General features: G+C 44.8%; 1 protein-coding gene and 2 long non-coding RNA genes across 6 annotated transcripts; 2 read left to right on the top strand and 1 right to left on the bottom strand.

Annotated features, from left to right (window-relative positions):
- The first annotated feature begins 19,400 nt into the window (after positions 1 to 19,400).
- Positions 19,401 to 30,821, top strand: LOC119180059 (uncharacterized). Its single transcript, XR_005110953.2, has 3 exons — positions 19,401 to 19,803; positions 26,918 to 27,299; positions 30,547 to 30,821. It is a non-coding gene; the product is annotated as an uncharacterized LOC119180059 (long non-coding RNA).
- Positions 30,822 to 31,793: 972 nt separating this feature from the next.
- On the top strand, positions 31,794 to 74,371 carry LOC119179453 (uncharacterized). Of its 4 annotated transcripts, none has more exons than XM_075869232.1 (14): positions 31,794 to 32,180; positions 40,594 to 40,820; positions 41,149 to 41,353; positions 42,762 to 43,019; positions 44,918 to 45,054; positions 47,415 to 47,625; positions 48,693 to 48,774; positions 49,870 to 50,037; positions 51,184 to 51,271; positions 53,618 to 53,794; positions 54,526 to 54,600; positions 56,234 to 56,342; positions 66,568 to 66,609; positions 67,918 to 74,371. In XM_075869232.1, exons 2-14 carry the CDS (start codon positions 40,596 to 40,598, stop codon positions 68,145 to 68,147), a joined length of 2,007 nt encoding a protein of 668 aa, XP_075725347.1. In that variant the 5' UTR covers positions 31,794 to 32,180; positions 40,594 to 40,595; the 3' UTR covers positions 68,148 to 74,371. The 4 variants fall into 4 exon arrangements, with proteins under 4 accessions (XP_075725347.1, XP_037286424.2, XP_075725349.1 ...); XM_037430527.2 differs by having other exon boundaries at positions 31,797 to 32,180; positions 49,873 to 50,037; XM_075869234.1 differs by lacking the exon at positions 31,794 to 32,180 and adding an exon at positions 38,110 to 38,562.
- A 13,106-nt stretch (positions 74,372 to 87,477) lies between these two features.
- On the bottom strand, positions 87,478 to 89,687 carry LOC142767492 (uncharacterized). The gene is made up of 2 exons (XR_012884918.1): positions 89,249 to 89,687; positions 87,478 to 89,176 (listed from the first exon to the last, which is right to left on the bottom strand). It is a non-coding gene; the product is annotated as an uncharacterized LOC142767492 (long non-coding RNA).
- Between the last annotated feature and the right edge of the window lie 54,492 nt (positions 89,688 to 144,179).

The raw sequence follows: 144,179 nt of genomic DNA on the forward strand, positions 1-144,179 counted from the left end.
GATGCCACCGTGGGATGGCGTCCGCCGCACAGGGCACATTCCGGATCGCAAGTGTGGTCCTCAGGTGGGTCTCTTAGGCGACAGTTACTGCACGCCTTTGTCATTGGTGTGGGACGAACATCCGTCCTATGTCCCTGGCTCTTGCATAGTTTACAGTACTGCCGCGGGGGTTGATAAGGCACGCACGGCATTTCGCCACCGTAATAATACACGAAGCGCGGCAGTATTGGTCAATCGAACATGATCACAGCAGTTTGTGACTGTCCGAGCATGCGGGCCTGAACAATTGTCACTCCTTGAGTACGCACTCGGAGATGGCTCAGGAGTTCAGCTTCTGGCGTTTCGCGTTCTAATCCGTGTACCACTCCTTTCAGGTATCCAGCAGGAGTGGATATGTAGGTGTTCATGGGATAGTTGGTGCCATTGAGCTTCAGTGTTTTTATCTTCAAGATCCTTTCTGCTACATCTTCGTACGGAGTGCTTGCAATAATTATGTTTGATTCGTTGCGAAGGCGCGCAGCAGAAATTTGTGGCTGTTACAGGCCTCCGGGTCACCACTCGCATGTTCTATCGCTCGCGCAACCTGGTATGCTTTCAGTTCTTTCGCAACTAACTCTGGTCTGGGCCGCATGTTAATCTTCATATCGTTTTCGGGCAGCGGCGCCGCGCGCGTTCGTCGTCGGCCTCTATCAGATACTCTCCCGCGTTGCTCTGCTGCAAGCGTTCTAGCGCCGGAGCTGTTGCTCTCAGTTTCGCCTAGAGCAACGCTGTCATCACTCGCTGTGCGTTCTTGTTTCCTGATGCGTTTTCGCTGTCGCAATGACATAGCTACCTGCCACTGACCATTCTTGGCTTCGTCGTCGCGTTCCTCTGCAGAGTATTTTTTCCTTGTTCTCGGCGTCGCTAGTAGATTCCCCTTGTAGCACCTCGTCAGGTGAAAGGAAATCTTCGTTGGCGTTCACCGCAGAGCTCACTTGGGTTTCGATGTCTTGGTCATCCATGTCCGTAAGTGCCTGGGCTAGTTCCGGGTCATTGTCCGTTGGGGTTCGAGCAGGTGCAGCGCAACGCGTCGGCCGAGAGCTGGCTGCCAGGACTCCGCGTTCCGCTTCGTCGCGAGGCTTAGCGTGGCGGGTTGGCATGCTCTGCCGAAGGTCTTCACTTCCCAGAGGAAACTGGGATCACTTGTCCAAAAAGGTGGTGTCAGCGTGTACCTGACGTCTTCCTGCACAATTCCCGTAGTTTCACTGGTAGTCACATGATTTTAACTGCTGCTAGGTACGATGATTGACGGAGCCGATGTGAACGCGTGTGCACTCTTCGGCGCCACCTGGCGGTCCCCCTGCCGTCAAGTACGTGAGGTTAAAGCTTCATGGTAGCAAGCAGTGAGCAAAAAGAAGGGAAGGCAGAAGAAAAAGAAAGAATAAGTGTTGTTCTTGTCTCTTCGAGATCTTCCTCTTTGTCCGTCTGTTTTTCCGCGCTTTTTGCTATGGATCCATACGAACTGGTTCAGCTTTCCACTTTTGCAGGTTAATGCTTTTGCCAACAGGTCTACTATGCCAGCGAGTTCATTTATCTCACGTTCACCCATAAAGAAATATTTTTAGCCTAAATCCTCCGATCCCATGTTCACGGACCACGCCAGTCATCGCCGTTTTCGCAACTCTCCACCACTCACCTTCTCGAGAGAAGATGCCGAACAACACGACGAACAGAAAGACGCTCACGATGAGAAGTGAGATGCTCAGGAACATCACCAACCAGCGCTCGCTAGATGGTGGTTCGTCCCTGCGCATTATGGTTTAATCAGAGTAACGAAAGCGTATCACTCCAGCTCATGTTTAGAAACAGCGACGTAATAGTTTTTGAAAATTATAAGCCGTCTTAAGTTTCACGTCCTCTTTACCACGAAGCTCTGCGACCAAAGACTACTAACATCCACACTGAGTCGAATCACTCTGATGGTGTAGAACGCCATTTAAAGGAGTTCATTACACTGGACAAAGTTCTGAGTCACTTGACTTATTTATTCATTTCTTTCAGTATTTTCAGGCCTCGAAGGCATTACAGGAGGGCGTTGGTAAGAGTATGCAATGCAATAAGAAAAACAAGAGTTAAAATTAAAAAAACATGCTAAGAGTACAGGCCTACATCACAATCAATAGCTCCCTTGAAAGCAGTGATCGATCTCGTAGCTGTGATCTATCGTTAAGTAGACCTTAAGGTCGCCAGTTTGCTCGCTGAGTGGGCAAAGGCCAACTCCTCTTTTCATCTCATTTATACTACATCGGTGAGTTTTGTGCAACACGGAAAGTAGGCTGACTGGCCTAAAATATGCATATATTTGACGTCTCCCATCCCGGTGACATATACAGTGACAGCATTCTTCCAACGTATACTGGTACCAAAAGCTTCCCTAAAAAAAAAAAGGTCCATATTTTTGTGAAGTCGGCTGCCATGCTCAACTTTCACTTGTCATCAGGACATGTCTTTTATAGGGTTAAGATGTGAATATGAAATTCCCAGTAAGACTTTTGATGTCACTCAAGAATGGAAAACAGATACGCGAGTTAATAAATGTTTTTCGCTATTTTTATACAATGCAATTGAATACGTTAATAAATATATTCAGATATCATTTGCAAGAAAATATTAGCGTCTCTTCCTCTTGTGTAGTGTTTTCAACGTCACAGTGGATAACCAACTCGCACCGACTAAATGCGGTCTTCTCCGCATTTGTTCTTGCATTGAAGCCGGTTTAACTTGGTATTTTACAGATCTGTTTTCAGTTACTTTAACATGCTCATCCAGTTTAGAGGTTGATGGTAATCTTCGTTCTAACTAACATATATATTCACTACTATTCACTTTACCTACTTATATGTCCTGCGAAAACAACTATTTGGTTTATGTTTAGGAGTTGCGGCTGTTTCATGCGCACGTACCATAGCTCTGCTTTCAGAAGATCTGCATCGTACAGGGTATACTTCTTCTCGATCATTCTGCTAACATCACATTGGCAGAGCCAGTGTCGAGGTTAGAGGGTTCCGATTTTCAGTTTACGCGCTAGTACGTACCTACATGCCTGCATATAACCATACACACAGAGACAACACATTCACGTACGAGGCATAACACGCAATAAAAGGAATCATGGTTGTGCACCTGCAACACCCGTCCAGCTACATTTTGTATAGTCGAATTCACACAAGCCCATTCTTTGTTGACCTTCCTGCTTTTACCTAAATACGCATTCAATTCATCCAGACTGTAGTGCTTCGCTTGAAAGTCATCGAGCGATGAATTTGTACTTACGGAGGCAGTGGCACGAAGGACAACCGACTGGAAGGGGAAAGATATGCAGTTACCATTCGTTACGAATAGACGCATCAGTTCAGCAGGTTGAGCATGCAGTGACCGCATGCAAGTATGCAAGACAAAAGTTTAAGATTTAGTCTATACTTTCGAAATATACGTAACCGCGAAGAAGCCCCGCCGTGGTGGTCTAGTGGCTAAGGTACTCGGCTGCTGACCCCCAGGTCGCGGGTTTGAATGCCGGTTTTGGCGGCTGCATTTCCAATGGAGGCGTAATGTTGCAGGCCCGTGTACTGAGATTTGTGTGCACGTTAAAGAGCCCCAGGTGGTCGAAACTTCCGGAGCCTTCCACTACGGCGCCTCTCATGATCATGTGGTGGTTTTGGGACGTTAAACCCCACATGTCAATCAAGTTAATCAACCATAAAGAAAAATTTTACAGCACATCTGCATATAACCAGATCATCCGTAACAGTAAAAACGTAAACAGAAAACGCCTAGCAAGTAAGTGCCTCGGAAATGGGCAAACCCCCGCTATTCATAAGGGTACTTGCCTAGGGTATTTAGTATCGATTCTCTGCTTTGTTTACCGGTAAATTCAGTTAAAAGATTGCGCTCGTGTTCGCGTGGTTCAGTCTTTGTCTTCCAAGCGGTGCACAATACTGTAACAACCCACCAACCATCATTAGTTCGCCATTAATAAGAACAAAAATGTAAATGAATGAAAGCAAATCATTAAATATGTGTAGAAATGAAAGGATGAATAGATGGATAAATTCATAAATGAATGAATGAATGAAGTAGTTGTATATAAACAAATAAAATTGTGTCAGTCTCTTATCTGCGTGCTGCAGTTCTGGCGAACGCAAATCGAGGTAAAAGCGCCTTGAAGGAGCTTTAAAGCATACACCTTTTTTTTTTTGCCTTTCAGCATTCTTTATCAATATTATGTATGATTTTCGCGCCTTGCGGTGCGCAGCTTCGCTTGTCATCCACTTTCCCAAAGTTGAACGACTAGTGAATTTTCCTTCGCATATTAACTCGTATGTAATACGCTTCTGTGTCATTCCTGTGCACTTTGTAATAGATATGTACTGCCTTGTGATCTGTTCGCGTGAGTTTATTTCCATTTTATTTGCCCAAGCTTCTCAACACCTACGCAGTGTGTGTAAGCCACGCTTACACCGTGGTGTAAGCTGAGAGAGATCTCAAACACTTCACGTTTTGCTACAAGCGCTCATCTTACACGAATTATTTTTTCATCGCATGAGTAGTCGATAATTATTCCACACAACACTAAACATTCCTGCTTTGTGCTAATAATCAGGTCTGATAATTAAGTGCGATCACTAAATTTTATAGGAACCTCATTCGTTGGGCTAGTGTTTCTCGCCTCCTCTTTCCAATTGAGATGCTCGTAAAGTTCATCATCATCATCATTATCATCATCATCAGCCTGACTACGCCCATTGCAGGGCAAAGGCTACTCCCCTGATCCACCAATATCAACCCGGTCTTGTGCTTTCTGCTGCCGTGTTATACTTGCGAACTTTTTAATGTAATCAGCCCATCTTACTTTCTGTCTCCCCTTCGTGCGTTTTTCCTTTTCTGGAAATTCAGTAAGTTGCCCTTAATGACCAACGGTTATCCTGCCTACGCGTTACGTGGCCGCCGAATATCCATATCTTCTTGATTTCAACTATCATATTCTTAACCCCGTTTTGTTACCTGACCCACTTTGTTCTCTTCTTGACTCTTAAGGCCACACCTTCCTTTCCATCGCTCGCAGCGTCGCCCCCATATTTAAGCTGAACCCTCTTTGTGAGCCTCCAGGTTTCGGCTCTGTAGGTAGTACTAGCAAGATGCAGCTGTTATCTACCTTCCTCTTCGGGGTTAGCGGCAGATTCCTATTCATGACTTGAGAATGTTCGCCGAATATCCTCCGTCCCATCCTTATTCTTCTGGTTATTTCTATCTCATGGTTCGGCTCCGCGGTTACTACCTGTCCCAAGTAGACATATTTCTTTACAACTTCCAGCGTCTCTCCACCTAATGCAAAGTGGTGTTTTTTGCCGAGACCGTTGCGCATTGCTTTAGCTTTGTGCATATTAATCGTCAGACGTACTGTTCTGCTTCCCGTGTCCAGTTCAATAATCCTGAGCTGTAATTCGTCCCCTGAGTGATGACATCAAGGCAACGTCATCAACGAATCACAGGTTACTAAGGTACGCTCCATTAACTCCAATTCCTAACTCTTCCCAATCAAAGGTCCTAAACTTTAAAGTGCATTCTCGTTGTGCAAATGAAGTATATCGGAATAACACGGAGTCTTTAGCAAGGCAGCACCATCTTTCGATGTTATTTTTACGTGTATAAACCACTGCTGTGTGTACGCTAAGCTTCAGTTTAAAGCATCCTGTCCGCCGTGGTGGATTAGTAGCTAAAGATGTCAGCTGCTGGCCCCAAAGGTTGCGGGTTCGATCCCGGCTATGGCAGTCTCATTTCGATGGAGGAGAAATGCTAGAGGACAGAGTACTGTGTGAAGTCTGTGCACGTTAGAGAACACCAGATGGCCCAAATTTCAGGAGCCCATCACTACGGCGCCCCGCCACGGTGGTCTAGTGGCTAAGGTACTCGGCTGCTGACCCGCAGGTCGCGGGTTCGAATCCCGGCTGTGGCGGCTGCATTTCCGATGGAGGCGGAAATGTTGTAGGCCCGTGTACTCAGATTTGGGTGCACGTTAAAGAACCCCAGGTGGTCAAAATTTCCGGAGCCCTCCACTACGGCGTCTCTCATAATCATATGGTGGTTTTGGGACGTTAAACCCCACAAATCAATCAATCAATCAATCAATCATCACTACGGCGTCCCTAACAAAGACATTGTGGTTTTCGGGGACGTAAAACCCCAAGTAATACTATTCTAAGCGTTCTTACCGCTCACGCCCTACCAGAGTCGACGTGTCCGTCCACAAGAGTTCTGCTGCGTCGCTGCCAACCCCAGATTTTGGTGGCGGGGCCTGCGAAGGTTTCTTTCTTTTTTTCTTCTTCCTCGTCAACATGGCACGCTCTCGTTCTTCTTCCCTCTGCATGTGCGCCTCCTGCAGCCTCTCCAGCACCATCTTAGCCTGAATCAGGGCTGGGTTCACCTGCATTATAAAATTGCCACATGAGACAACCAGGACCAAATTCACCATAAATTCTCATTGACGAGGGCGCCCTTCCATTGGTCAGCCGCGTTCGCCGATGATTTTCTTACGAAACATTTTAGTGCAAGACTTTTTTTGTAAATACTGGCTTTGAGCTTTGGTTGGCATTTACGCGCCGTTGTCGTAAAGTACATGATACCATTCACAGCACACTGTAATGCCGCATCTGTTAATAAAAGTGTGGCAACAGTAGTGGTTATATCTCGTGATGCTTTGTGGAGCCACGTATCCACCTAGAATAAATCATAGGCTTATAGTCAGTGTCCGGGATGGGGTGAGGGGGGGGGGGGGAGGCGTAGCTGGAGGGTCGTTCTCCGCCCCACCCAACTGACAATTTAGCATAGTTTGAGATGGTCAGTGCTACGTGCCAAAACGTTCCTTTTAATACATCAAGATTAAAGGCGATGCGCAATGAGCATGGTTACGCTATCACGTTCTACTTGTGAGCGCGAATCTCAAGAGGCATCCAAGTCTTTCACCAATCACAAAGCCCACTGCGACAACAATCTGGCTGTTCTTCGGTATTGTAGGCCTAGGAAAACCTAACAGGAGCTCCCGCTTCCCTCGACACCTTGGCTAGAGCCATCAGTATAGCACAATCAGTGTAACCAAACCCCATTTTCACCTATTTCTGTTCCGTGTAAAAATGATTTATTGATTGACTTGTGGGGTTTAACGTCCCAAAACCACCATATGAATATGATTTATGAGAGACGCCGTAGTGGAGGGCATTGGAAATTTTGATCACCTTGGGTTTTTAACATGCACCCAAATCTGAGCACATGGGCCTACAGCATTTTTGCCTAAATCAAAAATGCAGCCGCCGCAGCCGTGATTCGAGCCAGCGACCTGTGGGTCAGCAGCCGAGTACCTTAGCCCCTGGACCACCACGGCGGGGCGTATAAAATCCTGTAAAATACAGTATAAGGTTGCCTAATTTTGCGTGTTCTGTCGTGCAAGCACTTATTAATGATAATAGCAGCCTGACTGGCATCACATGAACACTGTAGCTTGGTAATACAGCTAGTGGCTTTTCTTCACAGAATACCGGGGAATTACCTCGTCCCGGATATCTGGCAGTATCGACAGGGAGGGGCTTCTTGGTGGTGTCATAACACCCTTTCTGCCAGGTGATGACGATGGAGAAGGCGATCCCGAAGGCGTGCCTGGCCAGGCTTTAACTTTGGGAGGTGATCTGTCACCATAGGATAGTGACTTGGCATCATCACGTGAAACCTTGACGTCAGCTCCCGTTGATCCCTCCTTGGAAGTAGGCGTGGCGCCTTGTATTGGCGGCGACAGCTGAAACGACGGTGTTGCGCCAGTCGTTGAGACGTTATGTGCGTCGTTCACACTTCTACAGATTCAGATAAGTCAGTTTGTCATTGAATTCATCACTCAGTCAAAACGACAACTACTTGGTGCGGGTTCCCGGCCTTATCGGCCATATTGTTCAAGCTCGTTCGATGAGCGAATTTATCAATAATGCTATTAGTGAACGGGCCAGGCAGTCACACCTCGTAGAGCATATAATTGTAGATATCTACTCGGACAATCAGATGGTAAAAATGAGCTCTCATGTCGATATCGAGGAAAACTAGTTGCCAAAACCATTGATTTTTGACCTTTTTGAAGAGGTAACGCCATATACGCGCTGGCCCTTAATCGCCTATTTTCAATGATTTTGTTAGTGTCGGCATTTTAAAAAACAAAATGACCCTCCCACCATGCCATGTGAACTCACGAAAATGAGAAAGAAAACAGCAAGGACAGAAACACGGTGGACGAATAAGTTTCAGGTTCCATTCTCTGGTACAGTGTCTGCAACAGCGTAGACACGATTAGGAACCGATGAAGTTTACAGTCATCAGTGTGAACATTAAAACATTTCCATTGCAATGACGTAATACGGAGTACATTATTCGGTTCTGGCATATCGGAAATTTTCTAACAAGGGCATCTGGGATCACTAAGGAAAAAAGCCACGGCATTTCTCGGGGTCAATCACAGCTGACAAAGTGAATGATTTCACACCACGGCGCAAATCTAGTTTTCAGAGTTGCCCAACTTATTCAGGTCATTCTCTCAAAAATTATTTCTTATCTTTGGACCTAATGTACACGCCGTTTTCGGATCGTCTTCTAGTGTTCTAATTAAAAGTGCCCTGAAACACCTTTTTGAGTAACCATGGAATTAATTCACTGGAAGAGCTCATTGTCTCACAAATTCAACGCCGCAAAAATGTAAAGAATCCGTCCAGTACGAGCAATGTTACAAGGATTTGTCACACGCTGCAATCGCATTCTCTCTTCTTTCGTCCCAACGAAAGAGCTGGAAGCCAAGCAGGGAAGAATGGGAGGGGCAAGCAAAGAGCGCCATGCACGCCTCGTGACCTTGAGCACTTTTATCTTTTTTTTTCTTCGAATACATGGTTTTGTTTTGTTTTTTTCAATGCGATCGCGCGCACCCACGTGGACAAGTGGCGGCCTCCCATGGCGATCTCTGTAATTATTGAGTGCGCCATGTTCAAATCAGCCAATGGCTGATAGATGGGCAATCTACGTGTGATTTTTGAGCGTCTTCCGTCATTTGTTGAGCGAAGAGAAAGCAATTTTTAGCTGACATTGATAATTTATTTTGAATTCCAGGCCATGCGCTGCGCTATAACATTTGGCTCGTGTGTTCTCGGGAGCCTCTATTACCAATTGACTGCAGCGTTTTCTGATCATGCTCAAAAAGTGTTGCAGGGTCCCTTTAGTAAGTCTCCGCTAAGCTAACTCTAGTAATGTCCGTATACGTCTATTACAAAATGAACCAGAGGCAACAACGGTTTCCAAATATAGAGGCCATTGGCTGAACTACGTAAGTTTTTCGATCGTCTCCAAGTTCTCTAGACGCGTTTATAGGTCTCTTCGATTACGTTATGTCGAGTGTCCCCATATCAGAATATTTGCTGTAGCACAAGTGATTCGGGTATTTTTATCATGAATACGGGAGCTACTCACACTTTTATAATGTTCTTAAAAGCTACCTAGGTACCATTATTGTACATTCAAAAACGATCATATGTGGCCCTGCTACACAATGTCCTCACACCGGCGTACTACACAATGACGAAAGCTTTCCTGTAACAATTCTCAACATTTCAGCGTATTGCATGGATCATGTAGAAGCATTATCAGTAGCTTCAATGGCATCCCTAATTCATACACATTTTACGGCATGAATGACAAAGTGAACATTACAATGGGATGTTTAAAACTCAAATGCTTTGAGATTTTCGAGGCCCCAGAAAGAGCACATATCTACAGGCGCCTCTTCTTCTTGCCGTAGCCATTAAGTTCAACTGGTAAATAATTCCTTGTTGCACGGTGTGTCTTACAGAATAATATATACGAGATATCTGATACGCGAACAAAGGATATCGAGAATTTTCACATTACACATATGCCTCATATTCAATAACCTCGTACGAACACATATGAACCATGTGTGTTCTCGCGTGATCATGCGAGATTTTTGGATATGTGTCATAGGTGCCATGTAACAATGTTTATACAAAATGTGGCCATTTCAACTATATACATGACGCTGGCACACTGTCCTAATACACTGCGCATGAGGACATGCAACGAAGCGTCTGGCATACGGCGCTGGGAAGGGATTAAAGCCAGGCGTTCGATTCAGCATGTTGTTAGATAAGCGTCGGTTGATCGGTATTCATAGCATGTAGGTAACTGGAAAAATTCTTCGCCCGTTCGAATGCGTACGTGGTTGTCAGAGGCGCGACTTGTCGATCTCTCTCTCTGGGAAGCGAGATGGTCACTCTGGGTGAGGCCAAGCGAGCCCCTCATGCTGTTGATGTCCTGGAAGAGAGACCGTGCCCGTGGTAATTTCCTCACTTTGCATCATAAAGATTAATTTTTATTTTGCAATGTTTATATTTCAGGCTGCCGGCAGATTATATCAGTCGACCAAATGCCGGCAGTTCTTTCCGATGTTCCAAGTAACGAGGTTAGGTTACGTTAGCTTCACGTCACAAACAAAACGTACTCGATGTTTTTCAAGCCACTGCCAGCGGCCACGTCAGCAAATGCTTAGAGCCCGGGTCGACTCCATCGACTTGCCTTGGCCAACAGATAATAAGCTCAAGTCTTTGACTGTCCCTAACGATGGTGATCAATGTTGCTAAATGTGGGAGAGCACAAATGGCTAAATGGTCGATTAAACGCTGAAAATACAGCAGGGCGCTAATAAGTCACTGATTTCTGGTGTATTATGCCAGCTGCCGGCATTACATGTGCAGCCCCTACTCTGCCGGCATATGTATTGCCGGCATGACAGGCTCACCAGAAATGGGTGGCCGATAAGTCACATAGTCATGGGCAGCCAATAAAGAAAAACTGCCGGCAACTTTTTTTTTCGGCAAAATATGCCGGTTGCTGGCATATATAGGCATGGTCTTTCCTTTTACGCATTTAGGAGAGTTTGTGGGACCTGCTGGCCCAATGATGTTGCGGTAACAGCTCCACTACTTGTGAACCTATGAGGTTCACAAGTAAATATTCTGTTACTTGTGAACCTATGAGGTTCACAAGTAACAGAATATTTAGCGTAACGTAAGTGCAGTCTTACCGACGACATATTGGTTCACCGCTGCGGGACCACTCGTTGACGCAGATCGTGAACGGCTTGTTCTTGTTCTTGTTCACCTTCCTTTGTGGCTCATACCCACAGTGAGGGATTAGCCAAGAATTGAGTGATCTTATAAAATCGCATGGAATTCTAGAGTAACGGAGCTTATAGAATGAAAACGTTTCAAATTTTATATGAAGTTGGGTGCTCACTCTGCAGGATGTAAAATATTGTGCGTTTTTATTAGTAATGGGTTATATATGTAACTTAAATCAACACCCTGTGTGTGTGGGTGGGGGGGGGGAGAGATAAACAACAAGAAGGAAGGCACGGAGGTTAACCAGGCACATGCCCGGTTTGCTACCCTACACTGGGGGAATGGGAAGGGGGCATAAATATGAGAGAGAGAGGAAAGAGAAGAGAAAGAGAGGGAGAAAAAACAAAAAAGGAGGATTGTCAGTCAGTCGGCTGGTGCGTATGCAGCGGTGGCACTACACAAAAGTTAAAGGTGGTCACGTAGGTCTGTAGTCCTCAAAAAGCAAAAGACAGCTTTGACTACTTTTTTAGCCGACGAAAGGCGATGACAGTGTTCCAGTACCATCTGCACAGAGAGTGGCCGATCGTCCAATTCTCGCAATGCGTCCGAAAGCTTCTGTCTTTCAGAGGCAAATCGAGGGCCTGTTCTCCCAATAAAGATAAATAAATATGAATTATGCATGTGTCGACAGAGAAGGATAATGATATATATTAGTTGGTTGATAGTTTAGATTGAATAAATAATTCTGTACAGCTGCGCAACCTCTCGTACTGAGGAACCCATTAATAAATGCTGACCTTAGCTGATCTTCTCTTTTTCTTTCTCGTCTCGAGCTTTTTCGAATATTTCCGGCACTTTCTTGCACTGCGAGAGAGAGAGAGAGAAAAAGCAACTTTATTTATCTCATCCTAAAAGGTGCTGCGACAAAGTGGTTCTTTTCTTTGGAGCGAATGAAAAGAGCTTTAGCCCCAGCCATGTTTGCGAAGCCGTATGCGATTGCCTAAGGGAAACAAAATAAATAGAATATGACATAAAGTATCTTCATTTGCAACCCTATTCGGTTGGTGGGGTTTCTTTTTTCTTTTCTTTGTTTATTCTATTTTTAATCCATGTTTTACCAATGCGGTCCTAAAAATCCATATCAAAACGTATTCGGCTGGTAAAAAAAGTTTATTTCTAAAATGAGATACCCTCCGTTCATGGCCGATCTCCTGGGGTCAGACTGATCCCCTGTGGTCAATCAGGTCAGGCGCGAGGCACTGTGGACGCCTACATAGCGTCTCGTTGGTTCTCTTCGTAAAATAATTAGTATAAGCAATCTCTGCGCCTTTACTCCCCCTCCAAAACGCGCATCGTCCCGTTGCGTGAATTTGGAAGGTTGTCGAGGAGGTAGATGCTTAATTCTTTTTCGTGGTATGACTTCATGCAGACAACATGGACGGCGTCCGCCTGGTTTTGCTGTTTCGAGCGCTCTTATCCGTCAGAGATACCTTCATAAGTTAAGACACTTAGTCGGCAAAAGACCTTATATGGACCAAAGTACTGTCGAAGGAGCTTTTCTGACAGGCCGCGGCGTCGTATTGGTGTCCAGATCCATACTTCATCACCTAGCTGGTACTTAGCTCCCCTGCGGTGCACGTTGTAGCAGTCCGCATCTTTGAACTGTTGTTGACGTATTCGGTGCCTTGCCAACTGGCGTGCTCCTTCAGCTTTCTGCAGAAATTCGTGAATGTCGGATGGCTCGTTGTGGTCATTGTCAACTGGGAGCATGGCGTCGAGAGTTGAATTGACTATGCGACCATATACACAAGCTGAAATGGGGTGACGTGGGTGGTCTCTTGGAGGGCCGTATCATGAGCGAATGTTGCAGAAGGCAGGATTTCGTCCTACGTCTTATGCACCAGGTCCACGTGCATTGGCAGAATGACAGCGATGGTTCGATTTATGAATTCCGTTAACCCATTCGTTTGGGGATGGTGCGCAGGGATTTTCCTGTGACTGGTGTTCGTCATTATCATCAAACACTGCATCAAATCCGATGCGAAGTCTGCTCCTCGGCCGCCTTTGAGGCACCATGTCGAAGAACCGCATAGAATGCCGCAGAGATTGCTTCAACATGCTTCTACTAATTATTTTACGAAGGGAACCAACGAGACGCTGTGTGGGCGTCTGCAGTGCCTCGCGCGTGCTCGCGCGTCTTGGTGCAGGGAAGCGCATGCCTCTCGTGCACGAGCCAAGAGACTGACCTCATTTTTATCTGAAAGGAACACGTACGCTTTTAGCCGACCCTTATTTTTGTCATGGCTACTTTTCTGAGCACAAGATCGCCCTTAATATATAATTATGTGCGTATTCCCCCTCTTGTATTATGTGACATTCTGGTGGAGGTGCGGGGTATGATTGGAAGTCCCCTTGGCGCGAGAGAGAGGAGCCCCAGCTGACCCTCAGCGATTGGAACCTGGCGAACTTACTCCTGTACACCAGTGTTCAAGCCGCCGCCTCTGAGGTTAGTCACCTGAATTCGGACCACTCCTCGCTGGTCCAGCAACACAGGCAGCAGCAACCACCAACTTCAGAGAAATTGCCAATGCATATTCAACATCTGAACTCATCGTGTCTCCCCCGTGCTTACCTGAACCCTTCCACGGTGACGCGCACAAAGATGTGGTAGATTGGCCGGGGCATTTCGAGTGAGTCGCAAGGACCAATGCCTGGGATGAGGCGACGAAACTAGGCCGCGTGCACTTTGCGTTGGAGGATGCAGCGAGAATATGGTTTGGGAACCACGAAAGCGCAATAACGACGTGGGAAGACTTTCGACAGCATTTGCTTGCTGTGTGTGTCAGCACCGATGGGCGGGAAAGGGCAGAAAACGCCTTTCAATCAAGGAACCAACGCCCAAACGAGAGTGTCAGCATGTATATCGAAAACATGTCCCGCCTCTTCAAACGCGCCGATCCAAACATGACAGAAAAAGAGAAAGTGCGTCATTTGATGCGTGGAGTCAATCAGGACTTATTTGCAGGTCTGGTTCACAATCCTCCACGTACCGTTGCTGAATTCTGCACAGAAGCCACGACCATAGAAATAGCACTGCACCATTGTGCCCGTCACTACAATAGGGAGGCCAGCAGTGAGCCTGCGTACATGCTTTTGGCAAAGCAAGACAGAAGTAGCGAAACCCTGAGGGAGCTGGTGTGGTCCATCCTAAAACAGGAGCTTCGAAACCTTCTGCAACCACAAGTCATGCCGACTGTTTCATCCCTCGCATCCGTCATCTGTGATGAAGTTCGGCACGCCATTCTTCAGCCGGAACCAGAGGTGCAACCTCTTCGACTTCAACAACCCCTGCAGGAACGCCGTGTAACAACGTACGCAGACGCTTTACGCCAACCTGCCGTGAACAATGGCTCGTTCGCGACTCCCAGCGCCCGCCAGTCAGCTTCGTCTATCTTACATTTTCTTGGAGAGCAGAGACCACGGAAAAGCGACGTGTGGCGCACAGCTGACAGAACACCACTCTGTTTACACTGCGGAGAAGCTCAACATCTTTACCGACACTGCCAATGCTGAAAGGTCGGTCTGCGTGGGTTTTCTATGTATGCACCATGGCCACGTAATGGTGAAAGGCCTATAGAAATAGAGGAATACAATTCAATGCAGCAATCTGTGCGGCAGTATAACATTTTTTACTACTGAGAAATGGAGGACCGCCTCAAGCGGGTCACCTCCATTGTCAGGAGCTATGCTTTCGGCACTCCTGCAAAATTAGAGCTTCTGCGCGTCGTAGCCCACCACAACGACAACACAAACTTGCGTATCTTTTTTTCATGAGAGTTACAGTCAGTGAAGTGAGGAGATCCGAATCCTGGGCCTGTCCATTCATAACAGTTTCAGACCGGAATCTACCATTACCAAACTGAAACACACATGCAAACAGGTCGGACGTATGATCCACCGCGGTTTCAACGTACGTGGCCGGTTGAGGGGCAGGGACGCGCTTCGACTTGTGCATGCCTTTTACTCATCTATACTCCATACCCTACCTTCGCACTACGCAGCAACACGACCAGCGCATCGACGCCATCATTAAGAAAGCTACAAAGCGAGCTTTAGACCTACCGGTAACTACCTCCAATGCCCATTTGTTGGCACTGGGGGTGCTCAACTCTTATCAGGAATTAAAGGAGGCCCACCTCGTCAATCAATATATACGTGACTTCCACAGATGGCATCCGGGTGTCGCCTGTTAGGCCACGTGCCCATAAAACACGACTGCATTCCCGAAGAGATGGACTTCTTGAGCTGCAGGTGCCACAAGCCCTGGGTTCCTCCACTTCCTCGAAACGCGCTCTCGCAGACACACGAAGGCAGACGAGGGGCGCGTTCTCTGGCCCTCGAACACCAATACGGACATAAGCCGGGTGTACTACGTTGATGTGGCAGGGCTGTTTCCCACTGGATTCTACACGGCTGCCGTAGTTCCTTTGGACAAACGCGTTAACGGGCTCTCCTATCGGGTTCCTAACTCCACGCGTGCAGAGGAGGCAGCAATAGCTGGCGCTTGGCGCCTCGCACACGGACTCTACAGTAGTCATGACAGATTCACATAGAGCTTGTGAAAATTATCTGATGGGTGAGGCCTAACCTTTAGCCTACGGTATTCTAACTAAAGCGTGCCGTCAGGAATTCAGACCTCTCATCCTAACGACGCATCGCTTGGACTCCGAGCTACCAGGGCTTTACAGATAACCGGGCCCCTCATTCAGGCTTTTGGGCCTCGGACTATCCAACAATCGTTTTTGCGATTCAGAGAAATTCTGTATGGCACTATAGGAAGGTTGCTCAAGGGCGTGGCCCACGAGATGGCGCCAGCGTCGAAGAGGCAGCGCATCCATAAATTTGTGGTCTATCTCCCTGCCGCCACGGGCAAGCAGTCGCAGAACGTACACTAGTATCTAGGTGTTCTGTGGTACACTCACGGGTGCGCGCCTGTGGTCATAATAATGAACTGTGCTGTATTTGGTTGGTATACAACCTCTTGAGTTAGATGGTTGGTCATGAAAATGTTTCTGATGTCGGCTTTTTTTTTTTTCCTTACCTAAAATGATTGAAAACCAATCGAAAAGGTTGGGATGGTTCAGCCACACACTATAACGCATGTGCGTTGGACATTCCACTTCCGGTAAGTGTTCAGGACCTATGCAACATCACAGAGGCGCGCTTTTGTGGTGAAAAACTTAGGCTTTCATGGCGTGCTATGAAGTTTTGTTTACGCAGCAGGAGACGCGCGCGCACTACGACTGTGATCGCTGCTTACCAGCGTATCATTCTGGTAATTGCGGCGTGGTACTGATTTCGGTGTGTTAGTAAACAGTGAGCGACGCAGTGCGTTGTCGTTTACCCATGCTTTGACGAGCTGAGCACATAAACGATGATATCAAATTAACGTCGATCAGTTACAATCGAGATCGTATGTTATCTCTGGGTGCGCAACTGCCCGACGCGCGTCGTTGGACCCTGCAGCAAAGAGCATTTTTGATCGCAAGCGGCTTGGGCCCAACCACGAACGAGCTATGCCAATTGTAGCACCTCACATGCTCTTGCAAATGGTGAAGCCCTTCCACACGAAGAATTCGTAAAGCGACACCACCGCGGTGAAAAACATTATTCGTCCGAGCACTGAGCAAGGGGAACCAGTCACGTTTCCGACGACGACGTGGCGGCCGTCTCCGATGTCTCTAGAGACTCGGTGCTATTGGACCCATCCACTAGTCACATAGTTGTGGGCGTCCATCGATTTATAGACTTTAAGCTCGTCCCTTGTTGCGAAGCTTGTGCCGCCAACAAGGTGGTCTTCAATGTCCGCGAGCTCGATGCGGGAATAACACTTCACATCAAACACACTGCAGCTTCATCGCTGCTCCAGTAGAACGCGTCGATATCCACCGCAATGATGAACCTTAATCATGTTCGTGGCGAAGTTTCGCCGGACTTCGGAAGTCACGCGCGTAAGCACTCAGTTGAATTTCACCACGTTGGTACCGTGCGTAGCGGCAAGCACGCAACCTCTTACTGCCGCTCGCCGCTTCAAAAAGGTCGCGCCCAGACCGCTGATATTTATTTATTTATTGCGAATACTGCAGGCCAGTTTGTGGCCCAAGCAGGAGGGGCAATTGGCAATACACATAACACTGTTACACATGCATACAAAGAATAAAAATAATAACAATAAAAAGAAGTACAAGACAGATTGGTCAAGGCATAGCACACCATACAATGCATATACTTAGCCACAGATGCTTTCCTGGAGCGCTTGGGAAAATTTTTTAGCTTGTATCACTGCTTCCGGGAGCGCATTCCATTCGGAAATTGTACGTGGGAAGAAGCTGCGCTTAAACTGATTAGTTTTGGCGAAGATAGGTTGAAAGGAATGAGCATGCATGTGACGGGTCCTTCTTGTACTTAGCGGTTTAATCATAGTTGACGGAGTTATTTTCACCTTAGAAGTAGCAATATTGTTGAGGAAGAGTAAACGGGCCAAGCGTCTACGAACTGCTAGGGTTTGAATGCCATTGTCAGTCATGAGCTTCGACGGAGAATCGTAACGCCCATATTTGTTAAAAATGAAACGCACCGCTTTTCTCTGAACGAGCTCAAGCATGTAGATATCTTTTTTCACGTGCGGATCCCATATCACGGAAGCATATTCGAGTTTAGCTCTACCAAAAGTTTCATAGGCTAAAAGCTTAACGTGACTTGGAGAATGCCTTAATTTTCGTCTCAAAAAACACAACTTAGTAAATGCAGCAGAACAAATACGTTTTACGTGGGATGACCAAGATAAATTAGAGTTCAAAGTGAGGCCCAAGTACTTGTACTCCCCAACATCTGCAATACAAGTGTTCTGCATGAAGTACTGGGAGTTGAAGAAATGTTTTTTGCGCGTTATTCGTAGAAATGCACATTTTCCAGCATTCAACATCGTTCCCCACTGCTCACACCAACTGTCTATTGCAACAAGGGATTCCTGCAAAACTTCACAGTCATCAGGTGAGCTAATTTCTCTAAAAACAACACAATCATCGGCAAACAGCCTGATGGAGACAGATATGGCGGTAGACACAGAACACCTACCAGTATAGTGTACCAGAATTCTAGTACACTATACTACCAGTGCGGTAGAGGGAAACGCCACTGGCGCCTCAAGCGGATGACGTCACGTGCAACCCTCCTATAGCGAACGACGTCTGCTTTTCGCGGTGTCTGCAAGGGGCCCGAGTAAGGCCGATGAACGGAGCCTATGGCGCCTGCAGACCAACACATTGTTCTGTCCTGCAATATTAAAGCATTTTTACCCGAAAGCCGATGGGTGGTGCCCTCACTGTGGGGAAGACTTCGATAACTTTCACATGGTGTGGGCGTTTCGGGTGAATCCTTCCCTTCCCCTTAACCCTTCCCTTACTAGAGAGGCGTGGGAGGCAGCCCTACTCAAAGAGCTCTAGTATAAGGGGTGCCAATAGCGGCCTTGTCCAGCGCGTTCCCGGAATAGTGACTCCCCCTGTAAAGGTCCTTATGGGCCTGCAAGCTTTCCATGAATAAATGTTTTTCACAAACACACGCAAACGCACACACACAACATAGCTAGAGAAGTGAAGAATAATTGTCCTCGCCGTGCGCCAGTCAGTCGGGGTATCGTGCGCACCCCGAAAATATTCTTGACCTCTGGGACGCCACAAAGGGAGCCCCTGTCAACGTGAATGGTGAAACCATGGGTGAAACCACTGAAATTGTGGATTGTACCTGAATACTCGGATGAGCACGCACCCCCTTACTTTAAAACCAAATTATATATTCTGGGCAACGCTCGCCACTAATAATCGGTCAGAAGTGGCCCCGCATGCAGAATTATCAAACAACATAAAAATCTTTTCCAAATTTGGTGTCAGTGGTACTTTGACATTCTTTCTTTTTGTTCAGAAAAAAAAAATTGAAATTAGCACAGTAGCGGATGAATATTTTTCCATCTTTACAATACAGAACTACGTTTTCACAGAGTGCTAATGTTGTGAACCACCAAACCTGAAAGTCCCTGCAACACAACGCAAACATTTCCTATTTCGCTTAAGTTCATAATGATGGCTGGAAATTATCCGAAACAGGAAAAATTTCATGCACAGAACATCACTGTTTTGGAGTCATTTCCCGCCTAAAGAAATTTAAAATTCGCGCGCAGTGGAGTTCAAACTTTCTGTTTTCTTACTTACAAAACAAATTTGAGAATAAAACATTTGTGGGTGAATATTTTTCTAACTTTGCAACACAAAGAAACTTTTCTACAAAGCATTAACGTGGGGAAATTGTAGCTCCGCAGCACTACGCCTTCCTCCATGACCTGACAGGTTCATACACGCCCGCGATATAATTGTGGCGGGAACAGGCTGCAGGAGCGACAGTAAACAACACATGTAAAGTTACTGCGGAAGCTTGCAGAGCTTGTGTAGGCATGAATTTTGCTGAACGTAGCACTTGCTGCGTCCCCAACCTATGGTCGGCTGCTGAACCAGGTTTCGCTTGGCTGCGTATCGCGTTACCTGCTGCTGCTGTTCAGGTAAGCTTGCACGATCGAGTGGCACGGCGATTGTCGTTTGCTTTTTTCGCCTCATTAGCGTCGAGTTTTCTTAGCGAAAGTATTCACATGTGAAGCACCTCATTTCTGAGGCCACTCAAGGCTTCTATGGGACTGTGTTTTAGATCACGAATTTCAAATGCCCTTTTTGTTCAAGTACCGTTGTCCCCAGTTCATCGCCGTGCTGCTGTGCGTACCCGAATCGCATCAAATGGTATATTTTGTCGAAATTTGGCAGTTCACCGTCCACGTATCGGCAAGGATCGTTTTTATTGGTTTTGAGTGCTAAATTTGAGCAGTGTAGAATTGTTTGACGGGCGGCCCATCTCACTTTGTTACTACGTGAGCGTACCTTGGTTGATTGCATTTGATGTCTGTGAGAGCGAATTTATAACTACGGAAAGAGTCGTTTTGCGAGGATCGCCCGCCGTGATCGACAGCAGTGTCTGCCATTTCACTACGTGTTATAAACACTTTCCTGGATTAAACAGCAGCGGCGAGCCGGCGTTTTGTGTTAACCCCTCCTTCGCAAGCTCCCTGTCGAATCGCGCTGTACGAGCCCTTAAAGAGACCTTGCAATACTTTTCAGCGTGGTCAGAAAACGCTGCGGATTGATTTTCGAGGTTCCCGGGAACATTCGACTTAAACTTTAATAGTGCGGCCCTGCAATTTACAATAAATTCTCAGAGTCGGCTTGAAATTGTTCTCTCTTACTCCACAAGTGGTGTCGTCTGCACAATTGAGCGCGCCATCTTCGTCTGCCAATTGAGCGCGTCTGCACAAAGGCCGCCGTCATTGATTTGCGCATGGGGAGCAATGTTATACCATTGGCGCCGCGGGATGTCTTTACGTGCCCGAGCTTGCGATCACACAGAAATTGAGCCGTGCGTTCAAAGTAAAAAAGAGAAAGCGCTCAAGGTCGTGACCATAGGTCGGCGAACTCGTTCATTAGTCAATTCACTTGGACTTACTCAGACTTGGATCCAGCCGGAGTCTGGCTGTGAAGCATTTTGGTGAGCTGGAGCCCAAGCGAATCTGGTTGAAGAAACTTTTTGCAAGTGTGAGTCTCAGCGAGTCCGGCCCAGGAAAATATCGGGTAAAGTTCGAATGAGCTCAAAGCGCAAGATAAGTGAGTTCCACAGTATATGCTGACCTATGGTCATGACACGAGCTTATGAAGGGATGTGTCTTTTTGCCCTCTTGTCGCCCTGCCGCGGTGGTCTAGTGGCTAAGGTACTCGGCTGCTGACCCGCAGGGCGCGGGTTCGAATCCGGGCTGCAGCGGCTGCATTTCCGATGGAGGCGGAAATGTTGTAGGCCCGTGTACTCAGATTTGGGTGCACGTTAAAGAACCCCAGATGGTCTAAATTTCCGGAGCCCTCCACTACGGCGTCTCTCATAATCATATAGTGGTTTTGGGACGTTAAACCCCACATATCAATCAATTGCCCTCTTGTCACCCCTTGCGGGTGTAGCTTTCAGTGCACTCCAGGGCACGAAAAGAGGGAGGAAGTGGTTGAAGCGGTTGACAAATCCGTGTAATTATGCTTATACCTCTCGGGTTTTCTAAATATTTGTGGAAGTTGTCTTGCAAGGTAATAAACTCATTTAATGAAGGAATTTCACGATTACTTGGAACTATATCGCATGTCCTTTTTAAGCTAAAACTTGGCAGTTTTTCAATCATTTCGAAGTTCATCCCTCCTGCACTGCTCAGTGCCTGCCAGAGAACAGGTGCGCACTGGCAGGAGCCCTAGCGGCTGGAGGGCACAGCAAACCCAGTGGCACCCTTTGCATCCTCTAACCTAACCTTGTCCATCGTATGGCCCCCTTCTACAACACTCTCTTCTCTCGCGAAGTGATGTGCTTGCCGAAGGTTAGCCGGTCTCTCTCTGGAGTCTCACCGGCGACGGGCTTCTGCACTATGAGACTCTCAGCCGGGTGCCACGGCTGGCCCATACAAGCGCTGCGTCTGTGCTTCCAGCCAGCGCTACCCTTGACTCTGTGCTATCACTTGCAGTGTCGCCTTCTGGGCCAACCAACATTCCTTTCAATGCAACGTTCAAATTTCCTATAGGGCAGCGAACTCGTTATTCGAAGGTCGCAGGTTCGGACCCTGCCAGTGGCAAGTTATCCTTCCGTCCACTTTTCTTTCTTCACATATACATAACAATTGCATTTAATAACATCCTTTATACTTATCTTGGCATCATTATTACTTCTAAAAGATATTGTCACTTATTCTGTGTGAAGCCTGAAAAACTGCTGTTGAGAAGGGTTTCTAGGCGGGCTAGTTCGTACAGATATATTGTGAAAAGGTCTGTCTGTGTTTCGCTTGTTTGCGTTGTCAAGTTTTCATAATGAAACCTTTGGAACCCAGCACTCGAAAGAGGAAATGCAGTTCAAAGAACACATGAAGTTGATGTAGGAAGGAAAGTGAAGATTGAGGTTTATTCATGAATTTTCGCATAGCAGTTCATCCTATGAATGCTATAAATGGTTCTTCTATTCATTGGCAGATTTATCAGTTACTTGTACGATCATGCAAATATTTGGGATACAAATGTAATGTTTTTCTTATTGGAAGTATATTCTGTTCAAAATTGCAATTCTGTATTCACCAGAGTATACGGCCATGGCCAAATTTGCAGTTCATGCAGTGAATATTATGGTATTTGAATAATCAAAGAAATAGCAGCCTACCAGTATAGAGCAATCTTAGTTGCAAAGTAATGCATTGCTAATAGACACATGTCAAGCTATGTCATACTTCATGTTTGCAGCATACTACTGCAGGGTGACTAGATATGCTTTATTTTTCGCAATCGCTAATATACTCTTTTTTATTTACTGAGGAGTATTCACTGTGTGCGCATTACCTTTGTTTTGCATCTCGGTGTGAGGCCCTGTATGTCCAGCACATGAGCTGTTTAGCGAAACAGGAATGAAACTAAGCTTCATTCCGCTGCTTTTTCCTGCCGTGCATGCTGCAATTTTGTTATCTGCAAACGAGCACTATAACATAACCACTAGGAATGTTACCTAAACTATGCTTGGAGTAAGAAACGGCTGTGTGCATCGCATTCCATAAGGGAGGGGGGTCTTTCTCACTCTGAGATAATGCTCTGAGGTAGTATGCGAGAGATTACTGGTCAGCTGCCAACTCGTAATAAGATTTGTCGTGCGTGGCGCCAACAAGTAAAAGGAAAATGTATTCCGCTCGCCGTAATGGCTACTGGCAGTGCTGCTGGCCGCTTCCACGTCTAAATGCACATATGTACCTGATAAAGCGGACGGAGGGATGACCGTCACCATTTTTCAGCGGTAGAGCATCGGATGCTTTATTCGGAAGTCGCAAGTTCATTCACTGTCGGTGGCAAGTTATCTTTGTGTCCACTTTTCCTTCTTCACATTTACCTAACACTTACTAGTAATAACGTCCCTTATATTTTCCTTGCCATTATTGTCTCTTTGTTCTCATTAATATTTGCATATAAGTCAAACTTATTGCACGCAAGTCACATACATCGACGAGAGTCTTCAAATCGCCAATGTGTGAAAGCCACGAGATTTAAGGCAACCCTGCATCTCACATTCTTCGGATTTTGGAATTGAGCATGGCACGACAGAAACTTCAATAAGGACACTACAGTGCATCAGGTTGTTTGGGAAAGTTGTGTGCACTGGGCTATGTGGTACAAAACAGTGGCTAAGTTCCAAGTAGCGCTGACAGAGTGAAAAACATAAAAAGGGGAAAAAACAACTAAAAACAGAAATTCCTATGGGCGTACACATTTGCGCACTTGCCTGTTGAGACGACGCAAGCACCGTCGTGCAACTTTGTTCTAGAACGCCCATAGCTCATAGCCTATCCTCGCTAGAAAGCTGGCAAATAGGTAAAATAATGTCACTACCTTTAATTTTATTCTGGTGATTAAGTGGCAGCATTATCAGCTTGAGAAATGCACATTGGGCAACCTTCGTTGCTTCGTACAGTGGTGGTGCGATTGTGGTATCATGCATGAGAAAGGAAAAGTTGCACGAGTATCGCTGCACACCTAGTCAAACATGACAATGTAGGCATTGCAGCTGCCGTCTTTGACTGGCTTGGTGTGCCACGTTTCTCGCGCAAACCTTCCTTCCTGAAGGAATGCACCAACTACGTTCCAACCATGCGCTACTAGGTATCTTGTATCTTAACATACACGATACACTCTGCTATGTATGGAAATGCAGGTACTGATACATGTCCTGAAACATGTATCGCGATGTAAAGTCAAGAGCCTGAAAGATTATCTACGATACATGTATCTTTGATACTGTTCAGCACTGTGTTCAATTATAATGACCCTGAGGAGCATGTGCTAGCTTGTAACGCAATTATTTCAGAATTTCGATGGCACTGGTGATGAGACACCACTTGTATTGGAGGGCTAGTTGGAAAAGCATTTGTCTTGTCGTCTTCTGTGCTAGGGTCTTGTCCACTATGTAGTTCTCAAAACCTTTTGTTGTGAGGTAAAAAAAAAATCTTCAGCCCGCACCATAAAAATATAGCAGTCAAGCCGATTGGAAAAGAGAAATGAACAGAGCAGAGCCAAGTGAAATTTAAAGGGGGAAGGATGTTCAGGAGAAGCAGACTGTACCTGCAGTCGAACCAGAAAGAATAAAAAGCTGTTGTTTTGGTTTGCAAAGTTCTTGCTGCTAACATGTTCGGCTGAGTTTAATCTTCATTGATGAATTCTTGCGATGCGCAGCTTAATGGGCCTCTCTTGGAGTTTTTGCTTTTCTTGTTTGTTGCAAGAGTAGAAGTTGACTGCTGAGTTAAACTTCCCTTCCGAAGTGAGTGCTCTGTAAAATTACGACTTTTAGTTGCTGCCCCCCCCCCCCCCCCCACTACCCCTTAGCGTGAAGTTCGGTTGCATACCAGTTTCATTACTTTTTCCTAGTAGCAGATGCGGAGTAGGTACGTAGAGTTGGAGTCATTCTTGGATTTTCGTTTCATTTTTTATTATTTAACGATATTTTGTGGATTCAAAGTGCGACAGAATGTCGAGTTGCTTGCAATATCAATGGTTGACTTGTAGGTATTCATTAATACTTTTCCTGAACTTCAGAGACGTAATTGCATTATTATCATTCTGAGGAAGAAAATGTTTTAATTGTGACACACAATGGTTGTTAGAATTCACTCGCGAAGGGTAAAATTCTATCTAGTTTTCACTTATACTCAATTTTCACAATTTGTGCTTCAACTTCTTTTTCTTTTTTTCTTTATTTCTTCTATTTTTTTTCTCTCTCGATTCTTTTTTTTTCCTTTTCCTTTTTTTCTGTTCTCGCTCTATTGTCTTTTTTTTTTTTCTTTCAAAAGCACAATTCCCTCATTTTTTACTGCTGTATCTATTCTTTCAAATTTTTTCTTTTATTTCTACTTTTTAATTTTTTTGCTCTTATATTTTTCTTCATGCATTGTTTTTCATACATTTATTTATTTATTTATTTTACGTTCATTTGAGCAGTTTCAGTTTGACAGTTCCTTAGCGCAGCCAATCATTTCATGATAATTTCTTTTTCCTTGTAGAATGTGTTAGGAGTCGTAAGGAGCATTCACTTTCGGACTTCTATTATTGATTAATCCAGTATATTTCTCATTCATCTTTCTCCTCCCCTCTTTTTCTTTTTATGAACCAAGATTTAATCACGAGAGGAGTTTGCGTTTGCAATCTCATATTTGTAATTTGCTTTTAATACCTTACAGTCCTCTAAAGGTATTAGAGATTGTATCTCTAGTTTGACCTCGTTACCCGTTGTGGTTTTCGAAATGGCTCTCATTTGCCCACCGTTGGGTCTCGAGGGGGGGGGGGTCTTGTAGAGCTTATTTGCCACCATTTTTTGTACGTGGTTTGCACGCCTCCTTATGCACTGATTGAACAGTGTCTGAAGGGGCTTCTGGTAGCCCACTTTGAATCTCCAGGAGGTCAATTTTCCTCCTTGGTTTTGGATATTTGCATGAATATGCAGTATCTCGAGGTCGCCCTGTGCGGTTGCACTGAATACAACAGTTGAGGGGGGGGGGTTCCTCATAGTTAAGGAGGATGTTGCGGCAGTTGTCTTTGCTAAAAGTTGTTCCACTCCAGTTGCACTAAAGTTGCGGTGTTTATTCGGAGAGGCTTAAAAAGACCCCCATGTTGGTCTAGAAATCTGGCTTTCTCTGGGAAATTGTAGGGCTGCTTTATTCAGTTTTTTAATTATAATAATATTTGCACACAATAATTTGCACAATCTTTATCTTGTTTTTGTTTTCCCCATTAGGATGAGCCGATGCGAATTGAGATTACTGTTTACTACTTGTTTTTCTCTACTCGCTCTGCCCGATTTTCCTTCTTTTTGATTTTTGTATATTATTATCATTATTATTATTATTTTATTCGATCCAAATGCTCCGATTCGCTTTTTTGACTATCTCCTCTATGGTTTTCTTTTGTTCTCAGCTTTTTCTGGTTTATGCTTGTCTGGGCTCTGTTTTTAATTTTCTCTTTTCATTTTAGTAATTGAATATGAGGTGAGATAGCGATGAAAACTCGAGACATTGTAATGAGTCTCTTTACTAATTCCGCAATACTGCCTGAGTACCTGCCAGGCATTTATTTTTCTCGGCCAGCACTGAAGATGTGGCCTCTTTTCTTTGCTGTGTTAAAGGCACTCGTTTTTCCTCTCCCCGCAGCCTGTGGACTCTCGCGCCTGTAGTGTTATTCAGCTGGCAGCCCACGCAGTCTCCTTGTCTTTACTTTTGCAGCGTCTGCTTGTAAATCGTTTAAGCCAAAGTTTCACGCTTGCTTTGACGGTTCTTTTCGCTCCACTACTTCTACAGTGGTATTGCAGTTCACTTGTCACAGGCCTCTTCCTGGTATAGCAAGAGTCCTTGCACAACTAAAGATTATACACTTAGTAGGGTGCAGACTAAGGTTTCCTTCTTATCGGAGAAAGATTTGTTGTGCTGCGCGAGGATGGTGTTCTTGTTTACGTGGCCACTGCTAAGACATTTCAATGTCGTGCGAGTAATTTTCGTGTCGTCTATGCTTCATTGTGCCCTTCTGCAGGAGGCCCACAGGTCACTTCCGCCGAGGAAGTCTGTATTGATGCGAGTTCTTCGGGCACCGCAAAGGCTGCCTAAGGTGACGTGGTGGTTCCGCCACAAGCAGCGTCACACGCAGCTACTGAGACTGGCGACACTCGGTTATGGCCGTGACCTGGAGTATTATTTTAAGCAAAAAAAATGTTTGCAACAGACTTGGGGAACCGACTGAAAATAACACTGGACCCTCTGGAGAACCTGGTTGCCTTGAAAAATGCCAAGTTTGGGAGCCATTTCTACACCAACCAGGCTGAGAACGAGTGGCATATGCTGAAGCTTGCATACTTGATGGTATGAAGTCGAAACAGCCGTTCAGGGAATCGCTTCGAGGACATAGACATTGAACGGTATGTTTCAACTTGTGGTGTAATTAACTCTTACTTAATGCTTTTGAAAATTGTTTGGTCAACTATGTAGTCATTGCCAATTAGGTTTCAGTGAATTGTAAATGTACAGTTCTTGTAGCTGTCAGCTTACATAGCTGCCCCTGTCAGCCATTTTAAAAATAGAGAAAGAAAGAGGGCCGTATGTGCAGGTGTGACCTGTTTTACGAAGTATGTGGGAATTTATTTATTTATTTATTTATTTACAGGATTTCTGCTGGCTTCAAAGTGAAGCCATAAGCAGGATTGGATAACATATAAATATAGCACACTGAACATTTTCACAATATATTACGCACAGAGAATGCCGTGGATACACAGGTTTTAACGCGCTAAAAATAAAAATATACAGTGCATGACATGCAATTGCACATAGCATAATACCTATATAAGTGTGTACTAACATCACTTGTGTACTAACAATGCAACGTCACAAAACAAAGAGTACAAATATGGCAGGAAGACATGCTATAAGTTTTTTAGCTCCGATATGAATGACGCCACTGTCGCCGCCTCCACAATCCCACCAGGGAGGCGATTCCATTCACGTACAGTTCGGGGGGAAAAAAGAGCCCATGTGCGAGTTCGTTCTGCAAGAAAATTCTTGTAATTTTTTTGAGTGATCCGCCCGCGTGGGTCGTCGCACGACTTTTTCTATATACGCACTTGAATCAATGCCAAGCTTATCGTGATAGAGCAGGTACATATATTTTAGTCTTTCGCGATATCGCCGCAAATGTAAAGCTTCCAAGTTCGCTGTCTGACGCAAAGCAGTGACTGACGTAAGGCGATTGTATGAGTGAAAGATAAATCGAGCAGATTTTCTTTGTAGGTTTTCTAGTTTATCAATAATTTTCTTTGTGTATGGGTCCCAGACCACGCAGGCATATTCCAAAAGGGGACGAATGTAGGTTTTATATGCTAATAGTTTTATTTCTTGCATTGACTGTCGTAACGATCTTCTAAGATATCCAAGCTTTTTCATGGCTTTCTTTTCTAGAAAAGTGATATGTTCATTCCACCGGAGGTCTGAAGTGATTAATAAACCTAAGTATTTATAACGATTTACAGCACTAAGACAGCGACCATTTATTGAATACTGGAAAGTAAGTGGTGCCTTCTTTCTTGAAATTGTCATTGACATGGTTTTTATACTATTGATGCTCATCTGCCATTTTTCACACCAAATATGTAGTTTGTCCAGGGCACCACTTAATAATGCCTGGTCGGCAGGTGTGTTTACTTCCTGATAAAGGATGCAATCGTCCGCGAACAGTTTGATTTTGACAGGCATATCGTTTACGATATCATTTATATAAACTAAAAAGAATAGTGGCCCGAGAACCGACCCTTGGGGAATGCCTGATCGCACAGGCGCCGGGCGTGAACACGAGCCGCCAACTGATACGCATTGACTCCCAGACGATAAGTATGGCTCTATTCATGAGAGAAGCGAGTTATTTTGTAATATGGGTTTTAATTTTAACAAAAGCTTATGGTGCGAGACGCGATCAAATGCCTTCTGGAAGTCCAAAAAATTTATATCGATTTGACTCTGTTTATCTAAGGCTGAGGCAAACTCGTGTATTGTCTCAAGGAGTTGGGTAACCGTCGACATTCCCGTATGAAAACCATGTTGTCGGCAATCAATCAACTTATTTTGTTGCGGAAAGTTTGACAAGTGCGTAAAAATAATATGCTCTAGCAATTTTGAGCAGGTACACAATAAAGATATTGGTCTGTATGACGTACATAGTGAACGATTTTCTGCCTTGAAGATCGCAACAACCTTCGCACGCTTCCAATCTCTCGGGAGTTCTGCAGTGGACAATGTTTTTTTGAATATAATAGATAAATACTTTGAGCACCATTATGCATACCTTACTAGAAATGCGTTTGGTATGCAATCAATTCCTGGTGATTTCTTCATATTGATTTTAAGCAGCAGTGATAAGACACCCTCTTCAGTTATCATTAAGTCAGAAATTTTAGGTACGTCCTGAGAAATCACAAAATTTGGTAGTTTTTCATCGTCATTTGTGTAGGCTGAACAGAAGAACTTGTTAAACGATGACGCAAGGAGTGATTCATCAGTTACGTATTCTCCATTAATGAGGATTTTATATGCCTGTTGCTTCCTAGGTGACAAGTGTCGCTAGAACTTCGCAGGAGCAGAAAGCAAGAAGTTTTTCAAAGATATGTTGAAAAAGTAGTCTTTTGCCTTTCTTATGGTTTTATTTAACTGTAAATGCATATTAGAAAATTTTGATGCATAAGGAGATGACAGGTTCTGGCGCAGTTTTTTGCACATCTTTTTTAGTTTGCGTCCCGCTCGCACTACTTCCCTCGTCGTCCAAGGGCAAGCAGATTGCGTTCTGATAATCTTTGAGGGGACATGACTTGAGACACAATGGAAATCTTAAGGATGTGTATTTTGAAAAAAAAAAAAAAAAGTTTTTTTTTTTTTCATTTACATTCTGACATGGTTTGCATTCTAATTACGATAAGTTTTGGCATTTCATTAGTGACTGGCCACTAGACCAGCTTGTAGTGTGACGCTTCCCTGCATACGCATAATATCGTGTAATGAATATACCCTACATGTCATTCTTACTTTTTCAGTATTTACGTCGTGTATGTAAGGTTGCCAACCTCTTTGACGAGTGTTCACGAACTAAGCTCACAAGGCCCGCTATGCAGGGTTCATTAAGGAGCCCATGCATACCTTCAGTGGATCAATGCAGGCCTCCAGGGAGGCTTGTCGGACTTGAACTGGTATAGCGCATTATGGGGAAGGAGAAACGGCTGAGCAGACCGACACAAGAGAACAGAGCTTGTCGGATATGCTCTCCTATGCATAAGCTCTTTAGTAATGGTCAAGCAACCCTTTCCTCTTTAATTACAGTTTACCCTCTCCTCACTATTTCTGGCAACCCACCATGTTTGTCTAATGGTTAACTGCTGAATTGAAGGTCTGTGGTGAAATACTGGCCACAACGGCTGCATTTCGATAGTATCGTAATGCTGGAGGGGTCATGTCGATGTAGTGCTTCAAATTAAGTGCGTGTTAAAAATGTGAGATCAAAATGCCTGGAGCCCTCCGTGGCATTGTTTTTCATAATCCTATTGTGGTCTTGGTATGTAAAACACCAACTATTAGTATTTTATTGTCATTCCTGTTTCTCACTATCATCCACTTTTCTTCTTTCAGCCTGAATGGTAGACATTTTTCTCCTTTCTCAATGCCCCGTGGACCCTCACATGCGAATCCTAGAGCACCTGGAGACTTAAGAAGTCTAGTAGACTCTGTTGAGGTCTACGGATCCGGTCGTGAAGACCCTGGCTGCTGACCGGGCTGCCAACATTACAGACCGACCTGAACAGAAATGCATAAGTGCAGTGGGGCTCAGGAGAGGCCCGAAATCCTGCTTGCTGCGATCATATCAGTCATGATAATAAATCTTTTCTCGTTGTCCTGCCATACTACATTCATGTTTCAATTGTTACGTGCCTGGGTCTGATAATGGTCTCGTCTAGAGCCTGTTGTCACAGTACTCGCTAATGCACGTAGTCTCCAAAACTGCTGTTACACACGCTAGTTCTGATTTGTGCACTTTACATGCTGGATGCTTTGGTAGACTTGGCGTTTGGCTAATTGGAAGTGCTTCAGTATGTACAATCTTAGATGCTATACATCAGTCCAGCTGACCCAGGTCAAAGCAGCTATAGTCCAAGCACTCTTGTACAACACCAGATAGAGTGTGTTCATTCAGAGAAATTGCATTAGGGGAAGTGAAATGTACAAAGGTAAGTGTTGAAACACTGCTCTTGCGTGTCCTTCCATGGAGGTTGTTGGAAAAAGATCGATGAATACGACGAACGGTTCGGCCTTCAATACACGTCCTGCAGCAGCAACCCGTAGAATCTAGCTGTGGTTTATTGTACATAGTACACCTTTTTTTTTTTTTTTTTAAACAACGAGAGGCTCGATTTTCGTCAGGGGAGATACGTTATTATAGGTGCTCAAGAAGTTGTACGTCTGCTCTTGCGACCCGCCTACCCTTAGGCGTGCACACTGAGGGGGGGGGGGGGGGGGGGGAAGGGAAGCCGCATAGCCGGCGCATTTACATAATAGGGAGGGCGTTGCGACAAAGCTTAGACTCCGCCTCTCCCGGAGGAGCACCCTTGTGCATGCCTAAAACCATCTGTCGCATGCAGACGATGACCTCGTCCAGGGATCCCAATAGCAGCAGCGGCTTGCCGGGCCATTATCAACAATGGCTAGAAACGTTAGATCGGCAAGTCCCGCTTACCCCGACCTTATATGTGTTTTACAGTGCGGTTAAAAACGTCGCTTCCACTTTGGTTTGCCTGTTGGAAGCGAAACCAAAAGTGAGTGTTTCCACCGGCATCCGAAACTAAGCGAATCCGAAGCCAATCCAATGTGTAAGCGCTGGTAGGTGTTCTGTGGCTGGGACCCGACGCAAGATCGTAGGTGTAGTGCAGACGGCACCGCGGCGAATACACGCAAGCTGGCGCAACGGAGGTGTTTGTAAACCGCGCCGGCTTTCAGTCGTATCGCCAGCTCAATTGGCCAGCTGCATGTTTCTGTAAGCGCAGGTGTGCGTCTATCGCCGCTCGAGCCGTTCATCACGGCAGTGAGCCGGCGACGCTGGCTTCGCCGTCGCTGGTTTCGTGTCGTACCACGAGTCTGCGACATCTGAACTCAAATGCATCATCGCGGAAACGTCGGTTTTCTGCGGGTTTGCCGTCATCCGTGCTTCTGGAATGACGTCCGGATACTGCTGACCTGTTTTTACACCGCCTGGTAATCGTTCTGAAATGGTGAGTCTTACACCTGTTTGCACCTGATTGAGTTGAAGTCGTCTTTCTTTCGTTCGTTATTTTGCGCCTGGTTGAAGGTATTGCACTGACCCGGTGTGTCGTTCACAATATCTTCTCAGAGGCACGCGAACCAGTATGAGTGGGACAACTAATTTGAACGCGACTGCTAAACGAACGTGTCGCCAATTTCACAAAGCGTTACAGGTGTTACCTGAGCATACCTTGGTGGACGGAGATGAAGGCAGCTTCCGACGGGACTCAGATTCTTTGAACGTCATTTACGCTTGACCCGACGTATTGTATGCAAGAAAGAGACGACGAAACTTTCACGGAAGCGTCTTTACTTGACGTTTTCAGCAGGTGAACCAGTCTTCGTCATTACTCTAACGAAGGCTGGTTCACCAGCTGAAAACGTTAAGTAATGACGCTTCTGTGAAAGTTTCGTCGTTTCTTTCTTGCATATATATATATATATATATATATATATATATATATAATACACACACACACACACACACCAAAACTGTCAGGAGAATATGAATATAAATTTGTTTTTGTTTTCAAAGTACAGCTACTCTCGAAGTTTACCATATATATTGTGTTTATAAGATTACTCTCTAGAGAATTCTTTATTTTAGTAGAGTATCTGTGATATTTACTGTTCTTGATTAGAATTCCTAATGAAATAATAAAGCACAGGCCATGAAATTATGTGGTACAGTAAGAGGCATAGTACTTGTAATTTTAGCAGTATGATGAGATACAAAAATAAATAAAACCACTCAAAGAATTAGTTTTGAAAACGAATAAAAACAGCTCAGCAAGGAGAACCTTGAGCAGCAGTAATTAACATCATAAAAATAGAGTAGGACTGTGGGAAGACGGATTACTCATGTTATTTAACAGCATGAAGATCAAAGTGTATATCCGAGGGCTCGTCAGTGACAACAAAGCAACAAAAAAAATGCTGCAAACGTGAAGCTATCTCGTTTCTTATGCTTAGGTAATAAAGGGATCACCAGTGTGCATGGCCCTGTACTTAGGTATTTGAGTGTCTTTCAATAGAACAAAATGCTGTCTTTTCATACCAAGTGCATAGATGTTCTGTCGATTAATCCTTTGCTAATGCTTTTAAGTATAATGTAGTTGCCAACAAGTCCTGGTGACACAGTGATATAAACGTCGGTGAGATCCATCTATAACGGGTGGCGCCAGCGGGAACTGGAGGGCTGTTGCCCCCACCCACCCAAATTTTTTCTCCTGCCCCCCTTCCCCCCTTCAAGAGAAGCATAGTCAAAACACAATGCATATGTTTCTAGTATCTATGCCGCCCCTAAAGGAACTAGCTTGTCGTGGGTGCCCCCCCCCCCCTCCCCAGGTAACTAAAATTCTGGCGCCGCCCCTGACTTCAGTGTGGTGCACTGATAAAAATAATAACATGGTTGCTGACCAGAAAGATGCTATGCCTAGTGGTTTAGGCTTCTATATTAACTTCTTTATTTCACTCGTAAGGGCACAAGGTATGACAAAATTTGAAATAAGAAAACTCGCTTTTTTTGTAATTTGTGAAGAGTGTACCTTTGTGCGTATTCTTCACATTCGTGCTTTTCTTAAACAGTATTTGTTCGTTGCAGAAAATAACTTTTTCTGTATGCAACTAGTGAGTGAACGTGCACCTTAAGGCGAGCCCCTCGAATGTGCTCCACCCTTGCGATACATTTTTTTTTAATCTCTCCATTTTCTGAGAACTCCTTTCATTTAATGCTCACGAGTCCGGTTCTCATACAACAACTCAAGGCTGTCCAGAAGGCCCACGATGCGGCGGTGAGGCTGGGCCTCCCCGTCCCAACGTGGGAGCGGCCCGCGATTCTACCCCTATAAAACGGGGGTAGAATCCTTCAGGACCCCAATAAAAGTTTTTCATCCATCCATCCATCTCCGTATGAAAGCCAGCATTCGTGTCTCAAATGAGCTGTGTATAGGAAATTGTCGGGTAACTTCCAAGGCAAGTCGAAGACTATGTGTGCCTTTCTGCGTGCACTTGGTCTTCGGAGGGCATATCTGTTCAAGCTCTTTCGATTGTTAGCTTCATTATATTTTGCGTGTCATTCTTTCCGATAAGCTGAGACGCTGAGGGTAAAGAAAGTCTTCAGAAAGCTTAAATTTATGGCAGCCAATACAGTTTTCTCGTAAGTGTGTACAAATGCTGATGACGTACTGAGGTGCTTAATGCGGAAACGGCAAGCTCTTCATCGTTGAACCTTCTCAGCGTCCTTCAAACTGAATCGCGTGCAGGGTGACAATGGGTATGCTCTAATGAACATGAGTATTATTGTTTGTTCAATTAGACGGAGTTGTATGTGCAAACTGAGTGGTGAAAGTGTTGAAGTAATGGGATTGTGCTGCTGACTCTTCGATGTGTTTGCGTAGGTTTAACGTCCTAATGATTGCAACATTGAATGTTGTTTTCTCGGTTAATTATGGCAGTATTGCTCAAGCCTAAATTCTAAAATAGTATTGAAGCCTGGCAAAAAATACAGTCATTTTGCTGGAAAACGTTGACCACAATCGATGCTACATTGCAGATAGAGCTGCATGACAGCTTACAAAAGAAACAAGGCATCAATTTGAGTGGCTTCAAAGTGAAAAATTTACTTTGACAGTGATCACCTGGCTTGTAGCTACTAAATAATGTAAACGGTGTTTGTGACGGAGTATGTTCTTCAACTGTTTTCTAACCGCAAAGGCCAACTCCTGCTATTTTTTGACCATGTCAAGGTTATGGGGTTTCTATGTTCCTGAGACACTCGTGTCACGAGTCCAATAGCTGAAATGCTCACGAAATCTGAAAATAGTTTTTAATAAGCAAAATTGTGCAATACCGAAACACAACCGAGCGCCCTGTCTGCGTATGACATATGATTTGGTAGAGCCGGAGGCCGTATACTGGTTCCGCCGGCACATAGTATGAAAACTGTGAAAGCCAGTCCTGCGAAGACCGGCCAAACATTACAGAGGAAGGATGAAAGCTTTCCCGTTCTATACCCGTGCCAAACACCGCCGCTGTCGCCTTGTGGAAAGCGCAATAAACGCTGTAGCGGCCAAAGTAGCAATGCCATTGGCTGTGTCACTTCCGTTGACATGCCAAACATGACGTCACACAGACAGTGTTGCCAATAATTTTGGCAAGTGAGGTGAGCTTTTCGGAGCAATTTTTAAAATTCCTTCGTTATTTAATGATTCCTTCTTTATTTAATAACAACTTCATTATTTTTTCTTGTATTGTGCATAAATGCATACAACTACTGAAGCGGAATTGAAATTATACACTTTACAGTTTTTGTGCCACAAATTCTCAAAAGTGCCCAATCAACTCAATGCTTACGTCCTAGCGGTAAAAAAAATATAAAAATTCAATTATGAGAGTGGAAAATTTCGAAAAAAAGTTTTTCAGTTACTGGGAATACAGTACCCTAAAATGGCCAGAACACCTGGGACATATAAGGCTTATTCATCACCTTTAAGTCTTTTACGCACTCTGAGATGTTTTTATGTGGCCTGTAAAATAACGTGTAACTATGTCGTGCAAAGGTGATAAAATTTTTCTCTGATCTTCCATTATAACTGTCAGTAACTTTTGCACCATGATTTCTTGTACTACGCATTGTAAAAAAAGCCTTGCAAATTCTTTTTCGTGAGTTGACAGCTGTCATGCTCTCAAAAGAGGGTACAGTTAGGGAAATACTGGAAACGCTGAACATTACCAAAGAAGGTGAGGATATTTGTGTCCGAGCACCTTGTGTTATTCTTACGAACTCACGAGTTTAATTAGCAGAAAAGAGCGTGACAGCTTCGACATTATACTGCTTCTGCTAATGTCTTCTTTTCGTGTTGACCCTCTCTGTCTGCGGTTATCAGCCACTAACCTTCCCCTGAATCTTTTATTTGAGCATCTGTACAGGCTCGTTCGACACGATCCTGCATAATGGTTAAATAGGGGCGCTGCAAAACTTTTTGAGTCATGTTCACAAAATGCTGCCGATCGGTAGTAGCTGCTTCTGAGAACACCCGAGCCAAATAATATCGCGCAGCATGCGACCTGGAATTTACAAATAATTATCAAAGTCAGCTAAACATTGCTTTCTCCTTTCTCGACAACTTACTGAATAAGCTCAGAAATCATTTGTCACGACCGTTCTATCAGCCATTGGCCAATTTGAACATGACAGTTGTTGCAGCGATCACCACGAGAGGCGCGACTTGTCCACAGGTGGGCGGGTGATCTCAATGAAAAATCTGCAAATTCCAAGAAGAAAAAAAAAAGAAAAAGTGCTCAAGGTCACACGGCATACGTGATTTATATTCTTTGCTGGTGCCATCTCTCCCTGCTGAGCTTCCAGTCCTTTCGTCGGGACGAGAGAAGAGAGAATGGGATTGCAGCGTGTGACAAATCTTTAACTCCGCTCGTACTGGATGGGTTCCTAACATTTTTGCAGCGTTGAATTTGTGAGGCAATAAGCTCTTCCAGTGAATTAATTGCATGGTTACTCAAAAAACTGTTGCAGGGCCCCTTTAAGTTTAAATGAACCAGCTGATAGTGTGCAATCAACACCCTGTCTTCTGTCTCTTAACATGTGCAATGTGTACTAAGTGCAACGTTAACTACAAATAAATGCCGACCAGCCCACCGTGTAGCTATACGCATAGCACGAACTTGCATCACATGATCGTAATGAGAGAGCTGTTGTTTCATGACCTTTTCTTCAAATGAATGTCTGGGATTATTCTCTCTTATGACCGAGATGTTGGTCCATGCAACAGCTGATGGGATTTTTGAACCTTTGTGGCATCCTTCTAGTTCAAGAAAGTCTAGATTTTTTTTTTCATGTTTTTGCTACACCTACAAAGCTACAACTGATATCCACTGAAAAAAGAACTAGGCCTAAAACTGGGCAAATATCAGTTTGTAAATCTTGTTTTAGAATGAATACTTACCTACTAGCTCTGTTATTATTTTTTTAGGTTTGCATGCTTGTATTTTGTAATAATTGACACTTCATTAAATTCTTTCTTTGCTAGCCTGTTATGCTTCACTGAATTTCTTTTCTGGATTTTTCATTGTTGTATACGTAAATTCCACAAATATAGCATTCTAAAAGATCCATTGCAGTTCTATTTGTCTGAGTCTTCTGTTCTGCAGCTGTTGCCTTGAATATAATCTCACTTTTGTGTCCAGAAAGAGGCTGGCCTTCTTTATTTCTTTTTTTCCCCGTCACAATGACAGTTTCTAAGTATTATGCACCCTGCAACTAAAACGTTGTATCATCTACTGCTCTTTGTAAGTTAGTTCCGTAGCATATTTAGTTTTACACTCCTATGTTCCAGTCTCCGAGGTTGTGTTGTTTTAGTGCAAAGTCCATGCATAAGTTAAATAAGTATAACCAAAAAATATAACCTTGCCTGACCATTTTCGAAGCTGAAACCAATCTGTGTCAGAAGAATTCGTTTTAACGAGTACTTCATCTAGTGGAACGCTTAGGTGTTCAGTGCCGCTCGTTTTGAAAAGACACCACCAAATTATCTTTCCGGCTTGTCTTGGTTGTACAGTGATTGTGGTGCGTGGCTGTTGACCCGAAAGCTGTGGATTCGATCCTGACCTTGGCAGTCGCATTTTGATGGAGGCAAAATACTGGAGGAGCATGTGCTGCGCAATGTTACTGCACGTTCAAAAGCCCCGCTGTAATTGACCAAACAAAAATACAAAAACTTTTGGTGTTCTTTACAATTTTCCACCCACCATATCAAGCTCGGGATGTGGTCTCTGGTACCACATTATTTTCAGAAATGTGCTTACTCTTTTGCTGTCTCTTCTTACATGTATGCTTTTTTTTCTTTTCTGTGTTACTCGTAGCAGTGTGTTACAGATCTGAGATATCAAGGCAATTTTAGTGCAGTTTGAACATTGGTTAGCTAGCAGAAAAAAATTGATTTCGTTTAGTTTGTCAGTTATTATACTGCCTTTGAAGTTTTTTTCACAAAATATAAAGATGACTTGCGAATTCAGGTCCTGTTTTCGAAACTATATCTACGGTGGTGTTATCTGGCCTGCTTGCTCAACCTGGAGGCGTGATAGTTTTGGTAGAGCCTATTTTACCTTGCTTCTACAAAGTGCTCTCTGTTTTATATTTGATCTCTACATAACGCCCTTTCATGTATGCATCTTGAATGAATGAATTGGGCAACTACAAGCCTCTCTGATTTTATATAAATTTTTTATTTTAAAGTGCTCATGGAGTACTTAGTATGAGCTGGGAAAACAAAATCATTTCCGCATTCAGCCACTGAAAAATGCAGATGCAAGCAGGAGAGCGATAATGCTCTGGTAAGGTGATGCAATATACTAAAAAAAGCAAAAGATACAATATACTAAAAAAAGCAAACAGGAAAAGTCGGTTATGGTGACATCGAAATGCATGTAATCATCTCGTAAAGTGATGCAGACAATTTTTATCAACAGATAAGAAAAATGTGCAGGTGTGGGGTAAGTGCTATGCATAGATATATGTACAGTCTTCGTAGAAGTGTGTGCACGGGTGGGAGCAGAGTCGGTGGCGTAGTCACCGAGGAGGGGGTGTAAAAAATCTGCCCCGTACATTTACTTCGTACCTGGTAGGAACTGCCGAAATACCCCCCTCTCTCCTAAGCCTGCACAGGCCTATGGCAGCCTTTTAGGGTTGATGCAGATATAGTTGCAGGATGGCAGTGTAAAGAGAGGCACTGCTGTTAAGTGGCACGGGGTAACAAAGTTTGTGAAACGGACAACGTTGTCGCTTATTGCTGTTTCAAGTACGGTGGCTGGCTATACCTGATTTCACTTGCTTTCACTTGACCGAGATCCTTTCGGAGTGATAAAAAAGAGATTTGAGGGGTGCAATTCTTTTTGGCTATGTAGGTACTCGTGACTGCAATAGATAGGGAATTCAAGGAAGGCATAGAGGAAGTGAATTGTAGCTTTATCTGCAAGGATGAAATGGCACGCTGTTGACAAAATGAAAGTGGAAAAAGAAACAACTTACTGCTGACCTTAGCTAAACTCATGTTCACATTATGCATCCTTTACAGCTTCAGATGTAAACGAAAGAAGGCAGATTCATTGAGGAGTTCATTTCTTTTATACGCAGTAATATCAAGCCAACAGATAGTTTACTTGTTTACCTATGCTGTCGTCTCCTTCGGGAAACATTGCAGGGGTGGGTAAAGTTGATAGCAGATCACACACAACATTGAACGAATTAGTATGCTAAGTAATGGGCAACCGGCAAAATGGGCAACTAGCATAAATGATCAACTCCATAGATGGTCGTCTAGATAAGAAGCATGTCATACAAAAGCACGTATAACCAACCAATATTGTATCAAAAAAACATTGTATTGCTTGTCGCAATACAGTTCGCGGCATTTCGCTGGGTTCACGCCATTTGCAGTGCACAGTACTCGAGTGCTGGCAGTATTTGTAGCAATATGTAATGAATGTTACATTGCTACAGCTGCAGAAAGCCAAAACTTCAAAGACAGTCGGCATTGTACCATCATGAAGCTGTGCTCAGAGTTTGTATTAAGCAGTATTGTAAATTTCGGTGAATTTCTTATGTACTCTATTGCACATTGTGATTACATCCCCATCTTTACTTTGGAATCTCTGCTTGAGATTTGCTATAATGCTTGTGTTGCATGGCATTAGTTGTTCTTGATTGCCAATTCTCTCTTTGAACTGAAAACTCATAAGAGATATTTGGTTTTTACTCTGAAACAAAATGATAGATAACATTTCAGTGACGTCTTTGTTCAAAATTTATCGTTGTTCTTTCATGTTTCATTCTATTTCAACGCACTCTTAGAAACTGTGTTATGGAAGCGAGAGCACAGACAATAGTCGGAAAGTAAAAAATCCAGGCAGAAATGGCAAGCCAAAAACAGTAATATATAAAGAAAGTATATATGCAAATGATCACAATTGAAGTTGCATATTCAATTCTGCCAAAGAGCACCAGTCACTTAGGAAGTCTTCAATCTTTATGTGCTAAATTATTTATATTCCTAGTGTTGTTTATTCATACCTACTAACATCAGTGGTAAGTGAAATTATTTCCTCACAATTTCTGTTCTGTTGTTTAACCAATAATGAATGATACACGTGTGTTCGCATATGAGGCATTGATCTTTCTCTGTTTTGCTTGTTTGCTGTGATATGGGAAAGGGCTTGTAAAATTCAGCTTTAGCGGCCTTTCACAATGTGTATCGTGTGTCTTGCGTCATATGCCCAGTTTCGGCAAACAATGGATTCTGTAGTTGATCACAAAGCGTGACGGGAGTCCACTGACACATTGGGCATTGTTACGTCTTCTTGCTGCAGCCATGAAGTTCAACGGAGCTCCGAAGCGGTACGTTCCGCTGCCGCAGAGCCAAAGTGACGACGAAGTCGTGAGGCTTGATGATCGGCAGGTGCAACGTCGCAGCAGTGCTGCACTCGCGGGTTCCGGTGCCGTGGGGACTGCAAACGGTCGTGTCGGTGCAGCTCCTGAACGCTCTGCATGTGCAGCGCACATAGCCATGACACGTCTGGAGTCCAAGCAAGCTGATGTGAGTTTGTACTTGTGTTGTCTCCATGCCAGATTGTTGGAGGTGCTTTAGTGCCTTTAGGACATAGTTAAAATGGTTTTTCACATGAAATTATCTCTTGGCTTGGTTGGCACAAACATGCACTCGACTGGCATCTGCACAAGTTGTCCGCAAAAGCCATACAAAGCACATGACCATGTAAAGCACATGAGGTTTTTTTTGGCTTATTTAGTGTATTCCATTGTGTGGTTCATGTGTCACTGTGATTTCATGTATAACACCCTCATTATTGTAATGCCTGTAAAAGGGCCTTATGAATTTGACAAACATGCAAATAAATGATACACAGGCCTCCAGTGTTCCCGACTGGAGCAGCGAAGGGACAGCCCCTCTGTCAGTGTGGCGCAAGTGCTGCCTTGCACTGAGCCTGGCATGCAGCGCCCTGTTTGTCATAGGCCTTGGTTGGCTTCTGCCATGCCGCTACGACAGCCTTCAGCCATTGGAGAGCGTGCCCAGCGTGATGCAGCACTGGACGCACCTCTACCAAGGTCTTGGTGAGGGCCATGACTTTATGCTTAGTTTGGCTCAGTTCTTTCCAGCTTTTAAAACATCTTCTAAAGCATCTTTCAAGCACCCTCAAAAGGCAGGAAATGTTGTGGAAGTTTACGTAGAAGTTCAGAGATGTTCAATGGCATACAAATGTTTTTTTTTTTTTTTTCAAAGTGGTGTTTTGGTGTAAACTGCTTGGGTTCGTGGCTTGAGCGAGGGGGACCACATTTACATTAGTCTCACACTAAAAGGCACTCTGTACAACACTGAATGTTAATCTTACTTTTTCTTTTTTATGCGATTTTCATACCATTTCCAAGCTCTACCTACGTAACATAAGGCATATTGCGCTTGTTCACTTTGCATTTATAGCTTTTAGCAGTTACTCAAGTAGATATGCTTTTTTCTCTTCTTTTTTGTTCTTGATTGGAGTTTGTTTCTCTTTGAGATATCAGGCTGCCAAGTTGAAGGCAAAACTCTTGTACTGGCATGGCCATTACATGTGCCTGTATGACCGTTATCAAGTGCTTGAGGAGTTCAGCTTCATGCCAGTTCCATGGTATAGACTCCAGCCATCTATGCACCCGAGGTGGAGCATTGAAGCTATATTAGCACTCCTCTAAAAATTGTGAGGTTTTTTTTTTTCGTGGAACGCCATTTTCTATTGTCAAAAGTGGTGGAGATAGTTATGCAGTTTCAACAACAGCTGCGAAGGATCTCTCGCAAGAGACGTGAAGCACCAATGAATGACATAAGGTTGGGCTGTGTGCTGTAGATGATGTGAAATGATGGCATTGAAAGCTGATGTTGGCATGTGTTTTGTGCGTGATGTAGAATGATGGCACTGAAAACCGACAAAAGGGTGCCCATTGGTTACTATTCAAGCAACGTCATACTTTCTCGGAAAGGTGAAGGCTTGAAGGCATCAAAAGCCACTCAATTAAAAAAGTCGCGTTGCCAGCGAAAGTCCACGAGGGCACTTGCCTTCGATAATTACCCCAAGATGGAACATTTCATTGTCAAGAAAAAGACATGTTACCTATCTGGGTACCCATTTAAGATTCTTTGAAATGTGGGCACCAGTGACGTTCCTTGCTCCGCCCGGCCGCGGTGGTCTAGTCGCTAAGGTACTCGGCTGCTGACCCGCAGGGCGCGGGTTCGAATCCCGGCTGCGGCGGCTGCATTTCCGATGGAGGCGGAAATGTTGTAGGCCCGTGTGCTCAGATTTGGGTGCACGTTAAAGAACCCCAGGTGGTCTAAATTTCCGGAGCCCTCCACTACGGCGTCTCTCATAATCATATAGTGGTTTTGGGACGTTAAACCCCACATATCAATCAACGTTCCTTGCTCCGCGACTTCCGATAGCGATAGTCACAGTCATAACAAAGAAACGTTTACTGTGTTTCGATGCAGCACTGACGTCTAACGTGGAGGCCTCATTTGAGGATGATGTCGAGCGTGACTGCACAGTGCACCTGGGCTTTCAGCAGTACTCTGAGCACAACGAAACGGCCACGGTCGGCGTGATGGCCCTCAACGGCATGACGGGCTCCGTCATGTGGAAGCAGGAGCTGTACGCAGCCGCAGTACGGCAGCAGTGCCTCCTCGACGTCTGCTTTGTGTTGGGTGACGGCTCCAACTCGCTGCTTGCTGCAGTCAACAAGTCCAGCGGTCAGTACCATTTAACAGTTTTGAGGGATGCTGGTACAAATTTTTGGCTGTTATATTTTTTGCCGCCAAGTGAAAGGCTATGACCTTAAGAGCTGAAGGAAATGTGCTGGCAAGTGTGAGTATGCCATCAATATTAAATTACGACATATCTTCAAAAGGTGTTGTTTAAGTAGACACCGAAAGTACAATATGAGCTTATCGTTGGGTTTTTGCACCGAATATCGTGACATTTCTTCGGTCGCTTCTCACCGTGGCTTCATTGGTGAAGCACAAGTGACCATTACATATATCTTTGCTACTTGATATCATGACAATTTGACACCTTTTGCTGCAAATGAAAAGCTATGCCCTTATGAGCCTAGAAAATGTACTGGTAAACGTGAATGCAGCATGAGAAACTGATTAGAATCTTTTCTTTATAGCTAGTTTTGGTTCCTACTGTATATCCTGTCGTCGTGACAAGGTTTGAGCTTCTCATCGTGTACATGCACCAGCCGCTCTATTGCATAGCTCTGTTTGTTATATGCCAGCAGTCATTTTGTATGTTTTGGTGCCTGGATGTCATCAAAACTAGCCATAGCAGTTCTTTAAGTTAGCATAATTTGATACTGTAGCCTGCTGTCACACCAGTGTTGATTTTAGTTTGTGCTCTATGCAAAAATTTACTTTATACCAAAATAAAATATTGTTATTTACTGTCTTGAAATTTACTCAGATCTGAATACAAGGAGACGTGTGTGGCTGAGTAATGTCGGCTTTGAAAATTCTTGTCAGTACCTCTTACAATCTTTTGCCCGCTGCGGTGGTCTAGTGGCTACTCAGTTACTGACCCGCAGGTCGCGGGATCGAATCCCGGCTGCGGCGGCTGCATTTCCGATCGAGGCGGAAATGTTGTAGGCCTGTGTGCTCAGATTTGGGCGCACATTAAAAGAACCCCAGGTGGTCAAAATTTTCGGAGCCCTCCACTACGGCGTCTCTCATAATCATATGGTGGATTTGAAACGTTAAACCCAACATATCTCTTACAATCTTTGGTTTTATGTGCTGAAATTATGGCACGATTATTGTGTGGGTTGTAGGGCCAAGTGTTGAACGGTTCGTTCATAGAAGCCTAAATCAAGGCATGTGGGTCTTTTTACATTAGCTTATTTTAAGAAGAAATGTATCGTATGAAAAATCACAAGTTTTACGAGCAAAGGTTCCTAGGATGTTGTCTCATATTCCTTCTCAAAATTATGCAGACCGTGGCTGCGAGAGTGTGACATGTTGTCTCTGTGTAAAGCTATGCGTTCTAGAAATATGAACAAAACATGACTCCCGCAGCCTTATTACGCCATTTCTAGTGGTAACGTAGTCATACATACATTAATCCTATCATGCCTTGGTGTGGGCAAAAAAAGATGCATCATCACATTTTCACAATCGGCGCGTGTCCTCAATATCAACTCGCGTGTAATTTTACATCCGGAAAACGTAAAATGTTACCTTCACGCCTATTTCATTGTCAACCCCGATTGTACATGCACACAAATCTGAGCACTGCAGTTGGCAAAAAAAGGTGCATTACGCCGGCGCAACTATGGTACGCTGAATGGTATCACTGTGGTTCAACTTCATGTGAATCACAAATAAAGAAAAAAGATCTATGGCAGTTAGGCTTGGCTCCTTTCAAAGAGGCCACAGAGACTATGAGGAAAGCGAGGTCAGTTTCTTTCTCCAACTTGTTTCTTCGGTACATTTGGAGCCACTTTTGCAAAACGAAGTTTGCTTCTCAGTTATAAATATTTCTTTAAGCCCTGCATTTGTGGATTCACTGTAGCGTCAGTGCTTGCATTACGACTGTATCCCTATTGTCGACGGTGCACGGTCGTATGGCATGTACATTTACTTTATCGCAGGTGCATTGCTCTGGTACGCACACGACCACGGAAGCGATGGACAGCTGGGCGGCAGCACCTTGCAGTCCGTCTCGGACTTTCACGTCGTGACTGACTGCAACGACGATGGGCTGCCAGACCTTGTCGTGTCTATGCAGGTGAGTCGGCCGTACAGTGACACACGCTCAGGCTTTCGTTCATTTTGCAGACCTCTGCCTGTTCTTTTTGGTAATTCCTAATGGTATTTTTCTGATTGAATTCAGGTGTTAAGAGACGAATGTTGCAACTGGTTTTATTTACGTAAAGTTAGAATAAACGTGAAAAAACCTGGGGCCAGATTTTCTAAAGGGCAACGATCGTTGTGTGTGAAGCACTTATAGGAACGCTAAAAAGCAACAATGGCTCATTTTAGGTCACCAAACTGCACTCACAAGAGAACTCTAATGCCACATTTTTTGCTATTATAAATTTATTATTACCGGAGAAAATGAAGGCTATAGTTTTCTTTTTAAATTTCATGCTGAAATTATCGTGCATGAAGTTAAATGTTTCCAAATGTAATTTTTTTTTATTTTAGGGACATTGGCACAACGAAATTATCTGAAACCTTGTATCCTAGATCTAGAACACTCACAGATGTCAATGTGCTTCAACTTTATAAATAGAAGCTACATGGGACCAAGTAGATGCCTTCAAGATTTACGACGTCGCACCGTGTTTGGTGCGAGAATTTCAAAGTGGCGGCTCCACGTGCTTTTGCTTTTGCCTTGTTTTTTTTTCGCTTGCCAAGCGTCATGTCGCAGTAAGATTTGTTTTCGGCATGGTAAAAATTGTACTTTACTAATACGGGAAAAAATTTTTTCCTCTTTAGTGTTTCTTAAAAGGAGGGAGCCAGGGGCATAGTAGCACATATGTTTTATTTGATGCATTGCTGTGAGTGGATAGAAAACATTGGCAAGAATTAGTCAATATTTAGTCATTAATAACCAGCGTTAGTCAACCATTGCCGACATTGAAGCAATACTTTCCAGTGCTGCTCCCGTGAGAGTAAATCCTATACATGGCATATGGCATAAATGTCATGTCATTTATGTCGGGCACATTCTGATGTCCTTGCTGAGGATGTGACCACTGCAATGTCTTTTCGTTTATATCTGTCATGCCGTTGATTTTATATTGTGAATACATGTCACGCCATGCACATTTTGGTGTACACCAAGTGAATGAGGCAGTTCATAGAATAACTGTGATGGCGTCACACTGGACGGGTTCCACAAATAGGTTATAAACACGCATACACACAAACATTATCAAAGTGACTTTGAATAAACAAGAACAAGTTTTTTCTTTAGCATGTTCGCTAATGCTGAACAGAAATCTAATGGGTTTCCTAGTTACTGGTGGTCTTAACTTGCGTTACACGGGGTTTGACGCAGGACGAGACGGAGAGGCAGAATATTTGGGCTCAAGGTGCACTATGGTGAAATTCTGACTCATGTGGCCCACAATTCCTCCTTATTAAAAAAAGACAGTAGTCGTTATAAAAAAATTAATCAGCCTTTAACATACACCAATAAAATTTTTGTCAAAGCACACTTTTACAAGCTAAAAGCAAATATGCACCTTTTTTTATCCAAAGTGGTTCTCTTGATAAATTATGTATTATGAAAAATCTATTTGTCCATCTTTTCTGCACTTTTGTTGTTAAATAGCCTATAAAAATTTATATGGGCATATTTTAGAACATTTGTAGATCACTATTAGGTCATTACTTTAATTTAGTTCTGTTCAAACAGAGCTATTACCATATGTAATATTGTCGTAGGGAATCCCAGTACTTTTGTCACTTGTGTCGTGCAATGAAATTTTGTTCTATAACACAATGTTTACTGTTTTTACAGTAAGTAGGTACACATAAGCTTTTTATTGGAACACTAATAATCAAAATCTGACTACTACTCCAACAGATAACGTTGATAACGGCACAGAAAATAGGAAAAAGGTGCCTCTATTTCGGGGAGTGTTTGCAAGCGAAAATAATCATAAAGTCGACTTTTGAGTGTAATGATAAAAGTAATGATCAAAATGAGTTGTTATTGCAGCAATAGATTCTCTTGAACGTCTAGATCGCAAGAAAAAAAGTGCTACAGAAAGTCAATATTCCCGCAATATTTTGGCCCAGAAGACCAGCGTCTCACCTTAAAGCTGTATTAACGCGATAGATAACATTGTGATTCGAACCTGTGGATTGTGTACCATGTCAGCAGTTCCCGTGATCCTGCTTCAGTTTGCGCAGATCGATTCGTTTAACGACGGCGGCCCAAATTACAGTTGGAATCCTCGGGTCAGCAATGCTGAAATCCTCGCTTGTAGCGCAAATTTTCCCGCGATGCGTCACATACGACATAACCGATTTGTTCGCGGTCACATCTATTGTGTGAATAAGCTTGAGATGATAAAATCGTTCGATCCCGCATCATTATGGCACAGTCGGTGAGCTTTGCCTGCTTTCACGCAGGTGGAGAAACCGAGCACCGAACCGTTCTCAGTGTCCAAATTAGAGAGGGCACTGGCACTGATCTCCCAGGACGACGGGCGCCTGCTGAAGGCACCCTTGTCGCTTCCTCAGTGCCAGAACATGCCGCGCATCCTCGGTTCACTGGAGCACGGCCGCAACATATCGCACCACGTCGACGTCTTCGTGCACTGCGTCACGCACCACAACAAAAGTATGTGGGTGACAAAACTCGATAATCGTTGAAAGATATGAATTAGGCGTCTTTCACACACACATTGGCACATTCACGTATACATTGAAATAGGCATGCAAGTTCTGATGTGTGTGAAGCATCGAGTTCCCTACTGTTACCCAGAGAGAGCGGGGGTACTGCAATTGTTAGGCCATAAAGGGAATAATGGGAAGTACGTGGGTTTGTTTAATCTTCCTGCCTGTGGCTTCAAATGCATTCAATGCTTTGTTTATTGTAGTGTTTTGGCGTTTGTTTCGGTAAAAAACTATGTCAGTCTAAACTTTGCCAGCCAATTCGAGTTGGTGAGCTTGAAAAGTTTACGTTGGTGAAGTGGAACTGCTTAACATTTGCCGAATTTCGTCTTGCAACAAGACACCTCCGGGCTGCACAGAGCCTAACGGAGCCAAAATTAAAAGCTTAGACTAATACCTGTACTACCCATCATTCCCTTGCTGGCTGAAGCAGTGTGCGTTACAGCTCTCATAGACACCTGGGCTAGAGTTCCCTCTAGTGAATATTGTAAGAAACCCTTATGGTGTGGAGGTATTTCTCATTTAAGTGGGGAAGCTGCTCTTCCAACTTTTTAATTTATTGATTTTGATTAAACATGCTTAGTTTACATATGTTTGGGTGCCAACTTAAAGGGCACAATTACTTTTTCAGTTTATTGTTTACTTTTTAAAATATCAAACATTTCATGTACTTTTCCTAAACTGAGAAAGTTGCATAGTAATTCGGTACATCGCAATAATGTAAAATGAGAATTGCGTGTAATAAAACAAAATAGGATGTTTCAAGCTTATTTAATAAAAAGCTGTAATATGTTGAAAATGCCTGTGTTCAACCACAACGTGGCATCTCGCTTGCCAAGATTTGTCAGGGAAGTGTCCTTACTGGTGAAAACGACTGCTGAAAACAGCGTCGTAGCACTGTGAGGCAGTTAAACGATGTATTTCACTTCAGGAATTATGAAACCGCAGTGTGATGTTCCAGGAAATTATTTCGATATGTAGTGATGCTTGACATGCCTAATGTCTTCCACGCAGGCATACTCCTGAAGGTGGCATTAAGTCGGCTGTCTTCGGTCAACCGGACAGACAGTGAAGCCACAACACGTGTGATGTGGAGGTGAGCGACACTATGCAAGAATGAGAATGCTATGTCAGGTTGCGGTCGTGATGTGTCATGTGTGAATGCCGTGTCACACGTGACTTTATTCAGACTTCCTTGTAGTGCCGGCACCTACCCTTGCTGCCTGTGTATAATTGCACTGACTGAAGTTTTGAAACACCGCATGTCACTTCTGGTGTGATCCTCCTCTTGAATGTGACGTTGAAAATGTGGCAACCCTAAAAGGAGTTGTCACTGTGCTGACTGGGGAAAAACTGTAACTTGACTAGCTGACTTACGGTGGTAGCCTTGTAGCTATAGTCTTGCACAAAATGGTTTCCATGGGAGGGTGAGGAGGAGGGACTAAAAGTAGGAACACCGCCATGTCCAGCTGATGTCTACGTCTGCGTTAAAGAGCCTGAGGCAGTAGTAAAAAACTATCTGCAGCTAACCACTGTGGTACATGTGCCTGGTAATTATATTGGGTTTTTTGGCAATCTAAACCCATGCGCTACTACAACCTAAAAAAAAATGTGAGCTCTACCCACAGTCATCGTTGTCCTTTCCAAACATGATTTTAATAAATGCTCCTTCCAAGACCTTTAACTTATTTTCGTAACCTCAAGCACTTCCCAAGTGTTTCAGATAGTCAACTTTCCATTTCAGAGACACATTAGTGTGGCCTGTTTTAGGTTGGAAACTGGAATGTCCTGTTAAATTTTGTCAGGGATTCTGACGTTGCTGCTCAGCCGAACATAATGCTTTAGTTTGTAACAACGAACATTTAATTCTATAATGCATAATGTTTATGTTAGCCAAGAAGAAAGCTCTCGTTGTTCAAGCAGAAACCATCTAGCGTGGCTCTATTTCACACATGAAAGGCAGGTGTGGCGTGATTGTATGGGCAGAGCTTTTATTTTTTCTTAGCTTGTAACTGTCCTTGGTCTGCTTTGTTGTTGACTCCCTGGAAAAAGGATGTTGGTTAGGCCCAAAACAGTCTGAGTAATCTGTCACTGTTAGTGCTTTTGTTTTCATGTTTCTGCATTTCACTGCCCAAATTCATCGGTTATCAATTGACTTGACCGCCGTCTTCAATGTGGTCCAATGGGTCAGCAGCAAGGGCAAGTCTGCCAGTGGGCACGGCCTGCAGCTTGTTGTGCTTCAAGAAGACGAGGAGCCCTCTCTTATCTTGGCCTGGGGCCACGGCAAGCTGCTCAAGCTGTCCGGCATCGACTACCACCAACGCTGGAGCACGGACCTCAAGCTGGACTCGCCCGTCAGGTAATACTGGGGTTTTTCGATTTTCAGACATCTGGCAGCCAGAGGCGACTTAGATACACTCAAACCTCGACATAACGAACCCGGATATAATGAAATATGGGTTATAATCAAGTAAATGAATAACAGTCCTGCAATAATGATGGGAATATTTGTTTAAAACAATTTATTGGATATAACAAACTCATTTTCAGGTAAGATGCAAGTTTGTTATAATGAGTTTCAACTGTAGTTTGGGTTCTGGCAGGAATCGGTGTTGTGGTCATGTGTGTTAGAATCCCGAGCCAAACCGAAGATGCCTAAAGATTGCAAGATGGAACGCTGGGACAGTTAGCATTAATATCGATTAACGCTACCACACTGGCAGCAAACTAAACTGTATGCTGCATGAGCATCTGTCCTTACTGCTTTGTCCACTTGAAGATATATGTGATTAGGATCGCGGAATAACCGAGGAATAGTCTGCCACGGTGGAACAGTGGTTATGCTTCTCGGCTTCTGACCTGAAGGTAACGAGTTCGATCCCGGCCACGGCGGTCACATTTTGACGGAGGCGAAAAGGTAGAGGCCCATAATGTGTGATGTCAGTGTACGTTACAGAACACCAGTTGGTCGAAATTTCCGGAACCCAACACTACAACGTCTCTGATAATCGTATCGTGGTTTTGGGACATAAGACCCCAGATATTAATATAGAGTTGAGGAATATTTTTAAGCATACATATTTGGGACCACGTGCGCTGACACTGACATTGACATCCTCGCAACACTGACATAAAAAATGTGTGCAGGAATAATTGAAGTTACTCGATGGTTTGATCAGTCTGAAACTTCGTACTGACAGGCACTAAATTATCAAATAATGCTTATTTCGAACATCGGGAATTCAAACACCCTAATATTCTTTCAAATATTTTAAGTGTGCATATTTACATGATGGCCTGAAAATGTGCTCTTGTTGAAACTCGTATACACCTGTGATAGGATCCCGTGACGGTGGTTTGCTGATAGCCGCCACCGGAGGCTGAGCAGTGGAATTTGGCGTTGTTGCCATGAATTGTTCGACTGTTAGGCCAATTCACAGTGCGTTGCATTCAACTTTAGCACATACTTGAAAGGCCCGCTGAACTTATAAGTGTCTCTTCGTAGGAGCGTGGTTGCCGGCCACTTCACAGCATTCAGCACGTACGAGCTGTTCGTAGTCTCGGACCACGGGACTCGATCTCGAGCCACACTGGTGAGTTTCTCGACGGGGATTGTGTGTTGTTGGTGGCATGTGTACAATGGCTCCCTGGTATATCAAAACTGGTCCTATAGAAATGTTCTTTGTTGCAAACAGTGGTAATTATATCCTAAAAGGTTTCATTGTAGCACAATGCTCTCCTTGTATGAAACTTATGTTCATCACGTTCAGTATACTGTCATGAGGTTCTGAGGTTAACAAAGGCAGCAGTCAGTATGTTCAAGACGAAACTCTTCATTTGGGCAACGTAGTTCTGTAAACCGAAAGGTTTAAAGTACAAGCAATGCAGGCTGTACACTCATAGCGACGAAAACAGCGCTGGCCATCAAGCGATCTGTAGAACACGTTCTCTTTTACAAAGCACTCATTGAACCTTTCAGTGTTATTGCCGGTGCCCATGTAAGCTCTCTAATAATCATCACTATTTGCGTCCTGTGCGCAATCTTAACAAAACAATGTCAAACGATTGCAAAGCTTCCCAAACATTGTGGTGCGGCGTGCACTGACCATTGCCTACACTTTTTGTGGCTGAAACCTGAACACTTCAAATGCAGCTTATAAATGTGCAGGGCAATATACATGCAGTGTAGTGTCATTGTCACTAGTCTCCAATTATCAGGATCAAATTTTAGAAGCTTGTTGGTGCTGTGTTCGTTCGGGCATTATACTGCATGTTAAGAACAAAAAGCATTCGCATAGTGTGCTCTGGGCGGGTGAGACCTCCCCATCTATGAGTCAGGGCAATGGGCGGGTACCAGCCCCCTGCCCCCTCTCAACTCGCACCTCAGGGTGGAGATTACATCTTACTGACAGTATCGTTTGGCTAGGAGACTACTGTGGCAGTGTCAACCTCCTGGAGTATCACGTGCTGCATATGGGGAAACGAGGCTCTTAATAATATAGCCCAAAATCGTAAAAAATGCTGATTATCAAAAATTGCAATTTGAAGTGTTTAAAGTCAAAAGTATGTTTTGGAAAAATTTTATATAATGGCTAAATACTATTTATTTTTGTTAAAAGCTTACTATGTTCAATTTTAAGTGTTTTTAAAACCGGAAAGGTAATTTTCTTGGCATTGTTATTTTTGTGAAGTGAATCTGCCTTACGGAAGTTTTGAGCAAGTTTCTCAGAAGATATGTAAACAAACTTAGTACCGTTCTTTTCTGCAGCACTTCAACTACAGGCTAAAGCTTTTCTGTTTCTCTCAAACTTGATAGAATTGTAATTATGTGACAAATACCAGCTAATTACTGGAAGCTAATTTTTACCTTCCAAGTTTTAAAATTATTTCTGATCAATGAAATAGCCGTTTTGACATCTAGTTAGCTTTAGCCTGTGGGATGAACCTTTTGAAGGTACCACATAGTTTTAAAAAGTAACTTTTTTTATTGCAAGTTACCATAACAACCCGTAAGAAGTTATCTGTTTTTAATGAGGAAATCTGTCATCTAGTTAGCTTTAGCCTGTGGGATGAACCCTTTGAAGGTACCACATAGTTTTAAAAAGTTACTTTTTTTATTGCAAGTTACCATAACAACCCGTAAGAAGTTATCTGTTTTTAATGAGGAAATCTGTCATTACTTTTTTCTAAATGAGATATTTCAAATCTGGTTGCAGATTTGAAATCTCCATTCAGTGGTACGCATGCATGGTAACTTTCATGACAGTTGGATAATAAATAAATAACTTTTTTTAGGGCCCTCGTCCCCTCTTAATATGTTATTACCACGGTGCAAGAAAAATAAATTACGTGTGGACACTCCGCTCAACGGCGCGTCCAGATAATGTGTAGCTCTTTCCTCCCTTTGGCCCCCATGTCGCAGCACCACTCACGCAACTGTGGCCGGCGCTTGTGCCATAGAAAACGAGCTGCGTGCGTAGCGTCCGTAACGACATTGCCCATGTGAGAGCTCAACATTAGAAGTGTGGTCTCTTTTTCTTTTTTTACGCCGTGCAGCCTATTTCGGCGTTCGCCGCACATGTCATTCTTAGGGAGTGAAAAATGTGGTATGCTTTTCTAGCTCTAGTTGCTAGCGTGTACAGTTAAAAACAAAAGCTATGAGCTGAGAAAAACATAAAGAAAAATGCGCATTCACCTCGCTGCGCTCGTTTTCTTAAGCTCTCAGGTCGCAGTGCCCCTCTTCCCCACCGAAAAACTGTGGCCGACGCATTGACTAAAGCCGAACATTATCTGGACGCGCTCTTCATCGCGGCAGGCAGAGAGTGTTTGCACTTAAATTATTTCTTACCCCATGGTTATAATAAATAATTGAGACGACGTTGATGATAGTGGCCAAGCTGTGCAGTCGCATTGTTGTCGTTCCTCTCTTGCGAATGCAGTTTCAGCTGTTGAGCGCATCGACAGGCCACGTCAGCTGGCAGATGCAATACGACGGCACGGCCACGCGCGTGGCACACTTGGTGCCCGCCATCTCTCGTTACGTGGACGGCGTGCTCATAAAAGCCACCAGCCCTTTGGCGGATGCTATGGCCAGCCGCCACGACCTCGATCTTTGGGTCAGTGCTCTTCTGTGATTACCCTGCAGAGTTCAGTGGGGGACACGGTATTTTTTTTTTATGTCTGGGTAGATTTCGATGAAAGTTCATGAGTTTATGTGTACAGTTAAAGCTGTCATAACGAACCTCAATACAACAAATTTTGTGATATTATGAAGTTCTTTCATTTCTGCTGTTACTACATAGAAGCGTATGTATTTGTGACCACTATGTAACAATGTGGCAGTGGTTGACATTTTTGATATAATAAAGTTTTGCCACCGACAACCTAGGAATGTTGCCACAAATTTAATAATTTTCACACGAGCGTGCATCTTGCGTGGTTGCCTCGCTGCCGGCTTATTGCGATGGGGCAGCATCTCGCGCGGCATGCTCGGAGCCTTGGTGACTGCAAGGGTAGAGCGAGAGGCCGTTAGTGCATGCGGGTGTGCGCAAGGCAGGCAGGTGTAATATCCGTGTCGTTGGCTTTTTGTTTTCGATGCCTGGCACACGTTTTGTGACATTTTATGAAAAATGTCCTAAATTTACTAATTTTCCTAGTTTCTGCATGAAAACAACGTTGCCTTAACCAATCCTAGCACCAAAGTTTTTTGTTTGTGTGAAAATCTTGGTGGCCAAAATTTTGTTCAGTAGGCCTCTAAAGGTGACTGTCATTTGCATCAATGTAGGCAGACTGTCTAGCAATGAAGATGTGACCATTGCATGGATGGATTTCATTTTATCTTCAACAGACGAAGAAGTTGCAGGAGCCAAAGTACGCCCATTATATGGAAACTTTTCACGGAATCCGTGACTACAACCCAGAGGTATGCATGTGCACTTTCTGAACAGCTGGTACAATGCATATGTAATCAATGAGGCTGGCACTACTGTATCATTTATGCCACAAGAGTTATCTGCAGGTTTATACTAAGGAACAGACTAATTCAGTACAGGATTCATCCTTAGAACTTCAGTCTTTGATCTGGTTCCTCAGCAATGTCTTTGATAAAGGAAGTTTGAGTTCTGCGTTTTTTTCATGATTTCGTAAACTTGATTGGATGGAACAATAATTGGTTGGCATGATGATTAGATGGCACAATGTTAGTTATGCTAGGATCATTTTTAAAGATACTATGGGCCCTATCTACAAAAGTCACGTCAGCTTGTTTCGCCATGCTGTATGAACTCAAATAACGGTTTACGCTCACGATTTTGTACCATTAAGATTAGCTACCGAAAACTTGGTCCATTTTCTTCAAGCAGTCATCGCGACCTCAAATATTGCTGCACCAGTATTGATTGGCACATTCCCGTGATTGTTTATGCCAGCTTTAACATACATAAGATGTCAAAAAAGTCGTCATATTTCTAGGCTCAGCTTCTCAGATTAGAGCTAGTTTTCCACATAGGGGAACTTTGCAGCCTCAGCCTGCATTCTTACTGTGAATGAGAGTGCTGTTGGGAAGCAGCAAGTTCACATACTTATTTAGACATAAAACTAGGCAGGCAGATGAGATTAAGATGTTTGCAAGTATAACGTGTCACCGGAAAGCACAGGACCGGGTTGATTAGTGGAACATGGGAGGCACCTTTGTCAGCGCAGCCAGGCCGATGGTGATGGTGAAATGGCACTTCAGAGGAAAGGGGAAATTGTTCAATAAGAAAGAAAGCTAAAGCCAGAGGGAAAAGTTACCGCTAAGGTTATTTCAAATGTAGAAAATTATTAGTGAATGGAAGACCCTGTATGTATGTACCAATGATAATTTGTATAAATTGGGTCAGAAGATCACCATACACCTTAATAGATTTTATTGAAAAATTGCATTCCTATTGTGCTATGTTACTTATCACTCTTGCCAAACAAGCCACGATTTGCACGCAATGTCTCGAGCTTATCTGAGAAGGTGGTTCTGTCATTAGAGATATTATGTGGTAGATAAGAATTTGAAAATCTGTTTTCTTATTTTGCATTTTCGCACTTTGCACTAGTGTAGTGGCAGACCCCCACTATCACTTGCAGTGCCACAAATCTTAAGCATTGCACTCAGTGCACACCAGCTTACAGCGCCCGCACCGCGGGGTGCAATCCGCACACAATAAAAATCTGGTCTCTCTCCAGCATTCATCGTGTGCCGATGTACATTTCGCTGCTCTCCTACTCGTGTCCGTCTATAGGCAACCTACATCGCATCCATATAACTGGCTTTACTGCCACATTGCTTTTGAACTATTTTCAATGTGGCTCTTAGAGCTTTCGAACGTGAGCCTTCTTTGTGTAATTTTTGCACCCACAGCTTCGAAACAGCTTTCTGTTAAAAACAAGTACAAGCATTATTCTAATATTTAGCTATAGTGCATGTACCAACAAGGCTTATTTCCATATTGTGCGATGTTTCAAGCGTGCTGCTGTGAATAAGAAGTCATTCGTCATGCTATTCCATCTCCTTCTGTGTGCAGAAGCACCAGCTTGTGCTGAACACCCAAGAAGAGCAGTACTTCATTGTGGACTTCACAAACAAGACGGTGGACATTATGGCACGGCTTACCGTGCAGCAGCTCTGCTTTGGTGAGTATTGTGCCTGCATTGATGTCCCCCTCACCGAAATTTTGTCAGAGAGTCGAAGGCAAACTTTGAAAAGGAGTGTCACTCGGCGTGCTCGTGGAAAAACATCTTCTCAACCTCCTACCGAGAAGCTTTCGGCAGAACCCGCCTGCAAGGGTTCCTGCCTCTGCTGGAGCGGGCGGACCCCTCGAGGAACACGACCCATCTCGAGTCGGCAGCCCTCCTACTATAGACGCAAATGGTGGTAGATGACCCCAACACTGATCTACCCGAACACTCCAAAGATCAGACAAGTGGCCACTGCGCTTTATGATTCACATGACGTGAATGGCCCTTTCACGAAAGCAGAGGTGCGTGAAGTTATTCTGGCGGTGCCGTCTCGTTCGTTGTCGGGACCAGACGCGATCACAGCGCTCCTTCTGAAGGGGTTATTTAGAATCCACGTGCGGTCTCTATTCTTGTATTTAACGTGGTGCTCTCACTTGGCTAGATCCCTCAATGCTGGCGCTAGGGCAGGATCATTTCCATCCTGAAGCCCAGCTGGCCTCCCGAGCGCACGAGATCATACAGGCCCATTTGCATCAATTCCGTGTGCAGCAAGACCTTGGAACGACTCTTGAGCAGTTGCCTGTAATACTTCCTGTGGAATAACGGGCATGTTCACAATTCGGTTTCACGCACAGCAGGAGTGTCATGATGGCGCTCGTACACTTGAAAGAGATGCTTCTTCAGCTCAGGGTCTCAAAATGCCTGTGGTGTTAATGGCGTCGAATTTTCAGGGCGCCTTCGACAGCACGTGGCATCCTCGAGTGCTCAGGTTGTTCTGAGAGCGCCGCGAGCCTGTGAACTTGTACCACCCGTTGCGGACATTCTTGTGGCAGAGCCTGGTGGTCTTCAGGTCATATGCTGGCGAGCTCATTGCGTACCCCTCTTCGGGGAGTCCACAGGGGTTCCTGCTCTCCCCGATGCAATTGAATGTCATCATTTATGACCTTTGTGCCCCCCCCTTCCCGCCCAAAGTTACGATCCGAACGTACGCTGACGATACCATCAAGATTGGGACATTAGCTCGTATGCAGGGTGGCCCCTTGCGCCCCACGCCCCAAGCAAAGGGTGACATTCTATCGCAGCGTTATTTTACCTGCCATCACGTACGGTTCGCCAGTCTGATGGGACGAGCTATGCCCAGACTGTCGCCTGAAGTCCCGTGCCATCTCCCTGCAGCGCACGGTTCTCCTGATCCTGTTGGGGGCATTCAGGTGTTGGTGGGAGCTCCGCCGATCACTCTGTAGCTCGATAGGGCCAACACGAATTTTAGGCTGCTAGTCTCGCATCAGCCGATTCAGTATGAGGAGCAGTCCTTACTAACTGACCACATCCTGCCTACCCTGGACGTCTGGCTGGACCATTCCATAGCCAGACACGCCTTCCCGTTTCATAGACTCGCGCGGGAAGAGGTGCGGCAGATGGCCTGCATGCCAGAAATACTCATCTATACAGACGGGTTGTACACGTATCGCTTGGCAGTTCGTCGTACTGGGCTCGAGCGAGTGAATTGTATCGGTAGGCAGGTATCGAATCGACCATGCTACAAGTGCGTACTGCACAGAAGTCATTGCAGTAATCAAAGTGTTAAGTTCATAACAAACAAGGGCTCAGCTGCCACAGTCTTGGTATACACTGATTGCTTGTCCCAGCTCCAGGCACTCTCAGGGTTCCGGACGACCGACCTGAGAACCTGAGAAATAAAGATCTTCTTGCAGGACATTTCTGCCGTCACCTTAATTGCGCTCCACCAACCGCCAGGACATTTGGGACGTTTTGGCAATGAGCTGGCAGATTTTCTCACTGCACATGCGGCCCGATTGGGTGACACGAGGCAGGCTCCCCTCGCTCGGAGGGCGGTCTGCAGTGCCTTGATGAGCAGGAACTCTGGCGCTGGGAGCTTGACTGGACGGCGAATGATGCCGACACTGACCTATTTAAATGGGTTCTATAGGTCTTGGATGCACTTTTTAGGTTCCCACCTAACAAAGCCTTTGTCACACTCCTTAAGGGGAACAGGCGGTTCTACTTCTATTTACACAGCTTTAACCGTCACCCCCGGAAGCTTTTCAGGCCTGCGCGTCACGTGACGTGACGTCGACGACGTCACATCGCGCCGGCCGCCCTTCGCTGGGTGGCTGCGCCAGCCGCGAGCACTTGCCGCGCGCGCCCTTCACGCCTACTGATTCAGGCGAGGTTCCTTGACACCATGTCCGCACGATTTATCAAGGTATCGATTGCAGGGCATCCTAGTAGGATAGCGTAGAAAGTTGAGCTCGGGATCGTGGTAAGGGAGGAATGATTTGCCTGATTTTATCCCGAATGATGTCGGTGATAGCTGTGATGCTTGGATTGTATGGTTTAACGCGCCGACGCAACGCAGGCGATGAAGCGCGCCGTAGGGGAGGGCTCAGGATTAAGTTTGACTACTTGGGAATCTTTATTGTGTGCCGAAATCTCGTACACACGGGCGTTTTTGCTTTTCGCCTCCATCAGAAATGGGGCCGCCGCAGCCGGGTATCGAAACCGCGCCCTAGTGCTCAGCAGCGCAACGCCTTAGCCACTGAGCCACCGCGGCGGGGGAACTTATCAAGGTATCAAGAAATAATGAATATCGTGAATGGAATAATGTGCGCATTGTTCTCGGTCCAGGCAGACGACAGGCAACACAAGATGTTTCCATTAATGCTGAAAATATGCCAAAAGTACAAAACACAATATCTTGCCACATAAAACTCAGAAAACAAAACAGATTGTAACAGCTAAAACATCCCCGAGCTTTGGAACAGAAAAAGCACACTTTCATTTAAATTGTAGGTTAGAGGAAAACATACCATTCGTTTATCATAGTAGCAGTAGCAACACAAGGTATCAGGTTCAAACACTTGCCAAAAAATACAATACATAAGAACACTGGTGACTAAATTGTGGTCCACAGCATGATAAATGACAGAAAGAAAAGTAATTGTACTGCCACAGGTAGGTGCATGTCCTAGGGAAAAAATCAAACAAAAATCTAAGAAAAAAACAAATCACAGTGCACAACATGTCTGTACACAGAGTGCACAAGGAAAGTGTACACAGCTCAGGTACCAAAACGGACTGTACAACTGCTACAGTAGGCACCGAGGCAGTTCGAGTTAAAAAAAAAAAAGATACAGCACTTTTAAAAGCTAACAACTTGTAAAGAGATACAAAACTGGAAACAAGGCTCATTTTACATAAGGCAGAAGTATACCAAGGAAATCAAGCCATGACTATGCAATCAAATACACTCATTGCAGTTTCACAAGAATAAATGTGAAGAGAAAAACGCGACGCTTGGAAAATTACTTTCCAAGAAAAATTCGGGCCTTTCTATTTTTCGCCTTCTGTTCTTTTTCAATGCGTAAAAGATTGTTCCTTTGCTTGCACAAGTTGTTGAGCATTATATTTGCTGCACAGTTTGCAACCAATGTGATGAGGAGCTCGTAGGTGTGCCCGTTTTCACACGTATCTATGTCCTCAAGCCTTGGCAGAGAGTCCAGTGTAAGTTGCCGAACGACATTCTTTTGGTTCGGGCCATGGAGAAACTGGGTAGAGGTACTTTCCGTCATGAGCTTTCTAACTACAACCTCCGTGTACATAACTAGTGCGATTACAAGAGCAGAAGGAAATTTGAGGCCACCCCGATCCAGTTGTGCGATTAAAGAATGGGTGTTCTCTCCTGTTTCGGCCGTATTTCCGGTAACGACCAACTGCCTCTGGCAGCTTTCACACTTGAAAACTTTCATTGCAGCGTGTGCACAATACCCACCAACATAACCAATCACCGGCATTTGTGCTCTGAGCTCATCAAGGTCAGCATCGCTAACATGAACACTAAAAGAAGTGCCCTAATTCCTGACACTGTCCGTCTCTTCGATGCCACTGAGATCATCGTTGCTCATCCTTGGAAGGGCATTTTGAAGGCGAATCCTTCCCTCGGTTTCGCAAAGCTGGCGAACAGATATGTGATACTGCCTGTACTGTCCAAAGCGACTCTCGAGGGGATCCGTCTGGACTTTCCCTAGCAGAATGTACTTGAAGTGAAGCTCACTAACGCAGTACTTCACCAATGCCAAAAGGGAATGAGCAGAGAGCCTCAAGGCACTCAATGTCTCCTGTGTAAGTACTCCGGTGTCGTGCCTATAAAATTCCCACACTTCGAGCCATGTGATAAAAGCGCTTATAAAGCTTGCCTTTGGGTCATCTGTGTGGTTTGACATGGGCTCTTCGTAAACATTACGGGGATGGAAGCCCTTACTAGGTGTCTTTACATTGACAATGCTCCACCAACGAAGAATTATTTTGATGAACTCGGCGGTTGCTGTAGCATGTTGAAAATCAGTATGACCCTTGCGAGAGGCCAGGGCTTCGGCTACGTGCGGATTAAAAACCTGCAGTACGAGTTTGACGTCCTGTCGTTCAAAGCTGCTTGGATTTAGAGCTTTTGACATCAAGCCATACCCAGACTTCAGAAGCAGTGGTGACTCCTGTTTATGCAAATCTCTCAAATGCTTAAATGAAGCAGTCATCTTGCATTCGGGATGAACTTCATTGTTCGAAAGCTCGAAGCGTGGGTAGAAAAAGCAAGTTCCAGCATTTTTCTGGTTGAGCCAGTTATTTCTTATGCATTTAAATAGATGTACAGCATCCACCACGTAAAATAACGGCCGATCTGGGTCTGCCGGATGCGGGTAAAGAGGGCTTAGCTTTGGTTCTGGCAGAAACATCTTCATTGCCTTCCTGTTCAGCGAGTTATTGTCACAGACAACGGCTATGACCCTGTATCCAATTTCTTCTAAGCCCAAGATCACCTTCTTCAGCATGCAATGAAGATCTTCACCCTGTAAGGTTTTTACCGGAAGAATGTGCGCCACCTCCTTGAATGCGCTCAGCAAACTTTGTATCATAAACACGTGCACCGATGTGGCCGCTTCGAACTGCTGCACCACATATGTTCCCACCTTTGTAATCTAAACAAGGTTTGATATGAATCTCGTCAAGCATCAGCGTCACAGTGTGTTCATGTGGCTGCAGATGTTTGAATCTCTGAGACACATACTGAAGGAAAGTGTCGTCAGAAGAATCAACTTGTGGGCACATTTGAATAGACGAGCACACATTTCTAATAGTGCTTGGGTGGGACAAAGTTAGTGTACCTGTGCTTCTCATGAACTTGTAGGCATGTGGTGATATTGTAAGCAAGATGCATGCAAAGACCTTCACCTGTGCGCTATACTGAATGCGCTCTGCAGAAAGGAGTAGTAGCTGCTCCTTCATAAAGTTCACCATCTCTTTCTTGCCTTCATCAATGCTGGCTTCCAATTTGTCCAGAAGGAAATGTATTGCTTGAGCCAGGTGGCGATAAGTGCAGCGCTCCTCAGACAGCATCAACAGGTTGTTCAAAATTTCCAACAAGGAACTTACTTTTTGAACTGAGTCTGGTACAACAGCGCTACCAAGGTTCTTGATTGGTGAACCTTGATAGCAGGCAAAGACTTCAAGGTTTGCAAACACGGTCAATGACGCATTCAAACAAGGTTCACGATAGTCGATAATGTTCAAAAACATGGAGCACTCTTCTTTATGAACCACAGTCCACTTCGGAGACACTGACACCCCTTGCAGGCGAACCCTTAGTTCTTCGAGGGACGAAAACTGGTCTCGTTCTTGCTCCGCTTCATATGACGCCAGCGACTCTTCTACAGCACGGGCGAGTTGGGAGGCTTCTTGTTGGCTCCTCTTGGCGTCAGGGGTTTCTCTCGTGCTCTGGTCTCGTACTGATAAGTAGGACGGACAGCCGGGAAATACCGTTGGGACAGATCCAGGACGCAACCGTTGTACTGGGAGTGCAACATCAATAACTCTCCCTGTCCTTGGATCCGTGTACGATGTCGTCTTCTCGATGCATGAAGCGTCGATATGATCCGCGCACACTTGCACAAACGTTTCAAGAACGTCTGAGACGCCACTTCTCAAAAGAAAAAAATGCGCTCCCGTTTGCATGACCGTGTTTACAGTCCGTGTAGCTAAAACAAAGTCTACCTACGTTTCGCAAGCATCTAAATAAAAGCGCTGCGCTAAGCGGTACAAGCAACATGAAAGGAAACACGGGAGCGTGATGTCACCGCACTCCACGAAGCGCTTCCACCGAGAGCTTGCAAGAATGGACGACACCACGGCACTGTTAGTGAACAAAGCGCAGCTGACCATCCTTGCTGCGAACGTGCCTTTCTGGGCGATTCTCATCAACTGCTGGCGTCAGCGCTTCGCGAGGCCCGGCGGACACATGCTCAATTATTTCCCATCATAGGTGATTTCTACCCGAACAAGCAACGACAAGCTAAGAACAGGAGCATCTCAAATTCTTACCTTAGTGCACGAAGTCGGCACGAAGTCCTTCCTAGGAATGGCGTGTAGCCATTGTTTGAGAGCGTCGGCGTCTTTAGGGAAGGAAAACACTTGTATCTTCTTTCCTGTTTTGTAGTTGCCAGTGCATCCGGGTACACAACACTTATTCGGCATTGTCGCATCACTCCAGCATCACGCACGGAAAGAAATTGCCGCAAAACAACAACGGAAAGCAACAAATGTGAAACACCGTCAACACCACGCCGCCGAACCGTCACCCCCGCCGCCCGCGCTGCGCTCGCTGCCGCTGCGGCTTCCCTGAGAGTCGGCCGGGCGGAACTGACGTCAGATTGCTGGGCGCAGGCCTGAAAAGACTTTCCGGGGGTGACGCTTTAACCTGCTTCTGGAACTGGTCTGCTTGGGTGGCGCCATTTCCGACGGAACCGATTATTATCTGTTTGAGTGCCCCCTGAAATCCGGCAACACAAATCTAGCCACACCCTGATTATGAGCAAAAGAGGTATGCGTCTCTGCTATGATGTGCAAAATATCGCGTGCTGATCATTAAAATTGTTAAGGAGGTAGGAGACACCATTCCTTACCTCAGTTGAGTACTTAACCTGCAAAATCCCTCGCGCTATAATGGCGTGCCAAGACGAAGCAGGGGCAGTGGACGAAGCAGGGGCAGTGGACAAATACACACCCACATGATTGGGATGATGTGGAGGTGGAGCTGTCCTGTACGCCATACACTGGCGAGGGTGAGAACCTCGGCGGCCTCTGCCTCACACATTGTCCTTGTCTGTCGCAACACACCACAGTTAAACCGTGACGCCATCCTCGATCAACGGCGGCCTGTTGGGACCTCACGACAACCCTTGTGAACGCATGTACTCACCCTGGATTTAAAGGGCCACTCACCAGGTTCGACGATTTTGAGCTGACAAGCGCAATGCGTAAACAAGGCGTTCATGATCACGTCTGCCATAATTTGCAACGCTACGCGCCGCGGAAACGAGTCAAATTTCAAGATGCACGCTGCTCCCCCTCCCTTCTGCCGGCGCACGCCCAGAGAATGAGGGCATGACGTGCGCATATGAATGGCCCTATGTACAATTCAAAAAAAATTTTGTAGCAAAATGTTCCTTATCGGACACCCAACAACTTCCACTGTCTAACTAAAATTTTGTATGGGGCCTGGAGAGTGGCCTTTTAAAACGTTGCAAGCAAGAGGACTGGTGGCACAGTGTTGGACTAACGCCGAGCAGTGTTTTTTTCTCTCTTCTATCGTTCTTTTCTCTGTCCTTTTGGTTTGGTATGGGGTCATGAACGATGCCTCCAGACGCTTCAAGATGTCCTGTATCTGCCAATAGATGAACCTGTGTGCGCGGAGGAGTGGGGCTTGTTTTTTTTTTTTTAATTCTGACTCTTACCCTCTGCCATCTGCTCGTCTTTTCTTGATATTACTTTCTTCTTCTCGGTCCTCCGTTTTCTCTTTCTTTTTTCTCTCGCTCTTCATCTCTCATATCTTGTGACCTTCTCATTTCTTGCTGGGCCTGTCTCAGCTAAGTTTCACGGGTGAATTACTAAACGCTCCACGAGGTATGTGTCTCCGTTGATCCCTAGGGAGACCAGTGCGCTACCTTTGCTCACATTTTTTTTCTTTCTCGAATTGGCTTTCTTATGTAAGTTAGCACTTTGGGTGTTACCTAACTGCCCTTATTTGTTTATTTTACATTGGCTTTAAACCTGGTATGTTTATGCAAGGACAGGTTTTTCCCACACCTCTATTTTCGCTTATCAAAGGCAGGAATAAAGTTCTGAATGGGGGGGGGGGGGGGGTACAAACACAGCCTTACACATTGACATAATAGGAAGGGGGCGCCGCGACTTGGGGAAGGGGTGCCAAGTCAGATCCACTCATATACATAATAGGGAAGGGGTGCGCGCGATGAACTTTTGTTCCCCCTGGAGGGGAAACCTGCGCACGCCTACACTTGCTACAGATCTGGTGTGACGTCACTGCAACTTTGGTCTCCCTCTCTACAGAGCTACCACAGTTCTGGACGCACTTGCGATGGGCCCTAGTTTCTAACCTGTGGGGGCGACGACCCCCACTGGCCCCCTTGGTTCCGGAGCCTCTGTCGCCATGTTAGTTTCGTCACATCACAACTGTGTGAAACGTAATGTGGAGAAGAGCCGTATTACAGAGTAAACTTTCCAGTGCAGCAAAGTGTTCTACAGGCACACATTATGCAAGGGTGACTGCCCCGTCGCTTCAAGAGCGCAGAAGGTCTCCCAGTCTTATACACTCATTTTACATTGAGGTATTGAGAATAATTCATAAAAACATTGTGGTAAACTACTTCTCTTCACTATTATAGGTGACTGACCAAGACATGCTAGGTCTTAGCTAAGTTTCACACAGCTTCAGTGTAAAAGTAATCTGGCTGGTTTATGCTGTTGACTTAAGAAAAATATCTTGCTGTGTGGGCAGTGCACCAACTGACCCAACAACTTGCTATACAGTCAAACCCTGATACAACGAACGCCGCTTCAACGAAATTTCTACTACAACAAAAAATTCTCGGTTCTTCTTTAGCAGTCCATGCATAAATATTCTTGCCAATACGAATGGTTGTTCTTCTGCTGTTACACTTCAACGAAATTTGACAATGCAATTCCAGGCTTGGATATTTAATGCTGTGCAGTAAACGTGATCTTGAACATTTTGGTGCATTTTCAGAACATAAAAAATGACACCATCTTTTGCAAAAAGGGGCCATGAAGCAAAAAGAAGCAGCACGGGGGCTGGACACCGCAGCTTTCTCACAGCCACTTACGCAGGCCTGAACTTGTAATGCATGGCAGTGCATTCTGACTAGGATACATTGCCTTGGTTCATTGCGTGTCTGCAAAATCTCGTTCCCCGATGCATCACATAATTGCTGAGAGAGTGTAAGGGAGAGAGGCCACTGCGTCTTACACAGCCCCTTACATACGCCAGAAAGTGCTAGTACATTCTGGCAGTGCTTGGGCCTGCTGTTGTGCATTCGCAGTAAGAATGGGCATGCACACCAAATTGGACTCCATCATAAGCTGCTTCGCATCTAAAATACGTCTGCAAAGTCTAAAACGCGCATTGACACTGCCTGAAACTGCCGTTGCTTAAAAAGCACGAGAGCCATCATTGCTTGATAGTGATTATAACGAGAGTGCTCTCCTTCTGCCACTGGCTTACTTCTGAGCCGCTGACAATCAGCAATGGAAGCTCAGTTGCTCAGTTCATTGAGTTTCCTCTCCATGAGTTTGCTACTCACTGTGGTTACTGGGTGCAATGACGGAAAGATGCCTTTTCCGATGCCAATGCTTTTGGTTTTTTTCGCACTTGGCCAGTGTGGTCACTGGTTAGAGCAGTCGTTCACGTGCATTATGAACTAAATCAGCCAGCTGTGACTGGCAGCTGGTGCTAGCGTGTTAGTGCAACTGTCAGGTTCATTCAAAAAGCCATTTTGGCCATTGTTTCAGCGTGATTTTTAACATGGCGTCACTATGCATGTGTGAGAATCGCGTCATGACACTGCTGCAAAAGAAAAGGAAGCAGCCGACACTTTTCAAATTTTGGGAATAAAAGTTCTTTTGTTCTGCTAGATCAGGTCGGCTATATTTTTTTAATTTCACTATAACGATATTTTTGCTTCATCAAAATTTTTCCTGTGAGTCAGTTTCGTTGTATTGGGATTGAGCTGTGCTATTATCAGTGTGGATGTCACCGCAGCTGTTAAGTTGACTCTACGATTTTCTGCAGGCACCAAGTGCGCTCCCGACATTTTTTCAACAAAGGAGAATGGTGAGTTTTGCACAGACCCATTAGAGTCTGGGCCTTGCGGTTGTCGCGTGTTTTTTGTACTGGATAATGGGCTTAATAGTTAGTTTTCTTTAGCAGTGTGTGGCCACTGTCACATTGTTAGAGTTGAGGACGTCTTATTGCATCAAGATTCATTTGAAGACGCTTCTATATATTTCATTAAACAGACTGAAACCTGTGCAGTTAGACTAAACGATAAATTTAGAAGCAGGGCTAAAGCATACAGGTTTTGTGACAAAGAAAATTGAGCCAACTGTCTTGCATAGGCTCCCACATGTGCTACATGACACTTAAAAAGTAAATATGGGGCATTTCCCAGTGTATTCAGGACACAAATGAAAGCAGAGTAACAAAACAAGAAAAGCTGGAGCTCTACATAATTTAAACGAAGCACGCGAACCAGTTCGTGTGTCGTGATTAGATGGTGCTTGCGACGCTGAGTAGTATAGGGCAGCACTAGAATGCAACATTACTTCCGAAGACCTTGCAAAAACGTGTGTTTCATCACATATGTGTCACTATAGTCACTCCGTGAATGGCATTTTTTTTCTTCATGCGTGTGTGCATGCGTTTGTACAATGCCTCACTTTGTTTTTTTGGTCCCTGCTGTTAGCACTGTGTTTTATTCATTATTATGAAATATGTCCAACTAGCTGAATTTATAGTCATCATTAACGCTTTCTCCATCTAATATGCAATATCGTTGTAGGCCAAACCAAAGTGGACAATGATAGAAAGATAAGAGATTTCATTATTCTGAAAAACTGAGATTTAATCTTTCTGTTTTTCTTCACTCTTATTTGGTGAAAAATTTATGTTGCGGTTCACTCGCATCAACTAGCCCAAACTGACAACCTACTGACTTGATATTGTGACAACATTCATACCGAAGCTGAAAATTTTAACGCTTCGAAGAATCCAGACAGCGTGCTTGCATATGCATTTGCCAGCAGCAACATAAAGATGTGGAACAGTACAACTGATAACACAGGTTGATCGCCTACCCTCCGGGCCACGACGTATGGATTTTAACCCTGAAACTGCTGAGACGATACTTTAGGCCATACCAATTCGCACAACACTTGAACGATGTGAACCACTAGGTCATTACTGACAGTGGTTGTGATTCCACTCGCTGGAAGCATTCACTGTAAGCCATGTTCGTCGTCTTACTGCTTTCTGTATAAAGCATTTGCGCTGTCATCTCCATCGTAGAACACACGTGGTGATTTGATTCAACAGTGCTGTCTATCACTTTTACGCCCATTTTCCTTCGTCTGTGGCACGCAGTGGCGATGCAGGTGCTGCAGCACCGGCCCGGCAGCTACTATCTGTCACTCGCCACCACCTCGGCAAACCGACGCTCGAATGCCAGCGTGCCTCACGACACGGTCGTCAAGGTGGCTCTACTCAGCCACCAGCATCCCCCACCGACACAGCCACAAACGAAGCTGGCACTGGGCTCGGCCAATGCGGCCGCAGCTCTGCTCGTGCATGACAAGCACTGCTGCCGGCCCTGACGGCCTTCGTTCTTGGGAGGCCGACACGTTCTGATAGCGCTTTGTGATGGAACTGCATCGGGCACCCACAGGCTTGATGGAGAAGCCTTTTTTTTTCCTCGCAATTAGACAGGGGCACGAGTATGCTTCTACACTCAGTGTAAATGAACTGTAGAGCGAAGCTGTTTTTAGTCTTGTGCCCTTCAAAGACCGCTTTAGTCATTTTGTATCCAAAGATATACTCGATGTTATGATCAAAAGTTTAATTTTTAGCTGATGTTGCATTTTTTATAAGATGGGAATGCGAAAGCACTTGCTTACATTGTAGTGAATCTTAACCTGAAGTGGACAAAAGTAATTTATAGCACTTAGCTTCGATGTTTCGTCATTGTCTAGGTTCACTTTGGAATATAGCGGGAAAGAAATGAACGGGTATGAAGGAATATTGCACAACAAAGTTGGCTAGCAAACTCCTCATGAAGCCATTTGCTGTGCTGTTTTCTTTTCAAATGTTGGGCAAACACGTGACCTTGTTTGCGGAACTGTGCTCTCAGGTAGCTATAGCATCACACCAGTTTTGCATATGCCGTGCTGCTCCGAAGTTATCATCAGCATTGGCAGTGGCACTGGTGCTATCTGGGGCAGCCAAATTGCACAACACACAAGAGCTGTGTGGAGACAATGCTATGGGTCATGAGAGAGTCGAGCGTTCTTGCACCCATAGCGCTTTTTGTACTATTTGCTGGAAGGAACTCTGGTCTTGCTATTTTTTGGCCATGTTGGGAATGATGGGTAGTACATAAATTTTGCATAGTCTTCATGCTTGCAACTTCGAAAGTGCTTGTAGCTTTGTTTATTGCTGTGTTTGGCTTTTTATGCCTGCCACAGTGGTCTAGCGGCTATGGTGTTCGAATGCTGAACTGAAGGCCGTGTGACTGAATCCTGGCATCAGCGGCTGCATTTCCGGTGGAAGCGAAAATGCTCAAGAGCCGTGTGCATAGATTTAGGCACACGTTAAAAACCTTCGGTGGTCGAAATTTTCGGAGCCCTTCATTGCGGCTTCTTTCATAATCACATCATGGTTTTAGGGCATTCAACCCTAACAATATTATTTATTATCTGCTTTAGGTCGTGCTGCAAAAAAAAAAAAACACAGGTTCATTGCGAGTTTTGTGGTCAGATTTGAATTGGGGAGTTTATAAGGGTCAAGGTTGTGAAACGGGTGTGCCGAACTTTCGCTAAATTTCGTCCTGCGATGAAGCAGCTATAAACCACCAAGAGTCACGTGGAGCCGAAAGAATGAAGCTGAGGCAAATCCACGCTCTACCCATCATTCCCACGCTGGCTCAAACCCCACACGCCCAGCTCCTATCGACGCTAGTGCCGGATTTCTCTCTAGAGTGGTATTGTTAAACTCTGTGCCTTGGCAAACAATCTGTTGCTTGGCAAGCAGTCTGTTGGGCATAGACAGATTGCAAATACTAAAGCCTACTCTGGCATGACAGTCGTGTGCTGAGCAGGCTGGTTTAGCAAAAGCCATGGGTGGCTATTGCCTCCCCCCCCCCCCACCCCACTCCTTTGTTTTTCGCTTTTGTTGGGGAAATTCGAAATTCTTTGTGCACACTTTTGCTCTATGCTTTGATGCAATACGTAGAAAAATGTCTACTAGGGCACTGAATGAATGACTCGAGTCAGCACCAGATATGGCGCATGCTCGTGGGACGGTCACTTGCACTGGTTTTCTCAAGAGATATGAAAATGCCGACGCCTGATGTGGCGTGGTCTTGAACTAAAAGAAAACCAAACAAGATACCTAGGTTTCACACTAAACGAAAATGCCACTATGCTTATCATATCATTCAAGGCAAAAAATTGTCATTTTTTGTTCCATTTCATCTCAACACGCCCTGAATGAGCATTGGTGTAACAGAACACTGATAAATTGAATATTGCCAAATTTATCAAAACTAGCCTAAATTAAAATGTTCTGGTTTCCTATTGTGAAATTGTAATCTCTCTATGAGCTCAGCACAGTAGCCTCTCTGGAAAGCCCATCTTGAATTTTTCCAAATGGAAAACTCGAAAGGTGTCTAGCGGTTGGTTGGGAAAATTTTGTTGCGAGAATCAGCCAGTCTTTGTGTGATTGGACGAACCCATAAAATGTGTGCCCCACGAAAACTCTAGTCAAGGTCGCTGCGTTGGCAGCCGTGCAAAAGGACTTGCTCACAGGCATTCAAAATAGTGTATTCCCTCGGATATTATTTATTACCAATTAAACGAACATAAAGTACGTTTTCCTGAATGCCATGCAGCTGGATTGTCGATGATTACCAAATGTTATTTACTGCTTGCAGTACAACTCACAAATGTTTCGGATAAGTATCTAGAGGTCATCAGAACATTTTTGGTTGTCACATTGGTATCATTGTCTGCCTGTGGCACCATCCGTCACATGGTATACCACCCTCTGATCTCGTGAGTAATATTTTTTAATGCTCAGCTTATCAGCCTGTCATAGGCACAAAGGGCCATTCCTAAGTCATTTAGCATGACAACAAGTATGGCCCTCTGGCAGTTAGTTGAAGGAAGCATTATAGTACTGGCAGCTTACCAGTAGGATACCTCGACTGCATCTTTACATCTTCCCATTCCTTCACGTCAGCAGCCACATTCGTCTAGAAGGGAAAGATGAAATATGCTCTCTTGTTTATTATTCTCCACACAATAACGACCACATGGCACTTTCCTGCACATTCTTTTTATTGTCTTTTTCTTGCATTTTTGTCCTTTTTTCATTTCTTTGACAGTCTTTCAACAATTTCAACATTCTAAAATGCTGAAGAGTATTAACACAAAAATATTTTATCTTTTTTTTTCTGTTGTGGTACGTTGCTAACATTCCACCTATCGTGATGGAAGACCTTGCTCGCTTAGGTGTGCAAAGGAGAATTATCTGGGTGCGTTTTTACATTGCCCAGTCACATTTTTTTTTCTTCTGAGGCCGGAGTCAGCCAGGGTTGCTCTTAAATGTGGCTGGCATTGTGAGCACACGAAACAGTGACTTTTTCAACATGTGCCAACATCATGTGCACATGTGTGGTGCGTTGACAACTCAGCGAGAAAGCACGTCCGAGGAGCATGGCTGCTCATGCAAATTTATGACATTGCTGATTCTTTGTAGTTTAAACTCAAGACAAGTTGATGTCGATCTCACAAGCTGCTTCGTTTTACTTGTAACTGCATGGCTTTCGCAGTCCTTCCTGTGCATGCCAAGTATAATCGCTTCATTTCACTTTATGTTTGATTTTTGCATAATTGTCCTATTTATTTGCTACTCGCCAGATCTGATGCGACAAGACGTGTCTGTTTTCAATATTTGTGAGTGTTTAGAAGCTTGGTGCACTCTATTTTCACTGTACTGTATACAGTCATTTTTGCATATTTAATTTTGCTTATTGCTATAGCTTTAATGTTTCAATTGTTGCATCTGTGTATATTGCTTTTACGTTGCCGGGGGCACTGTATCGACGCATACTAATGCCTTTACATCCGCGAAAGACAAATGAAAGATGTATTTAAGCTGGTTAATTTAATCGTTGTGATGGTTACGATAGTATAGAGTTCCATAATGATTGCATTAACTGTTGAAATAGGCACATTTTATGTATAGAAACAAAAATATATATTGTATATGTCATTTCGCTCAGTACACAACAGAAATCTTCTTTTTTTTTATTGGAAGGGGATAACGGGGCTTTGGGCAAGTGGCTAGCTTTGAAGACTTTACCTATGAGTAGACGCTGTAGACTATTTAGAAATGAAAAATATGCATTTATTATCAATGGCTTTATTGTTTAGCAAAACAGCTACTGCTTGGTATAATAACCTTCATGTCGGAGTTAACGTAATCCAGCTAGTGGTCATGTTAGCTGCCTTTGTGTAAAGCTTCGTGCACAATCAAAACGCCCTTGAATGGTTTTGTGTACGAAATATTGACTGTTGAGAACCATAGACAACAAAGACTTTTGAAATCTAGAAGATGTCACTGCTCCTTTAAACACATTAGTGATGCTGCATTAATAGTGCAAACAAGTTTGATAGGTTATTAAAGGTTAGTATCTCACTATATTGAAGTGATGAGCCGCTTATGCGAAAGTCAAAATGTTTTGTATTTAAGAAATAGTTTTTGTGATCAAAGAAATTGCATGCATCTACAACTAGGTTGGTGCCACTTTACTAAAAATACTGAACTGGTCACTGGTTATATTGGAAATCTAGTTGTTTAGTTCTATTTTGACTGGATAGAAACTGTAGCTTCATTACATTTATGTTTCAAGACCCTTTCTTCACATGTTTTTTTTTTACAGTCAAGGAGCTTACGCGTGCAAAGTTAGTATAATTTGCTGTATAAGTTGCATAAGGGGAGAGCAGTAGTAATATATATATATATATATATATATATATATATATATATATATATATATATATATATATACAGGGTGTCCCACATAACTTGTGCCAAGAATTTAAAAATGAAAGACACTTACCGTAAGTGGCTAATTGAACCTAATGCATACTACTCGCACTAGCCTGTAGGCTATTTTTACTACTCCCCATAATCATTACTTATTAATTCTATATTACCTTTTTAATTATGGGCTGGAAACCCAAAATATGAACACTGAGATGTAGAGCACATTCAGAAACCATTGACTAAATTGTTCACTGTCCGATAGGTATAGCGCTGTTATTTTTTTCACGCTGTAAAGAAAGCCCATAGCAGTGCGCTCGCGGTCCGTCACACGACTTTTCACATTTCACAGGTCTTCTTTACAATGTAAAAAAAAAATAACAGCACGAGACGTATCGTACAGGAAACAATTTAGTTGGTGGTTTCTGAATGACGCTCTACATCTCGATGTCCATATTTTGCGTTTCCAGCCCATAAATAAAAAAATGGGTAATTGAGAATTATTAATTAGTTAGTACGGGGAGAAATAAAAAATAGTCTGAGTACCTACAAGCTAGTGCTAGTAATATGCGTTTGGTTCAACTTGCCTCCTAAATGCCTTTCACTATCAAATTCTTGGCTAAAGTTACGTGGGACACCCTGTATACTAGTGGGATAATCATAGGATGAACAGGTGAAGGGCCTCAGACTGTCTGGCCTGAGGCACTTCACCTGTTCGCCTTATGATTATCCCACTATGTTGTTTTCATCTGTTGGCTCCCGTCAAGATTTTGGGTACCTTGTATACTAGTAATATATAATGTATATCTGCAAGATAATTGTTTGCATATGCAGATTTCAGAACTCAAGCTTTTCAGCAGTTTTACCATTTTATTTTGTGGAAGTATCATGGGGAAAAGCGATAAATACGACCACATTGGTAGCACTATGACAGTGTGTGAAATAAGTATGGCATTATTATGTGTGGGCAAACTTGCAATTGTAGATTCCAGGTGAATTCAAAGTGAGTAGTGATTTGTTAAACCATTTCAAATTTAAGAATGTATATGCCGTATAATAAAAAATAGAACATTTATATTGACTACGCATATGTGCGCATTTTTTTTAATAAGTAGAACAAGGCCTGTGCGAATGGCACTTTCTCAATGTGAAGCAGCTTTTAACAGTAGCAGGATTTGAACAGCAGCTAAATGCTAGTTATATAAGTAGTAAAATGTATTACGTTCTTATGTTCGCTATTTTTAATGCACATAAGTGTATGTTACGTACTTTGAAGCATAAGAAAGAAATAATCATAATCATTCCTTGTGAAGGTAATATGCTCATTAAACTTTCAAGTGTCTTCCCGGCAGAGCAAATTATGCTTGGGTAGATTGTTTCACGGCAAAGCTGTCGATGCTGCCGTGAAACAACCTTTTAAGGCTGGTTAAGAAACGTGCGTATTTGTTCGTTTCGAATACTTCGAAGTTTCTGAAATATCAAATTTCAGTATTCTAAGCGAATTAGAACCGTGTAATATTCATTTGGATATTTGAAGTGCTTGAATAATCACTCATTCCTAGTCACTGACCTCATCTAGAGTTTCATAATGACTGGTGTTCCGGGGATCATTCTGTGTTTCATTTCCACATGAAGTGGCCGTGGTATATCGCCCTTCATGGTATAGCATTTACATTTATCTCTGAGAGAATATGATCTATGCCCTCATTCTCTTTGTACATGTGCAATGCTTTCACGGGCTAATAAATGTGTTAAAATAGAGTTACACATTTTATACATGACTGGCACAATTGTTCTTGACTACAGCAGTGTCACTAATCCCATAATTAGAACGGCAGTCGTCGGGAAGATTCGATGGGCAGATGTATCGGCGCCTCCAAACGCACCACGAAAGCTTGGACAATTCTGGTTAGGTCCCTTTATTGCACCGGCGAATGCTGGTGTGGTGCAAAGACTGATTCAAAGCCAAGAGTTCACAACAATAATGAAATATATCCTTACTTAAGGCAGAACAAGCATTGCATACACCTGTACAAGGAGGGGGTCAAAAGTTTGCAGGCCACGCCATCATACGAATACATTGGATATTGGCCTGGTAACTTCTGAACTGCCCTGTACATACATGCACTCAGCTTATATTTCATTGTCCCAAATATCATCTGACATCTCGGATGATATGTAGGACATTGGGAACAATCAAACCAATCCCGCTACAAATGCAATCTCATGCATTCCAAAATTTTCAGAAGACTCAAGTTCTTGAAATGTCCACCAACAATGCCAGTCCACAAGTTCTTGAAGCGAGTCCCGAACGTTTCTCTTCAAGGAAACACGGTGACATCGTTGTTCCCTCCGCAGTCTGTCCGTTACATGATTCTTCTGCCGCTTCTTCACCGACTGCCTTGGCTCTCCGTCGTCGCCGGCTTATACCAGGCCGTGGTAGAGTTCGTGAATATTCCTCAGCACTCTCGTGTGCGTAGCTTAGTGGAGGCCAGGAATCGGACTAGACCCTTCTAGAGTGTTCTGCGCAGACGGACGTGCGCCGGTACCAGCCTTCTCGAATTTTCTTTGTTCCCCGGTGCTCCCTTTCCCGGCGTGCGTTGTTTGCGGTGGAGCTGAAGTGGCGTTCACTTTAAAGTCCCTCAATAAATTAATCTTAGTTCGCTTTGGAGAAGCGACAGTTGCTGGCGCCTTGAATCGCGGTGCTTGATTGGCCGGCGCCGTCTGTTTTGACTCGCTTTTGAGGGTGGTTCCACCGCTCGTTTGTGACAAGCAGTGAACTTTTTTTTTTCTTTTGCGCTCACGGAGCATTCGGATGACATTGGGATTAGTCGACTGTACGAAACCTGATACCGCGTCCCATGTGTGTCGTCAGGAGTGATCGCTGGTGTTGATCACAGGCGTAAGCGTTTGAAGTTTGTTTACAGCTTTGACAATACGTGAGACACGAATCGTCGTGGTGCCAGAGCAAGACGCGGGTTTATACACGCCTGACTATGCCCCTGGCGCCACACATACAGCGGACAAGTGCAAGAAAAAAAAAGTCGCAGCTTTGCCACAAAGGCGAAGCAATGAACGCTGTAGCAACGAATTGGAAGGTCGCGCGCAGAATGACGAGCAGATCCAACGTGCCCCGCGTTTCTCACGCACAAATGACGCACAAAACGTACTCATAGGTACACATGAACGTGAATGGGTGTTTCAGTTCTCACTTCGCTGTGTCTGGAAAGCGTGCCCCTTTTCGCAAATGAAGACTGTGCAACGATTGCAGTGACCTTTGTGCGCCCGGTAGCTACAACAGAATCGTTCCAGTGAAATCCCAAGGCCAGCCAAGACGTACGACCCTCCCTACCGCGAGATAAGCGTGCACGAGTGAACGTCCAAGCCCCTCTTTTTGGCGGGCAAAGTGCACGTGGGAGATGAGAAAGCGCGCTGCTGCGTTGTGACGATGTGGTGACGCGCGCTCATTGTGCCGTCTTGCTGGTAATGCTGAAAACACCATATTTTCCCCCGTCGAGATGCCCGTCAATAGCGGTAAGTGGTAGATAGCTTGCCATCTGAATGTTGAAGGACGTGTCTCTCTGTGGCTCAGCGGTTAACGTCTCGCACTCGCGTTTTAGAAGCCCCAAGTTCGATTCCGTGCACCAGAGTTTTTTTCTTGATTTTGTTTCTTGCGCTTTCATATATATATTGTAGGCATTTATTAAGCACATCTACTACCTTTACACATGTTCATCATCATGAGTGGTCGTCATCTTCATCTGCTGTGGGGACTTGGCTTGCCTGAGTTCTGTGCCTTGGGTGTGGTTGCTTCATCGTGCCTTCTGGGCCTAGTAAAGGTTGCCTTCACTGTTACATCACAAGTGGTGGAGTGTGCTCTACGATCTTCCGTCCTCTCCCAGCCCGATCTGCCTCCTGGAGCTCCGCTCAAGTCGTCGTTTGTGCCAGGTGTCCGGTAACATGCCTCAGGACGAGCCAACTGGCGCTTCTGCGTCTACCTCCACGGCCCCGGCTACCGCGGCCTATCCATCGTGGATTATCGCCGCGCACCAGCGTGAGCCGCCCACGTTCGCCGGACTTCGAGGTGAAGGTGTGGAGGATTGGTTGGACCAGTTCAATCGAGCGAGTTCCACTAACAACTGGGATGATCCTACCAAGCTTCGCCGTGTTTCTTTCTATCTGACAGGCATAGCGAAAACATAGTTTTTCAATCATGAAACGGACATTACGGACTAGACACGTTTCAAGAAACAGCTTCGCCAAATTTCCGGCACCCCGGTGGTTCGTTCAGCTCTCGCGAAGAAGACACTGGATGCTCGCAAGCAACAATGCGGTGAGTCTTACACATCGTACATAGAGGATGTGCTTGCTCTCTGTCACCGTTTCAGCACGTTTATGTCTGAATCAGAGAGAGTTCGTCATCTATTGAAAGGGATCGGCATGGTCACGTTCAATGCCTTGGTCATACAAAACCGGACCACAGTCGCTGACGTTGTTGCCACGTGCCAACGCCTAGAGGAACTTGAGTCCCAATGGTTACCGCCGGACAGCGCTGAAAACACCACCACGACTGAGGCCTCATTGCGTGCCATGATCCGGGCGATTATACGGGAAAAGCTAGAATCTTTCGGCCTCTCAATGACACCGAGTCCACCTCCCCCCTCCAACACTGTTTTGCGCGGCGTTATCAAAGAGTTGGCGTCCATGACCGGGCCAGCGTAGGTAGACTCTCCAGTACCTCGACTCCAACCGACGTACGCACAAGTCCTCGCTGGCTCACCACCCGTCGTACAACCGATGCCCGCACACTCGACGCCTGTCCCACTGGCTTCGTTAACTCTGAGTGCGCCTAGCCCCAGCCCTGTCACCCACCATGGCGGCCGCCTCGTCCGATCTGTTATTACTGCGGCTATCGGGGCCACATTGCACGCGTCTGTCGGAAGCATCAGCAGGACGAGCGTCGTGGATTCGACACCTACGGACGGGATGACAGGACAAGCTGGTACGCTTTCCAACGTCGTCCTCGTGATCCGCCGCTACGTCGCTCACCGTCCCCAACTGCGACATCTGAGCCAACCACTTCATACCGCTCTACTACAGGTTTTCCCGCTCAATTTAATCCAAGCGCCAGCCAAATTAATCTAGGGGCCAGTCAATTTAATCCAGCCGCCACTCAAATTAATCCAGGTGCCATTCATTTTAATCCAAGTGCCACTGAAATTAATCCAACTGCCAGCCGATTTAATCCAGATGCCAGCAAATTTAATCCTGATGACATTGTTACTTCAAAACGACCCAGAATTTTCGGGAATGCGTGGATTGCATAGCTTTGGAGTGAATCTAAGAGGAAAAAAATTGCCCGCAGCTTTTCTCGGGGGAACACTGAGGAGGATGCGGACCATATAATTGGTTAACGGGGTGTTAAAGTGCGACTTACTTGGGTCGATGGCTAAATTGGTTAACGTGGTTGTGAAATGGGGTGTTAAATTGCGACTTACTTGGGTCGATGGCTAAATTGGTTAACGTGGTTGTAGGAGGGGGTGTTAAATGAGTGAACACGTACATACGTATGCGAAAGGGCGGCGCTGGTCGAAGGGACGTCGATCATTGTGTTTGTGGATTCGTTGGAATTCATTTCACCGCGACCTTGGACGTCGACGCGCCGTACAAACCAACCGACGAGCGGAAACTGAGCGAGCGAGTGCCGACCTTGAGTATATATACAGCACGACGGCGCATGCACTGTCAGCTGTTGAATGTTCTCGAAGCGCGACGCCACATGCGCGTCCACTGGAGAATCAGGAGAATTGTAGATGTCGAACGCGGTGTGTAGAGGAGGAAGGGTGCACAGATGGTGGAGGAGTGAAGCGCGCGCGGTGTGTAGAGGAGGAAGGGATGCACAGATGGTGGAAGAGTGGGCGACGGCGCATGCGCGCGCGTCAGCTGTCGAATGTTCGAGAAGCGGTGCGGACGGCGCACTACAAGGCGCGAGTATAAGATGCTTCCGCATATAAAAACCATGAATGAGTGACACAATGTGACTCGCGCGCCTACATCACGCCTATCACCCGCGTAAGCACTATTCACACCTTCGACATGCATATCAAAGCAAACGCCGTCCACGCAGTAATAACTTGATACCTATTAACCAGGCCAATGATCTCATCACGAGTGACTCAGGTGACATCCTCACGCATACCACCCACGCACGCACTGTCTTAAGCGTCCGTCATGCATATCAAATGAAACGTCGTTGAAAGGGCAAGAGCTTGATACCTAAAACTCGGCCAAGCCACCGGATCACCAGTGACTCAGGGGACGTCATCGCCCTTATCACCCGCGCACGTAATTTACTAGCCTGCCAACATGCATACCAAACGAAACGTCTTTGAGAGAGCAATAACGTGTTACCTATGGCTCGGCCAACTGACTTGATCACTAGTGACTCTGGTGACGTCATCACGCCTATCAGCCACGCACGCAATGTCTAACCTGCCATAATGTATACCAAACGAAAAGTCTTTGAGAGAATAATAACTTGAACGCTGTCGCTAGGTCTAGTGACGTCATCACTAGTGACTCGCGTGACGTCTACTCATCTAAGACTCATGCAAGCACTATCTGATGTACCTTCATGCATATCAAACAAAACGTCTTCGAGAGGGTATTAACTTGAACGCTGTCACTGGTACCTTCATGCATATCAAACAAAACGTCTTTGAGAGGGTATTAACTTGAACGCTGTCACTGGGCCTAGTGACGTCATCACTAGTGACTCACGTGACGTCATCACGCCTATCACACACGCACGCGGTGTCCAAACCTGTCTTCATGCATATCAAACGAAACGTCTTTGACAAGGTAATAACTTAAACGCTGTCAATAGGCCTAGTGACATCATCACTGGTGACTCACGTGACGTCATCACGCCTATCACACACGCACGCGGTGTTCAAACATGTCTTCATGCATATCAAATGAAACGTCTTTGAGAGTAATAACTTGAACACTGTCACTAGGCCTAGTGAAGTCATCACTAGTGACTCACGTGACGTCATCACGCCTATCACACACGCACGCGGTGTCCTAACCTGTCTTCATGCATATCAAACGAAACGTCTATGATATAGTAATAACTCGAACGCTGTCACTCGGCCTAGTGACGTCATCACTAGTGACTCGTGTGACGTCATCGCATCTGACACCCACGCAAGCACTCTGTAACCTGCCTTCATGCATATCAAACACAACGTCTTTAGAGGGTAATACCTTGAAAGCTGTCACTTGACCTAGTGACGTGATCACTAGTGACTCGCGTGACGTCATCACGCCGTGAACCCACGCAAGCACTGTAACCTGCCTTCATGCATATCAAACGAAACGTCTTTGAGAGAGTAATAACTCTCTCAAAGACGCGGTTTGTATACTTGCGCTGTCTTGCGCCGCAATACAGCGCAAGTGTACAAAGAGGACGGCAGCGCACAGGCTTCGTTCATCGGGTCCTGACTGCGCAGGCTGAACGAAAGGGCACGTGACCACCGCCCGGCTATAAAACTACCGCTGTTGCACGGACGCATCATTTGGCAGCGGTGACAGCGGCGGAGCAGCAGGCGTGATTCTTGAATGTTGCACATTACAGGTAAGCAAAATTTTCAAATATTTCTAAAAGTCTATTAGGACATTATCGCTGTCACCGCTGCCACAAAGAGTGACACTTTCTGTTCGTTGTTGTGACCATTAGAAATGACAAAGGATGTTTCAAAACAGGTTGAACAGTTCAAAGATGAACTCCGGAATGAATTTAAGAACTTGAAAGAATTTCTCGAAAGAAGCATGCTTGCAGAAGAGAGAAAGCTCCGGACTGAGATCGACGACATGAAGTGCAGCATGGATTTCATTAGTAAAAATCTTGATGATGCTAACTTGCGGCTTGATGCTACTTTGACGGAGAACAGCTCTCTTAAAAAAGAAAATGAAGCGCTCCAGCATAAAGTTCGCTCATCAGAGAGGGAAGTGATGGAATGTCAACCCAGTCTTGTCAAAACTGAGCAGTACTTCCGCAACAAAAACCTTGAGATCAAAGGTGTTACGGAAACACCGAATGAGTGTTTGGGAGATGTTCTTGCTCAAATTGGAACGGCCATCAGTGAACCTGTCTGCGCGAACGATATAGACGTAATTCACAGAGTGGCAACGAAAGGCAAGACAAAGAAAAACATTATTGTTCAGTTCGTGAAGCGCGAAAAGAGAAATAAGGTTCTACAGAAGGCTAAGAAAACAAAACTTACGAGCGGAAGCCTGGGTCTATCACTGGAAGCTTCTAGAAGTGAGGCACATCATCCTATCTTTGTAAATTAACACCTTTGTCAGTATCTAAAGAGACTACTTGGTATGGCAATAGCGCGCAAGCGCGAACATGGCTGGAAGTTTGTCTGGATAAAAAACGGTGCCATTTTTGCCCGTCGTGATGAGACTTCATCCATCGTGGCAATAAAACGCGAGAGCGATTTGGACAAGATTACCGCCAGAGGATAAGGATGCGCGCCCCCTGCGATTGTTCAGATTGTAGAAACATGGATGCTAACTACGTGCTACCTGAGGACAGGCGTGGTACCATATCTGACAACCCAGAGAAGCTTTTTAAGGTTTTCCATCTAAATGGTAGATCCATGCAATGTAAATTTGATGAAATCTACGCCCTTTTAGAATCCTGCAATATTAGTTTCGATGCACTTATGTTCACTGAGACTTGGTACAATGAAAATTCGGATCACTTTGTTTTACCGTCTTACGATCATTTCTTTCTAAACAGAAAAAATTGTAGGGGTGGTGGAGTTTCTATTCAGGTTGCTATACCAGGTTTTGAAATTCTACCAGAGTTTAGCACTGTTACTTGTGATATCGAAGCCATTTCTATTAAGAAAAATAGCAATGTGTTCGCTGTTCTGTACCGACCACCATGTGGCAACATCTCGGCGTTCTTGAAGTTTCTCGATTCTTTGCTTTCATGTGCCTGTGAAAACAGATGGTTACTAACAATAGGCGGTGATATGAACATTGACATTGCAAAAGGCTTGAGTGCGGCGAATGATTTTTTGCTTGTATTACAAAGCAACGGTTTTCAAAACCTTATATCAACACCTACACGCGTTACTCTTTCATCAGCATTTGTTGATTGATTGATTGATTGATTGATTGATTGATTGATTGATATGCGGGGTTTAACGTCCCAAAACCACCATATGATTATGAGAGACGCCGTAGTGGAGGGCTCCGGAAATTTCGACCACCTGGGGTTCTTTAACGTGCACCCAAATCTGAGCACACGGGCCTACAACATTTCCGCCTCCATCGGAAATGCAGCCGCCGCAGCCGGGATTTGAACCCGAGACCTGCGGGTCAGCAGCCGAGTACCTTAGCCACTAGACCACCGCGGCGGGGCTCATCGGCATCTGTGCTAGACTTGTTCATTACTAACCGAAACACTGATGGCATTCTCTCTGGCGTTATCAACAGTGACGTCAGTGATCACCTACCTACATTTTGTATGCTTAACCGTAACAGTTCATTGCAACAAAGGGATTGGCCTCAGCTCGTGTACAGGGATATATCGTCTCAAGCGCTAGAGGTGTTTCGGGATAAGATTTCTAAAACACATTGGAGGGAAGTATTTCTTCTTGAAGACAGCAATAAGTGTTATGACTTATTTATAAAAATTTTCAAAAAACATTATTTAGAGTCGTTCCCATCACGGACATACCGTAAACAAAAAAGGTGCGCAAACCGTGGATCACACATGAATACATCAAGCTTATTAAACATAAGAATAAGCTTTTTGCCAACTTTCCTAAGTCTCGTAACACGGAAGAATTAAAAGAGTTTAAGAAATTTCGAAATAAGTTTAATAAAGACATTAAAAAATCAAAAACGAATATTATAAGCGTGTATTTGACAACGATTGCTTGCGTAGTGGTAACAAAGTGTGGAAAAAAATAAACGAGTTACTAAACCAGAACACCAAGGATTATACGATCGACAACCTCGTAATAAATGACAAAACGATTGGCGGGACTGAACTCGCCAACTTTTTCAACAATTTCTTTGTTGAAATTGGAAGTATCACCTACTGTCACGAAGCTGCTAATCGTATCCCGAGACTATTCCACACAATGTACTTGCAGCCAACATCTGTCCCTGAAGTGACAATGCTGTATCAGAAGCTTAGGAACAGTCGTAGCCGCGATGTGGATGATTTAGAAATAAAACCAATCAAATACGTTATAGACTTAATTGCACCAGTGCTTACACCCATATATAACGTCGCTATCTCTAGTGGGATTTTTTCAGACAGTATGCAGGTGGCTAGAGTTTCAGTGATTTACAAGAATGGAGACAAAAATAGCTTAAGCAACTATCGTCCTGTGTCAATATTGCCTATCTTTTCAAAGGGACTCGAGAAAGTAATAAATTGTCGTATTGAGAAATTTATTACAAAATACAACCTATTAACAGATCACCAATTTGACTTCAGATAGGGACGTTGCACTGAGACAGCACTTCTTGTTCAAAAAGAGGAAATATTACACAACTTTGAAAATAAGGTCATGACACTGGGTGTATTTCTAGATTTAAGTAAAGCTTTCGATTGGGTAAACCACTCAATTTTATTTGAAAAGTTAGAACATTATGGGTTACGTGGGACAGTGTTACAACTTATTAAGTCTTATTTGAAAACGCGCTACCAATACGTTGAACTAAACAAATGTAAATCACACCTTAGGCCTATTGAATATGGGGTTCCTCAGGGTAGCATACTAGGACCGATTGTCTTCCTTTTCTATATTAATGATATTGTAAGAATCTATGAGGACTGTAAATATATTATATATGCCGACGATTGCTCGGTACTTCTTGATGGAAGAGACTTGGAGACCATAACACGAAAGGGTGATACATTCTGTCATAACTTACAGATCTGGTGCAAGTTCAATAGGCTTACTTTAAACGAATCGAAAACTAAATGTGTGTTGTTCCGTGCCCCGGGCATTTTAAGAAGCATCGACGATTATATAACTCTTGGGCCATTTCAAATCAAAATCGAGAAACATGTTAAGATTCTTGGTGTAATTTTTTCAGAAAATATGTCCTGGAATGAACATGTGAGAACCTTATTGCCAAAATTACGCAGAGCAGCCGGTGTATTAAGCCGAAACCGTCACACTTTTCCTGTTACCATTAAAAGAATGTTATATTTCGCGCTCTTCAACTCTCACTTATAATATTGCACGCTAATATGGGGAAACACAACATTATCAAACTTACAGCAAATATTCTTGGTCCAGAAAAAATCACTTCGTTCAATAGAAGACGTCTCGTTTCTAGAACACACAGAACCTTTATTCCACAAACATAAAGTTATGAAGATTCACAACATATACAAGCATAAACTACTGAGAACATACAAAAATGCAACATCAGGAAGAACACAGCTATTCGAGGAAATTGCAAATCTTCGAGCAAATACAATTTCCTTTCTTTTCAGGTATCACCCACCATACCACGTTCCTTTCTCGTGTACCCATTATGGGAAAGAAAAACTTGATTATGTACTCGCAACCACACTAAATGAACTAGAACAAAGAAATGTTGACGTTCTTCACTTTACTAACAAAACCTTACTAGATCTTTTTATGTGAATGTATTAGAACTACTCATGTTTGTATATTTGCAGTGGCTAGTGTTACTAAGGTGATTGTAACTTAAAACATACATTGATGTTTTTCTTTCATTAGAACACCGTAGTCTACATAACTACTTTTGGTAATCGCATTGTATATACTGTGGCTATATAGACTTGTTAGATGTTTTGCCCTGTCACTACTGCTGTACGGGTGACCAGAGCTTAGTCAAGCTGCGCAAGCGCAGCTTTTTTCTCTGGTCCCCTGTTTTCGCAGTGACAATACGCTGTATTGTCTGAAGCAGAAATAAAATTTGATTTGATGATGATGATGATGAACTCGAGTGCTCTCACTAGGCCTAGCGACGTGATTACTAGTGACTCATGTGACGTCATCACACCTATCATACACACACGCGCTGTCCTAACCTGTCTTCATGCATATCAAACGAAACCCCTGTGAGAGAGCAATAACGTTATACTTATTCAAATTCAAATTCAAATTCTTTATTTCTGCCTTGTAGGGGTACAGACAGTGGAGGCGCAGAAAAAGCTGTCAGAGACAGCTTGACAAAGCCGCGACACCCTTTTGCTTAGCAGCAGCTTCACAGCAATGTTCATTAAACAACAGTATTAACATAGTGTAATGGCAAATAAACAATAATCGACAAATACAAAAGAGACTCTAAAAGATATTATAAAATAGAGTATAAAAAAAAAAAAAAACTAAGCTTACATATTAACGTACATGGCACGCAAAGTATTCTTTGACGAACTGAAGAGATCAAAACCACTATGTAAATATGAATTTAGAAGGGAAGGAAGAGTAAATTGCAGGCGTTGTCGACCTAAGTTTATTCTGGGTGTCGGCACAACCCAAGACTCTCCATGCCTTGTCATAAATGTCATTTTTCGTGCATGCAAATCGGCAAGGTATCGTAGATGGTTTATATTTTTTAGAGTTTCGAGTTGAAACCTGACACTCAAACGGAATTTGTACAAGTTCTCGATCTTTATTACATTACTTTGCAAAAAGAGATCTGCACTGGGCGAGTGCCAAGGTACATTATGAACATGACGAAGGAATCTCTTTTGCAGAATGTAGATACGCTGAAGACAGCCAGGAGTAGTCGTGCCCCAGACTAAGTGGCAATAGTTTAAATAAGAGTAAAAAAGGGAATTGTACAATAGTAGTTTTATTGGTTTTGGGAGAACGTATTTGAGCCTGCCTACGATCCCAGTTATTTGAGCCAGTTTCGTTGAAATGTGATCCACATGCTGTTCCCAAGACATAGAGGAGGAAAAAACCACTCCGAGGCACTTAAATTGTTCAACCACATCTATACATCGTGAGTTCAGTTTAATGCCGAAGGAAAAAGGAACTGGTTTATTTTTAGGGCGGAATACGACAGCTTGTGTTTTCTTCTCATTGATACGCATGCACTTGGATTCTGACCATTTTTGTAGCTCACTCATGGTATCATTGCAATCCCGAACAAGGATATCAAGATTATTTCCAGTAAAAAAGATGCTAGTATCATCAGCATAGATGATAAATTTAGCAGTGGTGTTGATATTGCAAATGTCGTTAAGATACATATTAAAAAGCAATGGTCCTAATATACTGCCCTGTGGAACGCCACAGGTAACAGACTTTAGTTCAGATTTTATGTTGTCAATGCAAACAGCCTGTTTTCTATGCGATAGATATGATTTCAGGAGCAGCTGCGCCTGTCCACGAATACCATAACATTCTAAGTTTTGCAGGAGTATAGTGTGATTGACAAGATCAAACGCCTTCGAGAAATCTACGAAGATACCAATAACGAAGGCTTTCTTTTCAAACTGTGTTAATATATATTCCTTTTGTTCGAGTAGTGCTAGTTCAGCAGATTTATTTTTACAAAACCCAAATTGATTTGGTGATAGTAGGCTATGTTTATTAATAAAATCATACAACCTAGTATATAACACTTTCTCAAAAACTTTCGAAAATATTGGAAGTATGGATACTGGTCTATAATTACCTAAATCATTGCGATCTCCTTTCTTATATAGAACCGTTACTTTAGCAACTTGCATTTGTTTAGGAAATGTACCGGTATCTAAACATAGGTTAAATATGTCTGCAAGAGTAGGCGCAATGACGGCGGCAACATGTTTCACAGGTCTCACTTGAATGCCATCTATGTCACAGCTATGACTGTTTTTAAGGTTTTGTAACACTGCTATAACTTCTTCTGTTGTAACAGGGCTCAGGAATATTGTATCATTATTAAAATAATTAATGTATTTATTAGAATCATCGGACGGACTGTTATGGGCGAGAGTTGTAAAAAAGTTGTTGAAAACTTCCGCCAGTTCTACTCCAGATATATCTTTATCATTTAGCTTTAACATACGTAGGGAAGCCTGTGGTTGCTCCCGTCTAAGTAAGAGATTTAATCTTGACCACAGCAAATCATGGCGACCGTTTTTAACTTCAAGTAAAGTAGAGTAGTATTCCGCTCGTGCCTTACGCAATTTTTTTGTTAGCCTATTCCTGTATTTCTTAAATACCTTGAGGTCATCAGCTGAACGCGTATTTAAGAATACTTTGAACAGCTTATCTTTCGTTTTAATTTCTTCGCGTAATTCAATAGTTACCCAAGGTTTGCGCGTTTTGCGTTTTAATCCGCGCACTTTTAGTGGGAAGCAGGAATGATAAAGCTGCTTGAATACGTAGAGAAACTTATCGTAGGCCTCATTTGCATCATTTGAAAGGCCGGTGCCATCCCACTGAACTTGTGTTATTGAGTTGTAAAATAAACTCAGGGTTTGGTTTGTTATACGCTGATATGCAACTTTTTCTTGCCAGTACTTTACCGCTGGAATCTTATTTATACTTAAGAACACCGGAAGGTGGTCGCTGATTGCGCATGTTATTACACCTGTTGCAGCTATTGGTTGAGATGAGTTCGTAATAAGCAGATCAAGAAGAGACGCACCCTCTGGTGTAACCCTTGTTGGAATTTGTATAAGGTTAACGAATCCGTTCGAAGCCAGAGTTGTGTTAAAATTCATAGCAAAATAATTATCCTTCAACAAATCAATATTAAAATCCCCACCAGCTATTAATGTGTATTTACTGTCCGTTATAAATGAAAGGAAATTATCGTAAAACTGGAAAAACTTGAGCGCATTTCCCTTAGGGGGACGATAGCACACCGAAAACACGAACTGACCAGTACAGACTGATATGATTTCAAAATCATCAGTAATCAGAGAGTACGAGTCCAGCTTATCGCATTCTATATTGTTAGACACCAGCAAAGCAACTCCACCTCCTCGCTGGCTGGAGCGGTTCAGAGAATAAGTTTTATAGTGAGTCATCGTAAAGGTGTCAGAATCATTGGTGCTCCAAGTTTCAGTGAGCATGACCAAAGAAAAAGTAAATGAAAATTCACCGAAAAATTCCTCCAAACACATGGTCTTGTTTTTTACAGAGCGTACATTTAAGTGAATGGCTTTAAACGATGTTGGCTTAGTAGTACATGAAGTAATTTTATTAAGATCACTCGGAAGAAAATAACTCATGTGCTCCATCGTGATTACATTTCAAAAGAAAACAAAGCATTCAACGTGAAGCACTATAGGTGCTCTAAGTCGCTCTTTCCCTTCACATGCACAGCATTCACTCCCTCGCTTTTCCGAACGAGAACTTTTCCGTTGAGATACCAAACAAACTTGTAGCCTTTATCTTTGGCGCATTCTTTCGTTGCTTGGAGCAGTTCTCTATTGCGGCGTGTCAGATTTTCTTGCATGAAAATTGGTGGGTGGCTATCCTTAAGGTTCTTTTTATTCCTGATCCACTGGTCCCTTATCGCTTAATTTGTAAAGCGGACAATGATGCCTGGCACCTTGCCATGTTTTGCAGGAATTCGATGAACATTCCCAACATCCGATTCCATTAAGTGAGGCACTTGAAGTTTGTCAGCTACGTCATTTAATGTGACCATAAGATTCTCATTTGCTACTTCTCTAATACCATGCAGTTCCAAGTTTAGCTGCCTGCTTTTAAATTCAAGGTCATGCATCTCTTTTTCAAGTTGGGCACAGGTTACTTGATTTAGGTCATCTTTTTTTTCAAGCTCAGACACCTTTTTTTTATGTCTTTTAAATCGGCTTCTTGATGGCAGAACTTTTGCTCAAATTCATCGAACTTTGTAGATATGAAGGTAAGAGACTCTTCAATGCTTTCAACTTTTTTTGTCAGGGGCATCAGCCGTTCTAACTTCTGGTTAATTGACATGAGGGCAAGCTTAATTTCTGTTTCAGAATCATTACTGTCTTTACTGCACATGTTGCCACCACTAGCACTTCTACACGACGGACACTGCCATGATTTCTTTGCGGCCTCGTTCTTTGCCTTGAACGACTTTTCTGTTAGGCCAGCGCATTTTCCAAAGTGATAACCGTTCTCGCACTTACAACATTCCACAAAGGGCTCGTCAGGAGAGATGAGCAGATTACATGTGTTACAAGAAAGAGACATTGTTTCAAGTGTAGCTATGCAACCACAATACGGTGCCCAGCGGTACACAAGCAAAACCAATAGCAGCAGCAGCGACAGCAGCAGCAGTAGAAATACTATTGCAACTGAATATTATTGAACACAGTAACACTAACCTGCAAAAAGAGCAGTTTTTGAGACGATGTTCACGGCTTGCTGCCGCTGCTGCTAAGTGGTGGGCGGGTCACCGTGCTCCGCTTTTCTTGTGCCGAGCTGGCTAGATGCGCATGTGCAGAGACGACTTGCGGGTGAATCCTCGTCCCAAGGGCAGATCCACGTGAAATTCGCAGAAGCGGTCCGGCGAAACACTTCTTGCACTCCGTTCACTGCGGGTCCGGACGTAGACGACACTGCAAAAAGAGCAGTTTTTGAGACGATGTTCACGGCTTGCTGCCGCTGCTGCTAAGTGGTGGGCGGGTCACCGTGCTCCGCTTTTCTTGTGCCGAGCTGGCTAGATGCGCATGTGCAGAGACGACTTGCGGGTGAATCCTCGTCCCAAGGGCAGATCCACGTGAAATTCGCAGAAGCGGTCCGGCGAAACACTTCTTGCACTCCGTTCACTGCGGGTCCGGACGTAGACGACACTGCAAAAAGAGCAGTTTTTGAGACGATGTTCACGGCTTGCTGCCGCTGCTGCTAAGTCTGACTCGGCCAACCGAATTGATCACTAGTGACTTACGTGACGTCATCACGACTAACACTCACGCACGCACTCTCTGACGTGCCTTCATGAATATCAAATGAAACTTCATTGAGAGAACATTAACTTGAAGGCCGTTGCAGGCAGCCTCTGCTAGTAAAAAACTGACTGCTCGCACTGCACAGCCATTCACCGGCTAACCGGCATATGTAGGCACCAGATCGCGCGTTTCGAACTCAAAGACGTCTTTGGCTTTCGTTTGACTTGACGCTTTCCTTGACTCGTGTAGATGCGACGGAAGCAACAGTACTTTCAAGCAGCAGTGGGGTACAACCGAACATCATCGTCCCACTACTCGTTGAGGGCAACGCTTCTCCTTCGTTCAATAAATATGAATAATAAAGGCGAAATGACAATTAAGCATCTTCCAAACCACACTCAATTACCCAACATTCAACCGATAACCTGACCACTCTGCGACGCATTTACTCCAGGTCGTCGTGTGGGAAGATGCAGGCGGCTTTTTGTTGCTTCTCGTGTTTCGAAGTATGCCTTGAAAATGCGGAAAGCCAGGCCGCACTACTGTGAACGGACAGGCGTTCTACACCAAACAGACACGCTTATTCCAAGCACACTAACCTACTAGAAACGGCGTGGCGTAGAACGTAGAGACAGGCACGAGTCAGGCACATCATTCAATGGTGCATCAGTAATGGTCACTTGCAAATAGCAATAGTATTATCTCAAGTATGGGGCTGCCCTCTATTACAACGAATTCGTTTCACAGGATAACCAGATGAAATATTAGTTGAGCCGAAGGAGTGGTAGACAAATCATTTTGTTGCAAGTTTTGGAGCAGGCAGACCGTGCGTCTTATGCTTGATTACAGATATACAGTGTTATAACTAGAGGCCGGATTATATGCAAATGCATGTTTCGTTTCTTGCGTTCCTATCGTGTCATTTTGACACATGAGCACAAATTAGAGGGCAAGGAGAGCTTTTATAGTGCTTTTATAGAGCCTATATATGCCTATTTCGGACGTTGCTGCCTTAGTTCGTATAAGTGCCTGTAAATGCCTGTTTTCAAAAGCGATGCCTATATAAACGCTATTTAACCTCAAATTTTGCTTTCGAGTACCGCTGGAGCCCGCTATTCTTGTTACTCGACAAAATTTAGATTTCGGGACACTGTGGGGTGCAAACTACACTTTATTTCACGAGTTACTTTTATAACTGTCAAGCCGTTGCCTGCATGGCCGTGAATCACTGAAATCCGACGCAAATGTTTATTATATATAAATAAATAAATATATATATATAGTTATTTATTTATTTATATTAAACATTTGCGCCGGTTTTCAGTGATTCACTGTCATGCAGGCGACGGGCAGACGTTGTACAATGCAGACGACAATCCCACGAAATAGTGAGTTGAAGAATTGAAGATACGTTTTAATTCGTGCTACAATACCCTAATGCTGGTTATTTATGATTCGAAGCAATTGCTTGAAGTAAAACTGAAGCAGACGACAGCGTGTCGCCGCTGTTTTCGGCGAGTCTGTTTCGCGCAGACGACGGGACGACGTTGTGCGACGCGAGCGACGAGCCGGCGTAGTTTCAAGTTTCTGCCCGTGTCATCGTTAGGTGAGCGCTTTTGCAGGCCTGGGAATAAGTGAAAGTTTGCGCTTCGACCACTGGTGCTATGGAAGACCGAGACTCTCGGCGCCCTGGAAGGCCACGGAAGGCGCCTGATGAACCGAAGAAAGAGTACGCTCGCGTTTCTTCCCCTGTAGATCGTTGCTGAATAATAGATGTTCACAGGCGTGGAGGTGATTTAAAAGTGCCCTCCGAAACACTAAATATCAATATAAAGACCGTGCGTTCTATTGCCGCTAGTGACCGTGACACAACTAAAACACGTGGTGGTTCGTCGAGGAAATTTGGACCGGACGTGGTGGACGCCCTGCAACGAATCGTACAGGAAAATCCATCCTTCACGCTGGAACAAATAAAGAGGGCTCTCAAGGATGAGATGCCTAACATTGAAGAGAGCACGTTGATGATTGATTGGCTTCTCGATGGCCATGGTTATTCGGTGAAGCTGCTGACCCCGAGCCCAGTAGATAGAAATCGCGCCGATGTGAAACAGCTGTGATGTCGATATGCCCAGTGGCTTCAGAGCGAGGGAACTGCGCTAACACGATACTACATCGACGAGACCAAATTCAATGTATGGTGCTCGCGCAGTTTCGGAAGGGCGAAACGAGGTGCTCCAGCATGCCGTTTGTCAACTAGTGCGAAGGGGCGAATGTAAATGTTATAGCCTGCATGTCAGCGAATGGCCTTCTCCATTGGACAATTGCGGACAAGGTCGACTGGGCTGTCTTCAACGACTTTTTCGCGGAAGTGTCGAATAAAGTTTCACAGCAGGAACCAGGAATACAGGCAGTGTTCCTGTTCGACAGCGCACCAGCGCACCACCGTGCCGAACAGGCTGTCCTCGCGGCAAGCGATCACATGCACAGTCAAGTGGCTACTGCTATACAGCCCATTCTTCAATCCGATTGAGGAGCTTTTCTCAAAGTTCAAGGCAGGTGTAAAGGGCTTCCTAAGTGAGCGGAGGGATAATCTCCACACGACACCGGGAGGGATCTCCAAAAAAGAACATCGCCGTGCACTGCTGGTTGAGGCCGCGGGGCGCTCTATGCAGCACATCCAGCGTGTGGACTGTGCCGCTTATGATAAACACAATTACACTTTTGTAAAAGCTGCCCTTGACTGCCTTGATATGTAGAACACTGCTCAGCAGCACAACTACGGGTGCGTGTTCATGAAAACTGCTTTGCCTGCATAATAATAAATTTTGTCTTTACGGACTTCCCTGGTTCTCTTTCATCACCTATTTTATAACCGATTTAACAAGCTCGACGTTATTAGAACATTTTTTTTCTTGAGGTACGGTGGATGTTTCAACCGGGCATAATCTTTGCTCCGGCATTGCGAAAACATGTCAGCTAGGTCGCAACCGTAGAGACCGGCTCTATAGCACTAAAAAACCGGAATTTAGGCGCCAAAAACAGGCGGCCAAAACACTGTTTTAGGCTCCCAAAATTGTGAATATAGGCACAATAAACTTTCACAAAACTCAAATTTTCCAATAAACAGGTGCGGCATCTGTCTCTACGACATGAAAGCAAGCAAAAATGCTTTAGTTTATAATGGTACAAACGAGTAATGGTTTAGCATAGACATGCGTTTTTCCGCGAAGCAAGTTCGCAGAATACGGTCTCTTCATTTCTAGTTCATCATGGTCAGTTAAGTTTGCACCATCGAATAAACATGCTGCTGGGTCTCTTTCTGTGGGGCATAGCTGAGAAGGGCTACACATGCGCAAATAGCCAGAGTGTAAGGCGCCAGAAGGATTTTTTTTTTTTGCGGCGTATTAACTTGGTCTAACCACACGGGCTCAATTTTTCTTCTGTCTGTGAGCACCTTAAAGGGTCGTTACACAAATTTAAGAGTTTTCAGAAGCGAAAAGGAATGCATGCACTGGGCGCTCAAGATCTCATTTACCAAGATTTGCAGTACTACGCGCGTCGTAAAGAGGTGATATGCCAAACTGAACACGCCTTGACCTTCATCTCATGGGCGTGCGCCCCAACATGGTGAAGGTGATAGAATGGTCCTGCATATGTCAAAGTAGTACGTGACACTGTGAAAACTATTTGAGACAACGTGTGTAACTTGTGCAAACGGTTGCCTAAATAGAAGCATGAAGGTTAACAAAAATGTTAGAACACACAGACGAAATCTATTCGCCTTATTGATTTAATTTCATATCGAGAGAGATGCGAGACTAAGGTGCCTCCATTTTGTTTGCGTTGGTGTTCTCGCAGTTCTCACATCGTGTCGGTGCCCGCATTCGCAACGCTGGGCGTGGTTTTGGTGCATCGTCCCTTACAGAAGTTGTAGCGGTGTGACGCTGTGTATTGGGGTAAGGATACGTTATCCAAGCCAGCCTCTCCAAACGTGCTCGCAGATAGGGAACCATCCCACAAACACTGGCAGTACAATACAAAAGAACATCGAGACGGCAGAACACCGCTTGCGCGCACGGGCTGACATGGGCATCCCATGCGAATGTAGTTTACGCGCGCATGACGTGCTCATGCACGTCATGTGATGCTCCAGCTCCGAGTGACTCTGATACCAATAGCGGGGAAGGAATCGGACTTGCGAAGTCTACATAAAGTTAGTGGCGAAAGTTTTAAGCTCACCTCATCATGCTTTCGCAGCTTCTAATGACCAAATTAAAAAAATTCTAGTGATACATAGCTTTTCATTGGGCACGCAACGTTTTCCACTGTCTAAGTGAAAATTCTCAGGTGACCTAGTGAAGCACCACATGTAAATGACAAATAAAACAAAAACTACATAAATATTGCTTTTTTTATCTGCACTTAACTTCCCCTGAAGACTCTCCACAGTTTCGCATTCATTCTTCATCTTCCTGCCGCTGCACAGAAGCACCTCCTGCTCCCTACGCATCCGAGCGGACGCTGGATGAGAGGCAGAGCAGACGACGCGACATGGATGGTATACACTTGTAGAGGCTAGTCTACCTCCCTCTTGGCTAAAATGCCTTCTGAGTTTGACAGTTCTAAACGTAACTCGTGAAATAAAGAGTAGTTTGCACCCCCACAGTGTCCCGAAATCTAAACTCTGCCGGGTAACATGAACACCGGGTTCCAGCGGTACTTAAAAGCAAAACTTGAGGTTAAATAGCGTTTATATAGGCATCGATTTTGAAAACAGGCATTTACAGGCACTTATACGAATTAAGGTAGCAACTTCCAAAATAGGCATATATAGGCCCTATAAAAGCACTATAAAAGCTCTCCTTGCCCTCTAATTTGTGCTCATGTGTCAAAATGACACGATAGGAACGCAAGAAACGAAACAGGCATTCGCATATATTCCGGCCTCTACTCATAACACTGTATATCCGTAATTAAGCATAAGACGCATGGTCTGCCTGCTCGAAAACTTGCAACGAAATGATTTGTCTACCACTCCTTCGGCTCAACTAATATTTCATCTGGTTATCCTGTGAAACAAATCCGTTGTAATAGAGGGCAGTCCCCATACTTGAGATACATACTATTGCTATTTGCAAGTGACCATTTGTGATGCGCCATTGGATGCTGTGCCTGACTCGTGCCTTTCTTTCTACGTTCTACGCCACGCCGTTTCTAGTAGGTTAGTGTGCTTGGAATAAGCGTGTCTGTTTGGTGTAGAACGCCTGTCCGTTCACGGTAGTGCGGCCTGGCTGTCCGCATTTTCAAGGCATACTTCGAAACACGAGAAGCAACAAAAAGCCGCCTGCATCTTCCCACACGACGACCTATAATAGACTAAATGCGTCGCAGAGTGGTCAGGTTATCGGTTGAATGTTGGGTAATTGAGTGTGGTTTGGAAGATGCTTAATTGTCATTTAGCCTTTATTATTCATATTTATTGAACGAAGGAGAAGCGTTGCCCTCAACGAGTGGTGGGACGATGATGTTCGGTTGTACCCCACTGCTGCTTGAAAGTACTGTTGCTTCCGTCGCATCTACACGAGTCAAGAAAAGCGTCAAGTCAAACGAAAGCCACGTAAAGACGCCTTTGACTGAGTTCGAAACGCGCGATCTGGTGGCTACATATACCGGTTAGCCGGTGAACGGCTGTGCAGTGCGAGCAGTCAGTTTTTTACTAGCAGACGCTGCCTGCAACGGCCTTCAAGTTAATGTTCTCTCAATGACGTTTCGTTTGATATTCATGAAAGCACGTTAGAGAGTGCTTGCATGACTGTTAGTCGTGATGACGTCACGTGAGTCAATAGTGATCAAGTCGGTTGGCCGAGTCATAAGTATAACATTATTGCTCTCTCACAGACGTTTCGTTCGATATGCATGAAAACAGGTTAGGACAGCGCGTGCGTGTGTGATAGACGTGATGACGTCACATGAGTCACTAGTATTCACGTCGCTAGGTCTAGTGAGAGCATTCAAGTTATTACTCTTTCTAAGACGTTTCGTTTGATATACATGAAGGCAGGTTACAGAGTGCTTGCGTGGGTGTCAGGCGCGATGACGTCACACAAGTCACTAGTGATGACGTCACTAGGCCGAGTGACAGCGTTCGAGTTATTACTATATTAAAGACATTTCGTTTGATATGCATGAAGACAGGTTAGGACACCGCGTGCGTGGGTGTCAGGCGTGATGACGTCACGCCAGTCACTAGTGATGACGTCACTGGGCCTTGTGACAACATCAAGTTATTACTCTCTCAAAGACATTTCGTTTGATATGCATGAAGACAGGTTTGGACACTGCGTGCGTGTGGGATAGGCGTGATGACGTCACGGCAGTCACTAGTGATGACGTCACTGGGCTTTGTGACAGCGTTCAAGTTATTACTCTCTCAAAGAGATTTCGTTTGATATGCATGAAGACAGGTTCGGACACTGCGTGCGCGTGTGATAGGCGTGATGACGTCACGTGAGTCACTAGTGATGACGTCACGCGGCCTAGTGCCAGCATTCAAGTTATTACCCTTTCAAAGACGTTTTGTTTGATATGCATGAAGGCACTATATAGAGCGCTTGCGTGAGTCTTAGGCGAGATGACGTCACGCCAGTCACTAGTGATGACGTCACTGGGCCTTGTGACAGCGTTCAAGTTATTACTCTCTCAAACACGTTTCATTTGATATGTATGAACTCAGGTTAGACGCTGCGTGCGTGGGTGTCAAACGCGATGACGTCACACGAGTCACTAGTGATCACGTCACTCTGCCGATTGACAGCGTTCAATTTATTAGCCTCTCGAAGACGTTTCGTTTGGTATACATGATGGCAGGTTAGACATTGCGTGCGTGGGGGATAGGCGTGATGACGTCACCTAAATCACAAGTGATCAAGTCAGTTGGCCGAGTCATAGGTAACACGTTATCGCTCTCTCAAAGTCGTTTCGTTTGGTATGCATGTCGGTAGGCGAGTAAATTACGTGTGCGGGTGATATGGGTGATGAGTCACTGGTGATCGGGTGGCTTGGCCGAGTTTTAGGTATCAAGATCCCGCCCTTTCAAAGACGTTTCATTTGATATGCATGACGGGAGGTTAAGACAGTGCATGCGTGGGTGATATGCGTGAGGTCGTCACCTAAGTCACTCGTGATGAGATCATCGGCCTGGTTAATAAGTATCAAGTTATTACTGTGTGGACGGCGTTTCCTTTGCATGTCGAAGGTGTGAATAGTGCTTACGCGGGTGATAGGCGAGATAATGTCGCGCGAGTCACATTGTGTCACGAGTGACTCATTCATGGTTTTTCCCTGTTAAATTCACTCCAAAGCTATTCACTCCACGGATTCCCGAAAATTCTGGGTCGTTTTGAAGTCACAATGTCATCAGGATTAAATTCGCTGGCGTCCGGATTAAATCGGCTGGCGGTTGGATTAATTTCAGTGGCACTTGGATTAAAATGAATGGCACCTGGATTAATTTCAGTGGCGGCTGGATTAAATTGACTGGCGCCTAGATTAATTTGGCTGGCGCTTGGATTAAATTGAGCGGGAAAACCTGTAGTTGGTATGGCATCACGATAGTTATTGCGCGAGAACAAAACGACGACACAGAGACAAGAAGGACAGTGCGTGCGTGGGTGGTATGCGTGAGGACGTCACCTGAGTCACTCGTGATGAGATCATTGGCCTGGTTAATAGGTATCAAGTTATTACTGCGTGGACGGCGTTTCCTTTGATATGCATGTCGAAGGTGTGAGTAGTGCTTACGTGGGTGATAGGCGTGATGAAGGCGCGCGAGTCACAGTGTGTCACTCATTCATGGTTTTTTCCTCTTAGATTCACTCCAAAGCTATGCACTCCGCGCATTCCCGAATATTCTGGGTCGTTTTGAAGTCACAATGTCATCAGGATTAAATTTGCTGGCGTCTGGATTAAATCGGCTGGCAGTTGGATTAATTTCAGTGGCACTTGGATTAAAATGAATGGCACCTGGATTAATTTGAGTGGCGGCTGGATTAAATTGACTGGCGCCTAGATTAATTTGGCTGGCGCTTGGATTAAATTGAGCGGGAAAACCTGTAGTTACTCCACCAGCAGTGGCGGACTCTCTATTCGACTGCAGGGAATCACCGGGGCTCTTCAATTTACCATCTCAGACTCACCGCGAATAGTCCGCGGGTAGTCCGAGGCTTCCCCGAAGTCGTAAGAAAATTTGAATGCCGCACAGCTTCTCAGCGAGTTCGAGAAGGTAAATCGAAGAGCACCACTGTCGTGTAGAGGCCCTACGTAGTGAAAAGACCTAGCCGCAAAGCTGACAAACCTATAAAAACACGGCCTGTCCGCGTAACACAGAAAAATGGTTAGTCCTGCATTGCTCTCGTGCAGCCCGCGCACCGCGGAGATACATGCATCCTAGACTGTGCCCATAAAGCTTGTGCACGCCATACCCTGTTTTGCGTTTAAATGATCGCTGGAAAATGGTAATTCATGCCACATACCATGCTCCCATCGCTGTCTGTGACTCCGCCCTGCTTGCACAGCGGCACACAGCAGTGTACTGGCATTTCGCCAGCAAAAAAAAAAAAAAAATGGGACTGCGACAGTCAAAGCGTTGAAGCGCGTACGTTCGCATGGGGGTCGCCCGCGCGTAGTGGTCAAGCCTCGCCAGCATCAAAGTGGCGGATATTGTACCTGCTGCGTTCACTAGATGGCGCTGTTAATTTCGCATATTGTCTATTGCTATCGCAATAAAACGTAGACACACAGGCTCATATACATATGTGGGCATGTAAATAAATGGCATAGCTACTAATGCACTAGTTCAGTGCTGTGTAATAAATATCAGTAAACAGTAAACAGAGTCAGTATAAAAATGAGTAATAATGTGCAAAGTGTTTTAGGGGCGAAGCTCCTTAGGGCGTGGGCTGTGCGTCCCCTGTAGCCTGTATGTAGCCACCTCTAGTTTAGTTCTTGCAGTGTTCACTAGATGGCGGTACCGTCCCCTGTATGTAACCACCTCTAGTTTAGTTCTTGCAGTGTTCACTAGATGGCGGTACCGTCTCCTGTATGTAGCCACCTCTCGTTTAGTTCTTGTAGTGTTTACTAGATGGTGGTACTTGTAGCTGATGATGAAAAGATGCAAGATGTTATCAACTAGAAAGCGGTACTTGTAGTTGATGAAAGACGCGAGATCTTATAAAATAGGAATGATGTCACATATGGCGCGTGTCATTGGTTGAAGGCAATCGTTCGATTTAGTGCGGCGACGTACGCTAGGGGGAGCGATGTAATAAAATCGGGTGGGCAAAATGTACAGAGGATTCATGGTTTACCAGGTTACCTCCGGAGCTTCGCCCACTCATCATCATTCACTTCGTGGATATGGCGGAATTTTTCTATTATAGTGAATAATTGGTATAGGACAAAAATAAAATAATAAATGAAAAGAAAACATGGTGTGGCCCTCGAACAGAAGGAATTATCGAAGAAAGTATTGTCTTGATTTTTGCTGATGGACATATGATGTCCCACGTCCCGCCGCGGTGGTCTAGTGGCTAAGGTACTCGGCTACTGGCCCGCAGGTCGCGGTATCAAATGCCGGCTTCGTCGGCTGCATTTTTGATGGAGGCGAGAATGCTGTAGGGGCCCATGTGCTCAGATCACCAGTGCCCTACTTACTGAGAAATTAAGGTAAATGCACAAGAACACAAGCGCTGCAGTAGGACATTTTCAAAATGATCCCGATTACATCAGACAGACCGCCTACAATTAATCACTAAAAATTGATCTAACTGCACTAAATAAAGAACCTTCCGTGCATCAAGAGACAAAAAAATGCTGCTTGGTCGTTTTGTGTTTCATTCATGGGAAAAAAAAAGAACCGCTGGACGTTACTATATAGGGAACGGTGCGAGTGGTTCAAAAATTCCATTTTCGCGTGGTTACATGGGACAGGTAATGGAATCTAGCGGGATGCAGTTGAAACAAAATTGTCTGCAATCTAGAAGCCAATGGTGAGATATTGATCAATGGCCGTTGTTGCTGCTGTGGCTCCCGCTGCTTTCTGTCTGCTGCTACTAGCGCAGTAAAGCTGGGCAATGTTGTGCATTGCAACAGTGACGTGAGTCGGTCCGGTCAGTCCGCTTCTTGAGGCGGGTACATTGAAGTGTGCTAATTTCATGCGGAGCACTAAAACGTGATTTTATTTCGAAATACTCCCTTCGTTGGCACAAAAGTAACACTACGAGGTTTCTGGACCACCATTTCAACCATCAGCTTCGTCTTAATAGTTGACTTTAGTGTCCCTTTGAGGGTCTTCATAAAATCTCCAGAAATTTGGTATGATAAGAATATGAACCACTTAGAAGACGACGCAGTTCATTTTTACTGTTCGGGAAATATAGCAACTAATAAACGCCATCAAAATTTAGGTGTTCATGCCGTTTGGTGCAGAAATTGCACGGTGGCGTCGCCACCCACATTTTCTTTTCGCGCGTTTTCTTGCTTATCGAGCTTCTTCTAGCGGCAAGCATGGTGATTTCGTCATCGTGAAAGAGTAATTTATAAAAACAAGAAAGGCTGTTTTCCTTGTTACGTTGTCTCCGATTTTTTTTTTTTTTAGACTGAAGTCACTCTATATTTGTATGAGCAACGTACGTTTTCCACTTCTTCGTAGTGTTGGGCCGTCTTTGCGACTTGTACTGGGTTCACGGCTTGACGGGGGCGTCCAGAACATCAACGAACGGCACCTCCACCAGATGTCAAAAATTAGTGACGTTAACGAAGGTAGCAGATGGCATGTCCTAGACGAAACTCTTTATTTGGCGAACTTGTGACCGGGAGACGGAAAGTCAGGCAACTGCAATACCGACTGTGCGATGATGCGGCGAACGAAGCATCATCCTTCGATAAATGTGATCATCGTTGAAACGCGCCGTTTTTTTACCCACCATGCATTGACTTTTCCAGCAGCCTTATCACTGAGGTTGGCGCAAGCTCTGGAATAAGCTTGTCTGCTCCCGTCCTGCACACAATCTTAACAAAATGACCTACTAAAATAGCGAAGCATCTGCAACACTGAGGCGTGGTGTGCGCCGAGCATTGCTTACAGTATTTGTGGTGGTAAACCAAACACAGCGAAATTCCGACCAGAAGTGCCCGTGACAATATTAAGTGAGTATATGTTTTATTGTCTCATAGTACACGCAAATATAATGGGTCACAGCAAAGTACCACGACGTTTTTGATTTGATGATTGATATGTAGGGTTGACGTCCAAAACTACCATGTGATCATGAGAGACGCCGTAGTTGAGGGCTCCGGAAATTTTGACCACCTGGGTTTTTTTTTTTTTTCGTGCAACCAAATCTGAACACACGGGCCTACATCCACAACGTTATAGGTGTCTACAAATTCTTAGTTGATATATCGTATGTTGTACGGCACCATCTACACTCGCGGACAACTTTTCTTGGTAACGAAGAGAAAGCTATAAGTGCGGAGTTCCTGCACGTGTACCACTACGCGAAGTAGTCCGGTATTGCGTGCGTTCCGCTCCACTGTGTGGCTGCGCGTCATCAGCGTTTCATATCGACGCAGACTCCTTTCGGTTTTCGAGGACAAGCGTTTGGACGAAGAAAACTACAGGAAACGCATAGACGAAGGAAACTACGAGACAAGCGCAAACTGTAGGACAAAGCGCTTAGAACAAGAAAAGTACAGGACAGTGTTGTTCGTCTAAGCGCTTGTTCTGCAGTGTTCTTCGCTCATGCGCTTGACCTGCAGTTTTTTTTTTTCGTTTTGTCCCACGTTTTTTTGTGCTACTGGGTCTCATAATTGTTGCTGGATGTATTCACCAGGGTCTGCCAAGGCGATGCTGAATTGTCGACCTCATTAGCCCAAGTTTACAACCATAACATAGGAAATGATATGGTTGTTAAACCAGACGTGCCGATTAAATAATGAATTAGTAAAGCGCATAGCCTCGCTGCTCGGGCAGCCACTTATAATACAGGAGCGTGCACTCATTGTAAGGAATATAAGTGTATGTCGCAACTTGTCATTTAACCGCCATCTGCAGTCCTAGCCACGTTTGTTTGTGCTATAGATTCGTGTATCAGACGACCAATTTTCATTTGGCAGTCTGCGCTCGTCTCGCTTTCCTTTCTCTATTTTGATATTTTCGCGCCGTTCATCATTACAGCGCAAAACGAACAGGCCAAGCAGTTCGATATTCTAGGTAATTACCAAATACAACGCTGTTTTGGCCTAGTCTGTTCACGAAAAAGCTGTCAATCACATCTGTTCAGAGCAGGCAGTCGCCTTCGAAAATCCTCGTGGGGTTCCCTGCAGCGGCGTGGGTTTCTCGTTGGCCAAGATCAAGAGCGCGCCAAACAACCAGAAGAGTGATTGGGGAATGGGGTCGTTTGCCGTTGAACCGAGTGAGCCCGTTGAGGGAAGCGTATAAGATAAATTTTGCAATGTTCCAGTCCTAATATGGGACTATTCAAGCAGTGTTTTACATCTCTAGATATAAATACGGCACCTAGCCATCATGGATTTCTAGCGATTACGTTGCTCAACTTGCTTACCGGAAGGTAGCGGGATCGAATCCCGGCCGCCAATCCCGGCATTTCGATGGAGGTAAATTGCTAGAGGCCCGTGTACTCAGCATGCGTTGAAAGACGCCAGGAGGTTGAAATTTCCGGAGCCTTCTGGTACGGCATGCCTCGTAATAATACCGTCTTTTGGGTATACGTAGAACGCCAAAAATAATAATAGCAAACCCAAAAGCCCCGACTCCTGCAAGGCCATGTGAAGTCGTCTGTGTTGGTGCCTGCAGAAAGTAAATAGCACTAAACACGTGAAAATGCAGGCAAATTGCTTTCTTTCTTCTAGTATTATTTTGCATTGCATAAATTTTAGCAACTTCTTCTAAATAGTATTGTTTGTTACGTCCGCCCTGACAGATTTCATCGTCGAGAAGGTCAACAGAGTTCTTGAACACACAAAAGCAGGAGAGTGTCTCCAAGCTCGGGGTGTCGTCAAATTATTGACGAAGGAGGAGGAGGAGGAGGAATGAAAGAGGAAGGACAGGGAGGTTAGCCGGTTCTCAGACCGGCTGGCTACCCTGTACTGGGGAAGGGGGTAAGGGGGATAAAATATGAGAGAAAAGAGACGTTGTAAAAAACGGGAGAGAGAAGGTCATCAGACGATCCATGACGCTGCTTACAGTCTGTCTCTAAGACCACTTGCCCGCAGAAAGCGCAACAACGCTCTCATTGCCTTGCGTGCAGAGGACGGTCTCGGCCAGTGTCCTAATACGCTTTCTTCCGACAATTGGCGATTGGCTAGTCTATCTAAAGCTTTCGACAGTTCTTTTCTTGGCACGCTGAAGCGAGGACACTCGCAGAGAAGATGGAAGAAAGTCTCTGCGCAGCCACAGTTGTCACATGTTGGGCTGCTGGCTATACCGATTCGAAACGAATAAGCATTCGTAAAGGCCACCCCAATCCACAGACTGCACAAAAGTGTCTCCTCAGCTCTCGTTATTCCTGATGGAAGACGGAGCTGTAGGTGTGGGTCCAAATTATGAAGGCGGACGTTGGTGAATGCCGGTGAATTCCACTGAGCAAGTGTCAGTTCTCGTGCAAGTGATCGAAGCCTTGCAGCGGCGTTCGTTCTTGGTAATGGTATAGCTGCACAAGGGGCATCATCATGAGTAGATCGGGCTGTTCATCTGCACGGTCGTTTCCATCAATGCTGCAGTGGCCTGGTATCCATTGATACGCTATGTCATGTTGTTTCTTATAGCCCGGTGATGAAGCAGTCGTAATTCAGCAATTAGCTGTTCGTTTGGTCCATGACGATATGGCGAGGCGATGCCCTGGAGGGCTGCTTTGGAGTCGGAGAAGATTGACCATGTCTGTTGCGGTTTTTCAACTAGGAACTCCAGAGCGGCACGAATGGCGGCGAGTTCTGCCGCCGTGGATGATGTCAGATGCGAGGTCTTGAACTTTATCGTGATGGATTTCTCCGGAATTACCACTGCGCCTGTTGAACTTGTTGAAGTTACCGACCCATCCGTGTAAATTTGAATGCGTCCACTGTGTTTATCATGCAGAAACAGTACTGTTGTTTGTTTTAGGGCCAAATTAGACAAATTTTTCTTCTTTTGCATTCCGGGGATGGTTATCAGGGCTTCCGGTGGATGTAGACACCACAATGGTAACTACGGTCTTGCTGCGTGCGTGAAGTTCGTGGGAATCACCGTGCGATGTGGGGCAATAATAGAGCAGAATGCAGAGCGTGGCCTGGAAGTTGGAAGGAAGGCGAGGTGATGCGATTGAATCCGGGTGGCATGTCTTATGTGCGTTCTTAAAGCATCGACACGAATGTAGGTTGTGATAGGGCGTTCATGAGCGATTGCGACAGTCGCTGCTGAGGATGCGCTTCTCGGAAGCCCGAGGCATATTCTCAGTGCTTGAGCTTGTAATGACTGGAGGATGCGTACATTTGTTATGTGGGACTTGCCAAGCACAGGTAGGCTGTAGCGCATGAAGCCAAGAAAAAGTGCAGCATACAGTTGAAGCATGGCTCGAACCGATGCACCCTATGATTTTCCTGCAAGAAACCTTAGGACATGTGTGATCATGGTCAGTTTCTTCTTCATGTAAGCGATATGAGGGCTCCAAGACAAGTCACAATCTATTATTACTCCCAGGAAACGGTGGGTCTTTTGATAGCTGATCGTGTGTCCATTAATTCTGATGCGGTATGGCGTCATTGTCTTGCGCGTAAACGCAACCAGTGAACATTTATCAGACGACAGCTCCAGTCCTCGTCCTTGAAGGTAGTTTGACGTCAGTGTAGCCGCTGTCTGAAGCCTGGCTCGTACGTATAGACGCGTGACCTCTGATGCCCAGATGCAGATGTCGTCCGCGTATATCGACAGATGTACGGAGTGTGGCAGGACGTCAACAAGGCCGATGAGCGCAAGGTTGAAAAGTATGGTGATTAGGACCCCACCTTGAGGTACGCCGCGATAAGTATGATGGTGCCTTGTTGCACCATCTTCTGTCTGAACGAAGAAGGTTCTGTCCTTCAAATAGCTGTAGATTCATTGGTAAACGCGGCCTCCCCATCTAATGCTGCCCAAGGCGTCCAGGATGGTTTCATGTAGTACATTGTCATATGCAGCCTTAATATCCAAGAAAAGCGCCGCTGATAATCTCTTTAGGCTTTTCTGCTGTTGTACAGACGTGACAAGATCAACAACATTGTCTATGGAAGGCCGTCCACGTCGAAAGCTGGTCAAAGCATCAGGGTCAAAGCATATATATTGTTATGTTCCAACTACCACTCCAGGCGAGTCGGCACCATTCTCTCCGTCACCTTTCCAAAACAGCTGGCAAGCGCGATGGGGCGATAGGAGGCCATGTCCAGAGGCGATTTGTCTGGTTTGAGCAGGGGCACAAGGCGGCTGTACTTCCACGAAGGAGGAACCAAACTGTTGCTTCACGAGTCATTGTATACAGCTAGAAGGGCACGCCGAGCTGTTTGTCCTATAGGTTAGCAAGGGCCATGTAAGTGACTCCATCGGGTCCAGGCGATGACGAGCGCTTGCATGCTGCCAATGCTGCCTGAAGCTCCTCTAGAGAAAACATATTGTCCATCCGACTGTCTCTGGACACCGGCGCGTTTCGTAGGTTACTCATGTTGATCCCGGATCGCTTGTTTGCAACCATGGCACAGAAGTCTTCTGCTACGTCGATTTCACGTCGGCTTTGGTGGAGAGTAAGGCATCTGAACGGACGATGCTGTTGTGGCAATGTTCGTAGGCCGCGGATTATTCTCCATACTTGCGAAAGAGGTTTGTGGGGATCGAGCGACTCGCATAGTGACTTCCATCGTGGCGACAGTAGTGCATTTATTCGGCGTTGAATCTTCTTTTGTAGACGTCTCGCCTCCCTCAAGTCGTAGATGGATTTCGTGCGCCTATAACGTCGTTCGGCGTGACGACGGATTGCTTGAAGTCGCTCCAACTCCACCTCATATTTGCGAAAATCTGGCAAAGGTCCACAATTAAACGTTGCCTCTTGGATAGCGGCCTTCATTATACCTTCTAGGCTTTCAAGAGAACCTTCTTGGTTTCTCTCGCATTGCTTCTCTGTAGATGATCTGTACTTTGACCAGTCTATCCGTGAAGCGGGGGTGCACGTTAAAGAACCCCAGGTGGTCGAAATTTTCGGAGCCCTCCACTACGGCGTCTCTCATAATCATATGGTGGTTTTGGGACGTTAAACCCCACATATCAATCAATCAATCCGTGAAGCGGGCGCGATTTGCGACTTGCTTAGCCCCTTGATCTTTATATAGGTGGGTTGTGGTCACTGCCATGCGTTTCGTTGTCCGCAAACCACTGCACCTTGGTACTTAGGCTACTTGACACAAAAGTTAGGTTGAGACAGCTACTATATATCAGACCCCGTAAAAACGTGGGAGTGCCGTCATTTAAACAATATAGTTGGTGGTCAGATGCAAAGGATGACACATTTCTTCCCCGACGGTCCATCTTCTGGCTTCCCCACAGCGGGTGATGAACGTTAAAATCACCGGTAATAATCCATGCCTCAGGTGTCGCTGATATAATGACACTTAATCTTGCTGGGTCGAAGTGGCCTGAAGGCGAAATATATACTGCCACTAGCGTGAAATTCACGTTCTGACGCTTAAATGTCAGGCACACGTATATTGATTGCTGTCGTCCGGTGTTACTGGATGCTCAATATATGTGAGTTCGCACCTGATGTAAACAATGACCTTACTGTTTTCGTTACGGGTTGCAGATCTGAAAGCCTCGTGTTTAGAAAGTCGTATAGCATTGTGAAGACGTGGTTCACAAATTACGATAATTGGAAACTGATTCTTGAAAACATATGGTCGAAAATCCGAAATTCGGGGTTTAAGACTTCGGGCATTCCATTGGAAAATTGATGCCTCTTTCACTTGTTTACAGAAGGGCTGCAGAGAAAGAGCCATGGTGCTTCTCTAGATTTGATAGCACCGGAATAAAAGCGTCCAATATTTGAAGGGCGCTGTGGGCAGCCGGAGTCTGAAGATTATTCAGGGGTACTCGAATTGTCTTCATGAAGGTCTTAATCGCGTCTATTATTTCGTTATCTTGACTGTCATGACTTAGTCGCTATGAAGTAGCTTTCAGCGGGTGATGCTGCGGCTCTACTGGCGGTGTCACTGATGGCAGCGCTGGCCACGCGTCAGGGTCAATGTTTCTTGCGTCTTTCTGAGGGTGCTTGTTGTTGGCACTTGTTGATGCTTGTGGTGGTGAGTGCGTGATATGGGGTAGCGGTGTATCCCTGGCCTTGGCAGAGGATGTCCTAGGAGTTTTCCTATGGCGCGAACGCCGACGTCGCACTTTGGCAGCAGCTTCCCTGTGGGTGGAACCGTCTCTGGCCATCTGCCTTAGCACTTGCATCTCCTTCTTCACATTTGGGCACTGCTTTGATGACGCCTCGCGAGGACCTTGGCAATTGCCGCATTCGCGATGTTCTGCTTGGCAGGCTTCTGTGTTGTGTGACTCCGAGCATCGGGAGCACACAGCAGAACTTGTACAAACAGCACTCACGTGTCCTATTATACAACACTTCCGACACTGAAGAGGTTTCGGCACGAACGGCCGTACTGTGTGTCGAGAAAATGACCAACTCTTACTTGAGTTGGGAGACGGTCACCCTTGAAAACTAGTTTCACGCATCGTGAGTTCCCGAGACGGCGGGCTTGCAAGATTATAGTAGCTTCCGTCACTGGTTTGATTAGAATGGGAAAATCAATATCGCTGATAGAAGTGTCGACGTCGTAGATAACGCCTGCCGTAGGGTCCTTGCCATCTGGTATGAAAGAACGTACGTTGATGTTCCCCAGCACATTCACCTTGGTCAATACGTCGAGAGCAGTACGTTGCGTAACGTCTATCGCCAGAACGTTCTTGCGGCCATTGATTCTCACGTCTGTTATTTGTCCCGGAACGAGCGCCTCAAGTGACATAGACATGACCTGGCGATTAAGTCGGTTCATGCTGTCAGCGGCATTCAGCGGGACAAACAAAATAGTGTGAACCGGTGGTTCTTGAATATTCGGGGTGGCCTTAATTTGGGAAGGAGATGTCGTAAGCAGCCTCCTCTTCGCCTTGCGTCTTGCCACGGGCACAAAGTCACTGTCATCGGAGCTCTCATCACTGGCCGTAGAGTATATCAGCGTGTCCTCACTGTCGACGCCACTTGGGTGGCTGGAGCGCTTTCTTAGAGTGGCCACAGATGACGTGGAAGGTATGGGTGGAGGCCCTGCTGATTCTACGTTCATTTCCGCAGGCAGAAGAGCGGAGTCTTCCACAAGTACCAATGAAAACGAGAAAAAATAACAGACTGAAACCAGCGTTCCACTCAGGAAAAACTTCGTCTTATTTCTATTGACGAAGATGATTAATCTATGTCTGAATTCCCGACTAAATCTCAGCCCAGTATGCATGTGTGGTACTCTCAATTATGATTGTAGCATTCTCAATTGTAGCATTGAAGCAAGCAACACTGCTATTATTACATGAGTTGTACTTAGACCGAACGCAGATATACACTGATGGGTCCATCTCGTCCAGCAGCTCATCAGGTACCGCTTTAATTCCGACTGCAGCAATCACAATCAAGTTTAAGTGGTCGCATATGACTACATCTACGGCATCAGAGCTTGCTGCTATAAGGGTTGCTTTACAATATCTCGTTCAAGAACGTCCAGGAAAATGGGTCATATTCTGTGATTCGAAGGCAGTGCTTCAGAGTTTGCAGTCTGCCATGCGTAGGAGGAGTCATGACCAATTGGTACAAGAAATAAGACATTGCCATCATGAAGCTCTAGCACGAGGGCATGACATTATATATCAATGGCTGCCTGGACATATCGGTATTACCGTAAAACAATTAGCCGATGATGCAGCCCGCTCAGCCCATGAAGGATCCCGTGTAGTTCCGATTCATCTATCAAGGAATGATGCAGCAAGACATCTTTACCTGCTGGCTCGAGATCTCACAAGCACGTTCTGGTCGTCTATCAGCTTCCAAAGGTGTCAATTTTATGAACTGGATCCTTCGCTCAAGCTGAAGCTGCCATCACAACTTTCCCGCTCCGATGCGACACTGTTATGCCGCCTTTGGTTGGGTGTTGCATTTACAAAGGTGTACTCCTTTCGCATTGGTATGGCAGACACTCCTACATGCGACTACTGCGGAGCTGAAGAGACCATCGAACACGGCCTGTGCAGCTGCGCTTGCTACGACACACAGCGATGCCAGCTCCGGGTGGTTTTGAATTAACTTGACCCCGGACCATTTTGTGTGCAGAAGATACTAGGACCTTGGGCATCTGCCTCAGATGCGCAGAAGGCAACTAAAGCACTGCGACTTTACCTAAAGTCAACAAACCTGAGTGACCACCTGCAGACTGTGTGTGCTCCCCGAGTGTGCTCGTGATTGTGTGTACCTTCTCATCTCTCTGCAACCTCTTTTCTCCCCTTTATCCCTTCCCCAGTGCAGGGTAGCGAACCGGATGTGCGTCTAGTTAACCTCCCTGCCTTTCCTTGCATCTGTATCTCTCTCTCTCTCTCTCTCTCAATTGTGATAGTAGCCACGCGCCGGCTGTCTTCGCGGTACTTGAAGCTGACCTACTGGAAATCGGTAGCTGATGCCCTTGCCAACTTATGTCAGCGGCATACTGCAATATCCGAACACCTCCTCGAACTGACCAAATTTGGCGCATTTTTCAAGCTCCGTACTCTTGAAGACAGCGTCAATAATAAAGCCCTGCACCTCTTTTTGAGCGTGGTGAGTAAACGTTGCCCGTAGGTAGACAATGCTCCTTGGAACACGTAAGAGAGACATGTCGCAGCATGCGGCCTGGCTTTTACAATTCTCAAAGTCATCGAAAGATCACTCCCTCTTCGCTCGTCAAATGGTGTCATATACCCAAAGTACTGCGTCATGTACCCTTAGTCACCGTCGTTAGCTCATCTGAGCAACGTAAGCGTTGCCTCCGAGATGGCGGGCGCACAGCGTCATCTCGGAGGCCATGTCATAAGCTTCAGAGTCACCGTGGCCGCCGCAGGAGGCCGCCAAGTGCCCGTGCGCTCGATAGGCGTCGCTCGGATCCGAATACTCAAGAGTCCCTCGTGAGACGAGCGAGGACAGCGGCTCGTGCCAATGGGATCCTGGACTGAGGATCCCACTCACCGACATTCTTACCTTGGTTGCGAATGGACGTTTTATTCTCTCTCTGGCGATCGCACTAAAATCAAGCTAAGCGCTCGAAAAAAATAAGAAAAAAAGTTGTTCAAGTTCGTGACGTGCATTGACCAGGGGTGGCATTCTCTCGCCCCCTTGTTATTCCCATCCTTGTGTAGCTTTCAACACATTCGCTGTTACGAGAGAAGAGAGAAAGCGTTTGAAGTATGCGACTAATCTCCGCAGCTGCGTTTGTTCTTCGCATATTCTAAAGATTTTTGCAGCACGTGATTCAAGAGACCGCAACACAGAAAACTGTTACAGGGTCGCATTAAACCTCACACCTCTGTAGGTATAATTTTGCATCCAGAATTTCTAAGAAATGATTACGTCACAGCACTCGTGAAAAGCCGCAACACAGGGAGAAAGCCATAAGCGTGTGCACCTATGGTTCCCTTTCAAAGGGAGGGGTGAAGGTTTCTCGTAGCGTCCCCCTCTCTATCATGTCAATGTATAGGGCTCACTTTGCGCCCCCTCCTTATAATGTCAATTTATAAGGCTGGATTTGCACCCCCTCTCTATCACCCCCTCCCCCCCCCCCGTGCGCACGCCTATGAATCGAGACAGCACTCAGCCATGCATTCACGCCTTCAAATCATTTTAGACACACGTCCTAACCTTCACGGGAAAAGAAAGAAACCTACAACGCTAATGCTGGACTGTGGGTTTTTCGGCATATAGCAGCGGCTGCTGCTTCACCCCTGCGTCTATACACAGATGGTTGCCTGTGACTGCCTACATTTTAGGAGCTCGTCCTGTACATTGAACGAGTGTTGAGCTGAGAAAGCGCCACCGTCTTCAGTGTGAGCCGTATACTGAACAAGGAGTGAGCTCTCATATTTTTCTCAGTTATCTGAAAACTACTCGCTGCAACCGACAAGAAGTTTAACTTGCCCGAGACTGCAGCCATGTATGCAATACGAGACGCAGTTGGCTGTAAATGACTCTTGGTCTGTTCCTTTTCTGTTCTCTGGCCACTTCTGTATACGCTGCACGCCTCCAGAGATACTTAACAGACGTGAATTTTAGGAATGCAAAATCAGCATCACATCTTCTGCGCACTGGAACCTGTGTCTTCAATCGTGGTGTAATGGTCTTGTAGTTGGGTATTTTCAAAATTTCTCAGGCAGCGAAATGTGGTGATATTGCTGCGTTCCTTCCTCAAGTTTTGTTATCGCCTCGTTGCACTGTACGTGATTCTTGGCGCAAATCGCGCCTGCAATGTTCGAGAAGCTTCGCGACCGTAGTAGATCATTTCCTTAAGAGTACAACCACTTCGCCAACATTAGATTATTCTGGAACCGATACGTGGCCGCTAACGATAACTCTAAAATATTCGAGGACACGTGTTTTATAAATGCCGAAGCGCTTCACCGCTTGTCAGTTGTCTGACGGCCGACGCTCTGTTCGCCGCCATTGGTGCCAGTGTATTGCTGTAATCTGTCTTTCCTTCTACGTGGCCACAAGTTTGGCCGAATAAGCAATTCAATGGGAACATCCAGTGTGCCCCCTTCGTCCGCGTCATGATCCGGTGACAATATCAATTTGCATGGCAATGTAGCGTAGTTTCCGATTGTCGGCCGTCATCAATAAAAAAATTATGTAAATGATGGACGTGACAACCCAGGTGACATCCCTAAGTGTGTCTCAGAATTAAATTTTCCTTATAATGAAACTGGAACTGTTTGAATTCAAATGTTACCAGCATAAGTTCCAGACTACGTATTGTACGCTACATCTCCTTAAACATTTTTACTTTTTCTCGGGGTTGGTTTTCTTCCCTATCCATGGTCGCATTTTTTTCCGTGGTGGGGAGGGCTTTCAGATCTTTCGATGGTGGTTGGTTCCATGTTGGGGGACAGGGGAGCAAAAATATTGAAAAAAGAAAAACGTATTTTTTGTCTTCTGCAATTTGAAATCTGCAGCTTATTTCTTAGCTAGAACCAGTCATTTGTTCTAGCACGACTTTCTTTCTGTCTAAAAATCACATATTTCGAAACTATGTGGCGGCCTGCTTCACCCCACTCCCCTTATACTCCGTTTCGTACATCAGATGCAATGCTGTGGAAGCTATGCAAGACGTTCGGCAAGCAAAACGTATAACTCCGCGCGTTTCGTGTTCTCTCGCGTTAAATCTGATTAGTGACGGTGCGCCCTCGCGTTTCTTTGTGCTCTCCCTTGGCGCGACGGGCGAATAGAAGAAAGCGGGGTACGCACAAAAAAAGCACCGAGTGACCCTGTTGTGTTCTATTCTGCGGGGTGGTTCTTGAGAAAGAGAAAGGAAGAGAAAAGTGAGCCCCGTTATTGTCTGCTTCAGTGAGCGACACCGCGACAGGGCTCACAAGGGATGGGGGTGAGGAGGGATAAAAAGGGTAGAAGTAAAGGTATAGAAAAGAGGAAGAAGAAGCAACAACAAACTGAGGGGATAGGAGAGACGGGAAAGATGGAAGCACGGTCACTGGAGTCCGAGGACGGGGTACACTTGCGAGAGATGTTGTCGGCGTCTGTAGATGGCGTAGAGCAGGTCCAGTAGGTCAGAGCTACCCTGTCGTCGAAGGTCGTCGGCGACAGGAGGTGACGTAGGGCGAGCCCAGTCGGCCAGAGCTACGATGACGCCGAAGGTCGCGAGCGCGCGGAGCGCGCGGGCGCACAACCGGTCGGCACGGAATCCAGCGAGCGACCCCCTGTCCTATTCTGCACTGGCACTTGAAGTCCAGGTGGCCGCTATCGTGGTGTACCCAGAGTAGAGAGCCTGCATGTGACGTCACGAGAAAACTAAGCTATAGAGCTACATAATAACAGACGTCAACGGCGTTTTTGTTTTTAAGGCGCATAATATCTTCAGTTACTTCTCGCTCCAATAACGAAAGAAAAATTGACTTTTTTATGGTAATACCATCGAACTGCTTTTTGTTGTGAACACATCGACTACAAGAAGTCTCGCTAGCTTCCACAGCGTTGCACCTGATTGGTGTATGAAACGGGGTATAGGCACGCTTCACCTTAGTGCACACGTGGGCAGCGAAAAACGCGCCAAAATGAAGGGCAGTAATTTTTTGACAAGTTTAGTTGGAATGACATTTGGTCTGGCAACAAGTGCTTCATCTGCCTAGTCAATGTTTAGCCGCAAGTAAAAACACTTACGGGCGTGTTTTTCTCTTCTTTTTTTTTTTGCACTTGTTGTTGACGCGCGTCGTTCGCAGAGTTCCAACAGTATTATGGTTAGAAGTAACGTAGGCAGCTTAGATGACATGCGAAAGGCTGTCTGGGCCACATATTGCCACATCACAGCAACAGATACCAATCTATCTCACGTCCTTTGCCCAAAGGATGCTGGTACCTGGTGCAAATTCAACAAAGCCCAGTTCAGTGATAAACCATCCATTCACAAAGAACACCTTCCGGCATCTGTTCTTGACGTTGTTAGGGCAATTTGTGAGCAAATTTCTAATCCCGAATGACTTGCGAAATGCCTCCATGAAAAAACTGAAAACCCCAACGAGTCGTTCAACAACGTTGCGGTGGAGCGTGCTCCAAAAAACGTGTTTTTCGGACACCTAGCACTAAAAATATGCGGTCTTGACACTATTCACACCTTTAATGATGGCGATATAGCTCGCGCGAATGTGCTTGAACTCATTTGAAATTTCACCAGGTCGCTACATGGTGCAGGGCCTACGTGCACTTGACCTGCGTCGACAGTACTTCGCCGACAGGGCTGCGAAGCAGGCGACAAAGGAGGCCTGCTAGGCCAGACGCCTCAACTCAAAAAGAAAAAAAAATGACATTGAAGATGAGCATATTGCTGGTGCCTATTAAAAATGTCCTTCAATTGGCAGTTATCTTGTGGTACTTTTGAAACAAGTTCATTTTTCATTTTAAACACAAGTATCTCAATAAATGCTTTTTTTTTTACTTAATGTACCTTTTGCTCAGCAACCACTGTATCTAGAAACATATATTTCAGCTAGTATTTAGACAACGTGCTAGAAAATATACTGAAGCAGAATTATTCCTTTGTGAGGAAGTACTTTTTTAACAAGACATCTAATACTGATTAACGGGTGATACGTACCACAAGTAAAAAAAATTACAAAAATAGCATTACAAGTTTCAGGGATAATTCTGCTTCAGTAAAAATCGGAGTTGCCTATGATCACAATGATAGTAAAATATTTACTGTAACTTTTGTGGTTATAGAGAAAAAGATATACATAAAGTTGACCTAAAATACATGGCAGGTATAGGGCTTACCCTGCTCCCTTAAATAACCCGTGAACCACCTCCGATATTTTTTCAAGCATTTGAAGTAATCGCGTGCATCTCGTGCAGAATGCCGTCGCGATCAACGATTCTACACCTGGCAATGCTACGAGCCGCCGGCAAGGCACAAATTCCAAGAAGCAAACCCTTCTTCTTTCCGGGCCTCCGCGTGACGCACCGTGCCACATCTCTGACGCGCGGAGCCAAATATGTCAAATATGCCGTGATTGGTCGAGTAAGAGCCTACGACTTCCGGTTGGTCTGCAAGCAGCTGTCCGCGCTCTTTGTTGTTGTTCGTCGTGTTGCCCGCGAGTGTGCAACACGTGCGGGGCATGGCGTGTCTCCGTACGGGTCCATCGCGTTGGCGATCCTTCGAAGGCGTGCGCGCAACGCAAGGTTCATACCAGCACAATTACGGCAGCCACGATTCGCCAACAAGCACGCAGCTACGACGCAACTGACGGAGTCAACAGCTGGAGTCGCGGCAACCGGAAGTAGACGGTGTTTCAAGCAGCGCGTCAAAGATGACGTGTGCCACGCGAGATTTTGGAGGGACGCTCGGCGAGATGGCAAAGCGACGTGAGAGAGGATAACAGCGGAGGGAAGTGCAGGAGAGAGCGAAAGGTGGGTTCGTCATGGTTTCGACAGTCTAACGCCTCTCACCCCGCTATGACTGCACCGTTTCGAAAAATCTCATGGCTTCGTGTTCGTCGTACAGTCGTGCACAATACCCCCACCACAACTGAATTTCGACCTCTGTGTGGATTACGGGCTTTTTAGGGCGAAATCCTCAAATCTAATCAGATGGGGCTACCATATATCCTAGCAGGGTCCTTCGGTACGTCACACCCTTAAAACATTGACAAGCAAGTGGGGCTCCACTCGAAACAGTCCAGACATACAGTGCTCACTTCGGACTGGCTTGTGGGCCGACGATCCGTTGGTCTATAGGTCCTATAGATTTTCTTATTGATAGTATTACGATTACACGTAGGCCGAACGTTGGCTTGCTGAACTAAGGTTTTTTTTTTCCTCTCTAAAAAAAAGAAACCTTATTGATTTATAACCCATCTTTCTACGCCTTTCCTGCCTGGTACCCGCCTCCATTTCTGTAATCGTACATTACTTACTTCTATCGCCAACCTGTTTACTTTTCCAATGTTGTCCTTTAAAGTCTCCTTGTAGGCTTGTTGTCAAACATGCCCCCAAGCGGATGTCTCGACTTTCAGTTAAATCAGGCTCTGTCATTTTCCAAGCTTCCTCGCCGCACGTAAATTTTCTCTCTCTATTTTTTATAGTTATTACTGCTTTATCAGTATGCATTCTAGGGCAACTGATTCTCGCTTGCAATATCAGGTGGCCTCTATTATCCAAACAGTTCCGCAAAGATATGGGCATGGCCGTGTTTCTTAATGACAAGTCCAACACCGCAGCGTTTCTTTGAAATTACAGCATGGCGATTGAAGTGGACCAATCGGAAACTTCCTTGACAAGTTCTGAAGCAAAGTGATTGGTATTTCCTTTGGCATTGAGTGTCCAAAAAAAGAGCACCACTAAATGATTCGAATAAGCAATAACCCTATCTGTAGACATATTCCAAGTCATTCTCACATATCCTCACAGCGCTGTTAGAGCTATGTCTTTTCCTGGCGAGCAGATAGATTGTCACGTCTGTCACTGGCGCTTGAAGTATCGACGATGTCAGCAGTTATCGAGTAATTTTGGCAAATTACGCCAATTGTCCTAGTTCTTGATTAAGTTCATAAAGTGACAGAACTTTCAGCAATGAATGTAGATCAGATGCCCTTTTACTCTCACTGTCTCTCTTCGTTTGTAACGCTAGTTCGCGCCACAATTTCTGGAAATTACGACATGTAGGGAACCAGTATTCAAGGTCCAAACCTGAAGTGCTGCAACTGAAGGTATATTCCCTGCGCCAAAGTGCAAATCGCCCAGTTCCGTAAGAGCCTTGATGTTTAGTTTCTTCGTGCCTTCATAATTTTCTTTTCGTGTAAGCAAGCTCTTGTTATGAAGTTTGGAGTCTGGTGAAGTCTGTGGTCAACGCAGTTTTTCTTTCGATCGTCTTTCGTTCCTAGGGTAAAAAGTACATCGAGAATTAAATGTCGAACGTAACGTAAGCTTAGCTCATAGCAATATTGTTGTCCGCAGTTGCCGAAGGTGAAATGTTGATTAAGGTGACAAAATGGCCGACTTTGGGGAACCTGATAGCATTCAACAGGAGACCAGTGGTCCTGCCGTGCGGCGACTGGCAGTATGTATACGTCTCTCACGACTGGCGTGCAGAAGAAACGCGCCCCTGGGCTGCTTGGAGGACATCGATTTGAGTGTACGCGAAATAACTCCAGGTGGTCGAAAAAAAAAACACCATATGATTATGAGAGACGCCGGCCCGCGACGGTGTCTGATAATTACATGGTGGGGTGGTTTTGGGACGTTAAACCCACATATGATGGAGGAGATTGATGGCACTTAAAGGCATTCATACAAACAGACGTTTCCTGACAGGCTGTACGAATACGTTTTGTTAACAGTCACATGCGTTTTTGCTGCAGTTAAGAGATGCGTGCGTTGGTGTTTTTTTTTTTATTATCAAATATGTGCGCGCCTTATCTGGGGTTAGGTCCTCGTTTCGCACGCTTGTACAAAGGTCAGATTTCAGAGGGTGCTCGTCATACGTGCATAAATCGACTCGCTTTCCCAACTTGTACTGCAGAACCTCTCAAAGCATTCGCGATAATAATACTATCTGGGGTTCGACGTCACAAAACCACAGCATGGTTATGAGAGATGCCGTAGTGGAGGGCTCCAGAAATGTCGAACCCCCGAGTTTCCTTAATGTGCACCCAAATCTGAGTACACGGGCCTCCAACATTTTTCCCCTCTGTCGAAGATGCAGCAGCCGCAGCCCGGATTCGATGCCGCGACCTTCAAACTATTCGCACGAATGAGCCAGACGAGTGCACAAGAGCGGGCCGCTCGTACAATATATCGAGCACCTACTTCGAGTTGTGGGACGGGCAACGTTTAATGGAACGACTCTCTGTATGGCCTAAAAATTTTAGGCTATAAACACACTCGTTTCACAGTATACATGGTAGAAATTGCTGGATTGGGGACAGAGAAAGCTCTCCTCTTTTGCGCTGTCGGCTTCATCCTCCTCGGTCTTGCATAAGTATGCCGCTAAAAGCCTATAATTCCTAGGCAGTTGATAGAGCCGCGGTACGATGGTGCAACCCTTAAAGGCAATTTTTAGCGAAAAAAAAGATACCGTAATCAGCAGGCAGCCGGGGCCCTTCATTTTTGTTCAACGTAGCGAGAGCCTAACATGATTGCACTGTGCAGTTTGTGGACTCGGGTCGATTGCTTGCCCCACACAAATTACACCACCCAAAGAAAAACGGGTGGGGTAACTTGGACCTTCAACTTACGAGCGACAGGTTCCCTAAAACGACAATTTCTCAAGGTAGAACGCCCTAAGTTACATTAAAAGAAAAATTCATCTGGCATACACATGCTGCATTCTAAACTCTTCAGAGCTCGTTGACAAAGAAAAATAAGAAACCGTAACTTTGGCTCGATGGGCTGAAACGCTATCGATTAGTCTTACCCTAGTAGCGACGGCATTTCTCAGCCAGATTAGTCGTGAGATGGGTTTCGGGAACTGCGCGGTAGAACTATCTCAGAAGTCCAGCCTGTTTCTTAATATACTAGTATTTTTTCTCGCAAATTTGAGTATTCCTCTACGTGCAGATACTTTCGAAGCCATGCGGAAGTTCATTCCCACTGCGAGAAATGGTGATCCCGTCAGTTTCATCTACAGGAATACTGGCGCCGAAAGCTGCTCGTGAACGTATTAGAGTGGTATTTCCAGGAACATCGCTTCTCTGGCGTAAGTGGAGTCACTATGGCTCGAACTTATTATGACTTTATTCTGAAAGACGGATGCACTATTCTAATCACTATCGCATAGACCGTTCATTCTCAATTCGTATCGTATCGTATTTGTTAAGCATCGCATGATCCAATTTCACACTTGTACTAGCTTGCACTAATTATTTCACCATCAGCTTCACATTCAGTTACTGGAGCAAGGCGACCACCTAACATCACTATCAGTATCTCGCCGGCCTTCGCGAAAGCTGTTATGAGATCACAACGCGGGTCACGCGCGGCGCTGTAGTTGTCCGCCGCCGCCGCCGGTGTCCGTAACCACTATCGCACGAATTAAGAAAAGAAACTTCCTAACTAAAAAAAAACACCGGTGACAAGTGGGGGTTTCAACTCGGGTCCACTGCGTGCCAGCCCTGTATTATACCACTGAGCTATGCCAGTTTCCTTTCTTTTTAATAAACCAGTGAGCCACGACGGATCTTGGGACTCACTCGCAAACTTGGCTTAGGCAGGCTTGATATCGGAAAAGGGATTGCTTAATATGAGTAATAAAGCATTTCCGAACAGCAAAGTAACAATCAGGCGTCCCACAATGCGAATAACGTAACGAGGGGCTCGTCCTATGCCCCAACCCATTACAATGGTTTTGTTCTTGATCACCAAGTAACTGTGGCGCATACCCACTTTCGGCATAATTCCTCATCGTCGTCAGTCACTGGATGTACAATTGGCATAAATTTCCTTGCAAGTGTTTAGCGGATACCACGCTTCTTCGAATGGCGAAGGATAGCATAGTGAATGCTGGCCAACTACCCATAAACTATGATTATCAATGGCGTAGTGGGTACCCAGCAAGTGTGCTTGTAGCACTTACCCACGTAGTGTTTAGGAAAGGCTCTGGAAGGCCGCTCTTCCTGCTTTCGTTGTGACTGTGCTGCGCATTCCACGCAGGCGTGGCGTGTTTTTTTTTTGTTTTTTTTTTATCCAACACATCAACGAACTGACGAAAGTTGAGCTACGTTGATCACTAGTTTAACCATCGTGATACCAACGCTGCGAACACATTTTACAAAGAAAGTGAGGTACTTACTACTATATACTAAAGCCCGGCGACTAATTTGCCAGCGATTTTAGAATTTACCAGTTAGCCGTGTACTCCAAAGTATTAATTTTCAGCAATTTGTATCTGAAAACTCGCACTATTGGTCCTGGGCCCTAATAATTTCTACAAACCGGACAATGATTTTTTTTTTCGAAAGAATTGTGACAGCACTAGGGCTAGACAAATGAGCTTCTGCCATATGCAGAAATTAAACTGCGGTCGCTCCGTTGAAGTATATCAAACAAGACGATGGTATTGAGAATAATATTAAAACAGTCTAGACTGCATGTCTTAAACAAAACTACTCAATTCAGTTAAGAGGGCTAGCCTAATGGCAGTGACCGTGGTTGTATGCCATTCAATCGTATTGAGTCTTCTTTGTATATGCATTTCTAGCATCGCAGTACAGACCAGTCCTCTTGCATTGAAAACACTGGAGGCGGTTTCAGACTGGTCGACTCCTGTTGCCGTACTTGGATTTAGTGAAGGGACTCCATTATTTGGTGTTTCAATAAAAAACATAACCGTCCCGGTGACGATGTGGAACTGCTTGGAGAGGAAAGACTGCATTGGTAATCTTACTGCGTACGTCACGCAAGCCGCTTTTAAGTTTCCAAGGCCTGGCTTTATTTTCACTTCTATTAAAAATCTCCACTCGTGGCCGAAAATGAGAGACAACATTATTCGGTTTCAAAGTTTCAAAGTTTCAAAGTTTATTTGCAGGAAAAAAAAAATACAAAAACTTCCCTGCGGGAGGCAAAGACTAAAGGCTAAATAGCCTGACGAGGTCTTGACCTCCTGATACAGTCTGCATCAGTGCCATATTACACATATTCACACATCAGTAACATACATATACAAATAAGTGACATTATACATATCTTATTTAGTTACATGGCTTATTTCTACATGATATACATTCAGAATATGTTTTACATAAACAGGAAACAATTTTGGTATCAAACGATTCTGTTTAAGTATCATTGTTCACAGTAGGAAAAAAAAAATCAACTCAGTATACAAGTATTCCTAAATATAAAAGCCTATGGATCTACTATGTCTTTAGTCAAAAGAAGAAAGGATTTATGATGACATTTAAATTGTTTAGTTTTCAGAGTAAAGTCTATATTCGATTCGTGAAGGTTTAGCAATTGTATGATCTTATAATCAATAGCCTGCTTGCCATAGTTCGTGCGTGTTTTCTTAGTTTTGCGGGTAGAATTTCTGAAGCCATATGTTGTTGATACAGTGCGTGGAAAGGAATCCTGTAGTTTATGTTTGTGGATGTGTTGCATCAGTTTAAGATTATATACTTTCCTAGCAGATAGAATTCCATGTTTAAGAAAAAGCGGCTGAGTGTCTAAGTCCTTGGGGTGACCTTTATATTTTTCTATTACACGGAGCGCGCGCTTTTGCAAGATTAATATTCGATCGTAATTGGTCTTAGTTGTTGTTCCCCATACAAGCATTCCGTATAGAAGCTTGGAGTAAAACATGCTATAATATAATGATTTACATAACCATGAAGGGAGGAGGAAAGCAATTCTACTCAAGCACCCTACAGAACGAGCTAGATCTACCAAGAGACTATTTACGTGCGGTGTCCATGTTAAGTGCTCATGAAACCAGACTCCAAGGAATTTTTGTGTGCTGACTTGTTCGAGTCGCTGATTGTCAAACAAGATTACTATATTATCACTGATGTGCTTGTTAATGGGCCTGAACATAATAAATTTTGTTTTTTGTGTGTTTAATTTTAGTTTGTTTTTTGTTAGCCAACCTGAAAGTTTCGAGAGATATACATTTGTCGAAGCTTCTACTTCCTGAATGGTGGAGCCTGTGAAAAATATACTTGTGTCGTCAGCGAACATTTTAATTTCGGGTGTATACTGAACCTCTGTAATATCATTTATATATAAAAGGAAAAGCACGGGGCCTAAAATGGACCCCTGCGGAACTCCTTTCTTTACGCTTAAATAGTCTGACTTTTTACTGTCTATGCTAACAAATTGTTGTCTGGATGATAAATAGCTTTTAAATAAATCAGAGACTATTCCACGAATTCCATAGCGGCTTAATTTCAACAGTAAGATATTATGGTCAACAGAATCGAACGCTTTACGCAAGTCAAGGAAGACACCTAACGTGAACATTTTATTTTCAATATTTTCTATTATGCGGCTTTTGCATCAATTAGTGCCTCTTCCGTGGTTTTATTTTTGCGAAAACCATATTGATGCGGTGATAAGATATTGTACTTCTCAAGATATTTCATAAGGCGCGTATTTATACATTTTTCATAAATTTTTGAGAATACAGGTAATACGGATATCGGACGATAGTTTGTTAATTCAGTAGTGTTGCCACCTTTATGAATGGGTGTAACTTTGGCCACCTTAAGTTTTGTTGGAAAGATCCCAATAAGAAAGGAATAATTTACCAGATATGCTAATACGGGGCTAAGTATAGATGCGACAGCCTTAACTGGAGCCACCCTTACGTCATCATAACCACTCGCAACGTTTGTCTTTAGTTCTTTTATATATCGGTAGACTTCCTCGGGTAATACTTCGTGTAGTACGAGAGAGTTCATGCAACTACTTGTTTCATCTTCATATTGTGTTGAGTCTTCATCACAAACAGCCACATTTACAAAGTATTGGTTAATTGCGTTTGCCAGTTCCTTACCCTCCAGAATGATATTGTTGACTTTTACTTGTTTAGGTGTATTTGACGTTGCTGTTCTCCCAGTTAAGGAAATAACTTGTTTCCATATTTTTGCCGGTTCTGATTTTATACGTGAGAAGGTGGCTTCATAATAGGCAAGTTTAGCCTTCCTAGTGTCACTATTTAGTTTGTTGCGGAATCGCTTGAATTCACGCAATATTGCAATATCTCTAGTAGCAAGAAACCTGTGAAAAAGCGCGTTTTTCTGCTTGATTCGTTTCAGGAGGTCACTGTTTATCCATGGTTTTCTGTTCTTACCCTTTCGTGTTCTGATCTGTTGTATCGGGAAAGCAATATCGTAGCACTCAAGGAAAATAGCTAGGAAAGTATTATATGCGCTATCTGGGTTGCATTGCACATACACAGGTGACCAGTCAGCACGTTCAATTAATTCGGTAAACTTAAGCAGTGATTTGTCATCAATATATCTATACCGCGCGATATTTGGACATTTAATTTTGTGCTGCAGGTTTTGTGTAGAAATGTAGATAGGTAGGTGGTCACTTAGGTCTGAGCACAGTATGCCCGAGGTGTAATCGCAGCTATTTAGGCTTGTTATACAGACGTCAAGTGACGTGGAACTATTGTGAGTAATACGGGTTGGATATATAATGGCATTCCGACATCCATATGATGCTACAAGGTTTTTCAAGTCAAGCGCGTACAGCTCTTCACTCATCATATTAATATTTACATCACCCATGATAAAATATGGTTTTTTTATCTCATTAAAACAATGCATGAGGTTTTCCATATGACTGAGAAAATGCCTCTTATATCCAGTTGGGGGTCTATACACCACGGCAAGTACAAAAGAATTTGTTTCTATTGCTAGGCACTCTATGTCACCATTACTCACAGAAAGATCATCAAGCATTTGAAAACAATATCGCTGCCGCAAGTATATAGCCAACCCTCCACCTCTTCCTGCGCGATCCAAGCGTGCTATATTATAGTTAGTGAACTGAGGAGACATGTCAGTATTACACAGCCATGTCTCTGTAAACAATATTGCATCGATGTCCACGTGAAGAGAACTCATAAAGACATCAAATGCTTCATGCTTGTTCCTAATACTTCTTATATTTTGATGTAGTATGGTAAAGGAGGCATCATTAATTATTGGTATTGTTGTTTCTATAGTAGACATGGTGAAAAAAAATCCGCCTTCTCTTCTCCTTCCCTTCCCCTTTCTTTACTTAATGAGACCTAAATCAATTGGGCTTGTTATCCGGATTACATCTGACGTTTCATCTTTGCGCGCAAGAATTTTTCCTCCACTAGACCATACGAATTTCCATTTTGCAGATTTCTTTTTTGCTATGGCTGCGCCAAGAAGCTGCTTGTTCTGTCGCGTCAGGTGCTCGTTAACATAAATAACGCTTTCCGCTCCCTCGTAATCGAGGTGACTAGAAAGGATCCTTTGTTTCTTTGCTTTTGCGAGCACCGCATTACGTTTGTTGCGCGAGATGAGCCGGACAACGATGTTCCGTTCATTCCTTTTTGCCGTCGACACCCTGTGACAGATGTCGATGTCACTGTCAGATATTGGCTCGCCCACAAGCTCACCTATCTTTTTCACGACGATAGTTGAGTCAAGTTCCTCTGGTGCACCCTTTATCTCAAGATTGTTACTTCTTTGATATTGCTCAAGTTCTTCAACTTTCTTTTCAAGCCGATGATTCTCGGCTTTTAGTTTTTCGTTCTGAGAAACCAGTTCTTTTACTTCCGCTCTTAGTGCCCTGATATCGGTTCCTATTTTCTTTACTTCATCGCATGTATCGCAGCAAAATTTCAGGCTTTCTTTTAGTGACCTTATCTCGGCACGTATTTCCCGTTGAAAATCAGAGATTAACGTTGCGATTTCTTTCTTGTCACCCTTACTCATGATAGGAACTTTACTTGACAAGTACAAAAAAAAGAAAAAAAAATGTTTGTCCGGCAGCAGTGCAAAAAGCAAGAAAAGTAGTCGAGGGATACCTCTTTCTTACCTGCAAAGAATTGCAGATGTATTTTTGATGGTTTGAGAAGTACCACCCACACGTTCGGTGGATATTCTCAGCAACGAGACCCAAAGACGTGCTTCGGATCTTGTCTGGACATCTTTGTCAAGTAATGGCAGTCAGCGAGACCGAAGTAAACGCACCTGTGGATGGATACAGGAACTGCGAAGAACGCCGAGTGCACGATTCTATTGACTACTTGTTCCGCTTGGAGGAGATGCCCGCGGCTGGAACATATCCAAATAATGAAGTGTTAACGTTTGCCTTTGACGACGGCAGTCCCAGGCGTTGCTTTCGAAATGCTGGTAAGACCAAAACGCTGGTTATGCAGGCTTATGCAGGCCTAAACAACACTCTGATCGAAAGGTGTAACAACGGCGAGACCGATTCTCTGTTGCTTGGCAGGCGCGCTGATTTCCTTCTCACACCCTCAACCGTCGCACAACCCGGCGCGTATTACGGTTACGCCACGATTCCACCTACATCGGTCTGTTTCCTAACTCGTCGAGGTAAACCCCTAAGGCCGTCTTTCGTGACCACTTGGATGTCTTTCTTCGCCGTATGCTTGTTACTTGTCCCCATGGCGACGCTTTTTCTATCGATACTTCACATTAAAGGTCGTCAATGCGGAAAACAATATGGCAGTATTTTGGCTTGGACAGCTTTTTTTATAGCGGCATACATGGGCCGGTCACCGCCGCAGCCAACTCAGTCAGGGTCAGTAGCGGTCAGAATAATCATGGCTGTTTGGATGATTGCCATGTTAGTTCTGGTGCAGTTCACTCAGACGGATATTACGGCATCTCGGAGTGTCCCTGCTTATTCTCCTGAAATAAGACGCCTCTCACAGCTCTCTCCACTTGTCGAGGCTGGCCGGATAAGGCCCTGTATGCACATCGAAGTAGCCAAGATTGTTGAAAAGCATCGCGGTGACCTTAGCCACATGAAATCCCTTCACGAGGCGATGATTATATGTGGAAGCACATGCATTAGTCGCAATATTTCTCGTAACTGCATCCCCCAAGCTCAAAGTGGCACCCACGTCTTGGTACACTATTGCCGTCCGTTTCATAGCAGTTACAGTTTGCCACTGGGTCTCGTAGTTGGAGAAGACCAGCTCATTACAAATCTTCTCTGCTTACCAATGCATAGAAAACTGCCTCAAAGGTAAGCCGAAAACTTTTCAACGGACCTTTCTGTTCTTATGGAGGGTATATATGGCAGAAGTCGCAACGCTTATGCCCAGCAAGATTGTTAGCTTCTATATTGCTAAAAATGTTGATAAGCATTCTTCCGCAGTAATCCGCAGCATGGGTACCTCGAAAGTATGTCGTCTTCGTCCTGGAGAACTGTTTCTATGAACAGTTTTATTGTCCTCGTATAGACAAGCGGGACAGCGAAAGCTGCTGTTCGGAATCCTTCAGCTGAGCAATAAGTTGGTGCAATTTGCATGAACGCTCACTGAGAAAACATGTGTCAGCTCTGAAAAAACATAGCTTTCAAACTGAGCAGTCGGCGCCGCTCAGTAAAGCGCAGATACCTACAGGACAAGTTCTATTTCATGTATAGCTAGTCTTAATCTTAGCAAGGCCTTATGCTCACCCTTGTCAATAAAAACATGAATTGCCTGGTCGTTTGCAGCAAATTCTTGTAAGATTCACCCACATCAATTAAGACAATAATCGGAAGCTGTCATAACAAAGCTTGGGTTCATCAGGTTATGTCCTTGTTTGGTTCTGTTATCAATAGCACTACTTTTTCAACTTTATGCATGAGATTTTTAAGGCATTAGGTCTATATTGTAGAATACCTCTTTTTTTCATTTAAGCTGGCAGAAATCATATAAACTGCAGTTAATGTTTGCACTAAACAAGTGCGCATAAACACGCACCACTGTCCTTTCATGTATCAGCTTTGGAAATCGGTCACCGCATTCGCTAATGTTACGCCCAACGTCAGAATTAGCTCAAAATTTGTCTTACACACAATTCTAGCATAACCGGTTCAGGCCTAGAGTAGTGAGACTGCTGATGTGTCTTACTTCATAATTTTCTTCAGTGCTGTATTGCACGCACCGAAGCACCGCACAAATCACCCATGAACTGTGTTCCACAGGCGTTCAGGTGACCGTGAATCGATCAGGAATCTATGAATCACAGGCGTCTGCACAGACGCTGAACGACGGACAAGGAAGGCTTCCAAAGATGATTGATCAGAAAACCTCTTGCGACGTGTTGGTCACTGCTGCGTTAGGTACTAGTTTGTATACAATACGAGTACATCTTTGTGTGTTCTGTACAGTACATGATTTAATCACAGCAACTGCGTACCTTAAGATGAGCCCCACAGTGGAATGTCATATACATCATTGAATTAGTTCTCACATTCATTCGTGTATGTCGTTGCTTATGCTTTGCAGGCGCCAACACCGACGGCTGCTTCTGGCTCTCGAAGAGTCTGGACTCGTAGACAAGTGTTTGAAAAATCAGTTTACTCGGCGCCCTAACCGTAGCCATGTTGCGTTCGACATGCCTTTCACAGACTACGCCGTTGTTTACATTGTTGGCTGTTCACTGTCGGTGTTAGTATTTTGCGTCGAGGTGTTCATAGCGAATAGGACGCAGCAGCAACAGCGTCGAAAGCGTGGATAGCACCCACGTCTGATTGACCTTTGGAATGGCTGTAAGAGAGCCAGTCCTTGATGCTGCGGCAGACACGCACACTGTGCGGATAGGAGGATGCCGTTGTAGAATGGCGTGTCTCTTCAGTGATTAGGCATCTGCTGCTTGGCCAAACGTACCAAAGGACCACAAGTCTAAATGTAGGAGCCTAATTAGTCGCTGAAAAAACACGGCATATCCAAGGAGTGAATGATGAGTGGTGCTGGCAGAAATCATAATACATGGATCTGCTTGTTCGTATGTATGTATGTATGTATGTATGTATGTATGTATGTATGTCCATCCATCTGTCTTTCCGTCTGTGACGGATGGATGGACGGACGCTTGGCCCCACTCATTATCATTCACTTCGTGGATATGCTGTGAATTTGTATACGAAAACCGCTAACGCCATCTAGTGATATTATCAAAGACGATCATCTTTCTCCGGGACCTTGGATGCAAAAGTTTTGGCCTGCCTGCGTGTCTGTACATTTGTCTGTTTGTCCGCCCTTAATGGTACTTTAAACGGCACCAAGCGATACCCTAAACGGCCGACCCCATGCGCAGCACCCACCAATATTGCTCAAGGTTCAGCGTTCATACTTGTGCGATTGTCAAATAAAAAGCAATTGTTGCGCATATCTGAGGCACCATAACAACACGCCGATATTCTCTATGTGTATCTTTTACTAGAAAAAGCATCCATAAGTAACCCTATGGATCGTAGCATTTGTCACGTTGCGCTGACCTTGCAACGCTCGCACGAAAAGGCAAGTGTTTCCGGTGCTTTGCTAAAACGACACGGTGGTGGTACCTACCCGTCGCCTTGCGTTCTACACATTTAACACCTCCGAGAAGGGCACCACGCCGCGCGCTTCGTTTTTCAAGTGCCACATAGCGCTCACATCTCACGTGTGACGTGACTTGATACGCTCGTTCGCCTCCGCTGCATGCTCGAGGCACTCTAACGCAGCGCCTCCACAGTACCATTCACCGATTTTCTTGCGCAGAACATCAAATAAACATTCTGTCCACTCTCTCCAGACGCAAGACTATCGTCTTTCGACGACATTCGCAATGTAACATGCAGATACGGGGCCATTTTTTTTCAAAGGATATATACACACAATATCATCTTGCGAGCAATTCTTAAAACTAACTAGAAGTGGCTACTATTACAACATACGACTACCACGACGGGACGACCCTCACCCTAATGAGCTTCGCCCCTAAATGTCTGATCATCTCACGTCACACTGCGGCTCGTCTGGCTGTTCTCCCGTGTTCGTAAATGCGAAGACCAGTTGCCATTGCAAAAATGCGAGATTACTCGAGGTGTGGTTGAAGCTTTCTGTACCAAAATAACGAGGGACGCCTGCGTCACTCATTCGTTTTTGTCACTGACGGGCAAGTAGTTTTATTTTGTACTTGTCACGTGTTATCCGAATCGATGCTTACAATATGGTCTGCGTTACCCAGTTTGATTTTGCATTGTTCTTGCTTTGGATATCATTTAAAATGATTTTTGTCAGTGTATAGCGACTCGACACTCGTACAGTGTGTTCGTAGCTCCTGATTCTACATTTTTTTGTCGCTGCTTCTATGATGAATTTGTACCAACTAGACCAACTTTCTAGAATGTCACGAAATGGCTATGTATAACCTCGCGATGCTTAAATAAAAGAGTTGCGTAGCCACCGTTTGCGTCCCTCAATGCATCATATATAGACTCGCTGCCACAAGCTTGGCTCCGGGATCGTGCTTGGTCGCACCGAGGCAGTTTGTGGCCTTGGGTTACCCGAGAAAGAAACGAGAAGAAACACCTGAAGATGTTGTCTATGGTGAGGCTAGACGTGCTGCACAGCGACTACTGTATAAGCGCTGGCGGTCCCATCCGGCCTACGTGAGCAAGAAAGCGACTGACATGAAAAAAACGACAGGAGATTCAGAATGTACTCGTCGCGAAAACGAGAGCGAATCTGAATGAATAGTTATGCTTAAGTTTTAAGCCAATCTTTAGCTGAGTGACATAGCATTTAGCCGCTGCATCAACTGGCTCCCCTATTATGAAGCTTTGGGTAGCCTTGTGAAAGCTTTTACTTTTGTTCACTACACTTATTTCAATCATTAAGAACTTACGCGCAATGTTCTCACAACGTTCTCGTTTACCGCGACCTTACTTCTTGAAACGTGCGACAATGAAACCCTTCAATAAAGCAATATCTGACTTCTACGCTCCTCAATAATATGTTTGCGTATGGTCCGTGTTCTATGTAACTGTTTTACAAATAATTTTGCCCACCTATGTTTTTAACGGGCTCATAGATCACGCATTACATCAGCCTGAGGGATTGCCCCTTCGTGATGACGCGACTGTCGCTGCAGAAATCAAACCTACGACTCTCAGCTGTCACTGTGGTCTAGTGACTATGGTGTCTCACTGTTAACCGTATTGTAGCGGGACCGACTCCCGGCAGAGGCCGCCACGTTCTGACGGAGGCCAAATGCCAAAATTTCCGCGTGCGTAGACTGAGGCGAGCATTAAGAAACCCCACGTAGTCAAGATTTTTGCAACTCTCCACTGCATCTTCGTCATAATTTTACGTGGTTGTGTAACGTAAAACCACGGACAATATTTTTAACAGTCAACTTTTGTGCTGAGAGTTGAGCCCCGTCACCACTTGACCAGCACAGTAATATAGAAAACTAAATGTTTGTTCGACGGCAGCAGTCATTGCATAAACTGAATCCGCTTGCAAACCACGTATTCGCCCCCTACTTCTCCACTCATTAACGCTTTCTCTAGCTCGAGAAGTTACAGCTCGTCTTCATTTTTAAGACATCATATGCTGGCCCTACTAAACAATCTGGCTCCAAGAGAGCAGTCGTCGTCTCATGGTCATGGCTGCCTCTGTTGCCGCTCGCGAAGCATGACATAATTACTCGTGTAATTGCGTTTTAATGGTAGAAAGTAAAGACAACTGCGTCAGCTCGGCACATGCTACGAGGAAGCAATACGTGATGCGCTAATCATGATTCCCGATCCTCCTCAGGCGTGTCTCCGATGCGTAAACGACAGCAGCTCTACCGTTTCCAGCTGCCATCGGTGACGCAGCGCGGCGTCTTCGTCCGTTATGCCTATACGAGCTATATATATAAGCCCCTGCTGGAACTGATGACGTGGTGTCCCAGGCATTGCTGCTGGTCGACGTTCGAAGGGGGGCAGCTGTGGATGAGTACGGAGCGTACGTAAGAGGCTGCAGCAAAGAGTAACATAAACTATGTTACTCTATGGCTGCAGCACCTCAGAGGAGCCCCCACAGAGCAGCCCCGCCCGAGCGTCGTTGAGGTCGAAGGCCACGCCAGAGAGTGCTGATGTCACGGTTCTCGGAACCGAACGCCCGCTGCTGCTTCCCGCCGACACAATGTATCTACCGATACGGCCATCTTCTCTCGTAGCCTCGCAAACAATACCGGCTCATTGAACGGTGGTCTTTGATGACGACTCGTGTCCTGCACGTCGAGCTGTGTGCTACTTCATGCGCGCGCTCTTGGCTGTTCCGCGTGCTTCCCCTGCATCGTCATCGTCGTCGTCCATTCGCCATCTCCTTACTCATGACAGTGTTATAGACGCAAGCCATCCTCCATGTGTGGCATTTCACTCATATAGTTATTTATTCCTTATTCGTTATTTTTTTGCATCTCACATCAATATAAAAAAACAAAAATGTTCGCCCTTTCTGAATGTTTTACCACAATTCACATGACTGGTAATATTGCAACTAATTATCAGCCTGATATGAACTGGCCAGTTCATCCATTTATTCACCTATTTATTCATTTTGTAACTTTAATTGGCGTTCTAAAAGATTTTAAAGGAGTTATAAAGGACTCATTCAGTGCAACAATAATAGTAAATGCAGGGGCTTAACGAAACGTTTATTTTGGCTCAAAACTCTTACTTTATTTCTCTTTGGCGTTTATGATACGTGGGGTTGCTGAGAAGCGAAGCATTATGGCGCCATATTCTGCCGTGTCTCGTATGTAGTAGCAACACCGAAGCACATGTTCGCTGGTGAATGCCGCCCGGGAGGAGCATTTCGACGTCCAGCATCTAGCCACTCGTAGAGGACCCGTAAGCTTTCTCGGACTCGTTCATCTGCCAGCCAGATGCCTTAAGCTCCAGCAATTCCTGTAGGACATGCTTTGAGTGGATGGGCAGGCGCTGCGTTTCTAAGGCCGCCTGAACGTCGCGCATCAGGGCTGCCAGTTGTTCCGGCGTCTCATGCTCCAAGGCGGCACCGGCAGTGATGAGCGCCGTCCGGAGGCAATCCATCTGAAAGGGTAGAGATGTCCACTTGGTAAAGATTCGATTCAAGCGACGCAAAATACGGCAAAGCAAGCCATCAAACACCAAAAATCTTACATTCACGCTAGCATGTACAATGTACTTGTTTATGAAAGGGAACAGGCGAGCGCGTGGCCGGCGGCAGCTGCGTACAGCACCGTCAACAAACAGATAAAGAAAGCGCGTTCGGTTTCGGCATCGTCAATTAGCAAACAAAAATAAGGAGTATATCGCACCCCCGCTACGGGTTAGCAACGACCCATGCCGCCGAAAACGAGCGTGCTTTCGTTATCCGTCGGCTGATGGAGCTGTAGGCAACCACGGTAGAGCGCAGGCCACGCGCTCGCATGTTCCCTTTCATAAAAAGCAAGGTAAAGTACAAAATTAAAAGCATTTACAGAAATTGTTACCAAACACTAGTAAAACGCGCTTGTCATGCCTTACTGTCCTTCTCTACGTTACGTGCTCGTATTTGAAGCAATAAGAAGACATGAATACCAGTGGAGGGGGAAATGCATATTTACCTTTTTCTCAATAATTATCCAACTACAATTAAAACAGCGAATTTCTTCGGAAAGGAAAGACAACGCACGCTATATTTTTCTTTACTATAAATAATTCAAAAAGTGTGCTAGCGTTTTTCCGATCACTGCGACAACTATAGTGTCATCACAGTCGTACAGAAAATTCATCACTCACTGTGTAAATAAAATAACCGCAAGTGCACCTTGGCATTGCACTGAATCGTTTGAAAATTTGCCAAGATTGCATGTATTGCGATTTTGAGCGCAAAGCATTTCGCTTACTACAGGGCGCTTCAAGAAGTGTGTGCCAAAATCTTCAAAAATCAGAAAAACAGGATATTTGCTCACTTCCTTCACTGTTGCTTTTCTGTAGCAGCAGAGATTTTCAGATGACTAAAGACATCATTTGGAGCAGTAATACAAAACTTAAATTGATCACCTTTTTAATCGTTAAGCGTGATTCTAAAACAAAACTGTTTGGCTACAACAGTGCTTTTTTTTTATGACAGATGCCCCGCCACAGTGGTCTAGTGGCTAAGGTACTCGGCTGCTGACCCGCGGGTTGCGGGATCGAATCCCGGCTGCGGCGGCTGCATTTCCGATGGAGGCGGAAATGTTGTAGACCCGTGTGCTCAGATTTCGGTGCACGTTAAAGAACCCCGGGTGGTCAAAATTCATAGTCTCTCATAGTCTTATCGTAATTTCGGGACGTTAAAATCCACACATAAATCATCAATCTTTTCAGGACAGAGTGCATTCTGGTAGAAGGAAGCGTGTTTTTTTAAGTGTATAAGTGTATTCCTGTTTGTCGCGAAAAGATGCTCTGAATGTAAGCATTATATATATATATATATATATATATATATATATATATATATATATATATATATATATATATATATATATGTGTGTGTGTGTGTGTGTGTGTGTGTGTGTGTGTGTGTGTGTGTGTGTGTGTGTGTGTGTGTGTGTGACGTATGAAGCGATGATTGGTAGAGGCAGAGAAGGAAGAAGTGAGATGGAAGGGAATAAACATGGGGTATGAGCCAGGCCACGTCTCCAATTCATCATTGCGTCACACAAGTCGACAGGATGAAGACCTCGCAACCACTTCATCAACCGGCCATCATCAGCTAAGACCTCAGCGAGACGCAGATACCGAACGCGGAGCACCGAAGTGCACCGTCACTGGACACCGCTGCAACCATCATGACGGAATCATCGACTGACCTTCCCATCCCCAAGTACACCGGAGCAGCGGACGATGGACCCGTGCGGGACTGGTTCAACCTGTTTGAGCTCCACGCTACCGCTGCATCCTGGTCGGAACGGGAGATGATCATCAACTTCACTGACTACATCTCCGGTGAGGCATTCAAGTTTTACCTGATCCATATCTTTGAAAATGACGAATCATGGCAAAAAATCAAAGAAGAGATGATTACCCGTTTCAAAGAATACGATGAAGACATGTTCATACCTCATCAGCGGAAGGCTTTTCAACTGACCCATCACAGTTACGCGAAGTCTTCCCGCAGTAAGCCTATTTTCCAAACGAGATCTCAGAGAAAATATACCACCATTGTACCATCATATGACTCTTCCGAAAAAACGTCACGCATTCGAACACCGACTGGTAACGTGCACGTCGCAACAGACAAGGTAAAGCGTCCGTATACCGAAAGGAATCTAGAAAATTTCGCAAAAAAAACTGAACCTAAACCCGCCTCTCCCAAGTGCAATGAAATCGGCATTTTCAACGTGTTCACTGCACCACAAAACTTCAGATTTTACAGAACCACCCTAATGCCTTGATGCATCGTGTCACACACAAGGCCCAAACGGTTTCGAGCGTGTGACGGAATTTACGTGTGACGAGCTGGTGAATCCTCGCAATACCAGCCCCCACCCTGACGTTCCCGACCAGGGTCGTTCGACAGACATTGTCAGCCTTACTACACTGCAAAAAGAAAAACATACGCCATCAGAACCACCTGAAGCCATGTCTGTTGTGCTCTCATCATCAAGTGACAACACACATGTGAGTCAAAGCACTGCAGGAATTTCGAATCCACCAACGCCGGCGCATTGTCAACTGACAGAAGCATTTACAATCAAGGATAACTCACAACCATCTTGGGAGCGTTCTCATCAGCCTGTCACGCTGCTTTCATCGCAGGACAAGCCTAGCAGTACAGTGTCGACTACCGACAATCTACTGATCACATCACCATCTAAAGAAAAGCAGACTCATGTTCCTGAAAGATGCCCATCTGACGAACTTTCACAAGAAGACGAGCAATTTCAACAAAGGCAACTCCACGAACTCCAAGAACTGCAACGGCTACTCGAACAAGAACAAAGATCAAGTGAAACCTCCTCACGAGTACACTTGTGGCTGAAAGATCATCAGAGACAACATCAATTAAAGAAGCAAAGACGAAGTCGATGCCTAAGCCATCTTCGCAGAAAGCAACGTCGACAAAGTTTCCTGCACCAGTTCTCAACGCCGTGTCTACGATTCAACAAACTGAGAGAAGACCCCAGAAAGCTACGAAAGAGACGTGCAGCTACCACGTGTACAATGAAGGAACAAAGGCATCATACCATCAGCTTCGGTTCTCGCACATGCAGGCTGCAAGCACTCGTTATGTCTCAGCCACGACACAAAAAGCAGCGTCTACGACGGAGAACTTCGTGCCTACGATATCCGACTCTCAAATGCTACAAGTACTTCGACCCTTGTTCATTCATGACAAGAATCGCTGTGTCATCAGTAATTTCTATGTTCAAGACGTGTTTCTGTTGGCCAGAACGCAATACTCAACCTCGCCCACCAGAGTTGTCATGAAATTCATTGAACTGCTCAATCGGCCTTGAAGATTTAGTGAGATTGTGGAACTCCGTCTGGACGTGAAACTGTGAATTTGGGCATTGTTTTGTTCATTCACTTCTTTATATTGTTATAGTTTGTAACCAGTGCCATCTTTCATATATGTGACGTATGAAGCGATGATTGCTAGAGGCAGAGAAGGAAGAAGTGAGATGGAATAAACATGGGGTATGAGCCAGGCCACGTCTCCAATTCATCATAGCGTCACACATATATATATATAGTTACTACATATGTAATTTAGGTATGTGCACCTGTGTAATAGGGAAAAGAGTAGTGGCAGAAGAAGAAGACGTTCGGTTGGTGGCAAAGCTCGCTGGTCCGCGTTTACTGCTGTGTACCGTAGAGTCGACGGTTACGTCGGCTCTGAATAAACCCCTCTCGTAAACGTAACATAGTGGTGGAGGTGCGGGGTACGGCACGTCGACGTACCACGGAGCCCCAGCTGTTCGGAGTTCGCCGGAGCCGTCGTCTTGCCGGTCTGCCACCGACAAGAGTCGTCATGGCCCAGAGCGAAGGTCAGGAATCAACCGCCTCAACTTCGCGCAGGTCTATGATGGCTACACCTAGGCATCACTACATGGAACCACGCCTGTTCGCGGGAATGGCCGGAGAGCATGTGGACGCGTGGCTAACGCATTACGAAAGGATGAGCCGGTACAGCCACTGGAACTCTTATCGATCAGCTGGATAACGTCGCGCTATTTCTCGCGGACACTGCCCTGATGTGGTATGAAAACCACGAAGAGTCCTTGACAACATGGGCTCTTTTTGCTCAAGAACTGAAGAAGTGTTTAGGTGACTCCGACTCAAAAAAGAAAAGCGTGGAGAGGACTCATGCTGGAATAGCTCAGACTCCTGGAGAAACGTGCACTGCTTATATAGAGGACGTTCTTATGCTTTGCAAGATTATAAGCCCGCAGATGTCTGAAGAAGACAGGGTCAGACACCTTTTGAAAGCCGTAGTAGAAGACATTTACAACTTTCTGATAGGCAGGGATGACCTCACCTCCGTCTCCGACGTCCAACATCACTGCCGCACGTTTGAAGAACTGAAGACTCGTCACATTGCCCCGAAATTTGGTAGGCTGGCAAATGTGACAACAGTAGCCAGCGTCAACGTGAGCCCGCCCACCAACCTTGCCGCTACTATTCGGTCAATCGTGCGCAAAGAGCCGCAGCGACAAGGTGGGGGGGTTGACGAAACCGTTCCTCATCCACCTACCAGTCCACCCTACAACACAGTGGCGCCATATATATATAAATATATATATATATAGTGCATTCTGAGCGTAGAATGTGTAGAAGGAAGCATGTTTTAAAAAGTGTATTTCTGTTTGTGCATGCCGCAAAAAGCATGTTCTGGATGTATTTAGCATCTCTAATACATAAATAACGTACGTGTATTATAGCATGCATGTATGTTATACTAATCAAATGTATAAAATACGCAACCGTTGTGTATAGGTGCATGTTATAGATGTGTAATCATATAACTGATGCAGACTGCATTAGTTATTAGGCGGTCAAGGCCTCGTCAGGCTTTCTAGCCTCCCGTGGGGATATTCTGTATTTTTTTTTCCTCTGCAAATATACAATGTTGAACGTTGAATAAACCATGATAAATCTGTGTATTCAGGCAGTTATCTGGAATGGGAGAATTATATTTCATCACATTAAGAACCGAATGCAGTTTTGAAATTTTAGGGGAAAAATGATCTTCCTTGTTATCGGGATAAAATAGTCATAGTAACTACCTTCGGAAGCAGTTGTATTGGCCAAAACTGTCCGCTCACCTCGAAAGGAATGTAAGACGAAGGCGGCTGCAGCATGGCGTGGCAACTGGCACAGATCAGAGTGGCGAGCACCGTCATGCATCTCGCCTTGGCCGCGTGGGCGCCACCGCTGCGGGAAGGCCCTGCCGTGTTCTCGGCCTCGTTGAGTCCATCGAGAAGCTCGGCGAGGAATATGACGTAGGACCCCCAGTGCCGGGACCCGTCGGTGGGCTGGTCGGGTGGCCGCAGGATGTGGTCTCGGCTGTTGAACAACTCGCAGCAGAACAGCAGCACGTTCTCCAGAAACATCTCGCCCAAGTCGTGCTGCGTACGCTCGCAGCGCTTGCGTTGCAGAAAAAAACACAAAAAAACACGGGAGTGTGCCAGACGGTGTGGCGAGACTACTTACGGTGCGCAGAACGTGATGGGCGAACACTTCGTGATTAAGACGTGAATTCGTTTAACTCGGGCTCGTTGGTCATTCATGAGCAAAATGCTATAACAGCGCAAAAAAAAAACAAAAAAACTAGGGACCATGCACACATGCAAACGGGAAAAGAAAGTCAGTGCTCGTTTGTCTAGGACTTTGTTCGTCGTTTTCCCGCTGATATATTTTGATTAAGGCTTGAAATTCAAGCGGATGTTATGAGTATGTAGTACCATGACCTAGAAAACGTTAGTAAGAGCCTCATTTAGAATAACGCAAAAAATTCACGCCTTTATTATAGCGACGTTATAGTTAAACGATGTTATAGATAGATAGATAGATAGATAGATAGATAGATAGATAGATAGATAGATAGATAGATAGATAGATAGATAGATAGATAGATAGATAGATAGATAGATAGACAGACAGACAGACAGACAGACAGACAGACAGACAGACAGACAGACAGACAGACAGACAGATATATAGATAGATAGATAGATAGATAGATAGATAGATAGATAGATAGATAGATAGATAGATAGATAGATAGATAGATAGATAGATAGATAGATAGATAGATAGATAGATAGATAGATAGATAGATAGATAGATAGATAGGTAGGTAGGTAGGTAGGTAGGTAGGTAGGTAGGTAGGTAGGTAGGTAGGTAGGTAGGTAGGTAGGTAGGTAGGTAGGTAGGTAGGTAGGTAGGTAGGTAGGTAGGTAGGTAGGTAGGTAGGTAGGTAGGTAGGTAGGTAGGTAGGTAGGTAGGTAGGTAGGTAGGTAGGTAGGTAGGTAGGTAGGTAGGTAGGTAGGTAGGTAGGTAGGTAGGTAGGTAGGTAGGTAGGTAGGTAGGTAGGTAGGTAGGTAGGTAGGTAGGTAGGTAGGTAGGTAGGTAGGTAGGTAGGAGTCAAATGTAGCTTGGGTGCTTGAAAAGTTAAACGAAAAATCAAGCAAAAGAGAGCAAGCGATATATAGGTTCTCTGTTTTCGTTTTTTCTCTCGAAATGAAAGTCCTGGTCCTAGCTCTCACACGAAAATTTACTGATAAAAGAGGGGTACGGATAACTTAAGTTGTAAACGTAATGCTGTACGCTGAATCTCGTAGTTACGAGTCCACGTAACGAGCGGCAGGCGACATTGAGAAGCACAGGCTGGTAATCCACGGAGTTTAGGGCTTCTCTATCTTATAACTTCTTTGACATATAAAGTTGATTCTCGCTTACTCAACTACGTACGAGCAATTTTCGCACGATTTTGGCAACTGATTTTTTCGCTTGAACAACTTGGGCGGGCGAAAGTACGCTTTTTCTGCAGGCCCAATTTCAAATTTTTTGTTGTAGTGGCGCAGATAGCGTGGCTGATACAACACAAGATTTGTTTTATGGATACACCGCAGCGCATTCTCCTAATGGGTGCGCTCCCATGGTACAATGGTCTGGTTCAACAACAGATCGTGTATTCACAATCACTCCTTATATAATGTCTGCATGTTATGATGCGAGTCTTCGTCATCATCTGCCTGACTGCGCCCACTGCAGGACAAAGGCCTCTCCCACGTTTCGCAAGCAAACTCGGTCATGTTCTTGCTGCTTAGACTTTATACCCGCAAACGTCCTATTCTCATCTGCCCACCTGCTTCCAGTTCATCCGCTTGCCTTAATTATCTTCAAATACACTCTGTGATCCTGAATGCTAGTCTGTGATCATGATGAAAAGACAATGTAATGAATAACCAATGTACAGCATACCTCAATGACGGCGGCGCAAAATTCGGCGGCTGGCATGGCGTAGTTGACCTTGCGGATTGCCGACTGGCAAGTTGAAGCAGCCAATACTTCTATGTCGTCCGGGGTCAGTGAGTTTGGCTCTGAAATGTATCGTGTGAATTCATTAAAATTGAGTTGAAGTACTGCAAGACAGATCGGGCATAAAATAGAACATTTTGACAGTTACCTGTCTGGTTAGGTCAACTTAAACTTTGAAATGTCTTCAATCCGAAATTGCCGTATTTCTCGGAGTTTCTCAATAAACCCGATTTCTCCCCCGAAGGGTAGTGGTAGCGGAGGTGTCGAAATGCAACCTTGAACTTTTTTTCATGAACCAGATGGCAGAAGTACTGGAGGCGTGTCTCATTTTGTCATGAGAGCGTTTGGGGGTTTTTACTTGCTGCAATTGCGTAGGATTTGGCGGGGGAGGGTGCTGAGGACACTTGATTTTACTTGTGATTAGGTTTGCTTTGCCTTTTCGGCTGTGGGTACGTGGTGAATATACGATGATGGCAGGCTTACAATGTAGTGGTTCAAGATCTTTGCGGGGCTTTGACTGAACCACGAATCGAGAAAGGCTTAGAATGAGAATTGATCGTCAAAAAATTACTGCCACTAATCTCACACAAAGAGGAGGTACGAATATTTCACGACTGTCTTTCGGTACCTTCCTCTTTAATAAACGTGTTAAATGGTGTAGTGTATTCCGTATATTGCAATATATTGATTGATATGTGTGGTTTAACGTTCCAAAACCACCATAAGATTATGAGAGACGCCGTAGTAGAGGGCTCCGGAAATTTCGACCACCTGGGGTTCTTTAACATGCACCCAAATCTGACCACACCGGCCTACAACATTTCCGCCTCCGTAGGAAAGGCAGCCACCGCAGCTGGGATTCGATCCCGCGACCTACGCGTCAGCAGCCGAGTACCTTAGCCACAAGACCACCGCGGCGGGGCATATTACATGATATCTATTGCAGTTTAACTAAGAATGCGTGCTTGTGATTGTAGGCGCTTTTTTATTCGGTACACTACTCGGTAAAGCCATTTGTCTTTTTTTTTTTCTCGTGAAAATAGCTTATTCTGCTACTTCGCGAAGGCACTGTTGTTAGTCAGGATAATCATGTCCGTTTTATGACTTTTGCATAGAAAAATCTGCATTATAAAAAAGTTTTAATACCGCCGCGTTTCACAATCGTGGTCCGATGTGAAAACGTCTGATGTGTTGCAGGAAAAATTCTGGTAAAAGAAGTGCAGATAACTTTCGACCATTAGTATAAGGCATTGCTACAGATTGTATACAAAAATGCATAATAGACCACCGTGTAGAACTGGTCATTTGATATGTTGCTTTTACTGTTTGAAGTATGTTTACGAGAGCCTGTAATGGGGTGTTCATTGGCATTACCGTGCTTCGTCAACTTTTTTTTAACTGTGGGATGAGATCTTACCCTGCAATGCCTTTCTGAAGAGAGTCTGGTATTCGGCAGGCGATGGTGTAGCAGCTTCCGAGATGCGTGGGAGACCGTGCGACCGTCGGTCATGGTTCTCTGGCTCCACTGCTGGGGCTGCTTGAATGCTCACGCCACCTGAAGTAGAGAATACCTGCAAAACAAAGCAGAACCCATGCTTTGACAAGAGTGCGGTTATATTAGCGAGCAGGCGTCGCTTCAAGGAACGTTTCAGACGGTTCAGAACGTAACAATTAAGCTACAGCATGTCTCGACAGTGCTAGAACGCACAGACTAGCATGTGAAAGCAGATAAACGACCCAGAAATGAACAGGATTTGAGCATCTCGTGGAGTACATTTATGACGAGCATCGCGTGCGTGCAGTTATAGAACCTGTGTCACTTCTTGTGACATGTGCTCTTGAGATAGGCAGTGAGCATGATTAAACACCAGACATAATTTTTTTTGAAAGATACAAATTCTAGGGAATTCAGGCCATGGTTTAGAGGGAGGACCCGCACTCGCCTACTTTCTTCGTAAACCCTCGGCATGCGATATAGGCAATGCATGAAGGCTTTGCTTTAGTAGTTCGTGTTGGTGTAATAGTAGTGCTCACTGTGGGATGGTGAGATGTGAAGACGACATGAAGAATTGAAGACATCGGGAAAAAATTCTGACTTTGCGATGCTTTGTTGTTGAGGTACGCATTTGTGTGGCCGCTGGACGCGCTTTCCGTTGTGCGGTTCCAGACCCAACGAAGCGCCTGAAAGACGGCAGTAGCCATGACAGTGCCGTGCCGACAGCCAAGCTTTAGAGAAGCATCCAACGCTATGTGGCTTCATAGAAGATTAATTGATATGTGGGGTTTAACGTCCCAAAACCACCATATGACTATGAGAGATGCCGTAGTGGAGAGCTGCGGAAATTTAGACCACCTGGTGTTCCTTAACGTGCACCAAAGTCTGAGCACACGGGCCTACAACATTCCCGCCTCCATCGGAAATGCAGTCGCCGCAGCCGGGATACGAACCCGCGACCTGCGGGTCGTGGCTTCATAGAATAAAACTTTGCGCGTATACGCGGCCTACGCATCACTTAGAAAACTCAGAGATTTTGTGTGATTTTTCAAGGTGAGAGCCTCGGATGCCGTATCAAGCGAGAAATTTGTGAAACGTGAAATTTGACCATCTGCGTCTCGCGGCGTCACGGACAAGTGATGCAAAAAAAAATACCATCAGGAGAAGACATCATTGTATGACGTCACAAGTCCCTATAATCTGTGACGTCACTGTGAGGTCACGCGAGGACATCACCAGAATCACAGCGCAGAATGAAAACAAAGCATACTCTTTTCTCCTCTTGTTCAGTATTTATAGCACATGGGGCCCCTTTCTGTTTGGCGCTCCCATCTATAGATATTCTAGAGTGTTTTTGGTGGTGGTGAACTTGAGTACGAATTCCGAAGCCCTCGTGCGCTTTCTAAAGCATCTTTATTTTTTTGTTCAACGCCCCATGTGCTTTCGCAAACACAACTACTGAAGAAGGTGATCGCTAACACAATCGTGATACAAGCGGTCAGATCTTGTGCACACAAATGCGATAAAAAGTTTTAAAGTTGCAGGAACAGCGCTTAGAAGAAAGCTTCTATCCCGGACAGCGTGCTGATGTCAGTATACCATTTTTCATAAGTATGCCACCTGACGGTGGGCTTTTGAGATTTTGCAAACAGTTCCTGGGACAGCATCTATGTGGCACATATTTCATCATGTTTTAGAGCAAGGAAGCGCGACTATCCGTATACGTGTGCCCTTGCAATGTGTCCGTGCGTGGTGCCAGACGTCTGCATCTCACCGTGTCCGGAATCCTTGCGGATTATTTCACTCGTTTCTTGCTTTGGAAAGGTAGGGCAACTCACTCCGGCGCCGTAATGAGTGAACCATCGACGGGCGGTACGAACGACTTGAGGCGGCAGCCCTGCCTAGGTGTATGCATGCTATAGCCCAGTCCAGCTTGGACTGCAGTAGCCGGTAAGTGGGAATATCGCTCTTCAGAACTAGAAGGCTGCGGACGGCAATTTACGTCCACGTTGCTGTAGCAGCATCGCCGATGAAGAACATAATGGTGGCTGCCCTGCAAAACGAGATGGACGCGTGAGACTGGAAGTCTCGGCCGGCCAGTGCCGAGTGCTTTTCCGTGCTCTGTTCCAAAGAACAGGTGCTACTCTGTAGATGATAGGAAGACTTTGTAAAAGTGGGTTCGCGCCAACATATAGTTAAATGATTTTAGCGCCAGGCTCTCATTTTGGTTTCTTTCCCAGGATGAGTAATACGCAACGATTTGTGCCTTAATTAGAAATAAACAAACACCCTTTGTGCGGCATGCATGTGTTGTGCTGTTTTACATCACCTGACGGTTCATTGTTTCGGTATTTTTATTTATATCCGTGGTCGCGACGCGCAGGCTCGGCTTACATGAGTATTCAAAACCGCGAAAACAAAAGAAAAAATACAGCCATGCTAACATATACATTTATTTGATCAAACTTTTTGCAAAGCTTCAATAACGGTGAGTTTTATGTGTGCATTAGAGTGTAATATGATCCACCAAGGCATCACGAATGGCTACGAGCAGCGCGCCTTGTGTTTGTAAAAGCTCACTATATGTTGCCGCTCACGCTCAGTTATAAGTTTTTTTTATATATACCGCCGTATTGCACGAGTAGATACTATCTTGCCCAATCTGCGCCAGAATGTCTGAAAGCATTCTAGGTTATGTTCAGATGATGTGTTAGGCTTGAGCACGCAAACAGCTGATTGATTGATATGTGGGTTTCAACGTCCCAAAACCACAATATGATTATAAGAGACGCCGTAGTGGAGGGCTCGGGAAATTTCGACCGCCTGAGGTTCTTTATCGTGCACCCGAATCCGAGCACACGGGTCTACATTTCCGCCTCCATCGGAAATGCAGCCGCCGCAGCAGGGATTCTATCCAGCGACCTGCGGGTCAGCAGCCGAGTGCCTTAGCCACTGAACCACCGCGGCGGGGCACGAACAGCTGAGTTTATTCTCGAAGGAACTCGGCCACCAGCGATAACGCTCGGACGTTCGATGTCGTTTGTATTAATCTGATGATCGATCTGATATTAATCTGATATTAATCGATGATCTGATCCGCGCGTTGTCGCGGATCAGATCATCGATGGCCGACGCTCTGTTCGCCGCTTTCAGTGTGCACTGCTTGCTGTAGTTTGTGTTTTCCGGCCACAAGTTGGTCCAAATAAAGAGTTTTATCTTGTATACAAGCCGACTGCAGCGCTCATCCACGTCATGACCACGTGACAATATGTACTTGCTACGGTGGCTTGGCGTGATCGCTGCTCTCGCTATTTACTCACTCCGCTGGCTACATCAGCAGATTTCAAGTTTCATTTCGACCGTTTCGTGCTCATGAACCGCGCTTCCAGCAACGTACTTCATACTTTCCCGCGAAACTGGCGATGTCGGATTTCCACGTCGAGGGCGTTGAGTACGGAGGCCACCGCAAGGCGCTCACGATGGTCGCTACCACGTCATCTATAGAACGGACAAGCATTTTACATACAAATCCACACCATACCTACATGGTCTATAGTGCTTTCACGACCACCGTGACATTGACAAATGCACTGTCCGTAGATAGGTGACATAAGTGCGCGTGTTTGTTTATGTCGTTTTGTCGCATATGGCTTTCCGTTCTCGTAGTGGTATAGTCGCTGAGAGTGGCGCGCGTGCTCGGGACGCCATTCTACGAAAAGTGTTTATTTGACAAGAAAGTTATAAAGCAGGTGAAAAGCAAAAATAAACACAAACCGCACGGAGCAAAACACAAAACAGGTAGTGGTCCCGTATACGTTCACAAAGCGCCCCGTAAATTGAACAATATATATACGATACATACATGATCTGAACGTTGTATTTTCTTCTCTGGTGCTGGAATGTTGATTACGAGAATAGAAAGAAAAACAATGTTAAACGAGTCAAGTGAATGAACATGCTGAAAGTGAAGTAAGCATTGTATTCCCCATCCCTCTGACATGTGGCAAGGAACATGTTACGCAATCTGGAAGATGGCTCAAGGAAAGAAGCAAAGAACATCGATACGCATGTGAGCAAACAGCGCAGCAACCTCGGGCATTCTCTCACCGCTCTGCAGGGAGTGCGGGTGTGTAGCCCAGTGTTTGAATATATATATATATATATATATATATATATATATATATATATATATATATATATATATATATATATATATATATATATATATATATATATATATATATATATATATATATATATATATATATATATATATATATATATATATATATATATATATATATATATATATATATATATATATGTGTGTGTGTGTGTGTGTGTGTGTGTG

This window comes from Rhipicephalus microplus, chromosome 7 (assembly GCF_043290135.1).
Source record: "Rhipicephalus microplus isolate Deutch F79 chromosome 7, USDA_Rmic, whole genome shotgun sequence".
Taxonomy (NCBI): Eukaryota; Metazoa; Arthropoda; class Arachnida; order Ixodida; family Ixodidae; genus Rhipicephalus; species Rhipicephalus microplus.

Bases quoted from the DNA above. Each gene is read 5' to 3' on its own strand.
- LOC119179453 (XM_075869232.1), top strand. From the start codon at position 40,596: ATGAAGTTCAACGGAGCTCCGAAGCGGTACGTTCCGCTGCCGCAGAGC. The intron at 48,775-49,869 runs GTGAGCGACACT...CCAATGGGTCAG, and splicing joins ACAACACGTGTGATGTGGAG to CAGCAAGGGCAAGTCTGCCA. The intron at 56,343-66,567 runs GTGAGTATTGTG...GATTTTCTGCAG, and splicing joins CGTGCAGCAGCTCTGCTTTG to GCACCAAGTGCGCTCCCGAC.